The sequence below is a fragment of the Nicrophorus vespilloides genome, unplaced genomic scaffold, assembly GCF_001412225.1.
Source record: "Nicrophorus vespilloides isolate i.1.1-1 unplaced genomic scaffold, Nicve_v1.0, whole genome shotgun sequence".
Classification (NCBI taxonomy): domain Eukaryota; kingdom Metazoa; phylum Arthropoda; class Insecta; order Coleoptera; family Silphidae; genus Nicrophorus; species Nicrophorus vespilloides.
This window is the reverse complement of record NW_017097767.1, coordinates 11,249-155,427: the sequence shown is the minus strand read 5'-3', so window position 1 is coordinate 155,427 and position 144,179 is coordinate 11,249. Positions and strand designations below refer to the sequence as shown.

Genomic DNA, 144,179 nt, shown 5'->3' with positions numbered 1-144,179 from the left:
TGTCCGGGGGTGGCGTTTCGGGTCGATACGCAGTCAGGTATTACACATACACATGTCGGCGCGGGGGGTTCGTTGTCGGCTCGAATGTGCTGGGGGTTGAGGACTGAATGTGCGTAGTTGCAATGGCCCTGCGGATGGCTGAGGGCCGGAGGGCGGTGGCGGAGGCAGCAGCGGCCTGAGGGGGGTTTTTAGTTAGAGCTCATATCTGGCCAACGATAAAACTTAATAGCCGGGAGTTTCCGAACTATATAAAATAGAATGCGACGACTACCCGCACTTCACGAACTTATTAGACTTTAGCATTATTATTAGTTCGTGACTCGCCCCACAAATAATAAGTAAACTAGTTTTATGAAGACCCGAGCTGAACTTCGCATGCCGCATAATATATATATTTGCCCGCAGAACACACACACTTCACGCTTATTATAATAAAACTTCAGCTCATATCATTACTCAAGTCACGATTTTTATTATAATTGTTTGACATTCAAATACTGCGTTAATTAAACTTATAACAGTGGAGTGTTCAATTATTAAGCTTATTGGCAATTACATCTTTTTGTTGATTGTTACTATAAAAATAAGTACATACATAATTAAAGAGTTTTACACGCTACAAAATAGATGATTGTACTACATTTATATAAATAAACGTATTATGTTCTGAGAGAAATACGATACAATCAATTAGTTAATAGTATTTTATTTATAGAACCATTTCGAAAAATGTACAATGCATCTAACCTTAACAAAAATAAGTACGCTTCAACCTATTGTTGTGTATTTTTTTCGAAACGAAAAAAAGCACTCAACAAAGAATCATTTGTGGTGTATTTCGGGAGTCGGGAATGCGAGAAGTAGGTTTTCGCTCTGGATGTGTGTATTCCTGCCGTCGTACGTGTGTGAACTTGTGAGCATCCTTTGTTGGCTGAAGTGATCGAAAAAAAGCAAATGCATTTGAATGTTGTTGTCGAGGGGTTCGTTCGGATTTAATGATTGCCCATGACAAAGAGTCTCATTGTTCTTGTGGAGCAATTAAAAAGCTTTAATTAGGCGGACGACGCGAGCGAGCAAAAGTAAAGGATGAGAATGTGGGACATAACAAAAGGAGAACGGGTCTATTTTCGTAGAGATTTTTCGTGGATTCGCGATTATCTCATACACATTTGCAGATTTGTGAGATCAGCGACGGGATTCTCGATTGTGGTAATCTCTCTTTGTTTCGTCGGATGGGTCAAAGACATCATTTGCATCCGTCGTGTTTACGCAGCATCCAATTTGCGTATGGGTGTATGTGTCGCTCTTCTCCTCATCCTGGATGAGTGACATCTCTGGATGGATGGTCGGATATTTCGGTTTGGGGCGCTCAAACAAAGCGACTAATTTCTCGTCTCGGAGACACGACACCCTCTCAGCTGCTGCTGCGGAAAGCACGTGTCAGTCGCGTGGCTCTCTTCAGTTGCAACACCCTTCTCTTCCATCTCCACGGGTTGATGCCTTCTCCTTCTAGAACAACCCTCCGAGGGATTCGCACTCCTTCGGTATTCCCCAATAGATATCATCTCCGAAGGGAAAACACGGCGCATTAACGTTTGCGTAAGACCGCACGCATCTATCCATTACTCAAACACCACTAGACCCCCGGTATTAATTTACACCCCACGTTCGCTATTCATTAGAATCAAATTCTTTAAAGCATTTGATTTTATTTCACATTGGGGAGGAGCGTGAGCACTGTCACATTTAGCACCAGGGCTTTATTAAATCTGACGCTCTGCAAGCAAGCATCTACCCTCCGACACACGTTCAACCACTATTAAAGTCTGCTCTGTTTACATTCCTGACTAATAAAGCACACCCATTAGCATTTCTAAATTTCATTACAGTGCAATCGTCAATGACTTCTCTCATTTAAATTGTACTGTCACATATGTCAAATATATCCGACACTTACAAACTTATTAGATTTTTAATTATAAATTATATTGTTTGAAAGCAAATATATTCTATAAATATTGAAGATTTCTGTTTGCAGAAGTGAACTATGTTTGATGATACTATAAATATTTATTCATATCGATATAATATTTACGTTCTTGGATATCAATCAAATCATTACAACTAATATTACATATTAGTTTTATTAAGGAATTTGTTAAATTAATGTCTTCACTCCATTATGTTCTTAATTACTATTGATTTTGTATATTTCCAATACATTTGAACATTTCTCAGTATAATTTCATAAGTAAAGTGATGAGTCAAAAAGTTTAGAGTTGGAATTTAATTTAGAGTTGACTTTCATCCTTTTTGGTGAAAATGTCACTCCCTTTGCGTCGTTGTCTTTCTTTGGTCGAAGAAAAATACCTGGACCAGAGGGAAACTATTCAAATGCCTTCTCTTATTTTTTTTTATTTATTTATTTCTCATCCCCCTCCGGTTGTATCTACTTTTTTTTTTCCTCTCGTCTTTTTCTTCTTGTTTCTTTCTGCTTTGTTTCGTATGGACGATCTGGGGGCGATTTCCAGCCGCTCCAAACCCCCGAAGACAATCTCGTTCAGGATATTGGATTATCCTTCCTTTCGCTTCTTTCACCGGGAAAGACAAAAACCAACGGGGGAAAGGACGAGCACCCTTTCCATCTTTCCACCATTTTTATTTCCTCTTCTCTTCAACCCACCCTTCACAGTCCCGTTTGTTTCCTTTTCCCTACAAATCGATTTCCATTTCTGGAAATTTTGCTTCACTAATTACGTAAAAACGTCATTCTCTCTCTCTCTCTGCTCTTGGCGCATCGTTCGTTCTCTCCGTGTGCGGTCACGGTGAATTCGTTTGCGCATTTAATTGGAATGGAGGGCGGCTTTAATGAACGCCCTAATGCAAACAAAATTTTATTAATAAAGTCGTTGTAATCATGGAATGGAAATTGCAATCGAATACTTTACGGGCATTAGTGCTGGTGTTTGTCTGGCTCGTGTGGATGTTGGAGGGTGGTTCGTAGGGACTGCGGGTTACCCGCTTTTATCCCCTGGGATAATATTAGTCCGTCTGGGGGCAGCAAATAAAGCTTACATACGAGGGTCGAAAGGGGAGATCGGAGGGAGGTTCGGTCGTCCTGCCCTAGGATATGGATGGTATTAGCGCTATTAGCTCTATCTGGTCCAACGGTCACGCCAATTACCAGAAACTAACGTCTCTCGCACAACGTACAAAAGGGACTTTCTGGAATTGTATTACTACAACTTTTATTACTTGCACCCCACGACACGTGAACCTAAACGTGCGACGTTCGCACGCGCGAATTATTAACCTCATCAAATGTTTCATTTCCTAATTATTATTACCTTCCCTCCGGCTACACTCGCTGCTACTACTACTTTTTTTAGTACTGTTATTTGCATTAAAACGCAAAATTACCCATTTTCGGAGTGCCGTCCGGTTCGATAAATTAAAGCAACACATGCGCTACTCTCCAGACCCCTTTCATTTACGAATTTTATTGCACCATCAAACTTTACTACAACTGTTTCCTTTCGTGCAATAACTTGGATTTCTTCTAATTTATCATGATATTTTTTCATTTCATAACAAGACACATTTCATTAGAAAAAAAATCGGAATTTTTCGTTCACTTTCAATCAATATGAACGTTTTCATTTCCAACAACACAACATACTTAAGAGTAACATGTGCCGATATTATTTTATAGTTTTCACTTAATTACAAATATATATATAATATTAACAGTATTAATAAAATCCAATTGAAAATAAATCTTGTGATATTGAATCATTAAAATTTAATGCTACCACATTACAAATATGGAAGTAGATTGTGCCGACTGGTGTAATACAATCTATATTTTTGTCTTTATCATTTATTTTCGGACTAAATTGAGTTGGCGTAGGTGCATTCGCAGATGAGTAAAGATTTCAATTAGCGCAGATTGATTTACGCGCGACAACGTGCAAAAATAATAACACCTTTTACGAGGCTGGAATAAATAAGATAAGGAGGCTGCTTTGCATTTATGAAACAAACGGCGGAGGGCAGAAAAAGAGAGAAGCGAGAAAACGATGATCGTTAATTTTTAACACCTCTGAGCTGGGCAGACGGAGAAGAAAAGAACAACAGGAATAAGCAGAAGAAGGCCCAGCAAGGATAAAGTTTATTATTGGACCGGAATGCCTTTTCGTTATTCCTGTCTCGTTGTGATGCGAATTGCATTCCGCCGTTGACAACGCGGCTCCCTTTTATCTCGCGAATTTCTTCAAATTGCAACTCCTCGTCCAGCTACTCTTTTTTCTGCTACTCGTATCTGGTCTGCTTTTCTCTCTGTGTGAGAGTGTGCGTTTTTCATCTTCTTCCCTTTTGTTCCTTTTTACTTTATTTCTCTGAGGCGAGAAAGGTAAAAGGAGAAATAACTGAAACAAGGGCTGAAATACATTTTAATGATGGCGGACTGGGGAGGCGTCAGGTGTTTTCCTGAAACGAACGTAGGCGGCGGCGGTGAACGGAGGAATCCCCTCGTTCTTCGGTCGTTTTGGTGCGGCGCAAGAGGGCTTTTCGTAAGGGATGTCTGGTTTTGTGTGTGTGTCTGTTTGCACCAATATGAAACATTAAGTTTTATCGCATCAATTATGACCTCCTGGTGTATATATGTATATATTGCATGGAAACGCTGGGGGATGAAGGGCGTAAAGGCAATTGGATATAAACCGGCAATAAAACTCCATCGGTCGTCGATGGATCGAAATTAATTTTTAATACCAGCTGGCCGTTGATTCGCGTGACTTTCGGTGATACACCACCCTACATCCTCCCTCTTCCCCTCTCACACAAACCGAAATTATCCAACCATAAAAACATCCGCAACTAATTAATTGCTAATGCGTAATTTACGATATTAAAACTGGACGACAAACAAAACAAAGCGAACTAAACCAAACAAAACAAAAACAAACAAAACGTACCGAATCCCCCAAAGGGCGTAAAAAACGCAGCACCATTAAACGGAAAGGATTTGGTGCGTAACAATTGGAAATTATTATGTAATGCACTTTAATCGCTCCACCGTGCATTAATTCAATGTTAAATACAACACGCGGTTGGACTTTTTTTTACTTTCATTCGTTTAAAACTGATCGATTTTTCGATGCATTTATAATAAGTCATTATACTTTCGATTTTTGTTGAAAGTAACAATACTTTTCTTTAAATTAATAAATTTAAAATAACAATATACACGTATATAATTAAAACACTTAAAATTGTTCAATTTTTCATTGAATATACGAAAATTTTTCTTTAATTTCAATGTTTTAGATATAATTATAGAAATACTAAATTCAATTTCCATCAGACTTTATATTGAATTGTAGAAGCTTCTAAAATAGAAGTATTGCAAAATGTGTCAAACAAATAGTGGATGAAGATAATGTTTAATTCGAATCGAAAGCAAACACCAAAAGAAATAACACTTTATTTGTTGGATGAGTGAATTTCCGATTATTCAATTTCATCTTCAGTATCGAATGATGCTGAGTAACGCGATACGTGAAAATAAAAATATAAAAAAATACCAATTTTATATTAGCAATAATTCATGGATGTTTATTTACGTTTGCGATTGGTATTGCGTTCGCTTCGATATGAATTTATTAAAATATTGGTTTTGTACTGTTGTATTCAATTTCGGAATTAGCATATGAGCATCCATCATTTCCCAAATAAGTTCATGAAGATATCAAATAGCATGCATGTTATTTCTTCGTTTCGTTTCTTATCGATTGATTACTTTTATTCAGATTTAAGTGCCAGCAGTCGATAGTATAAACACATTAAATTCTAATTAGCATATATACGCATCATTTCCAAATATGTGCAGATGTTGATGAAGATATCGAATAGCATAACTTTTATGTAATTTTTTTGTTTCAATTTATTTTATTTGCGTTCGTAGTTAGCAAATTAGAATGTGATTTGTGCGCTATTTGGTAGAAAACTTTGTGAAGTGTTAGTGGAATAGTTGTGAAGTCATGCGGGTAAAGGCATTTTATGTCTGGACGATGAGACAGTTTAGGTGCAAAGTTTGGTCTAGCTTATCGATCGGAAATAACCGTTCATCGCATTCCCGTTTTTCTGAGGGTAAAATTTTGAAATCTTGCTAGTCTACTCTTTTTTTTTGTTGTTTGTATTTGTTAGCACATCTACTCAATATTCGATGGTTCCGATCCGGTTTGAGGGATCGGGATTAAATTAAACTACCGGGAATAATCCACGGATATTTGGAACACACTTCGTGAGACAAAGCAATTTTCGCCGCCCCCTCAAGGCTTTTTGGTTTCGAGCTTCGCGGGGGGCGGTTGTTACGGGGGGTGGAGGCGGCAGCAATGGCGGTTAAGAAGGGGGAGGGTAGATGCTCGGCAGGCAGTCGGCAAAGAGCCGCGGCCATAAAACTTTATGGACTGAATGCACAATACATCCATTTACTTTCAAATGTGAAGGAAATACAATGTTTCAACAACCGTCCTTTTTCCCCCCTTTCTTCTAGTCGCATTGCTTTTGGTGCTGCTGCTGCTTCTGCTCAGCCATCGTCAGGTTTTTAAAATATTCAACGAGTACGCAAATTGAATAGGTGCCATTAAGTCTTCCCCGATTATTTATCGACTTTCCCCCCTTCGCGACAAAGACGAAGTAATGAGCGAATCAGCTTCCATTAGGCGCCGGCACATCCTCTTAAGGAGATAAATCAAAACCGTTTCCCTCGTTTAATTATTTCTTCAGTTTTCTGAAGTAAAGTGGTCGCGTGATAATGTAAATAAAATATCGAGTTTCCCGTGAGGAAGTCCAATCGAAAACCCACCTTCTCCCTCTTTTCTTTAGTCGCCTCCATCGCCGCCGCCGCTCCCCGTATGAAATATGCAATGGCCTAAAAGACTTTCGGAATTGCTAGAGAATCAATTGGAATGATATATTGGTCATAAACTGGAACCGGGCGGAGATATTGAATTTTCTTTGCACCAATATCATCCGCACTAAAGCGATTTTTTCTTCCTTCAAGAGCCTTCCTCGTCCACATCTATAACGCATTAAAAACTGCTGAAATTTCAATATATATATTTTTTACTACCGCTATGGCAAATTATGGGTAGCTATTTTTAAACACACAAGTTGCTACACCTTTTCTCCATTTACATTAATGCCTCAACACCATTTAGATAAGATAATTAAACTTAATATATATATAAATAAAATACTTTTTCATACACTCGTATTATATCATTAAAGTTTGATGATACAACGTATGCTCTAATTATTTGATTTGTTTGATAATATTTTGATGAATAGCTTTAATTATTACTATCTTATTTGATAATAATTTACTTTATTATTAATCTACAAGATACGTTTTATACATAATGAAACTTGTTAAACCTAATGTAGTAGATCTAAAAGTCAATTAATTATCTTCATTGTAGTAGCAACTTGTTGTTCATAAATTATAATGTGAAGAATAGCTTTCTCTTGGTTGTTTAGTGATACACTCCGAGGGGTGAAATACTAGATATATATGAAATGAAATGCGGGCGAAGTTCCCGTTTCACTGACTGATTTAATTAAAAACTTTTCCTAGTCGACAGCTCGAACAAAGACTGCTTTTCCGTTTTTGTAAGTGAGAGATTTCGCGTTCCGCTAATTTTCCGTGCGAAAATCTTATCTCTTTTTCTTTTTCATTTGTTTCTCATTTCATCTATTTCGTTTTTTCCCTTTGAAAACCGAGTCTAAGTGCGAAATGCATGGGAAAACTTGAAAGTGGTCGCCCCTTTGTGGCACACACGGGCCGCATAAAATACGTTACACGCATGGAAATAAACCGAAGAATGAAGGAAGAAGAGAAAGATAGAACGAGAGAGAGAAACGTGTTTTCGGTCTGCGAGTCCGAACAAAAATCAGTAATAAATTTTAATTAAATACGAGCACTTCTGTGCACAGCATCCTTATTAATTAAAACAAATTTATATTTATACGAGGATGGAGGATGTGAGCTCTCGTGAACCTGCATGGTTCGAATTAAAAACTTTCGATGCGGAATAAAAAGCGCATGCTATAGACGCGAAGATGCGCCTCGTGATATGATGATGATGCTGATGATGATGGTGGTATTCCCTCTCCGGTGTCTCCAAATGAAGTTGCAAAGTGAGTCGCATTTATTATTAGCTCGGACACAGTGGACACCATTCAGAGGATAGATATAACACAGTTGGTTCTCTTTAGCTATCTTTGCGCTCATTTGCTGCTAGCCAGGTTGCTCCTTTGGTGGCCGTACGTGCAAAATTTACAAAGCAAAGAGCCAACAATTATACGCGAATGCACCTAACTCTGATGGGATTAAAACCGCATCAAAAACACCTACGACTTTATTTAGATATCAAAGTACATTCCGGGAATAGCCTAACATGTTTTTATTTTGTTCTCCTTCTATTTCACTTGTTATGGTAATCAGTAGACGTATTCTTATGGAGATGTTTTTTGTTGTTGCTGTTTGCAGTCTTGCGCGATGATTTTCGCGTGATCCCGACTGACACGAGAGTAGCGGCTGGGGAGACGGCATTGTTGCAATGCACTCCTCCGAAAGGCCACCCCGAGCCGACGGTAATCTGGAAGAAGGATGGAAAGAACCTGGATCTAGATGAGAGGAGGATGCACATCGTGGATAACGGTAATCTGATGATTTCCGACGTCCGTAAGCATGACGAAGGCCGATACCAATGCATTGCTAGTAATCTAGTCGGCGTTCGCGATACTCCATCTGCTGAACTTTTCGTCCACGGTAAGAAGTTCTCCGCTTTAATATCTAAGTGAAATGCTAATAATCAATATCGTTGCAGTGAAACCATTTTTCAATAAGGAACCGCAAGATGCTATCGCTCTTATAGGAAAGATGGTTGTTTTTCATTGCACCGTCGAAGGAGAGCCTACACCGAATGTTATGTGGAGGAGAGAAGATGGGAAGATGCCTTTGGGAAGGGCCCGCATCCTCGACGACAAGTCCTTGCTGATAGACAGCGTGCAGACTTCCGACGAGGGTCTCTACATTTGCGATGCCGAAAACATCGTGGGCAGCATAACGGCCAAAGCCTCGCTCGTGGTCAATTGTAAGTCCTAGGATTATTAATAAAGCCTCCAGGGCTTCATGTTTAATCAAAATCGGAAGGGAAAACAATGGGTCTGCCCCACTGTCAATTATAAATCAGTCTTGTTATAAAGGGGAACCATAATCCCATTCGTATCTCTGTCCATCTGTCTCGCGCTTTTCACATATATAAAAAAAGGCGTTATTTTTTTCGAGCGTCTAGACGTATTCCTCTCATTCATGCCGTATTCATTCGACTTTTTAAATTCAATTAAAGTCCGAGAACCACGAAATAAGGTTTAATGCTATGGATGGTATGTTGATCTTTGCTTTGTTTTGTTTGTTTCCTTAACTTATAGCGCAGCCAACGTTCACAGAGAAGCCGAGGGACCAGAAGGTTGGTTTGAACGGCGTCGTCGAGTTTCATTGCGCTGCGACGGGGAATCCGAGGCCTTCGGTGTTTTGGAGTAAAGAGGGTTCTCAGCTGCTGATGTTCCCCGACAACTCTTACGGGCACATGAACGTAAATTCGCACGGGACTTTGAGGATCCAAGGTGTTCAAAGGGAAGACGCCGGCTTCCTTGTTTGCTCGGCGCTGAGCGTCGCTGGATCCAACAGCGTGAGGGCCTTCCTTCAAGTGAGTTCAATAACGCCCGGATCCCGTTTGTTGTATTAATGGATTACTAACTTCATCTTTCTCTCTCTCTCTGTTTCTCTCACACGTTTAGGTTACTTCTGTTGCCGATCTTCCGCCGCCCATTATTCAAATCGGTCCCGCGAATCAAACGCTTCCATTGCACAGCATTGTCACTTTGCATTGCAAAGCAGCCAATCCGGAGGGAGAGCCGCCTATGATCAAGTGGCTCAAGGATAGCAAAGTCCTTCGCCAGGATCATCTGCCAGACAGATATACTTTGAGCACTTCCGGCACTTTAGACATTGACGGTAAGCTCTAACTCCACTCCTCTCTCAACCATTACCAAATATTTCACTTTGCAATTTACAACTTTACACCACTTCAGTCCGAAGAGGACCCAAGTTCAAATATTGACATTTTATATTGAATATCATATTAAAGCAGATTGCACTTAATCTGAGTTCAGTCAATTGTTGCTTCACATCATTTCAATATATATAAATGTTATATTTATTATTTTATTTACTTCAATTTGCCTTTTCTATAATTTTAAATAATTTTATAAAATAAATAAATTTGTTATTTATTGAAACATTATAGTATAAACAAGGTGTAATGGTGTAATAAATTGACGATGATCGTTGTTATGATTGTTTTGTTGTGTTTCTTGTTAATAGATTTAAGAGTTGAGGATTCTGGCGTCTACACTTGTTCGGCCACTTCGGAGAGCGGCGAGAGTTCGTGGTCAGCATCGTTGAGCGTTGTGGAGGGTTCGAGTGGTTCTTTGCATCGCAGTCCCGATCCATCAACATTCCCGAGAGCCCCGACGGCACCGAGGATTCTGAACGCGACCGAATCAAGCATCAGTCTGTCTTGGGATGGAGGTGTTGATGATGAGATGGGCTTGGTCGGATACACCGTCGAATATTGGAGCCCCGATCTACAGACCGGTTGGGTGGTAGCTGCCCATCGGGTGCCCAATCCCTACATGGTAGTGCGCGAATTAAAGCCGGACAGTTCGTACGTGTTCATAGTGCGTGCAGAGAACGCTCATGGTCTATCTCCGGCGAGTCCCGTTTCTGCGGCCGCCAGGACCCTCGCCAATTCCCGTGCTGTGCCGCGTTCAGAATTGGATACGGCGAGGACGATGTTGAGCACCAAATTGGTCGATTTACGTGACGCGAAGCCGCTGTCCTCGAGTTCGGTGAAGTTGAGTTGGACCCTAAGTAATCCCGAGTACGTGGAGGGATTATATATTCGCTTCAGGGAATTGTCTGGCGGCTCGCACAACTACAACATCCTCACCGTTTTGGATATCCGCAGCAAGAGTTATGCCGTCACGAACCTCAAGAAGTACACCAAATACGAGTTCTTCATATCTCCGTTCTACAAGTCCGTGGAGGGACAACCGTCGAATTCACGAGTAGCGCAGACCCTCGAGGATGTGCCATCCGCTCCTCCGGACAGTATAACTGCTAGATTGCATAACGATACGGCATGGTTGGTGAGGTGGTTGCCTCCTCCTCCGCAGCACCACAACGGAATTATCATCGGGTATAAGATAGAAATTAAGGGGAGCGCGGCGCGATCGATGATTACGATGAACGCCAATACAACTTCGGTGATGATAAGCAATCTCACGTCGGGGGGCACATACAATGCCCGAGTCGCGGCCTTAACTCGCGCCGGCATCGGGCCTTTCTCCAACATAATTCCACTGCAAACTACGCCGAGGGCTCAAAGTCCAAGAACCCTTGGTCCCCTGGTACCATTAATGCAGCAGCCGTGGTTTGTGGTGTTGTTGGCCATTTTGGTGGTAATTGTCTTCGTCGTCGGCGGGGGCTTCCTCTACTTCAAATACAGGCAAACTTCAACCAAGGAGTTGGGCCATTGTGGAGTGCCGGTAGTTAACGCCTCGCAGCTGAATCCCAAGGAAAGTTTGTGGATCGACAGAGGTTGGAGAGCGGCTGATTGCGACAAAGACTCATCCATACCCTTGGCTCCGCCCGCGGACTACGCCGAAGTTGATACCAGAAGTCTGTCGACTTTCTACAAATCAAAGAAATCTCCGGACAATCCTACACCGTATGCAACGACGATGCTGCTGCCTCCACCAAGCTGGTCGGAGATTATCCCGCCGCCACCGGATCATCCTCCTCCGGAGTGTCCCAGCATCCCAGCACCTCCACCAAGAGGTGGAAGCAGTTGCGGAAGTGCAGGTGGTGGATACGCCTGCTACGCCGCACACGTTGGCCAAGGCAGCCAGTGCGGAAGGGTGGCTCAGTACCATCAACCAAGGACCGGATCCTGCAACAACTGCGACACCCATTGTTCGTTGGCCAGCGGCAGCTCTGGTCGTAGATCCGCTCCCCGCGTCCACTGCCATCCACAGCACACCTGTGATAATAGCAAAGTCTGGGTGAACCAACAGTGGGAAGACGGAGGTGGCGAAGCGGACCTCGACACCGATCGCAACTCCTGCTCCAGCAGTCACGACACCACATGTTCCTGCAGTGAATCCTCTTGCCTCTACGCGGAAGCTGGCCCGTCCATCAAACCTAGACCCATCCCGCACTGCCAAATGAATCGTTGTGTCAAATAAGGAAACTGAAAACTACTTAAAAGCATGAATAACCCGTGAATAGTTGATTTTCTACATATCTTCAGACACTAGCGTGTTTTCTAAATTTATTAAAAGTTTTGAAAAAAACAATAATTGAAAAAAAAAAAAACGTCACTTCGAAAATGAGAATCTAAGGAATTTAATTAAAATTAAACAAACGAGCAAAATATTTTTATACTAAAAAAAAAACAACAAAATCAAAAAAAAATGTTTGCTTCACGTTTAAATTCCCACATCCCAACTGCAGATGATGACGTTTTAAAGAGATTGATTTACTTTTTTTTGGCGTAGATTTTTTGAGATCAATAGAGAAAGAGAAAAAGAAAAAAAAAACAAAAAACATCTATCTAATTTGTTTCGTTTTGCTAGTCCGTAGCTGTTTAAGTTACCAAGTGTCTTCCTAAATGTCCCAACTATTCACAAAACATAAAGAAAGAAAATCTAAAACTTTTTAAAAGAAATAATACTTTGTTCGTATTGGGAGACAATAATAATCAAAGCCGTTCCTTTCCTTTATTATTATTATTATTTTTATTAATATTATTATTTTACTTTCACTTAGTTCTTAACGTTATCGTGTAGTTTAAGTTTCATCGTGTCATATTGCAAGGAAAACAAAAATAAGCAAAAAATAAAAAAAAAAAATAATCGACTACAAAAAAATAAATAAGTATATAAAGTATATAATCACAAATCTTACTAGTGTATTTATGTAAGAGAAAAAGATGGTAATCATTTTCGCGCTTATGTAGGTTATAACCAAAGAAACTGCCGCCTCCTTGAGATTGTTATTACATTTTGTGTTTCCTGTAGACTTTCGAGTGGTGACTTTGTTTGACTGAATCCTATTATATTCTTCTATTAGCAATACGTTTTAGCACTGGTAAAGTGTGACCCGTGGAAAAAGTGAGGTGAAGAAAAATATTGAAATTTAAATGAAACGGAACTATTAATCATCGTAGGTTTTTATATACATTGTGATTTTAGAATAAACGAAAAAAAAGTATATATAAATACATTTATATATATTATATATGTTGTGGACTAAAATTCGAAGTAATTTTAACTGAAATTGTGTATATAGTATTGTCAGCTTGTATATATATAAAATATAAATTTTGTTAAAGACGATAAATACAACAAAAAAAGTAAACGTATAGTATATATATGAAAAGTGAGGGTGGATGTGTGAAGGTGAAGTGTTGAGAAGTATAAAGATAAGCAAAAAAAATTGGAATAAATTTGTATCTTTGTATAGACATTAAGCATGTAAGATACTGATGTAGATATTTATTTTATTTTGTTCTGTTATTTATAACTAAAAAAATAAACTTGTACTTATTCAAACTATACATTAACCCTTCTTATTATTGTTACAATCCATTATAATTTATTTTCAGATTAGTCAACATTAAAAAATAAAAAGGTAAGTAAATTTTCTATGTAATAATTTGTAATAAATTGAAGTTAAAACTCAACATTTTTTATGCAATAATAACTTACTTGTGCTAATTTTCTTAAATTATATAAGTAATAATAAGTGATCCTTTAGATATTCTTAGAATCTAAAGGATTTTCATTGCTTCATATCAAAAAATACTTTTAAAATGATATCATGCAAAATTTTGTGTGCGTATTATATAAAAATGTTAATTGTATTATTATACTTTTGTCCTAAATTAAGCGCAAGCCTGCATACGAATGCACTTTATATTTGAGATACGGCATTATATAAATTATATTGAAAAACCTGGTTAACAAGATCTCGCACAATGAACGATTCAAATGCTGTATTATGAAATTTGTAAGGTGGAATATTTTCCAGTAGTATTCCGTATTATTTTATTATTTAATTAAGGGCCTGTCGGAAAGTGGAGGAATTTAATCTGCGGCTCGTGCGGTCGTCGCGGCTTTCGTAGAATTTCTAGTCTTCCAGATTTTGGGTATTCATGAAAGCATCGGGGATTGTTTCGGAGCAGAAAGCCGGAAGCGAAGCGCAAAACCCCGCAAATAAAATCACTCGCGAATGGTATAAAACGTGAAAGGGATTTTCGGGATGAATATTATTTTCGCTGAATGAGGCCGCTCAACATTTCCAAATATTTCAATTGTACAGTCACGAATTGTTGTATCAAATCAAAATACAGAAAAATGTACATAATAGAAATAAAAAAAAAACTATGATGAATAAAGCTTTATGCAATTACCTTATTTTTTACTACTAATAATGTTATTTGAAAGAACAATGAAAAACTTTTTATTACTACTTTCTACTTTGTTATTTTGCTACTAGTAAAAATCTGATGAGGGGGAAAGAGAAGCTTTCAGCAGCGATTTGATTAATTTCGTAATTTTATTGGTTTAAATTACTTAAGTTAATCATGTTTGCCGATACTGCGTTATCGATCACGGCGTGTCTGCGTTATAAAATAAATTGCTTATAAATTTCATTATTTTTCGCTGCTGTTAAATTTCCCAATAAATTATATTATCATTAAGTGCCATAATAATTTCATCAATTTCGCCTTCATTGCAGATTGTAAATAATGCATTTCATTTCGTAAATGATATAATTTGCGCAAGCCGTTAATTTAACAAGGCGTTTGATAGAGTTGATCACGCGATTATCTTGGATAAGTTGAAAGCTTATGGATTTTATACATCGTTGGTGCACTTTGTATTATCATACTTAATCCTTATTAATACGTGATAATTTAAGATCATAAATCAATTATTTCCACTGATAAATTATTATTATTATATTTTCTTTATTACCAGAAAATACAGTATAATTACAATATAATTCCATTATCTTTACATAATATTTTATATATCAATAATTTTCCAAGAAGTAATCGAAATATCTTGAAAATCACACTAATACAAAAAGTTTTGTCTGATAAAAATGTGAAGCTATTATCACAATCTTATTATTTCAGAACAAAAAAAGTTAATTTTCTTAAGTAGTCTGTAATTGGTGTTTCAGGCAGATTTATTAAATAGTTTTCAAACCTCGTATTTTTAAAGTTGTTCAGTATTTATTTCAGTTTTCTTGTCGCCCATTTGTCTTCTAGTCTTCTATAATTTCTATAATTTTTTATGCAGTTTAGGTTTTCAATTGCACAAATATGGTGATGATTCCTTTTTAACTGCTCGTGAATTTAAAATGATTATTATCGGTGAGTAGAGGACAAAACATGACTAGGTTTCAATGTAATTCCTTGAGATGCCTTTGGTTACACAGGAGTCAAGTATATCGGGAATTTTTCTACAGTTTGTTGGCCAGTATGCGTGAATCTCCCCATAGACTAAAAAGGTATAATACCTTACAGATTTTAAAATTAGAATACCGTTTTCAAAATTGTTAAAATTAATATTTATTGTAATTTGGAAGGTTCTCAATGGGAAAATATTCCGCTCAATGTTTTGTTACAGTTTCAAAACTATTTACGCAGCATGTGGCAGAATAATTTAAATAAAAAATCTCAATTAACTCAGTAATTATTCAATGTTGTACATCCACTAATTGAAAATGAATTCCCCTAAAGGTTATCACATGTTTAAATATTCAAATTGAGCAAATTAATGAATTATTTAATAATATGTCTTTGATCTATTACATATTCCAGTGGTTATTACTACTAGAATATATGATTATTCAAAGTTTTTTTTTTGTTGTAAATATTCCTTTTGAAGTAAAATAAATATATACAAAGATGTTAGGGTGAATATTTTCTCTATTTCAACCCTTTCATTTCTGCAGTGGAAGATAATTTCCCCTTATAAATACAAATTCATTCAACATTAATATTCTCAAAAAAAAAGATGAAAATAATGAAATTTACGAGATGCTTTAAAAGTTTTCATTACTTTTATCTAAAAATCGTGATTTAATATTATTGATATTAAATTTATGACATACAACATGTGTTTTTTAATGTAAAAGTTAAAAAAAGAATTTACTAAACTTGAAATAAGATAAATTAAGCTAAATTTATTTGACAATTTATCTTTTTATGTAAATATAATGGATGAAATGTTTATACTTTTATATAGAATATACATATATTTTTATAAATATTAAAAATGTATTATTTAAACAAAATACGTATTTTATGAAATTGTTTCCTTGTTTCATAAATAAAATGAACTTTTATAAATATTCCAAATACTAACACCGGAAATTTACTAATAAATAACTGAAAATGGTTTTTTTTTAATATAAAGTGTCAAATAAAGATAAATGTTTGAAAAAAGGAGCCAATAAATATGCCTTGTAATAGCAAATCGATCCCGTGAGAACTTTGCATGTTTATTTTCTTTCTTTTTCTTAGCAGATAGTAAATAAATATTAACCTGAACATCTTTATGTGAGCTGCGTACTACCGTCGCCAATAATTTTCGCAAGTATTAAATTTCAGTTTTCGAACAGATATTTTACACGAACGTAATGCTCTGATAATTTGTGGCTGTCCATAAAGTATATTCTAAACGACATCGAGTCTACACAAAAAAAGACGGTAGGAGGAAGCAGAAGCACAAGAACAGGATGAAAAAAAAAGTGTAAACGTAGCCCATAAATATTACCACCGACGTCGGAGGATTTTTCTTGTCGAGAGCGAAAAGTGTCCCTTTAAAAGCTCCCACACAGTTTCTCACTCACTATTCCATACTTTATTTCCCATTTTTTTTTCAGTCGATTTTCATGCAGTTTTATATACTGTGCGAACATTATATTTATATGATGATTTTTTTTCACAAAGCTGATGATATAATTTATACGATTTGCTGCGCCTATTCGATCCATTATTTAAGCCCCATTGACGCTCGAAGCTTCATACATAAAACATGAAAGCTTTGCAACAATAACACTAACAACGCGAATCGAATCTATTGAACAAAATATTTCTATCGGAAACGTAAAAATAAATTTTGCAAAAAATATATTTTTTGTAATGAAATATCGAAGTAGTCGTTGCGAATCTCGTGGATTTATTATCCATTTTTTATTTGCTTCGCGTTGAATTATTTATTTTGAAAAAAAAATAAGCCGAAATGGATTATTTTTTTGCGTTTCATTATATGAGGGTAATTTTGGGGTGTGATTTGTGGTGTCGGGATTTTGTTTTTCGCGGGGGTTGAAACAGCGCTCGTAAATCAAATTAAATGGTGATTTGTTTAATTGAATCGTGTTTCTTGCAAGTGGTAACTGGTACGTGTGTGTGTTTCTCTGAGACGTAAATTTGGTAAGCATTTAATAGGGTTTCAAATGAATGGATATTATATGGTGGAATAGCAGCTGCATAATTTATCCAATGTGCCAAACAAACGGGATTTATGCGGGTTAAAGTCGGCTTTTAGCGAATCTGTAGATAAATACAACGTAACCGAGGGTTTAATTATAATCCAGCCTCTAAATAACCCCTCGCCCCCGAATTTATACCGGAAACCCACGCGAAATCTTTTTTGCAATTCAAATTAAATTTCCACACACGACGACGTCCGGATACGCCTTTTACTAGCCGCGGGTTTAACTCAAATTAACAAATGTGAGAGCACTCAAGAACAAAAATAAAACACGTGTTATATATATTTTGATTGTATAAATTAGAGAAGTGTTTCTCAAACTTTTACCAAACAAATACTAGTTTCCTACATAAACAACTTAAATGGAAGCTATTATAGCAGATTTATAATATGACACATTTTATCAAAAACCTATTTTTTATATTATATTTTTGCAGACACAGAAAAAAATCATTCAGTAATCTTATAATAATCAAACAAAAAAAAAATCAACTGCAACAAAGGCGTATTGAATATAGGACTTTTTCCCTTTGTTCAAGATATTAGTGATTTTTTCTCAATATATTAGAGCTTGAATTAAAAAAAAAACATATTTAACCAACAAATCTCTTTTAAAATGTGTCATAGCATAGTTATATTTTAGATAAAAGTAAATAAAAGTAAAGTAAATAAAAAAATTACAAAATGTACATAATGCATTGAAATTATTACTATCAAAATTTAATTTTAGTTGCAAATTGTTTATAAGTAAATTTTAGTAAACATTCTTTAATTTTCACGTGTTCTTAAAATTATTAGTTGAAATCTATACACTCCTAAATACATTATTAAATAATGCAAAACAAATAAAATCAAGATTATTTTTATTCAGAACATCTATGAATTTTCTTCAATACTGTATATTAAGTACAGTGGAATCTCGCTTAACGAGTTTAATCTATTCCGAATTTTTACTCGTATAGTGAAATACTCGTATAGTTATACATATTTAAAAAATACACATAATATGTGTACACAAGTACACTTTTCTTCACATCGTCACTCCTTATGCGAAACGTCGCTCGTTAAGCGAGTTATTTTTCTTACAATTCATTTTGCTCGTTAAGCGAAATGCTCGTTATTGGAGATGCTCGTTAAGCGAGGTGCCACTGTAGTTGTATATCACTAATTTTAATTGTTGTAGACAATATTTCATAGAATTAGATAATCTTTTCTATAACACATCGATTGTCAGTTATATTTACTTTATATTTTTTAGTTTATTTTGAAAGCATTGTACTAAATAATATTGACAGTTTTAATATGAATAATTCATGACTTTATATGTACAGTTTATCCAGAAAAAAAACTATTCGACGGGAGTTGTTTGAACGACAAAGATAAATATGTATGTAATTCAAGCACATGGAGTCTGGGTGGAGGAGGAGAGTTCAATTTCGTGAGGACACACTAAATGCTATCAGCATAGGCCATTTATTCCGCCGTTTTCTAAATGGGGTCCTGGTGGAAAACCACCCTAGTTGCATAGTTGCGGTATCAACCGCATAACAAATCGAGTTTCTTATCTAGGATTTCGGCCATGTGCAACACTATTAAATCTAAATATCTAAATCTCCGGAGGGTGTTGCCGGGTGCGAGAGGGTGGCATGGGTGTATGGTACGAAGAAGAGGGGGAGAAACTGGCCGCCCCCTCTTGTCCATAAAAGCCATAGGGCATTAGCGCTATTAGTTGCATATCAAAGCCATACAGTCATGCCAATTACGAAACACAACTATATTTAAGGAGGGTCTCTTGGAACGGAGAGAGAGAAAGTGGAAATTGATTAGGGTCTTATATGCTTATAGAAAATTTTGTTATCGTCGGTTTGCTGGTTGTTATCTTGAAAGGAAATACTCTTAAGGTTTATTTTTAATGAAACTTTATAATCTCGCTTTTAATGTAATACCAAGGGTTCGAATGTAGTTGTTATTAGATATATACAGTAGAACTTCGCGTAACGAGTTTAATCCATTCAAAAATTTCCGGATTTTTACTCGTATGGTGAAATAATCGTATAATGAAACATATTCAAAAATACACAAGTTTTAAAAATGATTTAGTAGGCGCGCAATCCGGGACTTCTGTTCTCATTTTTAAACTTATTTTCAAAAAAAACTAATGCTGATACGGAAACAAGTCCTGTTATTTTAAATAATAAGTTACGAATTTTTCATTATTTCTGCATTTACCACTAAACTAAATCCATTTAAACTAAATCAATATGAAAATCATTATTATTTTTTCTAGTACAGGACAAATGTCTAGGGCCTGCACTTTTGAAGGTCACGGTATTAAGGAGTATTTTTTGTGTGGTCTATTTCTTGTGTGTGTTTCTTCATCAGGAAAAAAAAGTCCAGGGCCCCAAATATTTAATCCGGTCCTGATTGAAGATACAGATTTAATACATTTTCTAATTCAATGAGTACTAAATTGTAGTTATCAATAGATTATTTTCAGTAAAGTAAATTTTACGTTGTAATAATATTGATATTTACAAGTAATTTGTAGTTATTGGATTCGTTTCTATCTTCAGGCACATCTGCAAAAAAATTGGCTTAAATTAAATGTGCTAATTCTATTAAGTAACTGAAATAAATTTAAACAGGTTACATGTACTTGGTAAGTACTATGAGAAGTGAAAATATATTTAAAATGTGATTTTGAGTACATTTCTATATAGAAAATAAAATATTAGTCTTAATAGTTTTACATATTGTAATAAGCATTAATAATATAAAATTTAACAGTGTTATTCAATCTATATTCTATAGAAATTGGTTATATTCAGATGAGTGATTGATGTGTCCCTAGATGGGTTTAAAAATGATTTTATAGGGATAATACAAGATATTTGAAAGGATTAATGAAAATAGATAATCCAGAACAAAGAATTCGAACAGCTATTAGTGTAGTACATGAGTCACGTCTGTTCTCCTCGGTATGATCATTAGAGCCAGTTATGTGGTTCCGCATGATAGATTTTTGGGGGATCATAAAAAGACTCCCGTGGGGATGAAATAATTGAAATGTGAGCATATAAAATCTGCAGTCATCGAGGCGACATCCCCATACTTTTTTTTTGTTCGTCCTCACTAATGAAACGCTGGGCGCGACTCAATTCCCAAATGATGCATTTTAGCATTAAGTCTTAGTCATCATCCCTTCCGCACATCCCCTTCAACCAAAAAAAAAAGCACACATCGCATCGAGCGATGAAGTAAAATATAATAAAATAAGGAAGGATAAAACGTAAAAAACAACAGCCCGGATTCGCGTGGGTGGATATAAAGCGAGTTCTCGCCGCTCTGCAGACAAGATTTCCCTCGAAAAAAAAAATTGCATCGCTTCAGGAAGCACTTCATATTATTATATGAAAGTATATATTATATAATATTTTACGTCGGCCGTAAAATACCGGGGATGCCGTGCACGTGACAGCTGGAAAACCTCGCTCCGTCGACGACACTCGCAACAATTACGAAACTTTACACGGGATACGGATTGCGCAACACCTATTTTCCGAATTTTCAGCGGCGATTAATTTCAGGACGAACAATAGCTCCAGTGCACAACAGAAATACACAATTAACTCCGTGCAGCACACGTTTCATTTCGTTTTCAGGTGTTCCGCTTTTTTTTTGCAGGTACCATGATTACGTGTGCGTTGCTTTCTGGGGCGGCCGTGGGAGAGCGCAGGAATGGCGCAATCCCGTTTTCCCGTTGTTGTTCGAGTTGGAAATTGCCTCCATTGAAGTATTTCCACAAAGATCGAGATCGCTGATTAGCCAAGAACACGTAGCGGTAAGTTATAAGTTGATTATATTTAATTACGTAAATTTCCTGCAGGCTCAGAGAGTGAAATTGCGTTAGTTTATAGTCGTATAACTTGATAAGTTAACGAGACATAAAATTGACGTTTACAAATTTGTTAAAATCAATTAAATTATCGATTCAGCTTGTTCATTATACCACCACCTTCATGAAACCATTAAATTCGATTTAATTACCTTGTTCAACACAAGCTCACATTATATATTTTTAAAATAAAACTTCTAAAACAACTTTCGTATAATTTAATTATCAGACCTTTATTAGATTAAACTGAAATGTTTAAAACAACTGTAATACATTATTTGTTATGTAAATAAAAAAAATATTTTCTTGATAAAAATATAGGAATAATCTACTAAACTTTTGTTTGTATAATCAGCGCCGCAGCAACCACGACGTCCCCAAGAGCATCATGCGTAGGGGTGGTAGAAATAATAGGTAATAGTATTGTTTCCTTGAGGAGAAGGGGTCGCAAATTAGATTAGAATCAAAAAATATTACTTCTTGCATTTAATATTTATTTTTTTAGTTACTTGGCACAAGCATTTCATACCCTCGTGTTACGGCTGTGGTTGCTAAATACTAAAGTAGAAAAATTTATAAACTGGAATATTTGACGTATTTATTAAGGTTACCTTTAATTTTTTTAATTATTACAATTATTGAATATTTATTTTAGTGATTTATATTTCTAAATGAATATTCTTAATAATCTGTATAATTTTTCGTATTTAATATATATTGTAAAAAAGTGTAAATTTCTCAAAGTATTTATTTTCTTTAGAACACAATAAGTGAAATAAGGATATATTTTTTTTTTAAATTTTGAGTATACTAAATGTGTAGGGTAATAAATAAAGATATAGTTAGGAGTTAATCGTAAGCAACCATAAAATACACAACTCAATTGGCTTAATCGATTCACGTAACTAATTGGAACTATGTTTTTGGTTAGAACCGTTTATCTCGCTGTATCTTGTAATTACCACCCCGTCCGTGGTTACGTATTAATTTTAATTGAAATTCCAGCAATTTACATGTGATTAAGACCGAGAGCGAATAAAAGAGGAAGAGGTGAGTCACGATGGTTTTCCGTATTTGATGGTTTCCCATAAATTGTAATAAACAAGCGTCGAGTTTCGTGTGCGTTAAAACATACATATACACTTACACATACATTCAGACACATTTTATGTTTCTTTTGAAGATGCGGGGGGTTTTAATTAAGGCTTCGGCTCTTCTGGTTCGTTGCTTTTGTTTGAAGAGTGATTTTTCATTTGTGTGCACGCCAGAAGAGGAATCCTCTTGCTTTCAGTTGAAAACATCCCCCATCTAGTTAAGCCCGCACGAAATGCCCTAATGAATTTCTTGCAGCGTAAATCATTAGTATTTAAGGGTGTCAAAGATTACGCGCGGCGACATTAAGATGCGAAACGGTTTACTAATTATAAATGAAGAGGAGACGACGTGGGTAAAAAAGTGGTGAATTGGAACGGGACTTGCTGCTGCTGCTACTGCTGTTGCGATTTATATTTAAAGCAACGGTTGTATGGGTTTCGAGTGGCTTTTAGTCTCGAGGATTTTAGGAGAAGGAGGTGGCGGCGGCGGCGACAACTTAGACGGTTACGGATGAGAAGGTGGAGGCAGCAGCAGAAACAGCAGCAGCCGTTCACATTAAATTTTAGGTCAACAATTTATATACGTTATGTGGATGAGAGTGTGTTTATTGTGGTCGTAAAGCCGTTGTTCACCTTCTTTCTTTCCTTCTATTTTTTTGTTGTTGTTGTTTTTGTCCTTTTTGTATGTGTGTGTTTCGCTACTTGCTCAAGTGCCAGTTGCAAAAGTTGTTAAAACGTTCCGCGAACTGACCAAAACAAAGACTCACCCATGCAGACATGTTTATCAAACAAACGCCATTCTTAGACAAATACATTTACACGCGTTTTACGGATTTATAAAATTTTACACACGAATACACGTCTTCCTTCAACTCGCAAACATCGAGTAAACGTTTCTAAACATTTCCCAGTAAGTTATTAACATTCCATTGAAAGATCTCCTCATGTTTGTAAATTGTTAAATATGGAATCTCGAGAGATATGCTTTCGCACTAATCCTTCCTTTTCGAACATATTTCAAATATTTATATATATAAATGATTTTTTAATAAAATCATACGTAATACCATATTATATGTCATAAATGTATCATTATATTCGAAGAATTCAATTTAGATGCAAAAATATTATAATAACTATTATACAATTTTCCATCTAATGTAATTGTAAATAGTTCATATTTTTATACATAAAATCAGTTTTTATAGAAGAACATAACTAAAGGAAGAAAAATCTAATAAATGTATCAATTGAATATGTTGAAATAATCATAGGCAATCCTTCAATAACAGAAAGAACTTAGTAAAGTATACTTTAGTCTTAAATATAAATTCTGAAGGTGGCAGATGACCCCATTTATGGATTTAGGTTATTAGTAAGCCCAGAGTGAAATTTAGTTAGAGCAAATTTCTTGGAAATTGCATTTTAGTTTAAATTTATAATCATATTCACACATTTCTTTTATAAACGTTTGATGACTCGTTTAAGACAAAATAAATGAACAGAGTTATTCGAGAGTTGATTGTATACGTATTATATTTTCTTCATGTGGCTTTAACATTGTACTTTATTTCTTATGTAAGTGTAGAATAGAAACAAAGCAAGAGTGTTTGACCATAAAAATTAAGAAACCACACAGGTGGGAATTGAAATAAAAATTAATATTTCTACGATACGCAAATATTTATTATTGCTCAGTTAAACAACGTCAAACGCGACCCGCGTCGCAATTCTGGACGCTCTTATGCAAATTTCTAATTATACCTCAAAAACGTGAAGAAGCTGTAAACAGTCGTAAAAGATGGGATTATGAGCATAGAAGTACCCATAAAACGGTTAATCGTTCTTTGAGAATATTTAATTATCCAGATACGACTTCTGCAAGTCCATTTCTTGTTTCCACCACCGAAAAAAAAGAGTGGAAGAAGACAATTCCATTACATTGTCTTCAGATTAAATTATGAAGTATGAAAATTCAAAAAAAAAATCAAATGAACATATTTCTTTAAAATATTAAATTGTTCAGTATAAAATAATTCAGTTCTTTTTGTTTGTTTTTAGTAGTTTGAACTTAATAAAAATTTCTTATCTCTGTGATTTAAAGCTTTTCTTGTAGTAATATAGGTGTTATGAAATTTTACATACTTTTTATATAATAACTCAATCTTTATTGACAAAGTACATGCATTTTGCATATTAAGCGGTTATTGACCGTAGAAAATTACTCACAGTGTTAGTATATTTATGCACGTTCGGATATATATATATATAAATTGAGGTAATCAGTTTTTTTTTTCATTTTAATAATTATAATTAGCGCAAAAAACGAGGTCAATAGTTAATTGAATATATTATTAATATTTGGAGCAAATACTTCGATCCGAATATACAAATAGTAATATATTTAATAGGGCCCTCAAGTAGTAAAAATGTCAGATGTTTTGGGCCCACGACTTTCCCCATCATCATATTTTTGTTGTTTAGGGCTTTATGATTTTGTCTATTTCAAATCAAAGATAAATTTGCCTGGTACCAACACATTATTCTAAAGGTTTTCAGTTCTGCCACTGACTTAAATATGTTCATTTTATATTAAAGTACCCTAAGCATCACTTCAAAACTGTTTATAGAAATAATTAAACTATGCAGCTTTTGCTGGGAACAATAGTAAAGTGGTGCATTTCCAGCTTGGATGCAAAATTGAAAGCGTTTTAATGTAATTTTTGGTATATACTGTGTGTGTGTATATGCGACTAGAGGGACTATTTTCGTTTGAAATAGAGGTATTATCATTAGTTCGTAAACATGCAAGAACGAACGATAACTCAATATGCAAGACACGAGACTTAATGATATAACACAGAGGAAATTACCTCGAAACACACAGACGAACTCGCACATTCTCACATGCTGGTGTGTGCACGAGATGCGCTTTACATCGAATATTAAATTATATATGCAAATATAATAATCTTTAATCCCTCGCTAATTCGCTGAAAGCCGACAAACTTCCATTATTTAATTATTTCGCCTTTTGAATATCAATAATCGTGCACGTCTCTTTCTTAAACAAGTATATTTATTCAGCATTAACATTTTGCATTTCCTAATAAAATCAATAATTTCTTCTTAACTGTTTATAAACTTCAATGTGCTTTTCTCGGGTCTATTAAACAGTTCCTTATTTTGTCATCTTTTACAGAATTATTTATAAATTCGGTTTGCGAACACAAAAATCCAACTTATAAACTCAAAATTTTTGGAGTCACACAGAATTTTGCTTAGTAAGTAGAATCTGGCATTTGGTATTTTAAAATATGCATTTTTCAAAAAAAAAAAAACTGAGAAAATGAAATAAAGTATGTTGAAAATTAAATATGATCTAGAATCTAGAATTATATAATCAACTCTAATTGTTTTAAATGTATGCATAAAGTAAGTACCGACGTAATGTAGATTTATTTTACTGTTTTTTGTGCCTACTATACTATATTTTATATATTTCGATGCTATATTAATACTAAATACAAAGATTAGAAAATCCAAGGCGATGAAAACAAAACTGAGAAAACTTTACGTCGGTTTATTTCTTAACTTGCGTAACGTAGAAAAGAAACAAAGATTCCTCCCATTTCTAATTGGATTGTTTTGCTATCGATTTCGGTGTGTAAGAATGTAAATTCTATGCGGAAACTGGAAAGTAATTTGTAAGCATTGGCTGTAAGCAGGGGCATTAAAAGGATTACGTTTTTGTTAAATGGTTCTTAAATAACTCGAGGCAGTGTCTAATTTCCATCGGCCGATTAACCTCTCTCCCCAGCCCCGAAAAAAAATTAAACAAAAAAACCTTATCGATTTTCCGTAACGCAAAGAAACTTTTCCAAATCCCAACTTGAGTTCAGCTTAATTAATGAACCGGAAATATACTCTGCACGTTTCCTATGCAGTTAATGTTACACATTTGTTTTTTTTTATAATTAAAAGGGAAAACCTCTTATCATGTAGAACATTTCATTTGTTGCATGCCTCCTTGACGTTTCCACAAGGTTTTGCTTTAAATTAAATAAACACACATAGCGGGCTTATTTATTGCAAGCGGTGAATAATAAAGAAACATCAGTTACATAAGCGAAACAAATGCACTCTAGGCAAGGGCCGCTGACCCGAGGTCCTTGCATTTCTTTTGTCATTATTAATTTTAAAGATAAGATTAATAGAGAGAAAGATTTGTTTTTTATATATATCTCTAACTAAGTAATTAAACTAATTCATTACCAGATAAGCGTAGCTTTTACAATATAATGATTTTGTAAATTACATATCTTTGCTTTTATAAATAAGTGTACTTATGTCATTTCTCCATTTACTTCATATTTATTTGAATTTCATCTAAATATAATTGTCACATAAAAATATACTTCCTCTGTCCGAAAATATAGTATACATTTTAATATTTTTTTTGTCCGAAAATATTAGTATAATCCAGATTTAGTTAAAGTAAGATTTAGCCTTGTTGAACGCTTTTTTTGGAATATATATAACTTTCAGTTAATTGACCCTCTCGACAAAGTCTTACCTTATTTATATGAGGAAATTTATAGGAATATCCTCCTCCTGTTAACACATTTGTAATGTTATAAAAAAACGTTACAAAGATTATTTCTCCCTAATTTATTAATTATATCTTGAACACATTCAATCAATTCATTAATTGTGTTTGGTGAAGCTTCATGTTGTAGTGATTGAATAGAGTTAAAAGAAACCCAAATTAGTTCTAATTTTTCTTTGTTCTTCGTATACTGTAATAGCAATTGCAAGATACCATGACGTTGTTCAATAATTAATTCCTAAATCGTTTTGGTATCTCTTCTTTCCAAATTCACATTATTTGGGTTAACATGTTTCATTATGAAATTACAGCAGTGACTATTATATTTTTCCTAAAAAAAAACTAATTTTTGGTCTTGAAATTCCAAAAGCAACCACTGTCAAATATGTTAGCTATCAATGTAAATAACTCTAGATAAAATAAGATTTTCTTTCTAATGTATACCATATTTTTTGTCAGAGGGAGTAATCTTTTAATACTTAATTGATTAATTGAAAATCATAATATGAATATTGCACTAAACAATAATATTATTACCTTTTCTTATATAATGAAATTAGCATTACTTGTATTCATTTTTTATTAATTAATACTCTTTGATTAAATAATTATTAATAGATTGGATTAAATCGCAAATATTTTTATAATAATCGTGAATGCAATATGATTGACATAAATTTTATACATTAATTTAAATATGTTAATAAATGTGTTTCATACTGTACATATTTCAATATATTATTTGTAGATTGCTTATAATTAGTAGTAATATAATTTTAATTTCCAATTAAATGATTATATAATAAAAATATAGATTTTCTTTTACTATTGTGTAAATTTTTATTATTTTTGTTTCATATATATTAACGTTAAAGTGTAGTTTTTTTTTCTCTCTTTGGCCCTTTTTCTACCTCCAAATTTTTGTTGATTTTTGAAGATCGAACCAATGAGTTAATTCAGTTTGATATAAATATAATTTTGTAAGTTAATTAAACAAATTAGGTTAATGAATGTGCATCAACGATTGACATACGGTTATATTTGATTATAGAATTTACGGGTGGTCTTTGGTTGTCTCAAAAATAGGTTATAATTGGGTATGGAGGTTCGTTACTGCATGCCTTTCGTAATTGAGAGCAAGTAAATCCCGGCGCCAATTCCGAACAAAAGTACTTGTCATCCGGAAGCGGATCGGACGAATAAAAATAGGTGCGTGTCAGCAGAGAATTCGCGATAAATTTGCATCCAACTGGCAGTTCTCTAAGTGACATTTAAAACTGCTAAGTTAATCCTTTTACATGACTCACTTGTCCTGTCCGCGAGTTCGCAACAACTTGTCTTCGCCAAATAAGAAAACTCCAATACAAACAACACACCAAAAAGAAAATAACAAAAGACAAACAAAAAAAATAAATAAAAGGCGAACAAAAACGGTGCGGATCTATATCTTAGCCATTCCCTTATTTGAAACCATTTTTAACCAGTTCTGCTCACGACAGTGCCATTTGCAATTTCACCTCATGCGATATACGTACGTTTTTAGAACAAAACGAAATCCTTTTAGGAATCGAAAAAGCAAAGCAAAGAAAATGTAAGAGGAGAGTGAAGACAAGAGAAGGATGCGAAGGAGGCAATTAGGGGAATCGCACGCAAACTCGCGGTGTGACTGGTTCCAATTTGAGCATCCTTCTTTGAATGACGAGGACCAAAATATCATCCGGACTCGAGCCAAGACTATATTCCTTCGACGATATCCCATACCCTTTCATTCTTGTTCGTCGTTTCACGGCTAATTCGGATGCCAAAAAACAAAAGCAGACAGAAGACGCGCAAAGAAGAAACGTTCCACGAGAGCTCGGCTTTATGCGTGTAATTTATATTAAAATAACAAATGCCTCAACAAATACACCGTCGTTACGACGCTAATTTATCGTCTTCTCGATTTAACGTCCTCCGTACAAGCAACACCGCTTATTATTTTGTTTGCTCGTCCCGTTTCTGATATATTTATGAAAAGTATTACTCTTCTTCCGGCGATTCAATTACATTACGCAATCAAATTTATAGCGCCGAATTTGTACCATTCACGATCCTCTCCTCGCTCGCAAAATTGAAAATTGTAATTTCGCATTCCATTCAAACAGATCCACAGATGTATTTCATCTGAGAGTCACAATCTCGCAAGTTTTAATGTAATATAATACATAACATGCATACGCATATAGTAACACTTGGTTTACAGTTAATGTTTGATTAAAAAATAATATGTAACTATATAATATCAGAACAAAAATTGGTAATAAAAACAAAAGTAAAGTTACATAAGATTACTGAACTAATTAAATTATATAAGATTATAAAATTATATTTGTAGGTACCGGTCAACATCCCGGACTGTTTGAAATCGGACTAATCGAGGAACTTAATAATTTTTTGTAATATTTTTTTTAGAATTTATTTTAGTTTTGCTCATTCATAATTCATTTCAAACCAGTCTATAGTGAATCCGGATTGTTCGAAGCCGCACTATCTTAGGTATTGCTGTACTGACTAATTAGCGAAGATATTCAATTTACTGACGCAAGTTTTAATGTAATTTATTACATAAGATGCATACGCATATAGTAACACTTGATATACTGTTAATATTTGATTAACTAAATATTTTTTGTGTAATATTTTGTATAGAATTTATTTTAGTTTTTCTCATTAAAAATTCGTGTCAAAGTGAATTCGGATTGTTCGAAGCCGCACTATGTGAGGTATTGCTGTACTCATGACTAGTTAGCAATGAAAATCAATATACTAACAAATAATTCTTATAATTTGAAAACTTTATTAGACGTTTATGTGTTTTTAGAAGACAACTAAATTATGAATATATAAAAAAAATAATTTCATTTACTCGTGAGTAATTACTAAACAAGTCATGTACTTCGAAGAATCTCTTAGTCTCCATCATAAATTATAAAGTAAACATATTCAATGAAATTTATTTTCTACAATCATTTACTTGATTTACGTTTAAATAATTATTTCCCTTTTATATAATCAGGAAATGTAATTAATTATACGGCATAATTTCATAAATAATATTATTATTTATATTTTTTTCTCTCTCTTGTCTTCCTTCATTCGTGACACGGCATTAGCACGTCCCAGTAATTATTTTAAATTTATTGATTAACTTTCCCTCTCACAAGATTTGCCATAAAGATACGAGGTGTCAACTATTTTAGATTTATTAGTTCTGGACGCAAAACCAGTCGAATCATTATCGGCGTATCCTTAATTAGAACTCTAGTGGTGCGATGACAATTAATGTTTTTCACTCCGAATCACTTGCAACACTTACATTTTATTCATATTCATTGAAAACGTTATCATATAATTATACTCATTACAATCAATTTTATATACACAATTTAAATACAATCAAACTAGATCAACGAATGATGAAATTACTGCGTTAAACGAAATTTTGATTTCAAAGCTAAAAATACTATCAACAGAAGATACATTCTTTCATTGTATTTTAAGCAGCTTTTTTAATTTTTATAGTTAACAAATTTTTGGCAGAAAATTTCTTAATTTTAAGAAAATCAATCTTTGTTCTCGTTACTACATATAGGATTTTCTAAATTTTCGACTGGAAAACCAGCATGTTCTAATATTCTTGAAATTGCACACTTTAGTATATCAAAGCTTTGTTATCAGAGGTAACGTTAACTGAGGTATCACTGTAATTACATCAACCAGACTTATTATTATTATTTTATTTTATTCACATACTATTTCATTACAACAATAAGTTCATTTGATAAATTTGATAAAACGAAAAGAACAAAAAATATTGAAAAAGTATATAAATTTCAGCAGAATGATTTGAATTAAAAAAATGTTTTTCGTTTTAATTTTCTTTTTAGTATTATATAATTCTTTAATTAAATTAGATACATACAAAAATACATACTCATTTTGATTGTTAAAAGTTCAGTTCGCTTTTAAATTTGTATCTAATAGTTAGTTTCTTTTGTTAATGCTATACGAAAATTCTAATTAATAATTTTAATTTTGGATTGTAATTATGTATTTTTGTTTCTATATCATTTTATATAAATATTCTTATCTTAAAAATTAATAACCCTTTGTTACCCCTAATAACACCTACTAATTCCAAATTTGTTTGCAATATCTACTGTATTTTTTTAATGATTCCTTAAAAATTCCTCATGAATTATAATAATTTAATTTAATTATATTTGTATACTAAACATAAATAAATATATAATATTACCACTTACGTGAATCACATTAACACAGTATTAAAAATAATCTACGAACTTTTAGAAGTGTCGACAAGTAGATTTATACATGACTAATAATTACCTGTAAAAATTGATTATTATAGTAGCTAGCACCTGGCCACCTACAATATGTAATTATTCGTTCAATGTGCCCTCCATCCCTCAACGTAATAACCTTCCGACACGTTTCTTTCCTCGAAGTCCTTGAGTCATCATCCCAATTACCCTCAAAATTTATTAGCTCACATATTATTCCATGCACAAATAATGATCTGTTATTATGCAAGGTGTACAAAGCAATTTACTCACCTCCAGTTAAATTGTAGTGTGCGTGGAGGTAAGAAAGAATGCAATTACGATTAAATTAATTCAGTTTATTCTCTTCTCACCTTTTTCTTATTTAACGTAATTTATTACCAATAACAGGAAAATTTCATAAAGACTGGTTTTTAGACTTTTTCCCAAATTATTTACAAATTTGTATTGGATCAAATTTGTAAATAATTGATATTTTTTAAAATCTAATATAAATTATTCTTTAACAATGAATCTGTGTCATGTGGATAATACAATTAAGAATTAATCCACTTTTTATCTTTATTTTTTCTATGTTAATTACCAATAAGAATCATTAGAAAAATTACGCCTTTTGATTTTCAAAAGTGTCATAGAAAATCAATAAGTTATGTAACAATTATAAATTTATTCTGATACATTGTATTTTTTTGTATTTGAATTAATTAGTTTGTATTATTATGTAATTTATACCCTTCATGGTTTTCTGTTGAAAATTATTATTTTAATAAACCGCATGTTCATCATTTAGTTAGTGTATGTAGTTTCAATCCATAATCTTAAAAATACTCATCCACCCAATGTAACTTAGTAGAAATGTATTCAAATAGAATTTTTACGTTACATAAACTTTAGTTCTTCAAATTTAATTTGAATTTATTTATTTTTTAGTAAATTACTAATAATTCGACTTTATTACTAGATTTATTACTTTATTGCACTCATTTTAATTCGTGATTTTTTTAATGAAAAGGATTTAGTTAAATTTAGCATACATTAAGAATTCTTGGATTAAATAAATGTTGTGTTACAAGTTGCATGAATCATTGAATCGGACAAGAGGATTGCGTTGCTTCTGATGACAAGAATCCCGTCGTATGTAAGTCCCAAATTACCTAAACGATTCTAGACAACCTATAAATATAAATAAACCTTATTCAAGTGGTTTCTCCATGTAACGCGAAAAAGGTGATACAAGTTAATCAAGATCTCCGTTAAGTTATAGCCGCTTTTTACGAGCAGATGAAAGACATTCAACGTTCTGCTAAGTATAATTTTCTATATGCTATTATTTTCTTTAACTCTTTTCCTTCCCTCAACCTCATGTTCGTTACGTTCGTTTCTTCTCGCATTTTTTTTTGTGTCTGTTGTTTGGCGAGGAAAGTTGAATATTCGCTTTTTCCGCCCCTCGCATAAATCAGCCTTTATCTGTAATTTATCTCGATGCAAAATAGTAAACTAGAAAACGCTTTGCATTCCTACTACTCTGTTTATTTCACCGCGATTCCATTTAACATTCGCCATTATAGTTAAGATCAGCTGTCGTGACGTTCAAAATGAAGTTATTAGTGGGACTCTTTTTTTCATACCAGTACATACACATAAAAGCCAGCTTATTATTATTCACATTCCAAACTCGTAATGAATTTATTTTTCTGTACTGCATATATTTTTTGTTGTTTTTGTTGTTGTAGCTGTTCGTTCGTTCGTTATACGTCTCGCTCATTTATTTCTGGAATCGTAATAACTCTGTTCTTTATCCACCAAAGTTCGTTTCAGGATTATTGACTTCATTAGAATTATAATTAACCAAACGATAAAATCGTTTATTTTTTCTAAAAATAAATTCTCAGTATATTTTTAAATATACTGAAATAATATACAAAAAATAAATATACAATAAAAAAAAATAAATTTAGATTTATTACATTTAAATTATGTATCTTTTGTAAACACAGTACGCAACTAGTATTAAATGAAAAAGTGATAAAATGTACATAGGTGTGCTTTGGGGGGCAATTTTTTTATTTTCAAAATATTAAATTCAACATTACATAACAACCGAGACAATCGCGTATTGAGGTTTTACTGTATATTTTGATACAAATTGTAATAAGAGCATACACTTTTATCAATAATATTACTAAAAGTCTATTAATGTATTAATCAGCAAAGTGATAACAGCTGTCATATTTAATCTTCGAAAGTCGACAGTGTTTTCATGTTGGGGCCCATTGGTAAAACTTTCGCATCTCTCTGATTGAAAAGTTCTTCTCTATTCTTTATTCGTCGGCTAAAGGAGGGTGCAAAAAAAAGGGCGAAACAAAATCAGAAAGAAAGAAAACTCTGTTTTCACGGTGTTTAATTTTATTGTGCAAAAGTTTCGAGAATCCTTCCGAAACCAATAACATTTTAACAGAAATAAAAGTAACGCTGAAGGCATTAGAAAAGTTTCAAGATTCGCTCCTTTCGATTGTCCTATTTTCCCCCCATTTTCTCCTATTTCCGGCAACCCCAGCATCCTCCTTTTTTTATTAATTCCAACACAAACTTAATAATAAACTAAAAATCGTTTAACTTTAATTCTTACAAGTTGAAGATTATTTAACAGTTTTATTATATTAGTTTGTCAAAAAAATTAGATCATTTTTCTTCTCGCCATCGCATGCTGCGCCCGATTTAATACATTTTTAATGTCCAAAACTTTTCCAGTTATAAAGATTTTTCTTTTCATCGATCGATCCTAGTGGTGCGAAGGAAGAGGAAAATTACATCGAACATATTCGGGACGCGGCGCGATTACATCCAACAAATTTTTAACAACTTTTTGGCTTTCAAAAATAAAGATGAGAAGTAAAAGGAGAACGAAGAGCGTCGAAGAAGTGGAATATGCTCATGAATAAATCATTATTGGCCGAGAAAACGATGCAGGAAAATTGTAATTTAAATCCGGAAGAAAAGTTTCTTTTCAATTTTGGCCCGTATTCAGCATATTGATTAAACTTTAAAGCAATTTTTTCTAAATTTTTAAAGCGAAATCTCTTAAAATAATAATTTATAATTATTGTACCTTCGTTAGTGTTCATCATTAAATTATGAACATAATCATATTTATAATTTTTTTATCAATAAAAATGGAAAATTCAAGTTTTTAACTAATTATCAAAAAATTTCAAATTATTCACCTTTATCAACTTCAATCAATTTCAAAATTTGCGAAATCATTATGTACTATAACTAATCTATATAGTATAAAGAAATCAAAATTTCGAAAAAAAAGTTATTTAAAATAATATTAAAATAAACTTTTTTGGGATTGAATAAAAAGAATAAGGGAGAAAAAGGGCCTTAATTATTACAAATGAAAAAAAGGCAATCAATTTACTTGCAAACATAATGATAACACTGTAACACCACTCAATAAGTTCGTAGGATGACAAATAGATGGCGCCTTCATTGACAAATTCATTTTTAGGAAATACCAACCTACAGACGATGTCTGTCAAAATTTCATAGCAATCTGACGCTTGGTTCACAAGTTACAGTGGTTTTAGTGACGCTACGTTTTTCATTTTCAAAACAATGGAAAAATCTGAATTTCGTATGTCGATAAAACATTGCTTTTTGATGGGAAAAATACCGTTATACCAAAGGCTTGATAAATGTTATGGAGTCTCTTCTCCATCGAGACAAATGGTAGAGGAATAGTTTTTTGATTTTTAAATCAAAAAATGCACGAATTGCACTTTGAATAGCTTCTCCATCCACAGTATTCTCCAGATCTGGCTCTCAGCGACTACTATCTGTTTGCAGACCTAAAAAGAATGTTCAATGGAAAGAGATTTGCCGAAACTGAACCGTATTTTGAGGCCAAAGATATGTCTTTCTTCAAGAAAAGTATCGAAAGGTGTCCAAAAGTTGTTGTTTTATTAGTCATCCTATGAACTTATTGAGTGAGGTGTTATATTAACGAATTTAAGACAATTCAAACATTCTGAAATCCAATAGTTTAATGAATACAGCAAAACCTCGTACAGTTCTTGAAATCAGTTTCGCCAATATCTTGTACTGTTTGAAACTGGACCATCAAGAACTTTACTATATATGATTATTAATAATAGGTTTGGTCTTCAATAAATAACAGTTGTTCTTATTGTTATGTCTCTTATTACGATTATTCCATTTTACATGTAATTAATTGGATATCAAAGCAGTTTGCTGGAACGATCTATTATATATTTCGTATAAAAATATTATAAATTATAAATCATTTTATCGATTCGTCGGTAATTTATCAACGTCCATCCAATTTATTATATTCTTAACGAATCGGATAAATATCTATCTCATTCTCTATATATATATTAAAAGACGTGTTCATTACTGTATCCACCCACGACAATTCCCTACTTTATGGACAACAACGATTAATTAATAAGCTATTAAAAGATCCACGACGGCCATTGTGTGGGATTTAGAAAATCAATTGCTTTATCTATTAATACCAACGTAAGAACTGAGTTATGCCAACGAACCATAATATATATTAATTGACACGAGTCTCTCTGTACATATATATAATATATATGTGGAATTTTATTGGAACGAACGTTATTTATTTTAATAACGTCGTTACTTAACAACTAACGATTGTTGGCTAAATGATTAATGGATCATTGCGGTAATTATTTTCGCTACTGCTCTATTGATTTAATCATCCATCATATATATATATACAATTCCTCGCGTTTCTTCAAAACTACTTATAGAAATCATCAATCCTTTCTATTAGATTAATTCAAACGTTCGAATGCATTTAGTGTTTCATTTTATATTTAAAGTCACGACATTATTACATTGTGTAATTGTATAAAATAAATATATATGAAGTAAGCTCAGATTATTCAGTTATTAATCTAATTACATCAATTAAATAATTAATTATCATTTAGATTAGTTGTTGATAATTGCAATATTAATTATTTCTTACTGACTTATAATTGTTTGTGCAATTGTATCAATTACATGATTAATTCTAGTTATGTATTAATTGTAATTATCCTCTAATCCCTCAAATTGGATCATTTGCAAACATTCTATTCACAAATAAAACTTATATTTCTTAATTAATGATCACAATAATGATCAATGGATAATCTCATTTAAATTAGTAAATTTATCCTTAGTATTTTCATTTCCTCGTAATTGGACATGTACATTTAACATGATAATTTTCAATTATGACTTTGGATATTCTTTAAAATGAGGAAAAAAATTATATATTTATAAACATAAGTAATAAATAATAATATTTATTACAACTGTAAGATATACAAAATAAAAGCTTAATACAATAAAAATGAAATAAGAAGTCAACTGCTGCAAATGTTTTTAATTGACCACTCATTAGTCTTCTTTTACATAATTCTTATAATTGAATTCAAATAAGTATTAATTATTTCGTATATTCCACATCGTCGCACAAACTACTTATAGTTTTAAAATTATCCATAATTAGAACTGTATATAGTAAATTGTTTAATTATACTTTGTACTTTAATGTTATTATTAATTAATATTAATAATTTCAGATCATTTAATCAACAGAAGATGACTCAACTCGTTATTCTGTTAGATCTATAAATTATATATAACAGTTTAATCATAATTTGTAATTTAACGTTTTTATGAATTAATTTTTTTTTAATTGACTAAACATTATCCGACGTCAACTTGTTAATTGGATAAAATCGAGTATACAAGTAAATAGTGGCTGAACTTCAAATTTTTGTCCCTCCGTAAAATAATATTCTAGATCCTAACATTTTTAATGAAATTTTAATTATATTTGAAATTATTTTTAAATTTCCAAGAAATCCTCCTAGGAATTTTGATAAAATCGGTATGACTTCATGAGGCGTAGACAAATTTGAATTTTCCACTAATTTTGTAGCAGATCTTAATTTAAGGCCCCGCTTGATTTGAAAGAGAGAAAAACACAAGAACCCTAAGCAACAGTTAAAAAATTGATGACGGGGGCCACGTTATGAGTGTCGTGGTCCCAAGATCTGGCAGATACAGCAACACCTCGTTTAGCGATGCCTTAATTAACTATAACGCGGTTTGCTGAAAACCTTAAAAAAGCGGAATCAATAGATTACTTTATAATATGAGTATTCTCGAATACTTAGCGCTGTGCTTTCCCAGAATCTATGCTTGTTTAAGATGTAGAGAGCAAGATATTAAGTAGTTACTGCAGGTTTCTGGTGAGGGCTTTACCAATGACGACCTTCAATAATATTATAATGCAAATTACTTGGTCGCCTGTTCCCGTTTCCCTATTTGCTATATGTTAAAAGCGCTAAACGAGGTCTTACTGTACTGGTTAAATATAATCATGAAAACAAAACCTTATTGTATGAATTCAAGTATAATAATAATTGCAACAGTCGTGGTCTACCAACTAGTAATTCACTTTTAATTGAATGGAAATGAAATTAGGTAAAACCATCATTTATGTAGAGTAAACCGAATGAGCGAAACGCCAGGACTTATAAGGAATTAATTAACTAAACGTCTTTTTGGGTAGGTTCCCGCTTTTTTCTTTCATCTCTCCTTATTTCTTTGTATGCATCTCTCTCGTTGCAGCGTTGTTGTATTTGTATTTGGCGAGAAACAATGGGACGATCCTTTTTTGCCTCGATCCTTGCTTCTTTCTTTCTGTCCTTCCGCCGCCGTTCGCTTTTTGTTGTTATTATTTGTGACGAAAAAGGAACCTCCGGTTCGTGTGTTATCTGGCTTGGCTTATTGTGGGATTAATTAATTATTGCAGTTCGGAGTGGAAAGTTTGTATGCAAAGTAGCTTACGACAGATCAAAGATACGACCGTTATTGGATTACAAGACGGTGAATTATTTAAACGGTAGCCAGACGATGGGGTCCGCGACCAATTGTTTATGGAATTGCGTGGGCCTTCTCCACCTCCTACTTATTTTTTTTCCTTCCTCTTCATCGTCTTTATATTCTTTCTCTCCTTCTTCCATTTGCTTCTTCGGCATTTATACCATGCGGCCTCCTCAGCTACGCTCATATTCTCATTGTTTGAAATATACCCCACTATAATTTATATACCTTTTTGTGTTTTTTTTTCCTCTCTTCTGTTTCCTAGACCTTTAAATTGCATTACCAACTCAAACTGAGAGACGGAGAATTTACAAGTTTATGTAAGTTTGAACCACTTAAGCGTTCAAACTGAAATCCCTTACTTTATTAAAAGCTACACATTCCTCGGACAAATAATGAAACGGTCTGCAATGGATGTAGAAGATATTTCATATGCTTTCTCTACCGTTTTTGCATACTGAGAAAATATTTTCTAGAATCTAGTTATATATTCGCACAAATAACGTTGCGAGAATCATAATTTAAAGCTTTTACAAATGATTATGTCTAAGACTTCCTTACAAGGTAACATCTGTACCTTCTATACTATATTATAAATTTTAATTATGGCCAATATTATAAATTATATTCCTTTACAAAGTCGACTATATACAACTTTGAAAACCATACCATTTGTTAATAAAAGTAAATTCAATATACGTATTATCTTTATTAATATGCATGTAAGTAATCAACACAAATGGAATAGCCGAAGGATAGCCGAATAGTTAAGTCGGCATTCTCACAACCATGTGAGCTCTGATTCAATTCCAGTCATGCCAGGTCCTTTGTGAGTACCCTCGGTGCTTGTAGCAATAGGACCATCGTTTATCATGAATGGAGAGTCACATGAATGATGTTCAGCATAAAGATCTCCAGACAAGTCGATAGACATTAACAAGAAAAAAAATAACAAATCATTAAAAAATTATATTATCCTTCAAGTATTGTTACAATTCCTATTTAACATCAAAAAGAAAATTTAAATTAAACGGATTTAATTATGTTTTAATAATACAATAAATGTGATAAATGTATTTATCCAAACAACTAATAAAAATTTATTTAAGAAACATATTATTTATAATTTGTTGATCAATACCAATAATTTTCCAAAAACTTCTATCTTCGCGTCGTTTCTGTTTCCCCATGATATTCTGCACATTTTCTGTTTGTGTCGCCTATACTCATATAGCTAATCTTATATAGAATCTTCTCTAAAGATCTTTTAAACCATGTTTGTTTTGATTATATAAACTTGTATTACTTGCGAGCTGTTGCTCTTTTAGCCAGAAGAACCAGGTAACAAACATAGGTTTACAATAAAAAAGCTTATGTACTATGGTGTCGGGGTTCTTGTTTGGAGTAAGATTTTGGATGTTTTAATTATTGTGAGTTTTAGATTAGGGAAGCATGGAGTTGATTAAATCTATATTTAAGTATTGTACGTTAAGGAGTGGCAAGAAAGAGTCTTTAAATAAACGTCATTTTGAACTGAACGATTTCTTCCTTTTTCCGCACAAGTTGGTCATTCGTCCAAAACAATCATCTCTAAAAGCATAATATAATGAGAGATAAATACATACATGCATTATTATTAATATATTTTCTTAGATTTATTAAAAGTAATAATAATATTTATTGCAACAAACATAATACAAACTTAAAAAAAATAAAACTAAATTAAATTGCTGCAAAGGTATATTTATTAATTATGTAAAAATATAATAAAATTTAAATAATATAAGTGTTTTTGTTTTAGTTATAATAATTATTTTTCATGAAATTTATATGTGTTTAAATGAACGTAACAATAAAAAATAAATGCTTTGTAACTATTGTATGTAATATATGTATGCAGTAATTCAAGATTTATGGAACAGAGTATAAATGCACGCGTATATATATAAATTTAAAAAAATAGATCTAGAAAGGTACATTTGTAAAACGTTCGAAAGTCGATGCGTAAAAACCAAATGAAAAATGCGACAGAGTCTGTACATTTTATTTTTTTGATATATAAATGCATGTATGTGTGTCAAGAGTTTAATGAATTGTGCGGAATAATGGAATTGATTTGTGTGTCCGGGATGAAAAATTAATTGGACGTAGAATTATATAACGACGTGTAATGGGCATTACACATGGGTGTCAAGTCTAATTGGATCGATCACATAAATATGTTCGGAACTACTACACATGTATGCAGTTCCATATTAGTTGTATCTGTATGCACGTGTACGAACGCAGTGAGCTTTTCCAATTTGCCCAATGATCCGAGCACCGATATTTCGTTAAATTGCAGGCGCCGGCACAGCTCACACAATTTCCACCATTCCATGGAAACTACCCTTTATTTCTCTCTCTCTCTCTCTGTCATACACTCATTCATTTGCAATGTTGAATAATTATGCAAATCGACCAAAATTGAAACATAAAATTTCGCGCGCCTTCTCACACCGACGGCCTACTTTATTTATGCCCAGCCCTGTTTGTTCTGGAAAATTCAAATATTTATCTTCGATATTCTCTCGCAAACTACACGAATCCACATACTCTATCCACCTATTTCTCACTCACTCACTCACTCTCTCGGTGCAGTGCATACACTCGCTCACGTATAGAATCGATAGTTTGCTTTCAAATATTCACGTTCGGCTAGCATGCAAATATTTTCCTTTTGATTTCTAAACAAACCAATACGTATTTTCCTTCAACATTTTCCAGCAAAATACATTATTTCAATAAATTCTACTTTCTTGGAAAAACAACAGTATTATTTATTGTACATTTCACTGTTACATATGACCTACTATACAATTCTATATAAATTAAAGCAAACACAAAGATTTTTTTTATAAAATAATAAATTATTTGAAAAATGTATAACATATTTTATTATATTCATAAATATAAGATAATAATGACAACATGTGCAAATTCTGTAAGAATACTATTGAAATTAGAGAATTTGTGTGAAGTCATTAATCCAGATAAATCGAAAAACATTACCATAATACAACAGTTCACAACCCTAATAAATATTAATAAAAATAATAATTTGAAACCGTAGTTATATTCTTCTTTTGTATATAGGTCTCAATCACTTCTTATAACACCAGTTGTGTCTCTGGAATTAACAAATATAAGCTTCGATTAGGGTAGGTTAAACATAAGTTTATGTAAGTTTAGAAGTGAGACCAACTACGGTTGAGTAAATGGTTGTTTCCATAAGTTTAATACGTTCATAATTTCATATTTAGTTAACAAATATGATATTCTTTTTGTTTTATATTAATTTTCATCTTAATTTATACATGATAAATCAAATTATGCAACTTTTATTTAAATAATGTACAAAAAAAAAATTGCTTAACTTAGATTATAAAAACTTTAGGTTTTCATTAAAGTGTGGTAATATACTTAACTTAGTTACATACGGTTATTTTGTTGTCTTCTGATAAGAATATTAGTAGAAGTAATGAAAGATGGTATAGCTTATTACATAAACATTGACATATATTTTATCTCACAGTATGAATTATGCAATGCGTGTTTTTCATCTTTTATAGATTTTTCTTTGGTCTACGATACATTCTTGCTGATGACAAACTGCTGATATATGTACGCACGTTATTTCTGTATAAATGTAAAAGCAGAACATTTATCAGGTTGATGATAAAGTGTTTCGTATCTCGAGAAATGGAGGTCTGGAATATATTTTATTGATAGTTATAAATATAATTAAACAAATACAAATTAACTTTTTATTATTACCAATAAATAATAACAAAAATATATTTACATACTTAATTACAAAAATATTAATATATAATAAATGTTAGTTATAAGAAATACTAAAATGTTTATTTTATAAATAATAATTAATGATTTTTACAGAAAATATAACAGTTTTGGTATTTCCTCCAAATTAATTATTATATAATATATGAATAACATAACTTTTAGAACAATCATCTGTTAATTATATTCGTGTATATGTCAAGCTTATCAACTACTAAACATTTGTTACTATAGTAATATTAATGATCATGCATGCGATGTCAATCAAAATTGAACTGACAGCTGCAATCATGATTTAAATGTGTTCATGTTCACCAACTTATTATTTTTTTCGTTTATAATTTATTTTACTATGTTATTATTTTTTTGTACATCCACGTTTTATTAATCCTTGTTCTACTATTACTTCACTTACCTTCAGTAATCAAGTTGTCGTGAGCCCTAGGCACAAGTTTACTCTTTGAGTGGCGGTGATACACGCATTATACCACCTTTTGTATATGACTAGTGTTGCATTATTATATTTTCTTAGGAAATGTCGAGAAATTCATTTGACGAATATGTCTGATTCAGTTATTCAGAAATTTAATGGATCTAGAAATTTAGAAATTTGTGGCCCCTCAAAGAGTTAAATGATGACTATTAGGGATAGGTCAAGTGTCGGTGTCTTAGCAACTTAACAAGAAATTATGTATTTTAATTCAACTATTTTTCGTGGACTATAGGAAGCCTCGTAGGCCCTAGGCTCTGTCCGTATGCCTTTGTCTGATTTTTATTTCATACATTAGGTATAATGATGTTCTTATGTGTGAATAAAGCTTTATATAAATAAAAGTAATCAATGAATAAATAAAGTGTGCGAAAATATAAACATAACAGGTAATAATGAAATGATTCATGAAACAATAGATTGAAAAGGCTTATCTTTTGTGGAAATAATATCTCAAATGGAGGGAATTAATCTATGGCCGGTTTTTCTGAAAGGGAAAATAAATTGTTATTAAGTGCTCCGTTATATTTTACGAGAGAGGAAGGAGGGAAGAGATCTCGTCTGATGGGGGAGAGCAAAAGTTAATATAGTGGATTGGAGGAGGTGATCGATTGTGCGAGGTTATTAATTATGGCCGCCGAAAGAAGTTTGGGAGCGGCGTTTGTTTTAACGTTTAGCGTTTGATCAGCAATCGGCGGTGGACGATGGGATGGATGGCATAGTAAGGGATGAAGGAAGAGGAGGGCTTTAGCAGCAATTAAAAGCAATCGGAATTAGGTTGGGATTAGGTCGGAGGGCCGTTGAATAGAGTTGGGAGTTCGGTTTGCACGTATTCACGATCCTTAACGGTCGAGTAAACACAGTCACAGACCACACAAATGTACAAAACCTAAGCAAACACAAACACGGCTAATTAAATTCCACTCTAATCTCGCATCCCGCCCGCAGCCGATTCCATACGGCATTATTATTGTTATTATTTCCTTCAATATCTTATTTATTTTACATAGTCGGTACAAATGTTTCCCAGATATTCGGAAACGTTGCTGAATATTTGATTACAGCGAGAGGAACGCTATTTGCTCGCCTATGCAATATTGAAATATGCAGACGTGTATAATGTAACCTGTTTCCTAAGTGCACTTGCAAACTGGTACCGTATTCAGAGTATAATAAGACCATTAACTGCTTTCTTATACTCCATCCAGCTAGCCCCTATCTTTCACTCGCAATCTTTATTTCTTTCCCTCACTTTTATTAATACTTCATTATTTTTCCTCTCATAGACCGTATTAATCCTAATAATATCATTTTCAATTAACTACTCACCAAATGTTCTCCTCATTTTACTTTTATGTTACACTGGATGTTCAACATTTATTAAACCCTTAAATTAGAACGTTTCATTAACGAAACATAAAATTAATAAGTACTTTTTATCAGACTATGAAAATGTAAAGAAAAAAACGAAATAAACAATTTTATTATCATCTATTAATAATTAAAATTTTATCTTACTACGAAATTTTAAATAATTTTTTTTTTTCAATATTCCTTACTTTTATTAATACTTCATTATTATATTTTCAGTTCAGCAAATATTTTCCTCAATTAAATAAAAAATATAAAATTAAAATGTTACCTTTGAAATGGAAAGAAATAACGGAATAATCAATATTTTAGTCATAATCTTTATTTCACTTATTTCATTATGTTCATTGCTATTATCTAATTAATAAGTACAATTATCTTAACTATGAAAATGTAAATATAAAACAATCTAAATAATATTTCAGTCACAATCTTTATTCGTCTCACGTTTATTAATATTAAACCATTATTTTCTTTTGTATAATCTCATTTTTCTTCCGCAAATATTTTCCAGGTATTCATTATTATTTATTAGATGACATTTTAAAAGTTTTCTTCTTTATTATTTTAACAATACAGTCAAATAAAATTTTATGTTACAATTGCAATTGAGAGAAAAATGAATAGTTAATATTTCTATACATGTTTTTAATTATTACTTAATTATTTAATTAATTATTGCTGTAAAAATCATTATACAAATCACGATGGAATAATAAATTCATTTAACAGCAAACGTTTTTCCCAGTATTTTTAATTTTTAATTAATATTTTTCCCAAATTTACCTTCTAAAATTAATACTTATTGCCAAGTCCATTATGCAATATTTCAATACAATTTTTGTTTCAATTTGCTACGAAAATAATACACAAAATAAACAAGATTATTATTTCATTATTTTCTTATAATTAATCCTGATCTAATTTAAATTACTATAATTTATATGGAATATTTATACGCTCAATTAATTTAAATCATTAATATATAATACCTCCTACCTGAACAGGTTTCCATTAATTACATGAATCTTACCTTACATGTCATAATCTTTATTAATACTTGATTCATTTATTTAACATCATCATTTATATGAGGATTAATATAAATATCTATATTAATCCTGATATAAAATTTAAGTAACTTATAAGTCATCAAACAAATATTTTTACAGCATTTGTTTTATTTTGTCTTTGAAATTAAAAAAGAAAAACAAAAAATATTTTGTTATACATACATAATTGTTTTTTTTATTTCTTCTTTATAGTCAAATCTCTTTTTATGTGGATTATATTGTGTTGTATTTGTATGTATTTACCTACGTCAGCTGATTCAAACAGTCCGGAATATAAACTTTTTTAATAATTGTAAAAATTGGGGTCGATTTTTATAAGTTTATTTTCCTTAAAATTATTAAAAAAAAATATATTATCATAAACATTTTTTTTTAGTATTTTAGTTGAATTTGCTACAAACATGAAAATGAAGAGTATTTTTTGTATGCAAAAATATTGAATCAAAATTTCTATTAAATTAAGAAAGCAAATAAAAACGTAACTAAAAAGAATGTATAAATTTCAATTTGAGTTTATGTAACAACAATTATGATAATCGTGTAACGGTCTTTCGGCACTCAAATGATTGCCCAATAAAATAGTGTTTTGTAGTGTATTACCTTTATGCGGCAATTGCATATTGCAGAACGCTTTGCATGCATCTCTACGTTCGACCAATTCTATTTGCATTCGGTATTCTGAAAGCTTCCTGCATAGATGTGCTTCGCAGCGTGCATTATTGTTGCTGAATTTCGAGCAACACAATTTATGATTTCTCCGGGGTGCACAATGGTCCCTCGTGCAGCCAATTATTCGATTTTGAAATTCACTTAATCGACGAAAATTGACGCACGCATCAAAATCTAATTACAATTGACCATCGGACGTACAATTCATATCTGGGTTGTCTTTTGTGCGGAACTTTAATAGGTTCTCGGATATACAACATCGATATTGTCAATTATGTAATGAGAATATCGAATTCAAATTTGATATTTATTTGATATACATATTATGTCAACTCGAATCTTTATTTAGAAAACTATAATTGCAGCAATTAATTCCTTAATTTAGCTTAATTATCTCATATCCTTTTATAAATAATTGGTTTCTTCTAATTTATAATTAAACTTTCAAAAATATTCTTTAATTTATAAATATTATTCAAATATTATTAATATTTATGATTTGTTTTCATCTTCATTTATAAAAAATAGTTTATTTTACCTTTATAAACTTTAAATTAGAAGTGGAAATTTTTGTATTTAATGTGGGTGGTGAAATTGTGAAGTGTGGAGAGGAAAAGAAGATACTAATTGAATTTAGTATTAAAGGTATTATATTTATAAATCTTTCATTTATGAGAGTATTTTTATAAAAATATTTGAAAAATCCAATTCAAATTCGATTTCGTAAGATGGGGCAGAAAAATACGTTAAATTAAAATATATTTAAATTAATTCTTAATTATATGAAAGTAGTGAAAACATAAATGAAATGGATTAGAACTAATTAAGCTATCTACATGTATTATTTCCAACTTAGTTATATTAGAAAGTTCTTAAATAATGATTATTGTTGTGAGTTGAGTTGAGGATTGTGATGTATCAATCTATGAGATCAATAAGTTAAATGACGCCGTTGCCAATTAAATATTTATCAGTATTTCCTTTGTAGAACAAAAGGAAAAGTAAAAGATAAAAGCAAAAGCAGAAGAAAAGAAAGAAAAGCCCGTCGCTCGAGGGAAGATATAGAAAAAAAAATGTAGAAAAGCATCGTTGTGTTCTTCTGCACATCCTTTCAAGTTTCTCGGTATCGTAGTTTTATGAGTTGCGCTTCCTTTTGGGATTTGCGAAAAGGAGATTGTGGATCGCACGTGGCCGATTGTGATGCAACGTGGTCTCCCTGATTGGCATGTGGACGTGTGTCTGTCTCTTTGTGTGCCAAAGACAGCATCACCAGACACCAGCAGAAACACGACGATCAGAACAAACGAAACGAATAATATTAAACCAATCGGGATTGAATAATTCATCGCTGTTAGTGTATGGATTTTACGCCAACACTTCAAACACATCCACCAAATCCAAAAGCCGATGAGCGAGAGCACACCCCCAAATCCCACCACTCTCTCTCTCTGTCTCTCTCACACCAATCCTCCCTCCGCGTTTTTAGCCCATCCATTTATACCATTCCCGATGCATGAATATTTATGAGAGTCCCGTAATTAGTTACATTCGGTTCCGGCATACGAAAAAATCTCCAAATTCAATCACTCCCAATCAACCCAGTTTCAGCACATATCCAAATCACCAGCGCTTCTTCAAATATATTACATTATTGATCCAAAAAGAACAAAACAAATTCCTTGAATCCTGTAGTAGAACCTTCATCCGTTTTTTTTTGTTGTTGGGTAATTTACCCTGACAAATGGATATGTTTATCCTATAACAATAAACTGAATCTCTTGACTCTATTTTTTTATAGTCATCCCTTTAAATCTCTTAATACAGACTTTCCTAAATATATTTACCCATATTTTATTTGAAACGCATAATTTATTTAAATTTTTCTATGATTTGTTTTATCAATATACTGTAATATCTGTATTTTTAAATAATATGATGGAAAAGGACAAGGATAAATCTTCATTTATTTATAAGTCACATTTTTTTATAGAATTGAATCAAAATATGTCTATTGAATACATATTTTTTCCTAATTACTGAAGTTTGAAACATAATATAATAGTCATTGATATTGAATACTAATATTTTGTTTAATATTTTTTTCAATTAAACCAAAAGCATTTTTAATGTCAATTTAATAATAATTTATAATTTTATAATGAAATGGCTTTATCTAAAAAATTGTAAGAAAATTATGATTTTAATTAATTAAATTGTAGTTATGTATGTATTTTTTCCTAATTACTGAGGTTTAAAATATAATATAATAGTTATTAGATACTAATATTTTGTTTACTAATTATTTCTTTGGATTTTTGATTAAATATTTTTTTTAAATTAAACCAAATACATTTTTAATGTCAATTTAATAATAATTTATAATTTGTTAATTTATGAATTCGTATTTAATAAACAAATCAAATTATTGTTCTGAGTTTATAAAAACCTTCAAAGGTAACAAATATTTGATAAAAGTAATTTATTAGCTAATTGGAATGAAAACTACTTTAATTTCGCATTAAAAATTAAACTAAGAGATTTGATAATTACCATTTAGTATGCAAAGGGTAGATTTAGTAGCAAAGGTTATATTATATCAACGGTTTAGCTTAGCGGTTTGGGTTTTCGAATGATTTAGGATTCTGACTAATATTTATTGTGGGTGGATTAAGTCCTATTCACTGAAGATAAATTTGCTTGAAACATTTAATGTTCTACAAATTTAGAAAATTTGAATTTATTAAATTCTTTAAATAAAATTGAAATTGATATTTTGGAAAAAAATATTTTTGTTATTTTTTTACATAACAAAAATTAGATTAAAATTAATTATAATTTATGAAATTTGATTTTAACTATATATTAGTTATTAAAAAAATATGTTGATTTAACTATGAAATAAGCAACTTCTAAAAGTAAGTTGAACTCATGTGCAATACTGTTGTTTTTAGCGTTGATATTGTTTTAAGGATATAGAAGAAACGTGATCTTTAAAAAAACAAAATGCATTTTGTGTAGATAGTTTTCAACAGATGGTTAAGATAATGAATGAAAGACCACCCAGATTATCAACTTTGAGGAATGTTAGTACATTTTACATAAGTTTGAACAAATTGCTAATTTTAAAGAGATAGCGGATTGCTGCCACCTCTGCCTTTTACAATACAATTTCAATAATAATGTAATAATCGAGCATGCAATATTGCATAAAATAAAAGCATATAACAATTTCGTCTATAATGGCGATAGTCCATATTTGACGATTGATGTTATTGAATTTTATGGACCATATAACTTTGCGAAACTATAAATTTCAAAATTGGATTCAGTCAATTCATTCATATTTTCCGGTGCAGCCGCAGGGTGAAATTTCCCGGATACGTTTCGCGTTGTTTTATTCGTGTGTTCCACATATATCTGCATACGCGCCGTCGCCTCTTCAACCTCCCACCGCACCCACGTCACCTACATTTCTTGTTTGCATTTTTTTTTGTTGTTTTTGTTGTATTTTTCCGGGATAAAAATGGTGTCGTTTCTGGTGTATGCGATGCTCGGTGATGATCTCGTATATCAACCTTTACGAGGGGCCCATGTTATACCCTGACATATACATATCTCATGGCGTGTCACGTTCCTCCTTTATATATCATTTGTGACCGAAATTTTCATTCATATTTTCTATATCTGCATTCTTCCCTTAAACACGAGGAATTTGTAATCCCCGACAGTCGTGGATTCATCATTGAAAGCTCTTTCTCTTCGTACACCACGTTTAACTAACGACCGAAAAGAAATGTGTGTCCAAATGACAGTTAAAGAGAATAAACACTGCGGAGCTTTAAACTTTATCTTTTCATAAATACTTGTCTCTTAAATTAAATATTTAAACATCAATTCTAATTGTTAAATACAATTGAAATGATGAATATTAACTATAATAATAAATTTTAATACAAAACATAACAATTATTATTTGTTTGATCTTTTTTTTTGTAATTATTAATTATTAAATTGTTAAATTATTCGACTAATTCATTAAATATTTAGTAAAAATATATTTGGATTAGCAGCTAAAAAATAATCATTTAATTTAAATTGTATGTAAATAATATTCTAATTAAATTATCTTCTTAATTACTATTTCTAGCATTGTTATAAGCAATTATATAATATATTTTGGAATGTAAGAAAAACCTATTGTAATAGTGTTTTATTTTATTTATTTGGGGTTGAACTAGCTTCTTGGAAATTGTCCAAGTAAAACCAAGAAATTTATTATATAAGAAATTGGATTGTTCTTGCTACGATTTCACAACAGTGCATAAAGTTATATAATTACTTTAGTAAAGTGTCTTCAAAATACGATACTAATTATCCTTACCTATACTAATTACTTAAAACCTATATACGTTTATTGTACTGTTGATGATTAACGAATATAATATGTTCCACAATATTACTTTGTTAAGCGAAGCTTCTTTTTAAATACAAATGATTTTCTTCGAAGAAAAAATCTTCTCGACCTTCTTTAATTCTGTCTTAATTTTCATTGTCTAAGTTGCTAGTAAGGCTTTCTAAATCATCCATGTTAAGTAATAACTGTATATGATTGAATAGTTTTGTAAGAAAAGTACTAAGTGAATTATTAGATATATTTTGACTGGATTTACATAATTCAAAATTATTATATTTCAATAAGAATTTTACAGATTTAATGTAACAGAATAAAAGTAGTATGAAGGAATGAAGATATGTATATATTAATGATTATAATGAAAAGCGAGTAAAATGTTAAATGGACGTCATGCAAACTTTTCGTATTACATTCCATATTTGTTGAACGCAAATAAAATCTCCCATGCATAAAAAAACACGATGAAATTTGTCAAGCCGGATGCTACAGACCATCAACAACAACGGCATGGACAGTATCTGCATTTTAGGCGTGTCCCGAGCGAAAACTTCGCCAAACAGTTAAACACCCACGCGACACTTTTTTACAAACCAAAAATGTATTCGCTCTACGTTATTTGTTCATATTTTCACCTCTTCCTTGTAAATCCTTTCGGCTCGAAAAAGCACAACAATAATAATGATAACAACAAAACCGACGTTAGTGAAAGTTCTTTGTCATTTGTCGGATTTGCATATCGCGGTTGTAAAGCGGCACGTGTTTGAAATTCGAATTGGCGTCATTATCCCGAAAACAACCGTCATAAATTCTTGTTAAAATTATCTCGGAGACGAGATCGTCGTTGGTTTTCAATCAAAACTGAAATTTCTCACGTAGATAGGGGGGAATTCGTAGCGCCGGGGAATCTCTCCTTCGCCATTTCCGACATCTCGGAGATTTGCATTTTGCAGAAGTGTGGGCGATCGGCAAAAGAAATCTTTTACTTTCTTTGGGCAATATCCATTTGCACTTAATCTCGCATTCATCTCTCCCATGAGTACCATTCAAATTATGCAAGAAGTTAAATTACTTGAACCTAAAGTTTGTAAAACTAACAAAATCAGAACTAACACCATTATTTTTATGTTGGAAGTTCATACAGTTGTGCATATTGATCTCTGATAATTTCCTTTTTTCCATCTTCTCATTATTTAATTATAATTTTGTCTTGTTTTGAGTTAAGCAAACTTCCAATAAACACCATTATTTTTATGCATACCGCGGATATCACAGACTCTTCAAAACCGGACTAATCGAGGAATATACATATCACTTTATTAAGAAAAAAATATATATTTTGCTCAATTAAAAGTTTGTTTCTTATGAAATCTTCAAACCTCATTATGAATCCGGACTAACCGAAGCTGTAATATGAGAATTACCCAACATCTATATGGAAATCCATATTTATTGTATGCAGTTTTCAATATTTATGTATTTTCTTTGATTATTCAATACAATTTTTATATTTATCTGTAATATGGAAAATTGCATTGCATTTTCAATAATATCATAATACTATATTAAATAAAATATTGGTTTATATCCTTAAATATTTATTTTAATTTTCATTAATTTGATGCTAAACTGAAGACGCTTTGAGATACATGTAAAATGTTTAAGATTATATAAATATGTAACAGTTATTGTAGTTTTTATTGATTAATATCATCATTTTTATACTAGAATAAAATATGAATACAATGCCTTGCATTATTCACTTTATTTTTTTTTAAAATAAATTAAATATAAATCCGTTTATAGTTTATACGTGAAATGTTTAAGACTATAATGTAATATTGAATCATCTGGAATAGAGTTTATATATCGGATAACCAATGTTGTTATTGAAAGGAATCGATGGGAAACGCTTCGCTTTCTCGATGCTCCGAGCAGAAGCGAAACATAAACTAAAACAGCGTTTTGTAGTATATAAACCTTTCCCCTTCAATGATTTCCCCTTAAGTAAAGTGTTCTTCCATCCATTTAGTTTCATTTTTGCCGTTGTCGTTTCTTCACATTACCTTCTTCATTTATTACTATTTTCTTTTTGGAATTTTAGTATAAATTTGAATACAATTTGTGAAGGATCCAGACATTAATTTGCTGAGCTAAGATGAGAAGTGAGTCACATCGGCGCCTTTGAGCATGTCCAAACAATTGATATTCAATGGTCTTCCGAGGCAATCTATAGTCTACGGAGGAAGGTTAACCGCATCCACGTAAAGATTTATTCTCGTGCTCTGCATTTTAGATGCAGAATAAATCAATTGAAAACAATGAGCGGACCCCTGCTTTATATACATTATATTAAAACGGCAGGGCAATTTTTTCCACACGCGAAATACTAGAACAAATATTTTCGACGTGGACGAGTCAACACACACACACACGTACAGGTATAAAAAGAACATGCGAAACGAGCGGACGCATTTTAAATTCTAATTTAATTGGTTTTTCAAACGAAATTTGAAATGCAATCGGCTACTTAATGTTTGAGGACAGTTTTACAAATACAACCGCTTCGGCGTATAATTTAACAAGACTCCGATACATTTTTTTTAAGATCTCTGTTTCTATCAATATTTAGAAGAGTTTGCTCTACTTGGGAAGACGACATCTGGTGTTCTACTTAATATTTGAACTATAGATTAAACATCAAGATTAACCAGTTTTTATTTTCAAATTATTTATTAGAATCTTATTTAGAATTATTAAAAAATAATTTCAAAACAATATTTTCTATTATTTGTTTCCAATTATATACAAAATCAATTATCTATAGTTTTTCAATAAATGATGAATTTCATATTTATGTAATGCTGCATACATACTATTTCAAGTTACGCACTACTTTTGTGCGTAGTGACGTACATTTATATAAGTTGGTATACATGGTATGCATGGTATGCATTAGTCTTTGCGTTAGGCAATGATAGCAGTATCAATTGATATTAAAACACCAAATTACGGATACAGTAGTAATTTATATGTCTTATTTGTAATATTGTCATTCATGATCGATTTAATACAAAAAATCTCTATTTAATAATGAATTAGTTTTATATCAAAAAATTGAAACTATAAACCGATATTTTCACTAATATTATACTCGTCAAACTACTTATACTTAACTAAGTATTATACTACTTAAGTAGACTTTTGGGAAGTATCAGTAGAAATACTAGGACTAAATATAATTTATTGATACTAGAAACGTTCTACATTGGAATAGCTAAATTATTTCAATATTAATATAGTGCATTGAAGCCATTAAGTGTTTTAGTTATTAATGATGTTTGATCTAATTAGAGTAACTAATCAATATATCTCATTCATTATATTAATTATTATTAAAGGACGAAAGATACATCTAATCAATTCTATAAGGATGCATATAATATTTCATTATTTGTGACGTAACAAAATGGATCTATGTGCTAGTAAATTTAATGGGCCTTATGATTTAATTTTGGGTAACAGGCAAGTTTTTATTTAGAGTACTCAAGCAAATTTATTTTTTTATTTATGTAACCTATCAAGATTGGAATTAAGGGCCTCATTCATTGTCTTAGAAGGGCCAGAAATTCCTAAATTTCTAAACCCAACCAATTTTTAGACAACTAAATCAGATAACTTTGTCAACTGAATCAACATCGTATGGACTATCAAGTTTCATTCCAACCAAATTTAATGGTAATTCTTCTTTCCCGTACATTTTATTAAAAAAATACAATAATCCCCTAATAGACATGTTCAAGGTGGTACATTGTACCGCACTCGGTGCATCTGCAATTGCTACATTGCTAGTTCTTACAGTAATTTATAATTTGTTCATCTACTATGAACTTTTAAATCTGTTTTCTTATATTGTACTATAAATTTCCTTGCTGTATTCCAGTTCATCTATTTTTTTCTACTATTCTTTCATCTAACATGACTTATGTTGTAGTTGAAGAGTTTAACCATTTCCAAATATTAAATATCTGTCTACTATTCCTAGTCTGTCTGACATTATCTATGCTTATTTTAAATTTAACACATACGATGTTGATAGACCGCCACCTATAATTTAAAAAACGACAGTAGTGATAAAATGTTTGGCCGCCTTTGGTCTATAACTACCTTTGAAAGTTACATTTCGCCTGTGAAAGCCCCACGCTATGATCAACCCCAGTCTATAACAATTTTTATATACTGATATTTATTCTGTATAGTGATTTAATCTATTAAAATCTAGTAACATTAGATATATCTTAGGATTAATGGATCTTTTTATATCGAATATGATCAATTGTAGATCAAATATAAAGATATTAAATTTAATACGAAAGATTTATCAATGTTATATAATGTTATCAAAAGGCAATTGTAAAAAAAATCATTCATAATAAGCTTTGATTTCTTATCGGAAACAAGTAACAAATAACACAATAAAAAAACGGAAACAGTGTATCCACTCCCCCTCTTGAAACTATTACCACACGGCGTGTCCAAACGTAACGCACTTACTCTTATTGAATTACGCGCAATTGTAGTTGTTTTGCTGTGCGTCTGTTCTCTTGTAATTGAATCAGCATCGCATTCTGTTGATTTATCGGGTCGTCTTCGTGCTAGATCGGAGGGTAGGAATCTTTATATTGCGGGCGAAAATTGTCCCGGGGTCATTATTTAATAGTTGGAACGCCTGCGGCTGTTTTGTCGCGTATAAATTCAATTGGGCAGATCGCTGAATAATTCATTACTCCTTTTTCGAAAGTCGAATTTGCAGGGTTGGAGGACTGAGATCGTCTGACCCCAGGATCACTCTCATGGGGTGTTTTCGGGTATTCCTATATATATTTTTTCTTTCTGTCTTTTCGTTGCTCCCCTTCCCCTCCTTCAATCGTCCACGGAATACATAATTCGCAGCGATTAAATATTTAATGTTAAAGCCGTTTTGGACATATCAACATTTTGTAATATTTTACGAGCGTGTAATCCGAGCCCAGATTAAAGCGGCATTTAATTTTATTCCGCTTGGGAATATGAAAATCCATTTACTTTATTAAATAATTTCCGGAGCAAAAACTTGCTGATGCGAATTTGGCGTGGTACGGTTCCACTCTTTACATCTCTCTATTTCTCTCTTGCTCATTCATATACGTTTACACTATTTCCATCTCTCTTTTGATTCTAAAAGGGCGCAAGAACCGTTTTAATACAGCACTTAAAGGGAATATATTTATAGTTTTCGTATTCCGTTTTCCATTTATTTCCACTCAGCCGTTCATTACGTTACTTTTATCAAAAGCTCCATATCCAAAAACAACCAACTTGTTCGGAATGCAAATTATATCATATGTTTACTACATGTTACAAGCAACAAACATTATACTAAAGCTAAATATAAAATGCTTGTTCTTTCATCAGCAATTATGTTAAAAATCTTCAGTTCATTTGTAACATTAATACAACCCCAATTCTCAGTTAGTTACAATTTTATTTAAGAGTTTAAATAATTTTGTATATCAAATGTTTTCATCTTGTCATTCAATATTTAATTAGAATTTCTTTGATTCAATAAACTAATTCATATTTTCTATTCAAGCCTATAGAATTTATATAATATGTGCTGCAACATTGAAGAAATTATTAATTTATAATTATATTTCAGAAATCGAAGGATATTTCTTTCCTTCTTAAAGATCTTTAAATATTTAAATTTTCTGATTTTAAGTTTGAGAACAAATTCAAAAATTTCTACTGAAAAACTAACATTTGTAACATAATCTTCATCAATATTATTGAAACCTCTTGATTAAGCCATTTTTATAACTACATTTTTAATTTCTTGGTTGTTATTTACTTCTTCTAGTACAACTTCTGTCCATATTTATCGCCAAATTCCATTTAAGTATTTTTTAGTGATTACTTTTCAATTTTTTCTGACAATTGTGGTCTTCATTATATTATTTCTTCATTATGAGAGGTAACGTTAACTGCATATAAAGTTATTTGCAAATTATCATTTTTTCAAATTTCAATTGGATGAGAGTATTAGAAATTTCAGCTAATCTTCTTAAAACATATAAAAGAAATTATTTTGAACTGTAACTTTTATATGTTACATTATTCTTGAGAACATACCTTCAAATATTAAAATTCAGATCTACCACAGTTAAAATGTTTTAAATTGAATATATAGAAATTGCATTTATCTATTATTGGTATAAATTTATTTAAAATTCAACTAGGTGTTTTGATCATTTGTATTATCAATAATTATAACATTATATTTCATTGAGATCTGATCAGTTTAGTAAACGAAAATGCAAGAAATGAAAGATTTACTTTAAAAAATTTCAACATACGAAAACATTTTCTTTTTCACAAAACTACAAATTACAATTTTTATATTAGTTCCAATTTAGGTTTTAGTTTAAAATTGAATATTACTTTCAATAATTCAAAGCAATTTATTACACATTAATTCTTAAAACCTGACATAAACAGTATTTACATTTCGAAATGCGACAACATAAAAAGTCAGTCAGTCATAAAGAAAGTCACCTTTCTTGAGGGAAATCTTCAGTCGGTGAAATATTTATATGGTGCTGGGGACTCGGTGTTCCATCCTTCCCTTCTTTTTCGGTTGTTGTTTGTTCGGGGTTGTGCGACTGCACAGAGACAGAGCGAACTAGAAAATTGTGAAAGATAGAAAGAGAGATGAAACGAGATGAGACTTGAATACACAAATCGCGACGGCTTTATTCAATTTAGCAAAGCTCCCTTTTGCACATCACACACAAGCATACACATACATACACACACACAAACTTAGGTAGTGAAAGAGTAAGAGAGACGTGCCCAACAGATTCATCTGCAACGAAACTTGCTCTCACTTTGTTTTATATACACGTGCATATCCACGACCAACTACTACTACCTTCCAGAAGGGCACAATCTCGAATTTCTTATTCAAATACTCCATATGTACGTATACCGTTTGCGCGCCTTTTTCCCAACCACAACAAATCAATATTTCATATAATAAATACGGTATTCGGCTCTCTGAATATCCATGCAAAAGTGTATTTTATATGGATCGATTCAAATTTAGTTTAGTTTTGCATGTCGGTCCATAATAGAAACATAAAATCCGCGTTTCATATGCTACGAAATGCACGTTAAAATTTATGGCATCGTCTCAATAACAATATCCACAATGAGCATATAAAGCTAACATTTGGGGATAATAATTTATGTTCAGTTTAAGTTCTGCTAATCATTGGGTGATAGGAAATAGGTGTTAGTGATTAATTGGAAATGCAGTGAGTTGAGACATATTTTTAGGATCAATTCGAAAGCATTTTTATAGCCGAAGGGATTTCTTAACTTAAACATACTGATCAATCAATCATTTCAGCTCATCCCATTAATCATTAAAGCTTAGTAACTTTGATCGCATTGCACTTTAGCTCATTTTATATCTATTCTTGTATTTAATAAAACATATCTACTTATTTATTAGCATAGTCATGTTATTATATGTAAAGTAACAATAATTATTACAATAATTGTATTTTAAATTAATTCATTTTTCAATTTTAATTTTTAAGTTTTATATCATCAAAACAGATTTAATTAGTATTTACTAAATGGATTTCAATATTTCTGCAAATGCAACTCAACAATTCAGTTATTATTAAAAAGTGGAATTTCATTGTACAGTTATTAACGAATCTGCAATTTCAACGTCCAACAAACAAAATATGGCCATATGTTCTAATAGAAAAGAACATTCAATAGATAAAGTAGTCTAATCAATCGGTTTCGAAGTTGACCTGAAAAGGATGAAATTTATTAAATGCGGAATATGATGATTTTGCAGTGATAGATTAAGAAATGTTATGTAAGCAAATTATAAAAGTTCTTTTCATAAATATTAACAACCAAAGATTAAAAAAGATGATTAAATTACATTTTTCTTTTAATGAAACTGATCCTGTTTCAGGAATTTATGTTATTGGTAAGTGTAATTGTTATTAAATGCAATAACATCATATAACAACTATTGAATGAATGGAGAAAAAAGTGGAAACAATCAACTTTAGACTTATATTTTAAAAGTCTTGATAATAATGAAATGTTTTTATTAAACTCAGTCTGAAATACAGAATGGGTAGCATGTAAAGAAAAAAATAATCAAATTAATGTTAAATACTAGCAAATATATAACAAATTTATAATATGGATTAAAGGATTTGAATTAATCATTAATTTGTGATAGCATTGTGGAAATGTCCTTTGAAAAGTAGGGTATTATGAATGCAATGATTGACTTAGTGTAGAATAATGATTTAGTGATTTACATATTTACGTTATCGAAAGTATCAATCATCTTCTGCATTTGTATTTACAGAACTCCTGAGTAAATCCTCTTAAAACATGCGTTATGCATTAGCGGGGGAAAGCTTAGCCGAAGGAAATTGGATGTTTTTGTGTACTTTTCCTGGCCGTATATTTGCATTTTAATGCATTTTGGGGAATCGCGATACAGTCCACATGCATGTATGTGTATGTATGCAGTCAGGAGAGTGGTGGTCTGCGTGGATGTGGGTGAGCATCCCTATGTACGTGTATGTCCATTAGCAGAGGGTTCGTTCGGTCTGTGACTGGCATTTTGTATGACCAATCATGTTATTATATATGCACCGACTCACTAATCATATAATTAACTAAATGTAAAATCAGATGTAAATTAGGGAAATTCCATGTTGATTAATTAACGCGGTCATCTGGTGATGAATGCGAACTCCAAACCCCAAATCATCACGATTTGAAACACATCTGCTCCTCCTCAAGCACACACTGACATAACATGAATTATTGTTTGAACATCCAGCAGCGAAAGGTCACACACTGCTGCATCGGAACGCATTTCAGACATTAGACACAAGTCATCATCACTTCGATTCCCAATTTCAAGTCTTCGAACATCAATAAAACAAGATTTCAAGCTATTTAAATATTACCTCATATTCGCTCATCTTTGTTGATGTGTATTAGGTATCAGTCTAATTCAGGGTTTTCCAAACTTTTTTAATGGGGAAACCCGGGTTTAATTAATGCAAAATAAAGTGAAATAACAAAATGTAAAGAAAAAGTAAAACAAGAATAAATAGATTAAAATGTTTAATTTCTGCTAACAATAATTGTGTATTGAAAATAAGAGATTATTTCAAATTAATTCTGCAAATTTGTCAAAAATCCATCGACCGGTGTCCACTTAATACGAGTTTACGTTAAATAATAAAAATGCAAAGTTGCCGTCGGTTGGAAAACTCGTTAGGAAGTTGCATTATTTACCTTAATAAAGTCTAGATATTCTTAATTAAATGTAGCCTTGCGTTGCAGCTTATTGTTGATCTGTGTATAGTACGGCTTTTCTTTACAAAAAAGTTGTGATTCACAGCGCAGCAAAACTAAGCATTTTCCATAGAGGAGGCCGTATTTTTTTTCTCCGCTTATGAAAAGTTTCTAATTAAATACAGATCAAAGTAAACAGCTCTCGCGGAAAAAAAGTTACAGAACGGAAACTCAGACAACGTACTTCTTGTCCTCCTTTTTTCTTCTGCTTTCCCTCCGAGCGAAGAAAACTTGCATGAATAGAGTTTCCAGTGTACACATATAGTAGACGAAACTCTCCTACGGCCAAATTATTTCCTCTTCTGGTTTTCGTTTTTAATTGGTCTGATTTTTTTTGTTGTTACTGTCCGGATATATCATTTTCGTATTTTGCGTCGTATGAAAACTATTTCCTTCACGACTTCTTTACTTTTGAATGGAATACGATGCTTATTGAAAATATTTCTTTATGTAAATATACGATTTTATGCTTTGATCTTTCATGTAAATTTAATTATAGATTTTGAATGACAGATATTCTTATTTAGACTTAAAACAACATTTTTTTTATTTTACAATATAATTTTCTAACATAATTACATTAAATCTTTTTATGTTTCTACTCAAAAACTATTGTTATCGAAATACCATTCCATACCTTATAATCAGTTTTGAATACTTCGCATAGTGCGGCTTCGATCAGTCCGAATTCACTATAGTTGAAATTTTCTAAACAAACTAAATTATAATTTAGCAAAATAAATTTTAAAAAATTAGTACACAACATTATTTTTATTATACATCAATGATAATTTTGTTCCTTTTTATGCAGATTTAGTTTCTTGTTTCTCGATTAGTCTGGTTTCAAACAGTACGGGATATTAGAGATATCGATTGCCCGGATTATGCGAGATATTTCTGTATAATTATGTATAATTATGTATTGATTAATTTTTAATTGAAGTATGATAATCATAATTGACTTGCATGAATATTGAAAGAAACGTAACGTAATTAACCTTAGTAATTTTAATAATACATGACTTAATAGAATACTATATTATAAATGTTTTAAGTTTCAATTAATAGTAGCAGTAAATTCAAATTTCTAAGTATTACAATCTTCAAAATGGTCTCGGTTAAAGTGTGAAAATGATTGAATAGTATTGGATAATGTGTAATCCATTTCAGAGAAGCGCTCGTCGGATAGGAATCTATTGCATCTATCCAGGATATCCGTCTTCCGTTCAAGCAGAGACCAGCTGCTCTGTGGTCTGTGGAATATTGGCTTTATTGACGAGTTACGATCCCATTCGTATTGCCGCCGCCGACTCCTGGAGAAGGAGCGGCGAAGGCGGTTTAAACCGAAGAGAAGGCGACGGCCCTGTTTTGGGTGCAGCTGGGGCCCACACGAAACGGGATAACCCATAAAATGGTACAAAATTGTATAAAGAGAGTAAGGGGCCACGGGGGGTTGCATTATTATTATTATTGTGATATCAACATGTATGCAATGTGTTTAAGACAATGTAGAGAAATTTACGAGCTCGTAAACAGTGGAGACCGCAGTATCCTGGGCATACCATGTAGGTGCAAATATTGTTACAAATGCGAAATTAGAATTTAATTCTAATTTACTGCGAGAGCTCCGAAAGCATTTCCAACCGCACAACCAATACCAGACATAATTAAATACTGAATTATTCTCGCTTTCCGGACTTTTTGTTTGCATCGCTTCCAATCCACTATTGCAATTTCGAATTATAAAATCGAATAACATCATAATGTTATTTCCAAACTTGCAGAGCTCTCAACAAATGTAATAAATATGAAAAATAAAAATAGATTATATGATTACATGCAATGATTGTTACTTTTGTAAAGATTTATTAATCCGACTTAATAATTATCAGTTTGGCGTTTTTCTAATTAGTATTTTTAGAAATAAGTTATTTTTTACCCTAACTTTACATCCAATCAATGTTAGGTTTTTAAAAATTTCTTAATTAAAGATTTTATTATATATTATTTTTTTAATTTAGTGGTAACTTTCACGATTCACGTTTATTAATTTTGTTTAATGCTATTAATGTCACAAATTTCTGTACCTCTCAGAACTTACTGAATCCCAAATCTTTTAAAAATATCAGTTTGGCACCATTCCATATGGTATTTTGATATACACGTTAAGTCTTCAATCTAATACACCGTCCAAGTGTTGTGTACTATAACACATACGTCTCAGTGTTTCCTGATTCCTCGTATATCCTTTAAAAAATCAGTTTGGCTTTGTTCCATATGGTATTTTGATAACTATTGCTTCATTCACACTATGCGTAATATGAGACATAAATGTCATAAGCAAAGTCTGTTGTCATCTACAAAAAAAAACAATTCACAAAACTGCAATAATTAAAAACTTAAATGTTTGATGCATTGGAGTAGTGTGGATTTCTTCATTAAATCAGCTTATACATATAATATGTATTACATATACAAGTACTACAAATATATATATTTAGCAATACCTCGCATAGTGCGGCTTTGATCAGTGCGGATTAACTATAGTACGGTTTGAAAGTGTCAAAAGAAAGTATCTAAAGTTACTAAACTTTTTTTAAGTTGGTATGCACTCAATTAATCCATACATTTATGTTTATATCACAATATTTGTTAATTTTTTTTAATAGGTATACATTTTTGATTCTGTGTAAGATTAATGCAAATTTGTATAAATACTGCAGAATTTTAATATGTAATATCATTACAAATAAATAAGTTATCTTATAATATCTGATGCACTTATCCTTGAAATATCCAGTAATTAAGATAAATCTAGTTCCCCTCAAACATTTTTGGGGTTAATCTAATGATCTTGCTTATATGCATTACATACACCATTCATACCAGTTTCACAAAAGCATAACTTTGCGCTAAGTCAATAAGATGAGTTTGCCGAATTCACGCATCTCTTAGTTGAAATTAATGGAATCAAGTTTCAGCTTACAGACATAACATCCACCCTTTTTCAATGTTCAATAGATATTTTAAAAAAATAATATTATGTAACCACATAAAAAAAAACTCCATCATAAAAAAAAACATAGTTACACGTTTTCACGTTACGGTTTTCCGTAACTAAAAAAAAATATAAAGAGAAAGGATTTCTACAACATAGTATCTTTTTCTCACAAAATAAAACTTAAAGAATCGAGAATATTACATAAAACAATAACAAATTAAAATTTACTCTATGATAAATTATATAGAAAAACGAATAATATATTCATTTATAAAAAAAATATCCATAATAGTTAAAATGGACCAATTTGTAAATAATAACACAAATTTCTTCATACAGCAATACCTCGCATAGTTTGGCTTCGATCAGTCCGGATTCACTATTATCATGTTAATATTTTATGCCATTTTAAAGTCCTTGGTTAGTCAGGTTTCAAGGAGTGCTGGATATTAGAGGAACTATAATCTGAACTAAGCTAGGTATTTCTTTATATATCCTATGGTTATATTAGTATTTTTTTAAGTTAGTCCAGTTTCAAACATTGAGTTAACTTTTCCGGACTATACGGCTGTATTTACATAATAAAATTATAGTTAAATGTTATGTAGAGGATGGAAAAACCTATTGTCAATAATTATGTTGTAACAGTTATATTTTGTTATAATTTTATAAATTTTTAAATGCAAATAATATTTTTTTGTTAAAAAAAATAATTGAATAACTTCAATTTTATTCATGTGAATTTAGCTCAACAAATTCTTAATAATTCTACTTATTCTAAGTAATGTTTTTGCTGTATTATTTAGTAATTTATTGCAGCATTCGCTTAATCTTGTGACTTAAATACTTTTGACGTAATATGAAATAGACAATTTATGTTTCCTCCTGCAGCGGAAATTTATTCCATCTAGTTGATATTCGTGGGCAGAGAGAAACGCTAACGAATATTTCAACACTTTGCCAATTATTATTATTTTTATGCTCCTTCAATTTTATAATTGAATAATATACATTTGAATCAAACTTGAAATCATTTCAACGTTTGATTCATTATGGTAGTAAATAAATTAGATTTATCACATCACTTGGAATTGAATAACCCATAAAATCCTAACCATTACAGACGTGATCATTTTTCGACTGTTGCAATAAAAAGTTATAAATCCTACAAATAACTGGTATTAATCTGGATTATGAAGAGTTTTTGCAGATCTCTAATTAATAGTTGAAGTTTTGTCAAGTAATAAATATCTTTTGAAATAATTCACATTAACTTATTGTGAAAATTTAAGTACAAACTACAAACTGTACAGACCGTAACTGAATAAGGAGGAAAAAACAATAATTTTATAATTTTTAAAATTTATTTTTAATTAAACTATAGTTAATCCGCACTGATCAAAGCCGCACTATGCGAGGTATTGCTATGCTATTAATATTATAATGTTATTGATGAAATCATAATTGAAAACAAAATAAATAAATATATTCGTAGTACTTGTAGATGTAATACATATTGTATGTATAAGCTGATTTAATGTAGAAATCCACACTACCCCAATGCATCATACATTTGGGGGACTACTAATGATTGGATTTATTTGAAATATGTCCACGGTTCAGAAAAGCTTTACAAGGGCTTAACATTCAACCCCGAATCAATAAGACGAGTACTAATTGAATCCAGTGCTCGAACATTACCTCTCTCTCTGTCTCCCTGTACACAATCTTCGCAATCTTCTTTATTTTACTCTTTCTCTTACATTTTCTCTCTCTCTCGATGTATAGTATACAACAATGGACGACGACAGTAAGTAATTGCAAAGCGTTTTAATACGATGATTGCCAGCAATCTAAATAATGATTCTCCACGTGCGAGTAAACAAAGCGTTGCTCCCAACTCATCTCCAAAAACAATGACTATAATGGATTGAGAACATTTCTCAGAGAGTTTTGCTTCTATTGATTCTGGCATCCTCTAGAGGTTCAACTGAGATTTTGTAATGGAAATAAAACACAAAACTAAATAGACAAAGAGTAATATCGCAGATACTAAAGTGCAAATGAAATTGCAATTCTGAAGTAATAAATTTATATATTTTTTAATTTTCAAAATGTATTAGTCCTTTAAACCAAAGCAAATTTATTTATTATTCAGCAATGTACTTAATATTTGAAATAAATTTTTCTGGTCTAATTGTATTGGTATTTACACAGTTTAGTGAATACTTAAAAAATATATATATATCCATGCTTTACAAAGTAAAATTTTCAAGATTATTTATTGTTTTACTTCTTTGTATTATCAAAGAAATAGTTGATACTTTTAAAGTAATTCATATTTTTCCGTCATGAATTACTAAATTTCCATAAAAGCGAAATTGAATGAATATTTTCCTTTTGCTCATTGTTAAATTTTTATTTAATAATTAAACAAACATATTTGTGTTAATGAAATACAGAATCGCAATATATTGAAGATTCTGGAACATTTTATACAATGAATTATATACACATTACTCAATTAAGTTCATAAAGTAAATAGCAACAAAATTAGTAATTGATTAACAATTGATTCATATAAATTGTTGATTTTCTGTATTTGTCAGTTTTGTATCCAGTTGAATTGGATGGTCCTCCAGCCGAAATTAGTATTTAGTGCTGGTTTTTTATATTTCTTTTTTTATCAAATCTGATTGAAGTCAATATATTGATGTATGCTATTATTTGTGAAAAACCAAGGAACATTGGTAATTTCTCTGAGAGTTTTTTATCGAAATCTTTGGAACATGTTGATAATTGTGTTACAGGTAGATCACCATAGTTGATTGCTATAGGTCCATGTAGGTTTTATAACTACCTTATATAGAAAAACTATGTTCTCAACAAATTTAATTTATGAACAAAAAGTTTTAACGTTGTTCATTGACTTACAGGGTGTCCCAGTTAAACTGCACACAATTACCGACAAAGCCTCCCAAACTACCACAAACGGTGGTACTTGACTTCTTGTGGCCATTGAATGTCTAAATTTCCGATTGACCTCTGTTCTAAGTAAAGGGATTTTTTTTCTCATCATACAAGACGATATTTGGCAATAGGCTGCGTTCGTGCAAGCGCAACATCTCCTTCGTTCTATCGAGCCTAGTTTTTTTAACATCCGTGAAATCTTGTCCTTGTTGCAACTTGTAAGGCTTCACTTTGAGTTCGATTTTGAGTAATTTCGATATGTTCAGTCAACACGAGCCTTCAGTTTCCGAGCCACTTCTACCACAGATGTAGTTTTTTTCTGACCACCAAAATAGCATTTTATAACACTACTAGCTTTGTTATAACATGTTATGATTCGAGACAGGAAATATTTATTCATATTAAGGTGTTCGAGAGCTCTAACAATAGCCACATTTGCTTTTCCGCTTGGACAAAACGTTCAACGTTGTGCCAACGGTTCAAAAGTTATAACAGTTTTAAATTGGTTACAGTTATATAAAACCATTTTTTATATAATTGTGTAAAAGGAAGAAAATTATAATAATGTCAATATACTCACACATAATTTATATAAGAAAAAATAAACTAAAATTTATTAAACTAGAATATACAAATTTTAGAAGAAATTGCTTAGACTTACATAGAACAAATATATACACATAAACAAATGTTGTTTTACATATTAGATTAAATTTTACGATAAAATTTAATGCTATGAATTCAAAATCTATTTTGTTTAAAGCCTCACGAATGCCGGAATTTGTATATGGTAAGCAGGAAAAAAAAGTTGAGTTATGCTCACACATGATTTATTTAAGAACATAAAGTAAAAAGTAACTAAACTAACCGAGAACATACAATTTCCATAAGATTACTCCGGGTGCGATGCATAACGCATGTTCTAAGAGGATTTTGAAACCCTTCTACTTAAGAAGGACGTCCAATGCATATTTTAAGACGCATATAAATTTCGAGTTTTCGCCTTCCTTCATCCCGCTTTATCTACCATGAATTATATAACTTGCGTGTGTATATATGTATGTGTATCAGTGTCAATTTTCCATTCCCTTCTCAGAGCTTACAAACAAACTTACAGTGAATACTTCATAAGCGAAACTCTAATTCATTTCATTTCCATTAATTCCCTTAAGTACTTCCAATTTACGTTTCCATTATTTGCCACCTCTACTCATCCCTCCGCCCCCTACCATCAAACCGAAAACTTTGCTAATTTCAAACTAAACTTAACACAAAGTAAATATTTTATTCTCGCAGTTCCCGCATTACCGAAGATAATTTCAATTTATATTTATGTCACGCGCGTCGACGCCAAAAACTACGTCGCATTTAATTGTAATTAATCATTCTTATTTGCGGAGTTCCTAAACTAAACGTTAAATTAATTTCATTTCGGCTTCAGCTTTTCAAAACTTTAACTGATTTACGTCACGCACTTCTGCGAACGAATATAATACGCATTGTTTACAATTTTGTTGTGTTTCTATTTATTCAAACAATTGAATTAATAAATACATTTGAATTATTATAAAACTTAGTAAATCCTATAGGATTGTTTTTTTTGTTAACCATATTACAATACCTTTACTATTTCTGTGACAAAATATAATATACACTCGGTCCTCTTTTTATGCGGTTTTGAAGTTATGCGGTTTTTATTTCAAGAAGCATTTTTTTAAATAACTATTTTAGGCCATTTTGACACATTTTGACACAAATTGGCAAACCATTTCATCGAAAAAGATGATAATTCCGAACGAGCATTCAAGTTTCAACGCGAGCTTCAGAATTGCATTTCTGCATATCAGGAATTGTACAAAAAAAATAGCAAAACTATCTAAAAGTTTAACTTTCATTAAAATATTCTGTATTTTTTTTTGTAAATTTTTTCCGTATAAATTTAGAAGGAATATGTTAAGATTATATTTTTCTGAAATTTAATAAACTTGTCTATGATTATTAACGTTTTTATAAAATTATGAATAAACATTTCAGAAAGAATATAGTAAGACTAATTATTTTTCTGAAATTTAATATACCCTTTTTTATGCGATTTTCGGTATATTGTAACTCATTGATTTATTTTTATACGTGTGTCTAGTTCTTTTTTGTGCGATTTATTTTTATGCGTTTTCCTGTGGAACGTATCTACCGCATAAAAACAGAACCAAGTGTATAAATATATCACTTCACAGATGAATTTTAGGTAGAACGCGATTTCAAAACATGAAAAGAATTAGTCAACACCACAAACCCGACTAACTTTACTGAGATGAGTCTGAGTCTGATCAAAAGAAGTAGGCGGCTGTAACCGGCCCGCGGGCCACTTGTTGCCCATGTATGCTGTTGATTCCATTGTATTAGATATTATAAATATATGTTATCTCACTTTATACAATAGTTACACATAATATATATTTGACTTTAATCTGGTCATTATATCATAAAAGTATTATAATTTCCATTAATTTTATTTAACTTTTTTTGTAATTTTTTATTTATAAAATAAAAGATGACATTAGTGTAAATGATGATTTTGAATATATGGTGATGTAAATTGAGTAGTCACCAGAAATCCTTATGTGAGATGCCATAAAATAAATTGAATTCGATGTTAAAACAAATAGAGCCATCGCAGCCGAAGGAGCGCACTTAAACTTAAGTTCTTTTTATGCGGCGATTACGCCAGTTCGAATTTCCGGTTATTGGCGACGACACTGTTTTCCGGATTTATTTAAATGGGCTGGAATTTGAATGTTTCACACATACACACACACACACACTTACATGTACACCGGAATCATAAAGGTGCGAAATGAAAGCATGCAAATGAATGAGTCCCCCCGGATGTTTCCGCCGAAAAGCACCTCGGAGACCTGAAACTGTGATTTCGCACTTAAAACTTTCACATGTGTGCAAAGTTCAATTCGATGCTCGAAATGCATACAAATCGAATTTTCATGCAAATGTGCGAAACGTGCCGCAATAAAAAAATCATTCTCGCGCGCAGTTTTCCCAATACAGGAAAGAACACACCGCTAATGTCATTTTCAATGAAACTCCATTAAGCAGCCAGTAAAAAAGGCAGTTAAACCGAATCGGTTCTGTGATTGCATAACTATTGTTCCTTTCAATTGCATTCTTGCACAGAATTCCATAGTATTAACGTCTTTTTTCAGCAATTTGTATTTTCTGTTAACATATTGCTACATTTTTTATTAAATTTGAACCAATAAACGTAGTTTCATGAAATATTTATCATTTAAAAAGAAAATAAACAAAAACTGTTGTTTTCTTTTTTTGCACAGCAATTGTTTACTATTTATGTTAGGTTAGATTAGGTTAAATTAAAAAGCATTTAATTTTATTATTCTTTCTAACAAAAAAATAAATGATTTTTAAGTATTACTTAGTATGTGAATTTTAATTTAGTTATTTTTAAATGATATTATTCATATAAACTTTTATTTAATATTAGTTGAGATTATGTGAAAATTCCTTTTTAACAGAATTATATAATGTATATCCTTAAGATGAAAATGCCAAGTTCTGATTTGTGTAAGTAATCTTTGACGAATTTAGTTTTCTCTGAAATAAAAAGTTCGCGCTTACACACAAAAAGGAAGGAAAACTTTTAATGCGTCCACCAGAAAGTTAACGCAACCACAAAAGCAGAAGTAAAAAGTCTCTCTTCCTACACTGCATAATAAATTAAATCAATAACGCTTTATTTTCGCAAAAAGTAAGAATATTGACAAAAAAAGAAACATAACAACATCAAATAAAAAATTATAACTCTTCTTTGGAGTGACGCCAGATAGGAGCAGTTTTAATATCCGGCTTGTAATTAATGTGCAAAATATTATCAAATCCAATGTTTCTGTCGATCCTGCCTGCAACATCTTCTAATTCCTCCGCATTCAAACCATCAGGATACTCCACTTTAAAATAGGAGCTTCCATGAACGTTTAGGACCAAAACGATGGGATGCTGCGATTCTTGTATAGAGAATACTTGCTCGAGATCTCCCTGATCCTGATACTCGGACCAGAGCCAAATCCACGAACGTGTATTGTACTTCTTGCTGGTCTCATTTAAATCGCCGAGAACATTACTGCGGCAATCCGCGTCGCAGTACAGCAGCAGAGGAATGAAAGTGATGATGCAATGCTTGCGCTTCAAGCAAGGCCCGATTACATTCACCCCAGTTATCTGCTTCACCTTCGGCGTCTTAATTTTTCCAAGAACGTACTGTCTTAAAGCTTCGTATGTCAAATCGCCCTCGTACGTTTCCTCCTTGTTCTTCTTTTTGCCCATCGGAGAGAACTTGATCACCGGATAATCCTCCACGTTGCTCAGTACTGTAAACTCCAAGTTATCCACCGAACCGAACGAAATCTTCTCTTTGAATTCGTAGACAAGCTTCTGCCAGATCTTAGCCAAACTCTTGCACTTCTCGCACTGCGGATGGTAGTAGATCACGAGCCACGACTTCAACGACTCGTTCAGAATATCGTCCATATCAGTACGTCCCAGCTCGTAATTCCATTTGGTCTCTACGAATCTGGACATTCTTCTCTCGTCGAAGAAGTACAGGAATTGCTTCACCGTAGATTCAGTCAGCTCCTCTTCCTCTTCGATATCGCCCAAATAGTTGGGAATGTATTTGTAATAACCGAGCATCTGGTAAGATGGTAGTCTTTTCAGCTGATTAATGTACTTGAGTAATTCAGTGGTGCCGATATCGATTGCTCCGCTATGAACGTAACCGGATAGGCATTTCGCGACGTTTTCAAATACGACACTTCCATTCCTCATCGCGAAGGCATCTGAGCCGTTGTAGTACTGAATCAGCCACATCGAATCGGCTTTATCATCGCTCTTGAGATCTATCAAATCCTGCGGCTTCAATTTAACAACGTACAACGAGCCCTCATAATAAGCTTGAGAGTACGAAGCCAACGCGAAAAGCGCAAACACGAATACAAACTTCATCTTCGCAGCACAAAAATATATCGCCTAATCAGATAATATTGATCACGTTTCTATGGGCACCGTACATCTCACAACATACTTCGACAATTCTTTTTTTATAAATTTATAACAAAATGTATATTTGCTAGTTATATTTTTACGCAATTTCAAAGAAATACATCTTCTTATATATTTATTAATACATTTTTTATTCCATTAGTTTATGCTTTCATCTAGTTGCGTCGGGTCACATCCACCATAAATAATACATGCGTCGTCTGCATACATGTATAAAGTACCATCCAATTCCAACTCATCCATGTCATTGTTGTGTATGTTATACAGCGATGATCCTAGCACGGTTCCCTGTGGTACTCGATATTCTGCTGTTGCTTCGTTGCTCGTTATTCATCATAATCGTGTCTGTTGTGACCTGTCACAAAATTATATCACAAACCAAGTCAACTCCTCGTCTTGGACACCTTACTAGATATAGTATCGAATACTTTTTATTATTATTATTATGTAATTATTTGTATACTTTACTAGTATTCAATTATATTTTTCATACTGCATCCAGTTAACCTTTTTCTTGTTTTAAGTGCACATTAATTAGTAGAGAACATATGCATTAAATGCACGAAGCATAGCGAACAGTTTTAAAGGCTCGTTACGGAAACATGTGTTAATAATTATTACCTACAAAAGTGTATCATTGTTCAGCGAACAAACGGCGGCTCTGTGTAATATGTAATTAATCATATTCCCATTGCATTCGGTTATTAATTAAATTTTAATTACTTGTCTCTATGCATCCGTATATGCGATGCGATATTGTGTCTGGATGAAACTACAGCTTTTTGTATGGGTTTTTCAGTTTTTCGCATATTCGAAGCTCGCTTGAAATTAGCGGAGAGGCCTCGTGCATATAGAAGAGAGGATCCGGCCGCGCACAAAGCTTCGGGGGGATTGAATTAATCACCATTTTGTCGACTGAAAGGAACCTGAAGACTACTTTCAGCGTGGCGATCGGCAATGTATCGGCATTGTGATGCAAACGTTTCACGTCAATCAATGGGCCAAATTAATATATGAGAGAGTCCGGCGATTCATGATTGATATTGTCAATCAAGCTATTTCACGCATGGCTTCGATAATTGTCTATTAGCGCCTCAATCGGCTAAGGTAAATGCATTCATTCTGATACGCATCGGGAACATTTAACCAACGGCAAACAACAAAAACCCATCGCACCGAGCAAACATCTAAAACCCGGAACCAATTGCTGGGCCCTCGCATTACATTGTTTACATTACAATATGCACAATAAAAAGTAATTTAAGTGCGTGTAATTCTGACCACAAAAGAGCGCGCCGTTCCATTGTGCGGAAGGACTTTACGAAAGTATTGCTGCATCGCACACAACGCCGATCAGGAATTTTAATCAGCTTCCCGATATGTTTGTTACACTTTTTCTTCTGCATCATCATTTTCAAAACTAAAAAAAACTGATGTCATAAACAAACACAGCTTCTCTCACGATCAAGATTTATATCATACCTTCATTACAATGCAACCAAAACTAATAACTTTATTTACTCTACATCATATATAATAGTATGGATATTTTATAATTTAAAATGATATTGTTTTAATTTTAATATAAAAATCCATGACATTTATTCTTAATTATGTTTTGTTCTATTAGAACAAAACATAATTAATTACTTCTAAAATTGTTAATTTAACATCGTTGATCAATAATTAAAAGTATAATAATTGCAGAGAGTATTTGAATATTGTAATTACTAAATTTATTCCTAATAACTAATTCAGTTTCAAACATCATTGATTATTATACATTTTACAGCCCGATGAAACAGAAATTATATATCGAAGCCAAAATGAGATGTTTATTTTTTGTTCTATTTGTCCGAAACGTACACGATAATGAAACAATTATATTTTCATTTTGAAACATTTGTTTGTCGTTTGCTGGGGGTCAGCTTTAATTAAAATTAAACACAAATCACAGTCTCGCATGCAATTAAATTTCATATTATCATATTATAATTAAATTGAACCCGTCGAAAGTTGAAATTCGATAAAACGTAAATTATATACGATTCAAATTGCAAACTGCTACGACCAGAGGCGTTCGTATCAAAAAGAGTAACAAAATTTGATTTGATGAATAATATGAATTTGTATTAATAAGCGTGATTGTTTCAAACTTTCTGAAATGAATATAAAATTAAATAAAAAAAAAATCCTGATTTTTGTTGAATGTATTCTTAATTCTTTGAATAATTTTAAAGTATAATAAAGTAATTCATAGTTGATAATAAAAAAAATGGAATAGTTTTATTTTATTTTATATTTGTTATTGCATGGTCATTTGTTGTTGCAATAAATATTACTATTATTAGAAGTTTATTTTTATGTTTTTAATGTTTGACTACTACAGAAAGTTAAGAAACAAATAAGAAGTCTTGAAACAGAACTTAAAACAGTAGAAAAATATTATTCCATTTTTCTTTAAGATTTTTGTATTTCTGATGATTATATCTGAATGTGTATATATATTTCTTTTATTGTAATAAAATAATAAATTTTCATTCACAAATGGCTGAAAACAGTAATTTTAAAAAGAAAATTATTTCTAAGTGTATAGATTTTTTTTAAAGCAATAATAGTAAAATTTTTACGAAGAAAAGTTATTCAAATATGATTTTTAATTTAATGTATATATTCTTATTCAAATTGCTAAATCCTCTACGGCATGCTTCTGACAGTAAAGATTTTCTAGTTAAGAGTAGACCATAGCGCGATGCGGAAACTGCACGGTTAGGTAATAAAATTGTTGAAGTGTTAAAGATATTGATCTTTCGGCGTTAAGGTGGATACAGTTTGAGAGATAGTATTATATATATTTTGGAGGGTCTGTACCCGTGGGGGTCGGACAGAGCGAAAGGTAGAAAGCAGGAACGAAGAGCAGAGCAGCACACCTATATATTTCATGAGCCTGTCCCATAGTGTGTAATCGGTTAGTCTCCGGGTTTTACTCTTTATGGGGCATTTAAATCTGCAACGGCATGCAGCGCGGGGTGTTACCATGGCAATGACATCCTTGCTCATCTTCGAAGGTCTCCAGAGACTCACCTCCATTCCACCCCGCCGTTCCAGACCAGACCAGGCCAGACCCATTGTTTCACTCCTGACTTTTATATCTTTTCGCGTTTCACGCCCAGCCACCACCACAAGAGCAAACAAAGAAGACAAGAAAAGCAACAACACAACAAAAATACCTATGTATACGGCTGAAAATTATCTTTGCCGCAGATTTACGACCATTGGTTTGCATTGCGTTTTTCTTCTAAATCATCCATTGCAAAACAAATTACCCGACATCATTACGATTTACCCAAAAACTCGAGGCGCATGTAGTTTAATTATTGTCAACAGGAACGGTTGATCGCTCTCTCTCTCTCTGCTTTTAATATCGACGAAACTGCGGCGGCGTAAAATATATTGCTCAGTCTGGGTTTAATTAATTATTGCCGGGAGATGAGACAAGTTGCTATGTAATCAGCTATCATACATTACAACAGGAAGTTGAGGTTGTGCAGTTGGTTGTTAATATGTGGAGTAATCAATTTGTTAATTAACTAACTCCATGGCATTGACATATGCATCTGCCAACATCACATATATAAATTGGGCCTCCGCTCTAAAACTACAAACCGCACAAAGATAACCCACCCACCCCGTGCGTTCAATTGATTAATCTCAAACCATACATTACATATTATATCTACATAAACACACATCTAACATTTGACCAATTTATAATTAATCTCCACTACATCTCCACATTAATATTTCACTCACTTTCATACTTTATTGTTCATACATTTTATAGATGCATGAATCACACTAAACTTTCACTTTCAATCTTTTTATTAATCTATCCGTATTGTACTCTACATAACACTAACAAGATTATTAATTTGTATAAGATTTATACAATCATGACTCCTAACATCACTCAGTTTCCGCAAAGAGATTAACGTAAAATATGATTTAAATAGTTACATTTGAAAATCAAACTTATTTTTATATTTTATTAAAAATTAAATGTTTAATATAAATAATATACATATTTAACCCCAAATTCCATCGCTCTGTTTAATTGTATCAACGTTCTCTCTCCTAACCCTAGTTGTAGCACTAGCTTCTCCCTTGGCCACACATTTCTTCCTTTGTATTCTCTTCTCTTTAGAATAAATCTGCTTCTTGATCCTCTTCTTAATTTCATCTGGATGAATAGTAGTTGCACAAGATCTAACACTCCTACTTTCAAACAACTCATCTGAACCCTCAGAACAATTTACAGATTCATTATCATCCACTACCTGCAAATGTTGCTTATTATCGCCCTTCAACTTATCAAAAATACTATCAACAGTGCAAAACTCTTCTTTGGTCACAACAACTTTCTCTGTTGCCTTTGTAATCTCTTCTATATCATCTTTAACTTTTTGAATTTCTTCTGTCTCATCTTTAACTTCTTCATCCTCGCTGACATTATTTTCAATATCTTCATCGTCGCTGACATTATCCTCAACCTCGTCATCTTCTTCATCATCATCGTCACTATCAATTCCTAATTCAACATTGATATCTCTAGCCATTTTCTTAGTGAATCCTGAGCAATGAATTTCAGCATCCAAATTATCGTTTCTTTCGACATCGGAAAACTTCGGGTATAATTCGCTCTCATAAGCGAACCTCTTTTTAAAGAATTCCCTAACGCAAGTAACATCTCTGTCGAAGTATACTTCAGCATTTATGTGACCAGTTGAAACCATCTGCGGGAAATCAATAATAATCGGTCGTTCATCCTCGTTGATCATAATATTAAATTCGTTAAAATCGCCGTGAATTACGCCGGAATCTGCAAATCTCACGATCAAATTCATCAACTCATCGTACAAGCCTTCAACGTCACTCACTTCCATGACGTTTATCCTAAAATGAAAAGAACCAAATTAATTTCAAAAGAATTATTTAACACCTCATGAACTTACAAAGGTTTGCCAATCACCAAGTCCATAACAACACAATGCCTATTGAAATCAATGGGCTTTGGAACAGGAAAACCCCTTTCATGTAAAGCTTTCATATATGCAAATTCTTTCGTCGCAGATATCCTCGACAAATATAGCCATCCGACGTTTTTACGATGTTTGTGATAATCTCTTTTATCTTTAATATTTCTGAAGCATGTCCTGCCCAATCTGTGCAATTTCAAGCAAAGCGGCTCATTATCTTGATTTGCAACAACATAGATGTTACTCTCTTTGCCAACACCAATTTGATTTCCAAAAGATGCAACCACATCTCTTTTTGTCAATGTTTTTAATGCGAGAAAATCATATCCTAAATTTGTAAGGCGATAACCATCATCTAAAATAAATCAAGTAAATATTGTGTTTTGCATTAACAATGCATTTTACCTACACTTTTTCCCTCTCTCATAACTGAGCAATCTGTGTTTACACAAATCCTTCAGCAGCTTGTGTACACCTCCATGCTGAAGATTAGCAATTGAAGCAACTAGAGCAGCCGGAACTAGCTCATGGTTCTTCATTCCCATCTCCAACTAAAATACATTAATTTAACAATAGCAATTATAAACAAACAAAAAGTACTTACAGCAGTTAACACACGGAAATCTTCCGCTGTTAAATATCTCAATAGAGTCACATTCAACTTCCCCATCTTGATGCTAATTCTATAATAATAACATGTGTACACCAAAGTTAGGTTACGTTAATGTTTTCGTTATTTGGGTTGCCTATAATAAATATTATACTCTTCATTCCACTAAACCACAATCAGTACAGCCAATTTAGTTCAAACATTCAAATTCAAAATTTAAGACCAATTCTTTCTAAATTTACAATTAAATTACAGTTTATCTTATTGTACTTATATAATAAAATATTACAAATAGTATAAAGTTTATTTATTTTCAATTTTATAAAAAATTAACTTGAAATACTAAAGTACATCTATCCCTCGTTTTACACGGTAGAAAAACGTGTAAATCGAGTACCGTGTAAAGCGAGTGATAGGTGTATATACTTTATTGTATATGTATTTACATATTACTACGTATTTATTTTTTTTTAAAGATTATTGAAAAGTACCTGGGGACCAAAGACGCTGTGTGGTGGCGTGGCCTTGCAAATTTGAAAATCGAGTGGCGCCATCTTCAGTAGTCTCTATGGAACCTTAATTCAAACAAAATCATACAACCAAACATAACCTAAATATTCACCGCTTCTCGACATTTATTGAATTTGAAGGTGATATTTTACATATATAATTTACTTTTATATTATCTAATATTACTATTTAATAAAAATTATACAATTACATAAAAAATTACAAGCTTCTCTGTAAATTTAGTCAACTAAATGTTCATTTATATATTACTAAATAATAAAGATATTTATAAAAATTCTTCGCTCGAATTTTTTTATTTCTAGGGAGTAAGGCTTTGTTTATGATTATGAATAATCAGTATCAATAGGATTGTTTACGCTTGGTGGAGGTTTCTTTGCATGTGTTTCTTTGTTTTTGGTTATACTATAAAACGCATAGACCAAGGGACTTCGGAAATACATAAAATGTATATTAAAAATAGAAGAATAATCTAAAACTTAATAAGATTATTAATTGTTGTTATGTATTGTTAATAACATAAACTGATTTTATTATAGAATATTTCTTAAGTTTTATAATGAATAAGTCAACGAAAAAAGAATACAATCATAATTAATATTATTTATTGTTATTATGAATAAATAACAACAATTAGTAATCGGGCAAAAGAGCCATCGACCTAGGTCTTAAAAATATTTTTTTCAGTATCCATTGTACCTATTAAAATATAGTAGAATAATTTAAAAATGTTCGTGGCCGACCATTTTATTATCCTCTATTGTATAACTAATATGTATAATTATTACAAATGATATGTAACGTGTCCATCAAATATACAAACGGATACTTGTACGTAATCATTCCAGACTCAATAAAGAAAATCAAATAAAAAAGAAATTCGCCTAGATCAATTTTATTTAGAATCCAGAACTGTTGAAAATATTTTTAATCGAAGTTACAATAATTATGATTATATTTATAATCAACAGAACATCAATGAGGAAAAATTAATTAAGGAAAATCCAAATCAATTCCAAACAAACTGTATAAACATTGAAAGGAAAATAAAAAACGTAAAATGTTTTATTTGTGGTAAAACTAATCACAATAATCACAAAAAGAAAAGTTGTTATTTCATATCAAATTATAAAAATGTATTGGGCAAAGATAAAGAAGTACGTAATATAGATTGCAAATCAATTTTTCTATTTAGTGAAAAGAAAGAAAAAGATTTAGTTAAAGGAAAAATCTCCAAAATGCAAATAAATCAAAAATCAAAATAAGAAAATATTAAAATTAAAAAATGTAGCTAAAGATGGAAATTGTTTATTTTATTCATTAATGAAAATTTGCAATTTTAAAGGAAATTTAAGAACATTTAAAAACAAATTATTATGTTCATCGAATTTAAATGAATGTTCATGACAAAACGATTGTTGTGTCCCAGGGATGGAATTCTGGACACTGTGGAATATTGTCTAGTGTTGTAGTTGTGGAGTCTAACTTGTAGGAATGAAATAATTCAATTGGTTTTAAACAAGTTTATTATAATAATTGGTACTATTGGGGTTCCTTCCAAGACAATGTAGATACTTTAAGAGATTGACTAAGACTAAGTTTAAATATTTATTGTACTGACAAAGTTAATTCTTATTAATACGGACGGGGTGGGAGATTGAGGTTCAGCTTCAGGTTACTGCAGTTTTGTTATCAGTTGAAAATACGAAGAAACGACGCAAACGGTCACTGTCTTCCGTGGGATCTGCCTACTCTGCATATTGATTCTGTTAATGATCTATAATAGTCCTCAATCTTACCCAAACTTTAGTGGTTGGACACAACACGATGCTAAACGTATTTTAGAAACTGATAATGAATGGGGAGATGACGATATTATATACATTTTTGCTTTAGAATTTAAAATGAAAGTGTGTGTACATACACAAAATAATAAATTATAGATTTTCAATGAGGATAGGTGAAAAAGATAGGTCATATTAACTTTGAAAAGGAACATTATCAACCTTTTATTGATAATGAAAAATAATGTAAAATATTTGAAAAATTAATTTTAATAGAAAACTGAACATTTCATTACTTTTGACGCCAATAAACACTTCTATTGTAATTATAAATTGAGATTTCACATTTGTGTATTTTATTTTATTACATTATAATATTATTATATTTTGTTGTGTCAGCAAAGAAGAACTACAGATACTTAAACCATATTTTTATGTTGTGAATTTTAGATGAAGAAACTGCAAACTATTTATTTTGTTATACAAAAATAATTGTTATTTTATGTTTTTAGACAAGAAAAATGCTTATTCTTCGCAGTTTTCTCTACTTCAACGCGGGAGGTGTCGTGGCCGACCAATTTATTGTCATCTATTGTATAACTAATATGTATATTTGTTAGGTCTACCACTTCTCTCTTAAATATTACAAATCATATTTAACGTAGCCACCATCCGATTGCCGGGATTTTGATTGTCGGGCTTGCGATTCCCAGAATTTCGATTCCCGGGATTTCGATTACCGGGATTTCGATTGTCGGACTTGCGATTCCCGGGATTTCGATTGTCGGGCATGCGATTCCCGGGATTTCGATTCCCGGGATTTTGATTGTCGGGCTTACGATTCCCGGGATTTCGATTGTCGGGCTTACGATTCCCGGGATTTCGATTCCGGGATTTGATTGTCGGGCTTCGATTCCCGGGATTTCGATTCCCGGGATTTTGATTGTCGGGATTGCGATTCCCGGGATTTCGATTGTCGGAATTTTGATTGTCGGGATTGCGATTCCCGGGATTGCGATTCCCGGGCTTGTGATTGCCACCGGCCGCACTTGTATGCCCTGCAGTTTAAAGACTTCGACATCGGCGATCGAAATAACCGTACTCGTGTTCGTTAAAGCCATTTCCATTAGGGCCTTTAACACATTTTCTAAATAATAATAATAATTAATAGTTGTTAAATCAAATTTCATTAATTCCTTACGTAATTCAATTTTAGCGTTATGCCTCTGGGAAATGTGTATGTGAAATGAAAGAAGTCCGCAGATGTTCACGCTGAATGTCCTCTTCTCTTTTGAGGGCATCTCGTGTTGTTGTTGTTGGGTGGTTGCGATCCTTGAGCCGAAACTCTCGACGAGGACGAGTGAGAAATCCTTTATGTCTCTAAACAGAGAGAGCAGTTTCAGAGGGATCGGAGTTGACCAGTTAACCACGATCCGTTCCAGCAGCTGCAAACTGATAGCGATATCATCTTCGATGATTGCCGACTTAACAAACACCTTGCAGGTGGGTATTTCATCGCATCGGATGCAATTGTTGAACGTATTTATTTTCAGGACGCTCAACACGTTTAACAACGGATTGATTCGATCCTGTTGCAGACATCTAGAAAAGATGTTTGAAAGTGTCACTTTTGCAATTGCACAATTCTAACGAAAATTTCCGTAAACTCACTGTATCGCGTAGGAAACTAGATATTTGGACCACTCCAACAGACTCTCAATCTTAGTTTCGTTCTTGTCGTGAGTTCCAAATTTGATTAGTGCCTTGTCGAGGTAGAGAGGTGTGCCACAAATGTGCGACTTGATGAAACCCCACGTCCAATCGACGTTGAAGCTCCACCACAAACACTCTATGAGCACCTCCATTTGCCAATGCCTATTGCCTAGCAGCAACCTAGGCAAGTACTTGCTGTATGAACTAGCTGCAAACACATATTGAATTGATGAATAGGGGATAAATATATTAGTAATTGGGAATTACCGCGCTTATCCTTGAACTGATTCAAAATCAACTTTACTAGATTGAAGCCCACCACGGAGTTGCATCCGCTGTTGAGTTTGATGGTAAAAGAAATTCCAATGAATTCTGCGCATCCATTCACTGCGTATATGGAGGCCAGTCGTTCCAGCACGGACCGTCCTCCAGCGGCAGCAGCCACCATAATCTGTTCCTCCGAGACTTCCGCGACCATCGACGTCCCTTTGTTCTGCAGGAAATACATGGAAATCCACTTATAGATGCTCTTATGATCGTACGTCAGGCGGAGCGTGTTCATGCAGATATACAGATCGACCACGTTCGAGTCGAACTGGCAAAACCAATTAAATATCAGTATGTATACTTTTATACTTGCAATTACTTATGACAAACCTTAGCGTCCAATTTGAACTGTGACATGTAAAGCAGCTGCTTGCGATTGTTGTGCAGATGCAGCGTGTCCAGCTTGAAGGAAAAGAACAGATTGGGCAGATGGAGATCGCCCACTTGGGATACGCTGTTGAACCTGAAGTTGATCTGTAAGCTCTTGAGAGACGATTGAAATTCCGTGCGACTGTTCTCGCACATTCCCCGCAGCTTCGTTTCTTCGATCTTGATTAGAAAACTCTAAAAACAATCATTGTTGGCCCAGAAAAAAATAAATAACGTGTGTGTTGTTACTTTCGGGACGACAGGGGCCAGCCTTAGCATCAAATCGTTATCGTTGCAGTCGGAAACGTGGGTAACGCGAGGACTGCACTCTTTGCTCTGCTTCTTCTGGAAGAGCGTATAGAAATCATCGCTGATCATGGCGCTCGTTTGAGACATGATGATACTTAATTTCTGTAAATAAAGGAGGAGATTATTCTTCATGATGCTACCATGCAAATTAAACATTTTTCAAGGATTACTTCAAACGAAAGAGGTCCTTGCGCGTCGAGCGTCGCCTCCAAACTGATGGCAAAGCTCAGCTCACCAAGACAAGTCTCATAGTTACTCTTCTTGTTGTCAGAGTGCCTCAACACTCTGGCAGAAGCCTCAGACATATTGACGTTCACCAATAACGTCCTGGAATTCTGCACAATGCTCCCATCCAGATGCAATTCACTGACAGTTGCATGCAGCAACCATCCAGGGCTCTCAGAATGAAGCAGATTTGCAGATATGTTGTACACATGAATTGCCATAAACTGCAAAATACATATTTTTACTTAGACATGAGGAAAAGAATGAAAATGAGAATTTACCTGAGCAAAGGTTGTGATGAATCGCGGAATTTTCTTGTTCCTAAAATCCATCGGATTGCCCCTATTCTGTGCCACTGGAACAACCTGCTCCTGCTGTTGAGTTCCCACATCCTTATTGATATGAACATTCTTGACAACAAGTGTTACAAGCTTCGTCACTTCTGAGTTGAAGAAGCTGCTGTTGATGCTGATCTCCTCTATGTGCTACAGAACAAGTAAATAAACAAATGCAGTAACTATTGACAACACTGGGTAAGCCTACTTACAATGGTGAATCCAGTGAATCCGTTCTTGCAGAGATTCACGTCGCAAAGTTTGAAATAGGGAAGGCCGATGTGGCCGATCTGAAGATTCACGTTGTACTTCCCCTCCAACGTCCAGGTGATAATTTTTGGTAACACCCTTTAAGTTAGTAATTTATGTAAGTGTAATTTCTATTGCACTAAGTGCATATAATTATACTGTACCATGATATGATGCAATAGATCACGGCAATGACTACTACGGTCACTAGGAATGCGCTCATTTTAATTTGACGAAACCTCTCCGACACATTAACTGAACTCGATTCTATATGTAAAAAGAGAGCGTCCAATCAAAAAAAAACAATGTTTTATTGAGTTCTAATTGGTTAGATGTTCAAATACTTACGAAAAACAAAAGTATCGTCAATGAAAAGCACTACGTACAATGAATTTATCTTTAATGGGTGCGGTAGAATCTGCGAATATGCTCGTCAGGGGTCATTTACATTAATTTCCAAATATAAATTTTGCTCCATATTCCAATTTTTTTATTTTTCCCGCAGGATACCTCCCTCTAGAATGAGCCCTGCGGACCAAAGACGTGGCGGACCAGTGGCGTTTCTGTTTCTTCCACTCCGAAGAAGTGGAAGTATGCAACTTAGTTCGCACAACGGGGTGCATGTAGCCAATCAATGCCATATTAAATAAGATCAAACATTAAAAACAAAACATATATTAATTCTTCACAAACCGGGACCCGGCGATTCTTTTCACAATGTGGAAGGTCTCGGATAGGTAGGTCAAATATTATGTGAATTGTTATAAAGGTACCAGCAATAAATAAATATGTCACAAAAAGTTAAGATATACAAAATATCCAACAAACCGATAAAAATAATTAAATATATAAAAATTCAAATAAACAACTCACATCATGAGCAGCCGATCTGTCATGTGCAGATCGCAATCTACTCAACGCCGATACTTCTTGTTTCTTAGTGAAGCCCATTCTCACGAATCATGGTTTAGATCGCACTGTGGCATTCCATTCGAAGTATCTTCTCACTTTGTTAGTTGATGCGTTACTGTATATGTATTGCCATTTTTCGCATTCGTCCTTGATAACAATTGGATACAAATCGGTATATGCAATAGACTGCATCATTCTTCTTCCCATATGTCCCTCACTGGCCAGACCATCTGCCCTTTCATTTCCAGGAATACCCGCGTGACCCGGTATCCAGCAGAACGAAGTCTTCGTGCCTGACCTTTTCAACATGCCCAGTAGAGCCTTAATTTTAAATATAATAAAGTTATCCTTCGCTGAATACAGTGTGGATTCAATTGCATCCATCGCACTTTTTGAATCCGAAAATATCACAGCCTTTGGTGAAAATAATGGTAAAATATACCCACACTCAGATATGTCCCTCTGATCTACATATAACCCATAGGCAGATGACCTTGGATCCTGTTTAACAGAACCATCTGTGTAAATATGAACATGGTCTTTCCATTGTGTGTTTAAAAATAAAAGGAAACTCTGGGTGATTTGTTGCATTGGAACACTATCATTACATCTATTCATAAAATCAACCCTGTTCCATTTTTTAAAACGAATATTCAGAGACAAATTAAAATAGTCTTGAATCGACGAATTGCATATTAGATATTCCCATCGGCTCATTACGTTGTATGCTTCGATCAGTAAGGGCATACCTTTACTTGGCAAAAAGGCTTAGCACCAAATAAAAATGCCGCTCGCCGTATCGCCTTTATCACAGGCGTGTTATCTTGAGCCAAAATTCTACAAATATATTTTTTGGTAATGCTTTCACGTCTAATGCTCAGCAGGACCACTCCGGCCTCCATATGTAGAGAGTTGATGGGTCTTGTGCGTATCATTCCAAGAGCAATCCTAATTGCCTTGTTTTGTATTCTATCAAGGGCTAAAATTTTATACTTTGCACAGAACGAGAAAATACAACCAGCGTACTCCAATCTGGGACGAATAAACGATTTATAAAATATTAAAACAGTTGCCGGGTCTGATCCCCAATCTATGCTCGAAATCGCTCTAAGCATGTTGATTCCTTTTTCCGTTGATTTAAGGGTTTGGGCTAGTTGTCTATTCCATGATAGTTTACTATCAAGCCAAACTCCCAGGAATCTAATTTCTTTCACCCATTCCACCTGTTGTCCCTCCAAATTGATTGGCGGCATGAAACTCGGTGTTCTTCTGGAAAATAGAACTTCCTTTGTTTTTCTTGAGAGATTGTTAGATTTTACATCTTCAGATAGCTATTTAGGTTCCTTAGGCATCTATCTATCTTTGTGGTATCATTATATATATTCGGTCCTGTCCCATAAAAGACAATATCGTCTGCGTAGACCAACATATAAATACCTTCCACCTACCTACCATCAATGCGCTTTATACCCAGGTGTAGAAACCACCATCCCTGGTTTTATCGTGGCGTTTTGGCGTGCCCTCGCAAATTTGAAAATAGAGTGGCGCCATCTTCAGTGGTCTCTATGCAACCTTAATTCAAACGAAAGCAATGGAAAGCAATATACCAAAACAAAACCTAAATATTTACCGTCTAAAGTGTGAGCTTCGTTGCGTATGGTTGTGCCATCCATATTCTCGACATTTATTAAATTTAAAGGTGATATTTTACATATATAATTTACTTTTATATTATCTAATATTACTATTTATTGCAAATTATACAATATGTAATTGAAGTAACAGAGAAGTCTGTAATTATTTATGTAAAATAATTACAGACTTCTCTGTAAATTTAGCCAACTAAATGTTCATTTATATTATTACAAGTTCGACACCACATATATTAGTTAATTTTTTTTACTACTACTCACTAAATCTAAAAATAATGTATTGAAATAAATAAAAATTACTAATATATTATTATCCTTACATTCGTTATTTCCTGATTAGGTAATGTTTAGATATTTCATATGTCTCTACTAATTAATTTCTCCATTTTGCAGAATAAATTAGAGAATTAATCAAATATGAATCAACAAGTACTTGGGTAAGTGGGTATCGAACATACTCAATCCAGCATGTAAAAGTACCAACAAAGTCAGGAACAAAAAAGGATATTTTGTTGGAATAGGCCCTACTCAATTCAACCCCTGTAATGGCTAACGGAAAGTGATCTGAAGCATATTGGAGAGGTGTACTATTTTCAGTACAATATCTGTTCTTTTGGATATACATCCCGGAACTGGACAAGTGTATCTCCTTTCGAAATAATTATATTTGTTTACTGTTGTCCAATACATTTTAAATATACACTTAATGGAGTTTACTTGTAGTTCAGTTTATTTAAATCCTAAATGAAATTCTAAATAGCCTAAAACAAATAAGTGAAAATTATCCCACCTTATAGTCCTCGCAAATGTTCCTTCAATCAGACTGGAAAGCTAAAATAAATTAAATATATCCAATGGCACTTACAAAACAACCTTGGGTATAAAGAGCTAAAAGTAAATCTAACAAGGATTTTATCGCCATCCTACTAATTTAACAATACTCACTAATTAATAGACTAATACAAACAAGTCTTAAGAAATACTAAAATGTTTAATAATAATAATTAAACTTATTTGGATCAGAACAAACTCGGTTAAAAGCAGTCAAGCAGTCGCGGATACAAATATAAATAGTGCGAAAACGTTAAAACAATAAAAACTATTTGATAGGATAAAGTATTTTTTTTTTATTATTTTAAATTTCAAATTATTTGGCGCTTTTATATTTGCTGTTACTTGTAGCGCCGCGTTATGTGCTCTCCATGTACTAAGGAACGCCACCACAGTGGCTATACAACAGATTTCTCATATGACTTGGTCCCCCTGAAAAGTACTAACAAAATGACAGTCAGAATATTAACAGAAAATCTTAAGTTCATTACTTTTTAGAAGATACATAAACTGTAAGAAAGACCATAAAGTCGGGTATATAAGTTCAACATTATATTATCGTAGTTGGGCAATGATTTATGTTCAAAATATTTTATATAAATAAATTTGTGAATAAATAAGAAATAATTAATAATACTACATGATTCAGGTCACTGCCAAAACCATCAAACCTTAATAAGAGAAACACACAAAGGATTGCCAAAATACTAAGATCGCAACACACAACTCCTTTTACGCATCATTTATTGTCCTTTGAGAAATACTAATAATAGTCCAAATAAATAATGCAGAACGTTACTTCATAACTTTCCTCTAGTTGTGATGATTAGATTAAAGATGCATGTAACTGTAATATTAAGAAAATATATAACTTGTTAAATAAGTTTTCGAAGATTCTAAGCTAATATTAGTAGTAAAAGTAGTTAATGGATGTAAACAAATAAGTTTTAACATATTATGAAGACATATGAAGAACATTAAAATTAGGATAAAACAATGTGTATTATTTTGAATATAAAATTGAACAGCCAAATTGAAGTGCTGAATTTCGTTCGGTGTATTTACTGCTCAATTACTCATTTTAACTTCATTCTATTTTTACTCAAGACAAATGATTATAAACATATTGCTCATGCATCAACTGAACTCAAGTTAAGTCTACTTATATTACCTAAGTAATATCTACAGCAATGCATTTACACTGTCTCGCAAAGTCGTCATTCTCCATTTTTTTTAGTATAGTTATAATCGGTAAACGCTCCTTATTAATCAATACACAAAGTCAGCCAATTTATTTTTAAACAGAGATTAAAGAAAGCAATTTGGGATAATGGAAACTTGAAATCGGGCGCTATGTGTATTTGGAACAAAACCAAGTTTTTCCTCCGTCCCGCCATTAGATTTTCGCCACGAAGTCGCATTATAAATAGGAAAATCCGCGTGACGTCACCGTTCCAAGACATCATCATCATTATCATCATCGTGGACGGAGTTACGGTAGCCCAACGAAAATATTTGGAATGCGCGAAGCATAAAATCAATCTTCATTAGAGGCACAACATTACGAAATGCATTAGGGCTATTATGGTCATCCGTATAGGACAGTGAACTGCGCATGGAATAAATAAATAAATGTTTGCGCTTCAGTTTTTCGGTCTGGGGTAACTTCCAAGAATGCACCGAGTTTATTGCCGTCCTGCATGTATTTTAAGAATTTAACAAATATATTCTTGGGATGTTAATGACTTTCATTCTTCAAGACGAGCAACGTAACCTTGAAAGATCAAAACACCCTTTTCATATTTTAAATCGTTTTTCTTGCATATTTTTTTTCTGTAAAACATATTTGCGATTAAAACGTCTTTCTCTAAACATTTCATTCTTCAACAATCAATAAAGAGTATCAGAAGTATTATTTGGTAACATTGATTCTGTTGCAATAGAAAATTTGGTAGCACATATTTTGAAAAATTAAACGTTTTGAATAAATCCATGATGATGAAACAGCTATTTCGTAAGATATAGAAGAAATCTATTTATTAACTCCAAAAATGAAGAACTAAACAAGTTTTGCAGATAAACTTGTACATTTTATTGTTGGCGCCAAATATGGGCCATGATAAATTGTTGTATCAATCGAAACTTCAAAAGTACGCCTACTATCGCGTTCCAAAATATCCTAAGTTGACAATGAAACCTTGAAATCTATGCGGTCTAGACAAAATTTTTTCTAGTAAGCCCGGCCAAAGGTTAAAATTGTATCCTAGGTGCAGTTCTATTAAAAAAAACGAGTATTGATACCAAAGTGTATTTTTTGACAATAATACATAAAATATTTGAATCTATTAAAAGTCAACTATTTTATTTGCTTTATAATAAGATCTTGGAAAGGATGTTTAACTTCCGCATTACATTTACACGTCGTTGAGCATTTGCAAAACATAAACGTGTGCGATGCGATAGTTTTATTGACAATAAAACCAAAATATTTTCAATTTATTTGGCAGACCGCAAATTACCCAACCATAATATTATATTTTCGAAATCCTAATTGCTATACGCTAAGTATAACAATAAGAACATCTGCATTGTATCCAGAATTGGCAACAATCCAAATTCCTGAAGCCATTGTTCGCATATTTTAATACACACCGTAGTGATCTTCCGATTAAAGCACGTATTTCTAAAGATTCATACAGCGCGTACAATTTTTTGTTCACTCTCGTCTAAACTTCATAAATTACGCTTTGTTTCCAACATAAATTTTCTTTAAAAAATAAGACGGTGGAGCAAAAATCTTAATAAAAATAAATCTCGTTTATCTACTCATGTGCGCATTGGTATTGGCATATGGGTTCTGAAATATGAACCAATTTACTTGAAATTCATTTCATAAGCTGCAATATGTGGGCAGATCAAAACTATGTAGATATTGCGCGTCTATTAGTAAGCTTCTGTTTTCCTTAACACTTTTCATTTGTATCGTAAAGAAACGTTTCACAATAATACCGCTATATAACTTTTCTGCAGAATTAATACGTTTCGAAAAAATGTAACATACGTGACTACTATATCATGAATGTTATGTTATATAGAAAAAAACTTAAAAGTAAGTTTTTCAGAATTATAAAAGTAAAAGCTTTTGAAAGTCACACAAAATATATGTTTCTGTAATTTACACATAATAAAAATAAAGTTTAAATTATTATTTTCTATCCACGTTAAATTATAAAAGTAAATTTTAAACGGTATCTCGTAATAATCCAGATACGAATTATTATTTGGTCTATTTGCAAAAACCCAAAAGTTAGTTAGGATTTGTATTCCAAATAACGTTTGTATGTATATGTAATATTTGTGTTAGGTAATAAATTATAGTAACGTTATTTGAGATTGGAAAAGATAAACATAATATTACGAACGTTTGATGTGTTTACGTGTAAAATGTTTAAAATTTCATGTTGTATAAAAATGTAATGAAAAAAAATGACTTTAGTGATTGTTAACATTGGCAGCCTTATAATACTTTTTAATATATAAAATTTGTCAAATAGAGTGAAATATTGGAATTATTACAATAATAATATTTATTATAACAGTTATTAAACATAATTAATATGCAATAAGTTTTAATTATATATTTTTTAGTAATTATGTAAATATATAAATAGAACTTTAAATATGATTTTGTATATAAATTATATTTTTGTAGTAGTTTATAAAATAGTTTTAAGTGAGCGTAATTATTTCGAGTTGTTTTGAATGCAGAAGGTGAATGTTTATGTCCATTCATTATAATGTTAGTGTAAGCGGTGTTATTTAGGAAGTGGATTTTGTAATAGATAATCCAAAAGTGAATTTAAGTGTCGATGACGTCCATAAATACGTCCGTGCCGTCCCAGATTTGAATGCCAGTGTGAGAAATGAAAGATCGCGACGCTCTGGAGAGGCGTTCAGCCCGGGCTGACCGGCGTCGTCTCAGCCTTACTTACAGCAGTAAGCGTCGCGACGCCTCAGTTGATCAGACCTCACTTAGTTCAGACCGATGTTCGGATGTGAACAACTCTCTACATAGTTTATTTTTAAAGGATGCCAATGCGGAAAGGACAGTAAATATGGGCAGTAACAAGATGAAACACGCAATCGGCGGCAGCATCCACAGGATCCGCGAATTCGAACTGGAAAAAGTAATGATGATTGGAGTGCATCTCTCGTCCGATGCGTCCACGTTCGCGCCGCCAGCTAAAAATAATACCTTTTCGAAATGCTCTATTGTCCTGCCAAAATTATACGGATTTGTTTAACGTTATAAAGGAAATTGTTGTGGTTGTCTGTTAAAGGTAAGCCTGGCCGATGAATTCGATATTCTGCAAATCGTGGGCGAAGGTTGGTTCGGAAAGATCCTGCTAGTCGAGCACAAAGCCACTGATACGGAGATGGTATTGAAAGCGCTTCCGAAGCCGTACACAGCACTGAGGGATTTTTACAGGGAGTTCCATTATGGGTTGCATCTGGGGGCGCACAAGAACATCATCACGACGTACGATGTTGCGTTCGAAACGGCTGGATTCTATGTTTTCTCACAAGAATACGCGCCGTTGGGTAATAAGTGGACACTGCCAAAAAAAAGCAGTTTCTCAAGTTCATTATTTTTAGGCGACCTGACTTCAAACGTACAAGAAACTGGAATCGGGGAATTGCACACGAAGAGGGTGGCGAAGCAGCTTGCCGCGGCCTTGGAGCATCTACACACAAGAGACTTGGTGCATCGAGATGTTAAACTGGACAATATATTAGTTTTTAAATCAGATTTCTCGCGTATTAAATTGTGTGATTTCGGTGAAACAAGGCGCGTGGGATGCGTGGTGCCAAGAAGAAACGAGTGGCTGCCGTACGCTCCTCCAGAGGTGCTACAAATTCAAGCAGACAAAGATTATATGTAAGTTATATTCGAAAACACATCAGCTAAGCATACAATCAAATAATCGTTTAATTTTAGGACCGTTACCTCACACGACGTTTGGCAATTTGGCATTGTGATTTTCGTCTGCCTAACAGGATGCCTTCCATGGCAGAAAGCAGCTTGCGATGATCCACGTTATACTAGGTACCTCTCATGGCATTTGAGCACAATGAAAATAGGAAGACAACCGAAGCTTTTCAAGCTTATATCCTCGAAAGGTCAAAGATTGTTTAAGAAATATTTAGAACCCAGACCTGAGAAGCGCCCTGCCGGATTAGCCGAACTCTACCGCTTCATGGACGACAGGTGGCTTTCTAAAATAGGTATAGAAAAGAACAACGAAGTCCCCGCCGAAGAAGAGGGTCTATGTCCTTCCATGTACAGCTTCCACAGTAGTCCCGCGGAAAAAAATAAGTTGCTATTCTCTTTAACGCAATATGGATTGGAAACAACAGTGGACAGAGCTGCGAAAAAGGATAGAATACGAGACTGGATCCAAAACAGTGTCATCGAGGAAGAAGACGAGGATGTTGAGGATTACGAAGACACTGACGACGATATTAGAATCAAAGATCACCAGACAGGTCCAGCAGGAGAAAGGATTCACAACCGAGGACCGATAACAGACAGACGAATTAGCAATGGACACGCAACAATTGAGCGACGGATCAGCAGAAGAAACTCTATTCGCAAAGTCCCTGAAGTGTATTCCCCTCCAATAGATCCTAGGATACCCCTAGAACAGCAAAAGGATAAACTGATTGAAGCCAAAGCAACAACGAAGACAACAACAAAAACGATGATGAAACAAGCAAATTCCCTCGATGAATCAGACGGCACTTCCAGCCTATACACCTCCAACGAATCATCAGCTTCGCAAACAACAATAAACTTTGATCATTTTGGCATCAAGAACGCCCTTCCATTCCAAACAATCAAATTGCAATCATCTGTAAGCACGGAGAGCGACTCTTCCACAAAGCATAGAATCAATATCCAGGTCCCTCAATCGCAATACACCATCGCCCTGAACGGTAAAGCGCCTCCAATTGCACCCAAACGCACGGTAAGAGAGGACAAGCGCTTCGGAGCTTATGGAAACTTCGGCAGTAAAAGCTCGTCCAGTAATAGCAACAATTCCAAGAAATGAAACAACAGGTGAAAACCTGAATGGAATCGTCTGAGATTTTTGGCACGAACCGAGATGAGCGTGAACCCTGCCAGAACTTTAATAAAATAATACAGAACTGATATGGAAAACGCAAAACAAATAACTTTGCCACGGCAAAACAAAACACCTTACGCAATCCAAATTCCGATTCTAGACATTAACATACATATATTTTTCATTTTTTATTTGTTTAATTCGTATTTAAATATTAATAAATTTCTAATTAATTAATTATTTGTTTCTTGCAAAGCTACGATCTCTAAATAACTTAGACTTTAATTTAATAATAACAACAACAAAATTACAAAAGTCATTAATTAAAATTACATGCATTATTTCAACGGGCTATTGACTATAGGTCATTTGGCCTGTTCTAATATATGTAAAAAAAAAAACAAAATTTCAAATAATTAAAATTGAAAACTGTTTGCTAATTTCAATTTAGTATAGGCAATATTCAAACAATCAAGTTATTAGTTTTGCATAAGTTGCAGAGTGTTGGCCAACTGTACAACAAATAAATTCCCATAAATCATCAACAAATTGTGCCACATTTGACGTTTACTTGAAAATAGAAAGCCGTGCATTTTTGAATGAAAATATTAATGTAGCTTGTGTTGAGTACTAGTTTATAGTGTGTTCGCAATGGATTCCAAACAAGCAATACATGTGATGACCCTAGCAAACAGTATAATTGGTGTTAGCATACTTGCAATGCCATACTGTTTCAAACAGGTATAGATCAATTGATATTACATCAAAAAATTGATAATTAAATTATATCCTTGCAGTGTGGCATCATCTTATCAATACTTTTATTGATTGTTAGCAGTATTATATCAAGATTGGCATGCCATTTCCTACTTAAATCTGCAATTAAGGCAAGACTGAGGACATTTGAAAATTTGGCATTCCATGTGTTTGGCACTTTTGGAAAACTGTTTGTGGAGATTGGGTTGATTGGTTTCCTTCTAGGGACATGCATTGCCTTTTTTGTAGTCATGGGTGATTTGGGACCACAAATTATTGCTCATATGACCAATACACCATCCTCAAACACTTTGAGAACTAGTATTCTTTTTGTACTGGCTGCATTTTGTGTATTACCTTTAGGATTATTAAGGAATGTTAGCAGTTTGAGCACAGTAAGCACAGCTACTGTTGGCTTTTATGCCTGCTTAGTTCTAAAAGTAAGAACTTACATGCATTTAGAAATTTGTATATATTAACACATTTAATTTCAAGGTGATGTGGGAATCAGCACCTCATATATTACAAGGAGATTGGTATGATAAAGTGGTTTACTGGAGGCCAGCTGGCATTTTACAATGCATTCCAATATTTTCAATGGCTCTATTTTGTCAAACGTAATTTCATTACAAAATCAGAAAAATATATTTGACACTAATATACTATTTTCAGGCAATTGTTTGAGATTTATCAGGCAATTCCAAATGCTTCTCAGGAGAAGATGAATGGAGTTGTAAGATTAGCAGTGAACATTTGCACTATTGTTTATATATTTGTTGGAGTTTTTGGATACATTGCTTTATCCCATGAGCCTACCTTCAGTGGGAATATATTGCTAAACTTCGAACCGTCCATAATCACGGAATTGATGAAAATGGGTTTTGTCTTATCTGTGGCATTCAGTTTCCCACTGGTAATTTTCCCTTGCAGGGCTAGTTTATTTTCATTGCTATACAAGCCAGTAAGTTTGTAAATATTATTTATTAGACTGTTACTTAACAATTCAAATTGCAGATGTACTCGTCAATGCACGATACGCCAATAACATATATACCGGAGAATAAATTTAGATTATTAACAGTATTGATTATACTGATCTCTTTAACAATTGGTATTATGATTCCAAACATCGAATTGGTTCTTGGTTTAGTAGGTTCCACGATTGGTGTAATTGTATGCGTTATCTTCCCGGCGTGCTGTTTCATATGCATCACAGTTAAAAATACCAATGAAAGGTTGTTGGCTCAAGCCATGCTCTGTATTGGCATAGTGGTTATGGTTCTTGGAACATATGCTAATCTGTACGCAATTGAAGAAGTTCATGTTGAGAAGGCATTAGTAATGAAAGAAATTGAAAATCCTATTAGAGAGGATATAATCATTACTACACGGAAGGCTATCGAGATGAATAAACTTGAAAAGGAAATAGAAAAAATCGAAGAGAAGATTCTTGAAGAACGTAAAGAAATACGTCATGAGCCGCCGCAACCTGAAGAACCTCAAGATGATTCACCACCACAAATTAAGGAGAAAGTGGAGACAATAGATTTGCTACCCGAAGTTCAAAAAGTCAACGTTACAGAAAAAGCAGTCGTCAAAAAAGAAGTTGAGACTAAGGCGCCTGAAGAGATTAAACTGGACATAGAAGCAATTAAGAAGGAAGAAAAAGAACTATTGGATTCAAAGAAGGAAGACAAGTCACCCAAGTTAGAGAAAATGTACGAAGAAGAGAAAAAGAAAGTCGAAGAAAAGGATAAAATAATTACAGAATTGCTTCATAAAAATGAAGAAGACAAAGTTAAAGCAATCGAGACCATAGCGAAATTAGCTATTGAAAAGATTGTCGAGGTTCAAGCTGAAGATAAACCTATTCAGCAAATGATTGCGAAAAATCCGGAATCTTATAACATTGGCAAGCAAATATCAGAGCAGGATTCGCAAAAGTTGAAGAACTTGGGTCCACTTCCGATCGCGTTGAGCAAGAATGTTAAACCTACAGTTGTTGAGAATAAGCCTGTGAGCATATTACAAGTTTTGGACGTACCAAAGATTAAAACCGAAACCAAACAAAACCCAAGCGAAATCGTCAATGACGCCGAGGAAAAAATCGCAAATATAGAAAAGACTGATGTTAAAGTTGAAGAAACAGTTAAAAAGGAAGTAATTAAAGAAACAGTCGTGGAGAACAAAGAAGAGAAAGATATGAGAAGGGACATTCTGTCTAAAGATTACGATAGGAACAAGAGGGATGTTGGCGATGAACAGTGCGACGACAACGGCAAAAATAGATCGAATTCAGGGCAAAACATCGATTTAGAAGCAATGGATATTGCCAAAGCGGATGACACGGTTTCGTTGACTAGAGATTTGAAAAGCATTCCCAATAGAGACGGAAAATAGGCGCTCCACTTTACACGATTACAAATCTCAACTGCCTGTGATCTCCTGATTTTTTTTTGATAAATGTATATACTGTATATAAAGAATAAAAAATATTTTATTTAATCAATTATTCGCGGGGATATATAAACGCGTTATGTGAAACTTAGTATAATTCTTCAAAGGAATTCCATCTCTCGCTCTATGCCTACAAATTTGAGCTGCTCCGTAGGGCCATATCTGTAGTCAAAGAACAGTTCTTCACCAGGCTGGATTGCTCGCTTCGCGAAAATCCCAATCCTATGATCCCCATTCACCATCATCACCTTGGCGTAGCAATTTGGATTGATCGAATGATTAGCAAATCGGATTTTATTTCCTTTTCTTGTTGCATCGACCACGAAATCTGTAAAGACAATAATTTATAACAATTTTTCAATATAAAATAAAGTTAATTTAAGCCTTTTTATGAATTCATATCAGAATTGCTAAATTTAAAATGTTGTTTAATCATTTGTAATTTAAATTATTATTATAAACTCACCGTTATTAAGGTTAAATAGAAAACTGCACATGTACTTGTCATAAACTTTCCCTCTGCGGTCGGCCTCATCCTGCGAAATAATCTCTCCGCAATATTCAGAAATAAACTCATTTTTCTGGGCACTATCCTTCAGAAAGATTCCCCAGCCTGCTACGTCAGATGGTGCCATCAATAAATGTTTATCTACAAGAAAAGAAATTTATTTTTTTTACGTTCAATGTCTTCCTTCGTTAAAGAGACTTACGTTGAGCACGCTGCACGCTAACATTTTTGCAAGTAATCTTGCTGAGATCAAACTGATCCGCTCCACAAGTTTGACATAAGTCCGGATCACATTCTCGAACAGCCAAGTAACAAGGACATTGCTTGGTGTTGCATTGCGCTTTGCATCTGCATCCCGGGAACCGATTTTGACCTATCAAACAGATGATTATTAACTAGAGTAAAATTGGAAGATGAGTTACTTACAGTCTGAACTACATTGGCAAAACTTCTCGCAGAAGTTTTGAGCACCAATGCATGGACAATGAGCATCGCAGCTTTGTCCGGGATGATCGCACGGAGTAAAATTATAAACGTGATTGCTGCTCGAATCCTTTTTCAATTGAATTTTGCGGCAATGCACCGACCAAAGACGATGCTTCTTCTTCTTCTTTCTGGGCGGAGTGTAGTCTTTGAACGAGTCTTCGGTGGGAATATCAGCCGCTTCCTTCTGGGCAAATTGATACACCTAGTAAAATAATATGGGGAATAAGAAATTTGCACATTAAAAATAGAAATATTCAATATTATACCTGCTGGCATGTTTTTGTAAGCATGATTTGCGCAATGGCACAAAAATTGTTTAGAAACACTTTGATCAAAGCACGGAACAAACTTTGATCAGAACCGGTCCATTCGCAATGATCATCCTTTCCCATCAAGCCCAGCAAACTGAACGCCGTGGTTGTCGAAACATCGGTATTCCCATCATCTGGAAAGAATCATTTAATATAAACGGAGTCCCTTTGGGCATTATCAGTTTACCTTTATTGAATTTATTTGAATCATTGCTGTCTTCGGAACTTGCCTCGTTTCCAGAATCTACGGATTGTTCTTTACAAACCTTCCTAGGATTTTGATTCGCGCGACTATTTTGAGACGTATTGTCTTTTGAATTCTTATCTTTACCTTTATCGTTTTCATCTTGCTCGTCTTGCTTCGCTTTTGCGGCCAACTTTTCCTTGACACCATCCTTATAAATAGAATTAAGAACTTATAGTTTTGAACAGTCTGCGGATACAATAACTTACCAACAGCATGTAGCAATCAGGGCCGCACGGCTCCGTGAACGGTTTCAAATCTGGACCTCGACGTTTCTGCAGATTTGGACCTGGATGACAAGCTTGAAGTCCTAAAGTTGAGATATATTAAGAAGTAACTTCATTGTAAATTACAATGTACATAATTTAAATAACTTAATGATGACATTAATGAATAACAAAAATTGAATAATGAGTTAACATAACTATTAGCATAAAGTATTTGAAATGATTGAATGGTCTTATGTTTGCTTTTTTGTTTGTGAATGAATTTACCTTGGTTTCCTAAAAAGCAGCAAAACAAGCAAACAACCCATGACTCAGGATTGTAAAAATTGCCTTCAAGAATCTCAATTATGTTTATTTAAAATATTTAGAAAATGAAATAAAAGCGAAAAAACTTACTATGTAAAAAGCAATCATATTTAAAACACCTTCTGCAAAATAAAGTGTGAAATGAATGTAATGTTTGTTCTCTAGGTACAGATTCAGCTGTGGGCCCATCAATGTTTGGGGTGCATTCTGGTGGCAGTGCATTTGGATCCATTCTCTCAGTTAATTCTATATATCTACAAGGGAAACAAAATTGTAATCATTGAAAGACTTTTACTGCAACAATTACTTTTCCCTCAATTCTTCTGGTTGCCCTTTGTCAGGAAACTGTGATGATATTGCTTGAAATATCATGTTACTAGGAAACTCCAATTCCTCCTTTTTAACCTCCATCTTAACTTCCTCAGAAGTCTCCTTGGCCTCAACAGCCTTTTCACCATCTTCTTTTGTTTCAGTCTCTTCTTTTGGTTTCTCTGCTTCTACCTTTTTCTCCTTCTTTTCAGGTTGGTCCTTTTTATCTTGGTATTGCATCAGTGCATGCACTAATTCAACAAATAGTTGATCATCAATGAATCCAGATTCCCTATCACCATGTACTTTTCCATCATAATTTTTAATCAGTTCCTCGATAAAAGTGCCATCTTGATCCAAAATTTCATCTCCCATATATGGAATGTTGTGAAGGACAGTCTCATCCTCAACCATGAAGTTTTGTTGGATTGGAGCCCAGGTATACATGGTAGGAATTGGTGTTACAGAATTTATAATTTTAATTGGAATAACTTGTATGTCTCCTAAGAGGAAACAAAAGATTGATTAAATCTATGAAACAGTGATGGTATTATGACTTACCTTCATTGCCAATTACTTCAGCCTTTTTCATACATGTTACATGTGATGGAAATTCTGGGGTATTCACCCAAAACGATTTGCTTTCCGTCCATCGTTTCTGCTCTGTAATCAGAACTTGGCACACTCGATTCTGGTTCAGGTTCCATTGAATCTTCACCTCGTCAGCCCTTTTGTACCTTTTGATTTGCCTCAGTCGCATATATTCTTGCTTTACGCGCTTTTTCCATTCCGCAGACACCTTTTGCTTCGACATCTCGAGTGTTTTGTATATGGTATAGCACTAATTGAAAATAATCAACATATTTTTATTGTTGTTTACAATCTATTTATTACAAGCGTTCAACATCGCGCCATTTCTATTGCAGGTTAATGATAATAATAGTAAAATAACAGTTTCGACAACTTTTCTCGACAGAGCGCGTTGCTACAAAAATGTGCAGAATTGCAATGTTGCCATGTTAATCCAATTTGGAAATAATACAATAACAATAATAGTTTCAATATAGTAACTGTAAAAAAATACATTTTTCGAATATTTCCAATTAATGTAATAGTTTTTGCAACACGAAAATAATAAAAACAAAACGCATCTTTAGTTTAAATGAGAAGTAAAGTTAACTTTCAATATTAAACTTAAAACATGGAAAGCTTAATTTTAGAAGAATTAAAGTTTTTATTAATACATTGCTATAAATCATTGGATTAAATTTGTGATTTAACAAGATAGTTTAACAAAGATTATGATGAACATCTGGATTATACTAAACGTTAGGTCACTGTGTTTATAATGAAGCAATTGTTTATTTTAATAAGGTATTAAACAGTATTTGACCTAAATTAATAATCAGTCGTATTCATGTTTTGCGTTCAATTGAATTTAAATCGAAAGTTCATCCATATATTTATCATTAAAATACTTCATGAATAAGCAATGCATAGAATGAAAACCAAGCAGATGATATGCGAAAAAAATATAACTATTTAATAAGTAAATATATTTTCCAAGTGTAACTGTATTGTCAGTTGCATATAGTTGAAAACAAAACAAAAAAAAACTTAAATTGTATTTGAAAATTGGGAAAAATATCACTAGCCAATCGCAGATTAATCCAGCGTACTTTTAGTAGATTAAAATTTTTAAAAAATCAAATACATTCTTATAAGGAGAAACTAAGAGATAAAATTATGATTTAAAGCAAGTGTTTGAGGCGGCCTGCTTTAAACATTGCCGTGCAGTAAACAGATTGGAACCTTATGAAGTGAATAATGTGCTTAAATATTGTTTTGGCACTAATCCTATTGAAATTAAATGAAATTGAGAGGAAAATCAGAATCGCAGGAAAACTATCAACAATTATTTAAAGCTACTAAGTTGAGTCCGTGCTTCTCGATGTATCGTCTACGAGCATTCTCAATCAGAAGTCGTTTTCGTTCTTGGAAAGATAAACTGCGTTCGCTCGCAGATTTTCCGAATGATTCTGCTGCGGTATTGAAGGGATCTTTGCTACCGTTGCTACTCGATGGACCAAACGATGAAGAAGTACTAATTATTGGAGAAGAAGTACTCGCAACTGGAACAGCATTCACCGATTCCGGTATATAATCCACGGCCCCATCTAATATATTGGTTATTGTTACATCGACGTTACGGGTTTTTACTAAAATTATAATGATTAGTATACGTAAATTACGTTTCGTTCGAAGCCAAGTACTTAAATCTTTTATAATATCCTCCATTGGAACTAGCGGCAAGACTTCCTTTACTTGTAGACCCATCCTGGTCATCTCAGGACTAACTGCATAATTAGCAGAGCGGTTGTTTTGGACAACTGCAGTTCTTTTAAGTTCCAATAAGTGCCTCTTTAACCATTCCTTCATATCAGCCGACTTGTGATCAACAGCTTCAATCTGAAAATAACATAATTATTATAATCATTAACGGAATGTAGACGCATCACCTTCAAAGCATGTGCAATCGCCTGTTGACTAATATTCGCCAAATCTTCGTCGGAGAAGGCCTTCTTCTCAATTGAAGGTAAATATTGGACATTGTAGACGGTTAAAGGGGAGAACATGTAGAAGAACACGTCTGTCCAATAATGAGCATCCATTGTATTCGCTGCTATATTAAGAATAGGCCTATCAATGTTAATAACAACTGGCTGGAATTTGCTGCACATTGAAAATGGCCAAGTGTTAAATTTTAATACAGCCTTGCCATTTGTCATGACGCCTTCAGGTTGGAAATAGATAGGTACTTTCTTGCTGCTCATGAACACAGAGAGGTTTTTTTTGAATGCATCAAGGTTTGCAATCGTTCCAAAATATTTCTCCCCACATAACAGTGACAATCGAGTATCAATTTCAGAGCTTGGCTGCAATAAAAAAAAAAACAAATTAAGATAAAATTTGTATAATTTGATGATACAACCTTAGTGCTTCCTGTAAGTATCTTCATAACAATATGGTCCAAAATAGAGATGTTGTTACTGATGTATGCATCAACATCTTCTTTTTTTTCATTGTTTTCAATGTTTATGGCAATTCCAAGGCAGAAGCATACAAGCTTCAATAACAATCCCTGTACTAAGTTTGTATTTGGTAGAATAGAACAAAATAAAAACACAGGTAGGAATACTATTAACCTAAATAAAAAGAGGATAATTCCAAATGGGAGATACAATAAAAGAGCTAATGTTTTATCAGCAGGAACCCTAAAAAAGTGAAATTCATGTATCCATTTGTTGGACTTTAAACAGTAATGGTATTTACCTTTCATGATTGTAAAGTTGTTTGATTTCAATGTTTGGCATCTTTTCCCCTCTATTTAAATATCTTTATCATATGAGTTTTGGAATGAATTCCACATACTAAGAATGAGAGGTTACTGAAAGTTTGACGTATGTTACGTCAAAATATTGTGAAAAAATTAAAAGCCATGGGCAGTACCGTCTTTATATTTTTAACCCAATTTAAATCCACTTGGTACAAAAATAAAATCAATACAAATATTACTTATAATATTTTTCTTTGTATTTTGAATTTACTAAATGTGTAGTTCATTCTAAAATAAATACATTTTATTTAATCAATGGACTTTAGTAATGCGTATATTTAAATACAAAGTCCGGTCCTGTAGTGTCACATGATCATGTGACCAATCAGCGTCAAGAAAATATTACCATTGTCCTTCAGTTAACCTCACTTAAAAATGTCATTACTGTAGAAGACTTTTACTGAACAGTATAATTCAGTTTTTATAATATTTTAAGTTGAATGTAAATATGGTTGATAGCAGTGCAAGTGTTATCGATCCAGTAAGCAGTGAAGACGACGAAACCAGTGCAATAACACATCACAGATCGTGCAAGCAGAATCATATCACAATGTGGACAGAGGATCGAATGAGGAGAAAGCTGCAGTTCTTCTTCATGAATCCAATTGAGAAGTGGCAGGCGAAACGCAGATTTCCATACAAATTTATAGTACAAATTATAAAAATTATTCTAGTCACCATGCAATTGTGTTTGTTCGCATTCAGCAGATACAACCATGTCAATTACACTTGGGATAATCGAATTACATTTTCACATTTGTTTCTCAATGGTTGGGATGCTTCAATGGAAGTGAACTCATATCCACCTCCAGCTGGACCTTTAGCAGTTTACACTAAAGATGGATTCTTTGAAACTATTGATTATGCATTTAGTGGATATGCTAATATTAGTGGAGCAATTGGTCCATACTCTTATACGAATTCCAACAACACAATGGGGCCAATGAAACTGTGTCTATATCAGTACAAAGAAGGTATTATATATGGGTTTAATGAATCATACATATTCAATCCTGAGATAATAGAAACTTGCTACAACATATCAACAAATGAGACAGATAGCTTCAGTTCTCAGGACTATTTACTAGAATATTATGATCTTGAGATTAACTTTGCTGCCTTGGTTAAGGCAAGTTTGACTTTTTCATTGAAAACCATCAGTTTTAAATCTGCTGGCAGATTGACGCCCCCAAATTGCTATAAATTTGATATAATCATTAATTTTATAAATGAAGATCATGATGGTCAGATGATGCTGGACTTGGATGCTGAACCAAATAGATTAACATGCAATGGAAATGTAGAATACATAACAGACAACAGGATTGATGCCCTTCTCAGAAGCTTATTGAATTACTTTGTCATTGTGATATGTATAATGTCATTCATTTTATGCACCAGGGCCATTGTCAGAGCACAACAATTGAAAGTTATTGCAAACAATTTTTTTATCACTCATTTTGAGAAGCCTTTGAATAGAGATGATAAAATGGAATTTTTGAATATGTGGTACATTATGATTCTGGTTAATGATATATTCATTATGATTGGATCGTCTATTAAGGAGAGGATTGAGAGTTCAGAATACACAAGTGACCAATGGAACGTTTGCAGCATCTTTTTGGGTACTGGTAACATGCTTGTATGGTTTGGAGTTTTAAGGTACCTCGGATTTTTTAAGACATACAACGTAGTTATTTTGACACTTAAGAAGGCGACGCCGCAGATCTTCAGATTCCTGTTATGCGCTCTGTTGATATACGGTGGATTCACGTTCTGCGGTTGGCTCATTTTGGGACCATACCATTTAAAATTCAAGTCTCTCTCAACCACTTCGGAATGTCTGTTCTCTTTGGTCAACGGTGATGATATGTTTGCCACATTTTCAATCATGTCCAACAAGTCCACGATGCTCTGGTGGTTCAGTCGCATTTACCTGTATTCATTCATAAGTCTATACATTTACGTAATTTTAAACCTCTTCATTACTGTTATTAACGATGCTTATGAAACTATTAAGCTATATTATACGGAGGGCTTTCCTAAAAGCGACTTGCACAGCTTCATTGGAAAGACTAATATCGAAGAGGTGTCCAGCGGATTATACAGATCTAATTCCGATAGCAGCCTTGGAAGATTCATGAAGGACTTGTGCTGCTGTAAACAAATGCAGAAGTCATATTCGTCATTGAGCGAATCGAGGATCGCGTGAAGCCGAGTGGTTTAAAGAAATTTTAGCCTTTTGCTCTTCGCTGAATTGATAAGATTTGATGGAATTCAAAGTGCAAAAGGTTAAGTTTGAAAATAATTCTATATTTATATTAAATACTTTAACGCCAATTATATTTTTTTATCCAAGATTTGTAATACCAAATTCAGAAGATTTGTATTATTATTTTTGTAGACTAATTATAAATACGATTATTATAATGTTTCTTTTTTTGTAAACGTTTTGTGATATAATATTTCACGAAATTTAATGGATATAAGTGTAAGCAAATACCAAATTAAGATGATTTGTATTATTATTGTTAATAATGTTTATGTACATAAGTATAATTGTTTTGTTTTATTTGTTATATTAGTTGTAAATATATTGTGATATTATGCATTTTCTTTTAATACAAATTCAAATCGTCCTCTTCCATGCCTCTTTTACATGTTAATTGTACTATGTATTTACAATTTACGTATATTAAAAAATATATGACAAATTTATTTAAGTACTATACAATTGAATTAGTTTTCTAGTTCATCTTGTATATCACTGATAGTTTTGTCTTTGGTTTCTGGTACAATGAAGTATGTGAATGGAATAGCTAATAGAGTAACAACGCCAAAGAAGATGTACGTGTATTCTTCACCAATAGTGTCACTGATAGTGAAATAATATTTGGTAATGAAGAAAGCCAATAGCCAATTGAAAGAACCAGCCATTGAGCTTGCCATGCTCTTGATGTCAGGAGAGAAAATTTCGCCAGATATCATCCAAGGTATAGGTCCGAACCCTATAGAAAAGGCGATTATAAAGAGTACTAGACAAAGGATGGGCAAAAAGTTAAGATATGCTAGTACATATTCAGCTATGAACTGGTGACTCTTCAAATACACATACACTCCCAGCGAAATAATCGATAAACTCATAAACAGAGAGGAAGTAATCAGAAGTATCTTTCGTCCTAATTTATCGACTATCAATGATGAACTGAAAGTAGCAATTACTTGCGTGGCTCCAATTACAATACTGGCGTAATTCTCGTTGAAAGAAACGCCAGAAGATTTAAATATGTAGCCAGTATAGAAAATAATTGCGTTGATGCCACTGAACTGTTGGAAAAACATCAATGCGAATGAAATGAAAATCGCTTTTCTACTAGATTTCTTTGACATCGCCCTGAAAAATCCAACCGATGTTCTCGATTCCTTCAAAGTAGTTTCAATTTCATTGAGTTCCCTGTCAACATCCTGAGTACCCCTCAGCTGGACCAATGCCAACTTAGCCTTTTCAAACTTGTTTACTTTCAAATAATAAAGGGGTGTTTCTGGCTGAAAGCCAAACAATGTAATGAATATCAATGGCACCAGACTGCAAATAATTGTGTAGTTCATGGGTGTTAGAAATGCACCAAAAGTATAAGAGTACAGCACTCCAACAGTGACCATCAATTGAAAGTAACTGCCCAGGGCACCTCGAATTTCCTTCTGTGCAATTTCACTGGTGTACATTGGGGCAGCAACACAGGTAGCTCCAACAGCCATACCAATGATGAATCTTCCAAAGTACAGCATCAGTACATTCCTTGCTGTCAATATTAAAGACCATCCAATTGAAAATGGTATGATGAGTAGCAGCAGTGTTGTTTTCCTGCCAATTATATCACAGATGAAACCTGTTGGAATGCAAGTGACTAATGCTCCCAGGTTTGTAAATGATCCAATCCATCCCATTTGATTCTTATCAATAGTGATATTGTTGTAATTTCCATCTTCCATTGCATTTTCTATTGGTGCTGTCCACCCAATCACAATGCCAGCAGCAAAAGCGCTCAAGGTTGCTAAAATAAATAACTGATAACATAAAAATCCAACATTGAAATGAATGACATCAAATTACCAGCAATTGCAGCTAAATATTGTGGAGAAGTCTTTGACTTCTGACCTTCATTTTGTCTACCATTGCTCTGCAATTATTAAGAACACAATTAAATCAAATAATTAACCTATTATAAATAATATTTACCAAGCTCTCATAGTTTCTCACTTCGTTGTCCACATTCGAGCTATTTGCGATTAAAAAGTCATTGTCACGATCCATGTTTTCAAAGCATCCAGGAAACTAACTAATCAGAAATGAAAACTTTGGAAATAAATCTAGTTGCAATATGCTCACGGTTCTATTATTGACTGCGATTTCTCGTGCAATATCGCTTGTGTATTATCGTAATTTGATCAGTGACATTTGATCTTAAGACTTTAATTTATAATAGTTTTCACAAGAAACGGACTCTATTTTGTATGCGATACTTTGTTTACATGCTTTGATGATGCAAACAAATAGTCTTCAAGATTTTTATAATTATCTCTTTGTACATTGGGTTGTATATATAGTTTATCACAATATTACGTACTGCGTCTAAAATTTAAAATTATTGCTTTTGTAATATATACATTCGTTTTATTTAATTGAATTTAAATCAATTAAATTTTAACAATTCTCATAATATTATGAAATTAGGCGGAAAGACTACGATAATAAATAAATTAAATACGAAAATAATTATGCAATTATGTCTATTTTCCTATATTTATATCTTTTGGTAATATTCTTTTTAACAAATTTCCTTTTTGAGAATATATTTATATTGTTCTTGCGATAAAAGTTTTCCTATCTTGTTTAGTGAGGAAATGATTTGAATATTGAAAATGAAATATTAAAGATAGCAAAATGTTTAATATCACATCATAAAGGCATTAGATAATCTTAACATATATACAACTTAATATAAAATATTATTAATATAATAATAAGAAAGAAATAAATAATAAATAATTTAGGTAGAGTATCCTTTGTTTTCGATGCCCTCGGATTGATGAACTTTTTCGCCGCTCAATATCCTTTGAATTTCATCGAAGGACTTGCCTTTGGTTTCAGGTACGAAGAAAATGATGAATAGAGTACCTATTACTGAAATTCCTGCGAACATGTAGAACGTACCGTCGTTACCAATAGCAACTTTTAGATCAAAGTAGAATTTGGTTACGATGAAGGCTAGGAACCAGTTGAAGGTACCGGCAGCCGAACTGGCCACAGTCTTGATTTCTGCAGGAAACACCTCGGAGGAAATGATCCAAGGTATCGGACCGTAACCCAGCGAGAAGACGACGATGTATAGGCACATAGCGAAGATCGGCAAGAAGCCAATGCCTTCCGTTGTATCTTGTATAGTGAAGTAAACACCTAACATGATAGCAGAAATGGCCATGAAAATATCGGAGCCGATCATAAGAATTTTCCTGCCTAGTTTGTCTATGACCAGCGAAGAGACGAATGTTGCAAGAACCTGCATTGTTCCAACGATCATCGTAGCTTCTTTGGAAGTGAGTGAACTATTTGCGGCGGAAAAGATATCTCCAGTGTAGACGATAACAGCGTTCACACCGCTCAACTGCTGGAAAAACATCATACCGAAAGCTATAATAGCGGCCTTCTTTGTCGCCGTCTTCTTGATCGATTCCTTGAATGGTATCGTAGTGCCGTTATTTTCTTCGAGCATAAAAGTGATCTCCTTAATTTCGGCTTCGACATCATAATCTTTGCCTCTCAGTCTTATCAACGATTTTCTAGCTTCATCCAGTTTGCCCTTTTTGATGCAATAAACAGGTGATTCAGGTTGGAAGAAGAAAATGATACCGAACAACAAGGGCAAACATGCACATATTAAGGTGTGCGTCTTTGGGTTGACAGCATAGCCCATCACATAAGCGAACAATATTCCAACTGTTAGGAGGAGCTGAAAGTAACTGCCCAGAGCTCCTCTGACCTCCTTTTGCGCGATTTCGCTGGTGTACAACGGAACTGAAATGCAGAACGCTCCGCAAATCAGGCCAGTGATAAAGCGGCCGGCGTACAGCATCTCTATATTTGTTGCGAAGATGATGATCAACCAGCCGAGCATGAATGGAATGATCAGGAGAAGCATCGCAATTTTCCTTCCGATTTTATCGCAGATGAAGCCGATGGGAAAGCACATGATCATTGCACCAATATTCATGAGGGATCCGATCCAACTTTTCCCGGTATCATCAATTATAATGTTATTGTAATCACCATCTTCCAATCCCTCCGATATATTTGATAACCATCCCATAACTGCGCCGGCCGCAACAGCACCGAGGCACGCTGAAATCATGTGGTTATTGAACTTCCGAAATCCGGTTTTTGCATAACAATTTTACCTGAGAGTGCAGCGACATACTGAGGAACCTTTTTTCCCTCCTTAAATCCACCTGTCCTGACATCCATCTCGACCATTGCAACGCGATGCTGCAAATCAGACAGATAAAATACAAAACATTAATATAAATCGCACCTCGCGGTGATACATAAATAAATATTTTTAACATTTTAACCGTGACATTGATCGTCATTGGTATTTATTGGTCTCAGTTGCATACGAAATTCTAGCAAAATTAAATATGTATATATGTGTTCTCTTTTTTTTAATTCTATTTCCAGCTAGTTAATTGTTTAAGGTCACACATCTAACGCACTTATAAATTATTATTTACTTTGTACTTGAATTCAACAAATTTGATCGGCACTCGTTTCTTTTTGTTCTTCCACTTCCGGAACCCGATCACTTATGAATAATTCAACTGTATTTTTTTTCTATTTTTATTTATTTGATTTCATCTACATCACAGCACAAACTCAGCTGTACTGGAGATTAAATGTTGTGTAACGAAGATTACAGTTTTTGTTTTATTTTTTTATGAATGAATTATACAATATGTTTTTATTAATACATTCGTGATAACGGATTTCATGTTATCGCACTGATATCGAAAGAATTTAAACATTTTTTTCCCTCACGGTTCGTTCAGATACAACCTCGGACTTTGGAAGAATTCATCTAATAATATAAGTGCATTTGATTCTCAAATATAAAAAATATTATTATATTTCACATAATAAAATCTTTATTTCACTTAAGAGAGTTTCCCGCATCAGTTTTGACCTTAAAGAGTTTTGGATATTGGCAATGAATCTGTAGAGTTCAATTTCTCCTTATCGCCATTTCCCGGTTTGCAATTAATTCGAAGGACTCGCATAAAACTGAATCAAAAATGATTGATTTCGATTCAATGGAAACGTTTGTCGTTAAATAGGAAATTTTTACTTCCCAATATAATGCACGTAGTTTCAATATTTCCTTTTCCAATGCAATAACAACCTGTAATCTTTCGATTCATTTTTTTTTTTAAATGATTATCAACTATATACAATGTTCTCATGTGAGTTCTTCAAAAATATAGAAGCGATTTAATCTTATTGCTCTTATTTGGAAATGTTAACAAAATTTGTATATACAAACTGATAAGAAACTTTTAGCTAGAGGCTATCGACCTGTAGTAGTTTTATATTATGTAATTTTTACATTCAGAAAAACCAAACCTTGGTTCCAGAATTAATAATCCTAAATTTATGTGGCTGTTAAAAGCATTTGGATTAAAGAAAATTGAAATAACAATATGATAATTTTCTTTTGATTAAATTATTAAGAAGCTTGCTAAATTTATTTTGATGTGTAAATTGAACAAGTTTTAATAACACAATAAATTAAATATTGCATTTAAAATGCAATCCTTCTAAAGTTTCTACTTTAAATATGAAAATAAGTACTTACCAGACTTTTTTTTATATTCTAAATATTTCCTTTATTTTTGTTATTGTTGTCTTTTTTTCAATTCAATTTATTTGCGTCCACTGAGCTGAATCCATGAATGGGCGAAGCTGAAGTAAAACTCTTTCAACTGGGAAGCCACCGTTGAGGTGTTGTTTTTTTTGATGAGTTGTTGTACGAGCAATCCTGCTGCTATCAACGGCAGAAATTTAGTGAAGCATTTCACATAGTCCTCGCCGCTTTATATACACGTGACGCAACTTATCATCGCCTTTATTCGCGACAAAAAACTTTTATCCCGACATTCTTAAATAATAGAGAATAAAAATACAAATAACAATACAATTGCTGATTGTTGACATATGAAATTAAAAGTCCAAGAAAAGCTAAAAATTACCGTTTACAGTTTTTTTTTGTTATACAATTTAATAAATAGTTTCTTATATAATCAATAAGATTTGTAATACGCGTAAACTTGCTGATTAAATTAGCTTAATCAACGCAGTAGTTTGTGATCTTATCATTGGAATGCACGCGTATTTTGGATGCTCATTAAATTGCATACAAAATTAACGTGTTATCGTTTATTTGTATATTTGTATCTGGAATATATCGAACATCGAAGGGCTGAAGTGCGGAATTGCTTGGATCTAAGTAAGCTGTTTCGTTTCTTATCACTTATCGAATCTATTTGTGTCAATTTGCTCAGAAATCTAAAATCATAACAAAATTATTTTTTTAAAATAAAGTAGCATCAAAAAACATAATAATAAAATCGATTAGTCCAAATTCGGGCCAATAAAGACGTTTAAATAAAATAATTTAACAATGTGAAATTTACAAGTGATTTTTTTTTTAATTGTCCATTTTTTTTGATAATATTATGCATCCAATAAGCAACAAACAGTGTAATTATCTTTTAATAACAACCATACCTTTTTCTATTCATTTCAACAGCTTTTGATAACACGATTGACTCATTAAAAAAATGCTATTGTTCTTTTTTTTCATAAAGACATTCAAATAAGCACTATTGTTTCAATTTTTTATAATCAAAAAACGACTTGATTTTAAAATAAATTAAACTGTATTTTTTTTAAAAATCTATAGATTAATGATAAGATAATTAATTAATCAAAAATAATTTTAAGTTATAATTAGTTAATTAAATTATCGAATTAAATAGAATTAAAAAAAAAGTATACTTTTTTAGTGAATTTTTAAGTAAATAAATATAAATGGTTTCATTATGAATTGCATAAATCTTCGAAAAAGCATTTATTATCCAACCTAATTACAGTTTGTTTTAAAGCAAATTAATGAATCAAAATTGCACAACAAAAAACAAAATATGGATGCATAATTGACTGTAATTATTATTAGTAACCTCAAATTAAACATTTGATTTTTTATGCTCTTGTTTTTTGTTTACGTATTGCATTACTTTAAATAGCCTTCGCGATTCGTGAGCATGCGTTTATCATTATTTGCAAACGTTATTATCATAACAATAAAATTCTGATACATGTGTTTTTATAACATATAATCGGATTTAGTTTATTTCGGATAAATCTGATAATTATGTTTCAAATTTTTTCAACTTATAAAAACAATCAATTGTTTTTTATATACGCAACTTGATAATAAGTTTATGAAATAATTATTTATATATATATGTGATTAGTAACGTTCATCTAATTTAAATATTTGTTTTCTTAATTCTTCTTTTATTTAGTGCGAATATTTGTCCAAAAAAAGCGGTTTGGAATAAAATATATTTGATACAATTGATTTACTGAGAAAGGAGAATGATGAAAGAATAATTTGTTGGTAATTCACAAACTAAACGATATAAAGAAAAATTAGAAGCTTTCATTTAAGAATCTATGAACTGAAACGTTTCAAACATTTTTATTTTAGTGTACTTTATTATTATATAACCAAAGGATGTTGAGTCAACTTAGAAAATGTTCACAAAGCATAGATAAATCTAAAATATTATAAAAAGAAATCCTCATATATTGTCTAAATGCAAATACAATCTATTAAATACTTAATAACACAGTTTTTTCTTTTTCTTATTTTGTGGTCGAAGTGTATATCAAAAATAAAAACATATTTTGCGGTTATTTGCAAACGTGTTTTGGATCAATAAATTCTATTATACAACGATATTTCGTTCTTCAACTAAATTTCATCTACTTTAATTAATAATAAAACAATTCTTTGATTATTAAATATTCACGAACAAAGTTTACTTTCACTTTCCTTAATTTGATTGCAAATTTAGTGACTAGTTTTGGTATATATTTCTACCTGGAACATAAATATATTCTATTTATATGATTATAAAGTATAGAAACAAGTTATCAAAGAATAAAAAACATTTTTCCAACTTCAAGACTAGAACTGTTCTATTTCTGTAATTAATACATTTGTTTTATTTTGTTTAAATTTAAATGCAATAGATTAACTTTTAATAATTATAGAAAAATAATATTGATTTTCAATGCGAATTTATTTAAAGTAAATTTGTTCTGATAAATGTGTGCCAATAAAAGAAGGATGTGAAAAGGAGATCGTCCGTACTAGTCCTACTTTGAACCTTTTTTACGTGCACTATACTTAATTGTAAGTAATTTCTAATAGAAAGGTTCTTCAACACAAGATTTAAAGTCATTCAATACATTTAAATCATTGAATGGATACAAAATGCAGTATTTTCCAACATTGTACAATTGATATAATTATAAATATAATAACCATAAGCGAAGTTATTTAATATATTACACCTATTTATTATTAATATACTATTCACGTGCTATCATTCATAAATGTATAGCTGTGATCAGAATTTATGTGATAAATAATTTAAGACTTTTTAAATTAATTGTTTATGCAATACAAATGTTGACAGAAAAAGGGACGTAACGAAAAAAACATTATATTCTTACAATGAAAAAATGTGTCAACTAAAAATAATTGTAATTAAGGTAATTATAGTAAATAATTGCGTTTAATTTGTTTATGCGCTGAAAACAACTGTCGACCCAAAGAGAAATTCGCGCAAAAATGTAAATTGCCAGATTTCGTCTGCATTGGAATTCGTGATAATTGGACACGATTTTTTTTATGGATCCCCGATTCGTAACAAACAATAATTATTATTTCCGGATTCCTCTACCTATCCTCTTCTTGAATAAAAGGACAACGCATTATTATTTCTTATGGTTAAATACAAATTATATTTATATTTAATTATCACAAATCAATTTATTTATAATATCAGTAATAGATTTATTATTTGCTGCTGTCTTAACTTTTATTAATTTCTGAAGAGAAAAAGTTTTCCATTTTGTTTCAGTAATTATTTGTAGTTTATTTTTATTATTAGAAACAGAAGTTTTTTTATTAATTATTTATTGAATAATTTAGTAATTACAAGTAAGGAACTTTACTAGAAAATAGTTAATTATACAGTAAATTAATTGTAAGTATTAATTTATTTTGTTTTAAAATGTTTCAGTATTTTAATGATTTTTAAACATCATCATTCACGCGAATACAAGATTAATATTTGTATTGAACGTAATTGCAAACTTTTGTATGTCGACTTACTAAATGCACGAATCAACCGCAGATAAATCAGTAATTTCCCACACAATGCCGAATAAAATGCGATTATTAATACTTTTTCTCTGAATTCCCAACTCGTTGTACATTATTCCTTGCATACGTGACACAGGTAGCGACACAACTTAATCTTGGTTGCGAAACACACATATTTATGTTTGTTCTGTTATTAATATTCCTTTGTAGAAGACGCGCTTAAAAAAAATGTATCAATTATAACTTTATGTAACACTGAAAATTGTGTTTTAAAATGCAAGTTCTTAAAGGAAACTAATTTAATTGATATTTAACTGCGAAATAATGGGTGCGCGTTATTGGAATGTATATACTTATGTGATTTAATTGTTTGCAAACAAGAGAACACGCAAAATAATTATGACATCAAATCGTCTTCCTGTTTATGTATACTTGAGTAATTTACATTTAATCAATCAATTAATCAATCAAGCAAATATATTTCACGTTCATATCATTGAAAAAAATTGTAATGAAATTATTAAATAATTACATTCATTATTTAAAATATTTATTCAAGTTTTCGAAACAAATTAATTTAGTTTTCAACATTGATTGATGCAAATATTTATGTATATTTTTCATTTTAACATTTTTCATATATTTTATCTTCATTTTAATCTGCGTGTGTGAATTTATTAACATTACGAACAAATTATTAATATAATAAAAAAATACAAAAATGTGAAGTCACTATTTCATTCTTCATTCTAAAATACATTCAGTTGACTTAGAAAACAATAAACAAACTTATCTCTAACATATAATAGATTTAACATTACCTCGCATAGTGCGAGTAACAGGTTTCTCAATGTTTAAAACCGCACTAATCGAGGACTTTGAAACCACATGAAAATAAACTGAACAAAAAGAAACTTCACTCCTTGTAGGAAAGAACAAAGATCATTTATAAATTTTGTGTACTATTTTTTTTAGCATTCATTTTTAATTGGTCAGTATTTCACTCTTCATTCTAAAATGCATTCTGTTGACTTAGAAAACCATAAAAAAAACCTATGAAGAGTGATGCTCTTCAACATATAATAGATTTATCATTATGGCAATACCTCGCATAGTGCGGGTAATAGATTACGCAAACCACATGAAAATAAACTGAACAAAAAGAAACTTGACTCTATATAGCAGACTTTTGGCCTTTGGTGGCCAGACTTTTTGCAGCAAGAACCATTGTTACCTACCCGAAAATATTGAGAGCTGCACCTAAAAATTAAAAAAAAAAATCTCATTCTTAATATTGTATAATATTTGTGTTTTGTTGTCTTATTTTAAGTAATATTCATAGATTTATTTTACCAATTGATATATTTTCATATACGACTTCTTTTATGCTATGTGTAATAAGAAATTGCGAAAAACGACCACAACTGAAGAAGAAAAAAGTGCTCTTTCACCAAGACAATGCAACGTGTCATAAGTTGATCTAAACGATTGCAAAAATGCACGAAATGCACTTTCAATTGCTTCCCCATCCACCGTATTCTCCAGATCTGGATCACAGCGAGTACTACGTGTTTGCAGACCTAAAAAGAATGCTCAAGGGAAAGAGATTGCCGAAATCGCTATACAAGAAAGATATCGAAATGTTAGAGAAGCGTTGGTATGAATGTATCACTCTTGAAGGTGTCTATGTTGATGAATACTGTCGAATATTTTCCATAAGATGTTATTTATTGGTCATCCTACGAACTTATTGAGTTATATTTTATATGCCATTTAGAGAATACAGTCTTCGATTTATTTCTTCATTAAAGTTAATTATGTCGTCTTTTTCCATTTACCACAAAAAAATCTTCACATTGGAAATCTGTTTTTTTTTCTTTCCATTTTGCACAAAATTTTGAAATTATAAATTACCATATTACATCGAATATAAGACGTAACCTTTATTTTTCTAAGGTAAAAAAATCTTAAAAATAGAAATACCAAAACATGAAAAACATGAGTTTTATAACCGATGTTATACGGTAGTTTTTTTAAATTTTGTTTTATAGTTTATGTAATACATTTATTAATTGAAAGTATTTTATATTTAAAAAAATAAATATATTGATGATAAAAAGGTTTAAATTTCCATATCACTTTGAAAATAATACAAATTTCTTATTGAAGTAAATAATCCTGATGCAGTTTATCAATCGTGCGGCATTTCAGCCTACTTTCCTTTTAAATTCTTCACGTTCATCTTAACAGTAAAAAAACATTTATGATGTTCCCACGTTGATTTTCACTATAGTACGGATTGAAATTATCAAAATAAACTAAATATTTACGGAGCAAAATATATACTAAAAAAAAAATGATACACTAAAATCTACTATACAGTCAAATCTCTATTTGTTGATTTTTTGTATGCTCAAACCGCATTAGTCCGGTTTCCAACAATGTCGAAAATATACAAATATTTCACTAATATATCAATTTATTAAATATTAATTGTTAATGTTGTCTAATGTTAAACGTTAACGAATAGTTGATATTTGGTAACAATTGGATGAACATGACTTAATTAAGTGGTTCACGTGCAGTATAATTTATCTTTTTTCAATGTAATCAGACTTGAAATTTATGGCGTTGTTAATATGCAACATCCTTCGTATTGTAATCTAAATCCGCAGCAGCAATTTACGAATTACTTTTTATATACGTAAACTGGAACGATTCGCATAGGGATTAACAAAAATATATATATATATATATTATGATACAAACATGATGATGTTCCAAATTTTTTCGTAATCTCAAAGAAAACCTATTTTTTATTATCCAGACTGATTGAATCCGATAACAGATCGGAATTTCGATAAAATTTGACATCATTACACACACCCACCGCATCTGAAATGATAAGATTGAGCTGCAATATTTTTGTTGTTCATCACGAAATCATTCGGTTTCCAACATGAATTCTGCGTAGTTTACGTGCAGAAAATTCCCAGATGCTTCTCGGAACAGAAGAAGAAAGAAAAAAAGATCCGCGGGAAAGGAAGCTAAAATTTCCTAAACCATAAATACATATCAGTTCTATACTTATCCCGTAGATAATGAACTTTCATTCATTCATTGGACACGTACAAAGTTTCCACAGAGCCTTCGGAAACGTTTCATATGCAATTTGGACGGACATATATTGATCGGGGAAACGTTTCCTATATATTTTTTTTTAATTTATAATTATTCCATATCGCGCTTTATTAATAACTTGTAACATTTAAAAACGGAATGCGATATCACTGAGAAACTAATTTTATTAAGTAATAAATAACGATTGTGTTTATGCTTATCCACTATGTGGATGCGTGCGTTCGCAATCACACCTGATAAGATTCATTTTTCCATTGTTTTCCCTTATGACTAATAATAACATCAAATGTATACTGCAACAAAAAAAAGTATAGGAAAAACAAATTGCGCCTCGATTGTTGCATGTTAAATATTTACTGGAATAGAACAATATTTAGCGACAAGCGGTGATTAACTACGTTTATTATTATTTTTACCCAGCGCGCACAGGTTTAAAAATTTCTATGTTATGTTAATTCTAACATTTGCGAGAAAAGATTTTTCCGGATGAAAGGCGAATCGTTTAATTCAAACATGTTTATGGGATTTTCCTGGGAATATTATTTACATTCAATCGTTGCATATTTTTATTGTTTATAACACATTTTTTATGCTACAACAAATACACAGATGTAACATGTCTATTTCTGTTTCTTTATTAATTTATTTCCAATAGTAATATTATATATTACTTTTACCGTTGTTAAAATCAATGCTTCCAAAAAGACAGGTGTATGTTACAAGTTTGTGAAACACTGCACATTACAAATATTGAATTTACATAAAAATTAAGTCTTTTATAAAAATATCAATATTTATGAATACATAATTGAATATAATCATATTTCGTTTAATTGAAGAAAAGGTCTTTTGTTGTTAGACATGTTTTACTGTCAAGGTTTTGTGCAAACACAACCATGATTTAACCATAGGATTAGGGATTAAATATAATCATATCTCGGTTAAAGTTACCTCTTTTAACAAAGTCCGCTGATCACTTTTGTCCTATAGGAATATGAAATTGTTTAAAAAAAAATTGAAGAAAAACGTCTTTTGTTGTTAGACATGGTTTCCTGTCAAGGTTGTGATTCTTCCAGCAAACACAATTTCCATGATTTAACCATAGAATTAAGGATTAATAGCATCATTTAAAGTTTGTGTCGAACATTTATCAATTGAATAAAACTAGAGGATAGAGAAAATAAAAACCCAATTGAAAAAGTCACTAAAATGAGAAAATATATAGCCAGAAACGGTACTAGAAGAAGAAAATGTAAACGAAACGAAATGTAAATCCAAAGATTTTAAAATGTGCTTAAAGGACATTGATTTTGTTTTACTTATTATTAAGTGATGAAGAAATAACATAAACAATCAACTTTAGACTCATATTTTAAGTGTCTTCACTTAGTATGTAAGACTATTTATTTACTAAAACTTTTCTTGGTTCGAAGAAAAACTATTCATTTTCTTTACGAAAGAACGTGGCAACAGAAAAAAGTAACTTTTGAAGAATTTATTAACAGGACGAAGTCTATTCTTCGTTTCGATTAAAACGCATAGATATACTTTTTGAATGCTTGATGGATTTGTAAAAAAATGTATTTTCGAAATGTACAGTGTATTTTCGAAAAACTTCATAATCTTTAGAGGTACATCTTGATTTTAAGTGATAAGTTTATAGAGTACGAAAGAAACATATGAATGTACTCAATTATTTTGTTTTTCTATATTCATGGGACTTTCCGATTTACCTGAAAGCCAACGGACTGCGATGTAAGCAAAAACAAGGTGTTTTAACGACAGTCTATAAATACATTTGGAATACCTCAAATAATATTTGTATTCCAGTTACAAATCATGCAAGCAAGTGTTCTAAGTCAAGGGCAGATCGCGTAAATGAAATAAATATACTATTGTGCTGGAAGCCTTGGGGAATGTTCAAATGGTATCGGAAGACATTGGAAACGTTTAATATAATATGCACATTAGCGTCAACTGTCTCGGAAGTCACCTTAGTTAGTTCAGCGAACCAATTTCCACCAGGAAACGACGAAAGTACGCATTAAGCATAAAAGAAGCGACGATCAGCAATTTACCTTCGATACATCTAACATTTAAAAATTATAATCGTCGTAACAACGATGTTTCTCTCTCTTTTTTTTCTGCCGTAATTCCACGAGCGTTAATCATATCCATGCGATAAAAAAAATACGAAGGTGTTAGTAAATACTTTTTTTCTTCGATTATGCATTTATAATGTCAAAGTGACTTTGAAGTGGTTTATTGGGATACTGAAATTATTGCGGATTCATGTTTCTTAATCGAAACTGGGAAAGCATTACATAAGAAAAGCATAAAAACGTTGATAAAAATAAATATTAGTCTAAATTAGTCACAAAATACATATCTAGAGATAATAGAAGACCTAAATACATTTTTAATATGAACATGCAAAAGACATGTTTCTTAGGATTTCTTCACTGTTCAGATTAAAACTAAATGAGTAAAAACTATTAATAAAACTGATATAGTTTTTTTTTAATTAATATAAGATACTTACTAATAATAGATTGATTTAAATTATTGAAAATGTGAATGTACTATGTAGAAAACATGTATCCTTTGCATTAACTAATTTATATGGAAACACACTTTTACAGAAAAAACTAATCTAATATGTTTTGTCCCATTAATTATGTTTCCTTAATATTACATAAAAAATAAACAAAATTTTATAATAAAAACATTTATTGCAAGAAATCACCATAATACAAACTCAACAAAATAAGAAAATTAAAACAAGATGTATTTGCTGCAAAGGGCCATTTATTCATGTAAAATGTTATTGCTAATACAGATATCACCCGAGTTACGAATTCCCGGACTTACAAACAAAATTCTAAAAGCTCTGTCCAAACAAAAATTGATAATTTCTTCAATAAAATATAATATTTTTAGAAGATGTACTATTTGCTTTGTTCCATTTGTGGTTTTTTATAAAATAATTGTTATGTCTACATTGAAAAAACTTATTTTTAAATAAGTATTTTGTTTATTTTAATCAATTTTTTCAAATTTATGCAGTCAGTAATACGGAATTTAACATATATAAAAGTAAAAACCATGATAAAGTGTGGTAAGATAAGTATATTTTGAAATTTTAAAAATTCCCCCGACTTACGAAAAACCCTTTGGAACGGAACTAGTTCGTAAGTCGGGGGATATCTGAATTAATATTTGAATTGACATTTTTTGAAAACTTTTGTATAAATAATTATATTTGATTTTACTTTTGTAATAAATATTGTTATTATTAATAAAAAACTTGATTCATAAAATTATAACTGCAAATTGAATTTTATAAACTTCCGATGTTTTTCCGTATCGTAAATAATTTGTTTCCAGAGAAACAAACAACATTTTAGATACATAAATTTAGTGATTTACATTTGTGTTGTGTATATAATTATTATCCATCATTTTACCAGGTATTTTCAATACTCCAGACTATTAAAAATAATTGAATTAATGAAATATTATGGATATACTAAACAACAAATTGAAATAAATTAAATCTGATTATTCTTGAGGTTTCCTTTTATTGAATCAAATATTTTATAAATTAATTGCATATCCAACATTTTCTTAAAAAAATTCACAGGGAACGAGTAACTTCTTCTTTAGGAACAAAATACATTGGAACCTCGCATAACGAATTGTAAGAAAAATGACTCGCTTAACGAGCGACGTTTCGCATAACGAGTGACGATGAGAAGTCCAGGATTGCGCACCTGCTACATCATTTTCAAGACTTATGTAAACATATTATGAGCCTTTTTGAAAATGTTTCACTATGCGAATAAAAATCCGGAAATTTTGGAACGGATTAAACTCGTTAAGCAAAGTTCCACTGTATATGGAAACACCGCAATATTTTTAATGAAATGTAGGCAACTAAATATACATCGGATTTGAAACTCTTCATTACTAGGCTAATGAACATAAATGATAATTAATGTTTTATTATTAATATGAGATTATTACACAATCGTTTCATTTTAATGATCAATCAAAAAAAATATAAGCTTGAATCGAAATGAGTCTCCTTTCATGTCTCTTTTATATGCGAATACATAACACATTACAATAAAAGAAAATAATATATAATAAATATCACATACATGTTTACAATTGCATAAATAAAAATTACAATTAATTGATAAATAGATCTGTATATATAATATCGACTATAAACGAATTCGAGCGCACGAAAAACGCATTTATTCAAGAACATTTTAGTTGATGGATTTCTCAATAAAAATGTAATTAAACAGATGCGTTTCTATCAAACAATACATTATGTTGCCTGGGAATATATATGTAGAGAGAATCAACCAAGAAATAGACTACCGAAATGTACAATATAAAAATATAAATTTGTGCTAAACTACGCCAACGTTGCTCCGAACAATTAACATTTAAAAAAGATTATATAATAAAAGAAAATTATCAAAACGTTGTCTTTGATCACTTTCTTCCGCATCCTGAATTTAGGTATCGCTTTTCTTCTTTTATTGTAAATATGTACATATTAAAATCCGTACATATATTTTGGACACAGCCTTTTACACAGATTTACTATGACCTAAAAAAAATTCCGCTATGTACATTTTAAAAACGAGATTCCATCTGTCCTGACGAACAGCTAAACGAGATTCATCAGATGGACGGAAAGATTTGCACATCAATCCTCTTTGTACCCATGAAATGTATGTATATATAATTCAATATAAAAACACAACAATCGGAAAATCGAAATGTTATTGCTAACGAATAAAAAAAAGAGTACTCTGTGTACTTTCCTCACGATTCGTTCATCGTAGAACTGCACTTATCTAAAATTTGATTAAAACTTTGCTTACCAACGTTCGGACTGACCGTCTGAATGCTTTTAAAAAGTTGATCGACCGACAGATCGTCTGGTAAACGAGTGAGGAACTGCGAGCCATGCAAAAAGTCCATTTTCATCAGTTGTTCTTGGTTCATGTGCAGAATGCCCAGAGCGGTTCTGAAAATAAATTCCTCGCCATCCCTTAAAAACAAATCCCACACCCTGCACGCAACGTCCAATGGCATTGCTTTAGCAAACACCGTGTATATCCAATCTAGCAAGTACAGGTCTGGAGTCAGACCAGAGTTATCAAAGTGAGCAAACAGTTTTGGGAGGTTGTAGTTGAAGATTTGATTGTACGCATTGAAATACGCCTGTATTTGATTCTGATTCAATGTGAATGCGGCAATATGCAGAGGCTTATTTAGCAAATTCGCGAAACATACAAAAGCATCGAATGGTTCCATATTGAGAATGAGTATGGCCGCAATATAGGACATTCCTTGCACGTAGCCCACATCAGGTCTATAACAAACATAAGCGGCCAGCAGCGAATGCAGAACATCGGAGTAAGGTCCGCCTTCTTGGAAAATACACAGATTAGGAAATGTTCTGGATATATCTAACTGTATCACATCCATGCTACTCTCCTGGTCAATATCAGATTCACTTTTTGGCGGTTCAGGACTGCTTAGTCTGTTCTGAGCGCGGGATAAACAAATCTCGTATAGTTGTTGACTGAGATTCAAGTCATTACCAATTGCCAGTCTCCACACTTTACCCCTTATACTTGAAGGTAGTCCCAGCCACCACAGATCTCTAGTTTTTCGAGTATTATACCTAAAACAAGCATACAATAAATGAAAAATACTTAACAAAATTAAATAAACTTACATATTATCCCAATTTGGAAGAACATTTTGTGTAAAGTGTTTAGTAGATGAAGCATATTGCTCCTCCAATTGCAGCTGCAAGCGCTGCTGCTTCTGTTTAGCAACAGAATTTTGAGCTTCCTTCTTTTTAGCAGCAGCAACAATTGCTTTGTATTGTTCTCTGTGTCTTAGCTCCTCCTCTTCAGTTTTAGCAGGCAAATTAGATGGTCTCATATGTTGGATAAGTGCTGCAGAACTGACAACAACATTTTGATGCTGTGGTGAACCAGGATTATCTGCAGCAGTTTTTGAAAATATTTTCCAAACTGAATTTGAGGAGAACACATTCTTGTTAAAGAAATTTCCCAAACTCTTTTTAGTTTTTGGCTTGGCTCCAGATTCTGAGCTTGCTGGAGAAGATCTACCTTCACTGTCAAGCAGACTTCCAGACTGTGAAGCATCACTTAAACTTGATAGAGTGCTTGAGAATGAGCCTGGATCATTTCTCTTATGACCAGGCTTTTTATGTTCAGCCTCTACAGACTGTTGCTCATTATGAACTAGATGAAGTTGCTTAGTAACTGGGCTGTAAGCTAAGGAAATATTTTGGAGAGCTTCATTGAGAGTCACCTTATGTTGGTTGGTCATGATTTTATCACATGTTTGTGAGGTCTCAGCATCATTGCATTTAATTTTCTCACATCTCTCTGGCCATGTCTTGAACCAGAGGTCTTGAGTGGGTGAATGTGGAGGACTTTCATTGTTGTTCAACAACTTGGTGTTTATATCACAGGTTTCATAATTATCAGAATTCCCATTTATCATTTTATTCTTCTCATCCAGATCATTTGGTAGGCTGTGGCTGCGGGAATCTTGTGTCACTACACCAGACTTTGAGAGGACACTCTCATAATACTGCCCTTTGTGACCCATTGGTGATTGCTTTAACACGTTGTAACTTTGAGCCAAGTCAGAATTGCATTTCAGCAGGGCCTTTGACTCAATCAAAAGGTTATTTGGGTTTAAACAGCTGCTAGCTTCGTTATCTGGATCCAAAGTTTTCATCTCCCCAATGGCCACTTTCCACTCACCTCTTTATCACTTAACACTAAATAATTTCATTTATTCTTCTATTCTCATAATAAATATTTACAATAAATAAAATAAACTGATTTTTTTTGACAGCACATAACAATAATATTCGCCATTTTGTTCCAACCTTCACATACCTAAAAATCTTTCATATTTCAACAATAGATGGCAGCGCAACGCCAAAAATAATAGTTATACACATAATTATTATGAATATAACAAATTACATAATCTTGTAATAAATTAATGCAAAATTAAGTATTTAATAAAGGAACTTTCATATTCTAAACAAAGATGGAGCTACCATTAAGTATTACTTGTCACAAACGTCATTCTATCATATGTCAAATTTGACAAGTGAATCAAAACAAGAGCACCGATGTAAACAGTAAAGTGAAAATATGTATTAAAATGTTACGAAAAGAAGCAAAAGATATTATAAACTTAGTTAGAAATGATAAAATAACACGTTCCATTGCCATATTTGTGTTCTTGTTGACGATTTTAATTGCTATATCCTTTAGGTAATAAATCTACACAAAAATCTATGATTTTTTTTTATTCTCTACTAAATATATTTGTTGCAGCTTAATCTCTGGCTTACTAATATTGAGTAGCTACATATTTGGCTTCATATTGTGTGCCTCTTTACTCAAGTATCAAAAAAGTGCATCCATATGTTTACAGAGATTTGTCAGTATTTATCGAGGCCACTTCTCTCCATACAAGAAAACCAAAGATAAAATTTGCTCAATTTGCACTGAAAATGGATGTTCCAGGCACTTGCATAACTCTAACAGTCCTTGGAAGCAGTTGATTATAAACAAAAGACTTAATGATGCTGTTGAACATGTAACATACATTTAAATAGTTAAAGATTATTTTATTATATAGCTTTATTTTCAGTTTTTTAATAGGATACTAGATCAATTTGTGCTTTCTTGGTACACAATTTACACAAATGATTTAACATTTGTTAGTGAAATAAAATACTCTATCAAGTATGCATCAGCTTCAATAGTGACAAAGTTTCTTGAGTTGGACATTGGGAAAATCATTACTAACAAATTGATTCCATGTGCCATTAAACATGTTGATGATCATCTGTGTATGGTTCAGATTGGTGAGCTCAAGAATGTTGAAATGAATAAAATTGCTGTGGAATATTTGGGAAAGAGGCTTCATTTTGCAGCAAGCAATAGAAATAATGAACTGACTTATTTAAGACATTTATCCATGGCTTTAATAGAGAGAATCTTGCCAAGTGATAACTTAAAATCCAAGTAAGGAAAAATATTTTTTAATATTAGAACCTTTAATAATAATTTGCTTGGTTTAGAAACTATTCAATTCTGTTAAGGGAGATTATTTCTGGTTGGGTTTTCTTACCAATGATGGATGTCTTAGCAGATCCTAATATTATTAACTCATTGGTGATTTTAATTACCACATACAAGTCAAAACCTGGTGATGCTTCTATAGGGACTGTAGAAGATGTAGAATTTTTGGAAAACTTCTCTAAAATGCAACTCAGCAATTCCTCGCTGGGTACTGATTTGAAAACGATTTTAAAAAATCCCACTCAACTATACGCTTTTATGCAATTTTTGAAAAAGGAGGGTTCAGTAAATATATTAAACTTCTGCATGGACGTTGGTAAGATTCAAATAGATTGGAACCTCGCTTAACGAGTATAATCCGTTCCAAAATTTCCGAATTTTTACTCGTATAGTGAAACATATTCAGGCGCGCAATCCGGGACTTCTCATATCATCGTCATTCGTTATGCGAAACGTCGCTCGTTAACAAGTTCTTACAATTCATTTTGCTCGTTAAGCGAAATACTCGTTATGCGAGGTGCTTGTTAAGTGAGGTTCCACTGTAAATTGTTTTTAATTGAGGGACATTGCTTGGATTTCAGAGGCCTTCAATGGAAAACTGCTGATGCCTGATTTATCTAAAAAACAGTTACAGGATTTGCATGCTGAAGCGCTGAAGATCTATAATGTTTACATGGATCATAAGAGTATAGATTTCATAGGCTGTGATAATGGTATTTGCTCAAGCTTAAATAAGCTATTAGAAGATGGGGTGTACAACGTGGCTAAGCTGCAAACATCGGAGCCATTGTTTCAGGCATACGATTTTGCATTTAACTTATTAGAAACTGAATGGATGCCTCAGTTTTACCATAGCAATGAGGTAAACAATACGAATGGATAAAATTGTTATTTATTTTTAATTCGTTGCAGTTTTACAATATCATTTGCGGGTCGAAGGCGACGAGTGGGTACTCAAAAAGTTCGATCAAGAGGTAAGTGTGTAGTTGTTGTTTTAATACGCTTTTAACTAATCCGCTACATTTATTGCTAAGCCCATTTATAATACACGGATCACCCGTAAAAATAAGGTAAACTCGTAGATTGAAAGAAGTTGAATTGTAACGAATTTGTTACTTTACTTTTGTGTTTTGTCCTTTAGGAATAAAAAATATTACGACTCTAATAATCAAGGAGCAGTGTCCAAAATTAGTAGCAGTTTCGGTAAGATTAAAGGTGCTTTACAAGCGAAGCAACCAGTCGAGGGGGCGGTTTATCCGCACGAATCACGGATCCTCGAATCTGATCACACTTATATTGAAGAGAGCGAAATGTACACGCCTAATCGCGATTTAACAGCTTGGAGGATATCCATTCCGAACATTGAAACTCATCAAGTATTATAACAACATTGCTGTTTGGTTTAAGTTAAAAGAAAATACTTTTTTTTTAGTACGGTACGAAACCTATGGCCATGTTTGCTATACATGTGCAGCGAATAGATGCAATTTCTGATCACGAAATCAGGCATTGGATTGTGCATAGGAAAGACCAGGACTTTTACACGTTGAAATCTAAATTAATTGAATTCCATGGTGAAACGGAGATTTGCAATTCACCTTTGCCATCAAGAAGGTAATTTTTCTTTTAATTTAATGTATTGGTAAGAAAATACAAATAAATAATTATTAATTAGAGTTAATTATTATTAAATGATTAAGCGATGAAAAATTATTATACAGTCAAACCGGTTTTTACAAGGAAAATTATGTCAAATCAGATTTCCCTAATTAAATCTAAAATTTTATCTGCGTATAAATAAACTTGTTGCTAATTTTTGTTTTCGTATAAGTTAATTAATAGCAGAATTTGTATTTATTTTCATGTTAAATTTACTAGTAAAATATTATTAAGTTCGAGTATGTGAATATGTATATAATTAATGAAATTGTATTATTAACAATCAGTATGGTATTCATAAAATGAATTATTCGTTATAATTAATCGCAAAGGACTTTTTAATTGTAGAAAATTGAAGGATATAATAATTAAGCTTTGAATATAATCATAGAGCAGACAAATAAGAGGATAGGGAATACGAATAACATATCATATATTGTCCCAGATTACCAATTTAGTTGTTTGTGTCTTTGGAACTGAATGTCATGAAATGTATATCCATAGATTACTACAACTTGCGTTGAAGATTGCGTTATTTTTACTATTTTTCTTTTTATAACTGTTTACTTGTGATTAAAATTATATGATAATATTATTATTAACTAAATCATGACTAAACGTCTTAATTGACATAAAAATACGTTATTTGATTTAGAAAATATTAAATTAGTTTTAAAAATAATTATTTGTACATAGATGAATTTGGTTATCAATTTTAAACTGTAAAATCTGTACAGAAAATAATGAAATATTGTGTGTTGATACGGAAATGGTAAAAGTATAACATTTTTGATGTGGATATTGGGTATGTAAAAGAAAAATCGTTTTGTATATTTATTAGTTTAGCAGTTATCAATGATTACTAATAGTCTCAAGAAGGAATTATTTTAGGAATATTTTACCAATGGAAATAAGAAAGAGAACGTACGAGGATTTCTTGAAAAAGTTACTGGAGAAGCCTTTGCTGAAAGGTAGCGATTTACTTCATACATTTCTCACAGCGAAAACGGATTTCTCTGTATCCATTAGTGCATCGATGCCGGTAGTCGATTTAGAAAATATTTACCAGTCCGTAGCGTATAAACTGAGGAAGGAGAAGGGCCAGCATCTGGATCCGTTCATGGTGACCTTCCTGAACTCAACGGGTCGCCAAAAGAATAAGTACATAACAGAAAACGGGACCACTTTTCTCCGATACTTTCATTTCTGATATTTGCTTTAGCAAAATCGAATGGGCCGAAGTTGGAGACGAAGTTGATCCGCTCTCGGGAAAAGACTCCAACCCGTATCCGAAAACGATGGTAAATAAAATATTCGGCGACAATTTCGGTGTGGAGTACAAGAGGGAAACGGAAAGCAGTTCGAGTTCAATAAATCCCAACGGCATTACGGAATCGCTGTTCTATTTATGTAAACGCCACCCGTAATCGCGCGTGCATCTTACTGATTCATTTAACTTCTTACAGTAAAGCACATCTTCAAGGTTCACACGGCCATATTGAAGCTGTACGTGGCGGTTTGCAGCGTCGGTCAACAGGCTATAGAATCGATGAGTCGTATATTCATCGATCGCAAGATCAAATCGGCTTTACCCCAAAGTACTCTTGCCTTTTTAATCAAAGAGTTAGAAGGTTTGGCGTTTGAGTGGATCATGTGATGAGAGTTTTTTGATCGTTTCTTCGTTGCAGATGTGATTTTTGCCAAACACATTCCGTCCACTGCGGAGCAGCTGCTCGAACGGAAGAAGCGAGCTTTTACTGAATTGGATCAAGCCGTTCCGGGACTTTTAGGGAAGGATTTTCGAAAGGGCGTTCTTTTGCTATTGGAGATCCTCCAAAATCCCTCGTATAATAAACAATTAGTTTATAATTTAATAGACATTGTCGTGGCGGAGATGTATCCAGAGTTGGACTGCTCCGATGACTTTTAAAGTACTATTTCGTTCACTATTTTGTATAATTTATTTCAATATAAGTATTTATTTTAGAATGATAACAACATTTATTATAACAATCATAAAATTATATGAATAATTACAAAAACAAAAAACAGTAAGAAATAAAGAAAAAACTGCATGAATTATTGTAATGAGTTATTGGCTTTGCGCCCTATTTATATTAAAATTATGTTTTTTTTATAATTTCCGCCTATTGCTGGAAATTTTCCAAAATTGGAATTTTGGTAGTCCGTCGAGTAATTTGAATATATATGCAATTTTCGCCTTATTAAGTTTAAGTACCATTTCATATTTAGAATCTTAATTTTTTGGAACAAAATCTTTGTATTCAATGTCTGAGGACAAAAAGGTTGGCGATCGTTGGTCTATATCAGAGTTTCTCCACCTTCTTCAATGGGAACGCATCTACTGCTTCCACCACTACACTTAGTTCAGTTTCAACCTAATATATTGTATGAGTTGCGAAATGACAGCTTGAGTACTACTACAACGTTGGGGTCATGAATCAAAATAGTTGGGAAACGCTGATCTTTATAGTTGTGTAGTTGAACTGTTCCTTCTACTTCTAAATTTTATTTTGTACAATAAGTATTTATTTTGTTTTTCTGTAATAATTTCCATTATATAATTCGCTCAAAGCTATATCTATTGATTGATAAAAAAAAATGTGCGTACAAAGGAAACGCGGCTTCAGATGATTGATTAATTTCTCTCTCCCTTAGGAATTACATTATATTTGTGTGTTTGCTTCGGGAAATTGAAAATTTTAATTAGCAGCATCCCCCCCAATGTACGCATATACCAGGTGACCAGGGAAAGTAGGAAATTTTTCAGGTATAAAGTTAATTACGGTTGGAGACGAGAAACAATGTGACATCGTCGGTAATTGCCAAATCTTATTCGAAGGTTGACAAAGCATGCTTTTTATGCAAATTCCTTTTGAGGGCGGAGGAGAAGCGAGTTTAAATGTGTCGACACTGTATATAAATGAAATGCGATTATAACACCTTCTATTCTCAGGGTAAATTTCCATCGCGGCTTAAAAGGAGAATTAAAACGCGTCCCGCTTTTCCATTTCATTACGCCGTAAAAATGAAACTTTTCGAATATGAAATGTATCGTACAAGGACGTAAAATTATCTGTGCGTTTCATTTTACTTCTTTCGTTGTTTATTTTTTGATATGGATGTGTATGCACGACTATGAATTATTCAACGAGGATTAATTGAAATTACAGAAAACTCATGAGCTGCTATTTATAGAACACGTCGGGTCAAATGGAACGAAGAGGAGGCTCTTAGTCTCTGTTGTTTCAACGCTGATGACCGGAAACGGAAGCTTCGCCAACAAAAAAAAAACGTGCATCGGATGAGAAGAAAGAAACGATGAAAAGGAGAAAAAAAGTTGTTCGGGGCGAGTTTAAAAGGGCAGTAAAAACGAGATTTTCGTCTTCCTTCGGGTTATTCGCCTTCGGGCTTTTTCATTCAAATGTTGAAGTTCCGTGTAGGCAAATTAAATAGTTCTGATGGACTAGTTCTTCTTGAGATACTGGGAAATTCGATTAGAAATTCGCGTGGGCGTCTCCTCTCGGTGTTGTATATTTTGTAATGAAGCGTTTGTCGTATGGAAATCGAGCTGATTTGCAATGCAAAGGGCTAAACTATCTCCCCTTTCGAAGCAGCACTCTTTTTATTTTGTACGCACAGCTTCTAAAACAAATAAAAAAACATAAAATGTATACAAGGGAGATCCGAATGGCAATTATGGATCAAGGTGAATGAGGGCTCAAACCCTTGGTACGATTAAATTAGAATTATCGAGTCGCCTCGAGATGAAAAGAAATTAAACTGTAAATAAATGGTGTTCGCCGTCAAAATATTTTTAATAAGGCGAATTAATTGGGACCCAATTACAAAATATGTTTTTCGACGCAAAAGTTTTAATTGCCTTTCGGTAATTACGACACCGCGCCAGTTTGAGGGTTGAATTCATCTTCCATTTCTTGCTCTTCATGTTTGCAGAGCAAATTCGCCTTTACAATCAACCACGGAGGAGTGAAAGAGACACAAGAATAGGAAAAACAAGAGAGAGATGCACCAGAAATAGTGTGAAAACAAACGAAAAAAACTACAAGCCTGCTTCTGTTGCGCCCAAAGGCAAAAACACAATACGCTGCTGTTCACACGGGATTAAATTGATGCATCTGATAGGAACGCTTCCAATGTTTCCATTTTATATGTGAGTATTGGAGGATAATTGGTTGGAGTCGTGTATAGCAAATATCTTGCTTCCGCTCTCAACTATCGATCCCAAAATTTCACCGTCAGCAAACCCAAAATTTCCAGATTCGTACATTGCGAATCCACCCCAAGATAAATCAGATTAAATAATTAACGGTGACATTATGCAAATACTCTACGATAAATTTTTATTGTCCAGATTTAAAGCCCGCAAAAACTATGAATTATACAACAGCACAAATGGACCGGTCAACCTTTTGTAAATCCCTTGAATTTATTCTGTTTTGATTCATACGTTCTGTTTACGTACGTGCGTTTAGCATATAATTTACATTTAGTTTAGTTTTCATTGCTTACGTCGTCAATATTTACCTAGCGCATCCACCACTTTTCTCTTCAATTATTACTACCATTAAATTAATAAAAAATAATAGTTTTACCGTTAGAATTTATATTAACAAATTACAAGAAAATATTTACTGTTGTTTTTTCAGAATACTTCAGTTTGTGTTTAATCATTACGAATAAATATATGTTTGAATTATCAATCTTTACCTTGCGCATCCACCTATTATTTTTATGGCCATACAAATTCCTATTATAACTAATAAAATAAGTAACATACTTTCAGTTATATTTTTCATATTTGTTTTCTCTACAACAGATCTTCAGTCGATGAGCTAATTTTGCTAATGGCGAAACTGTCTCACTGTTTGTTATGACGTTTCCATTATCAATCAATTTTTATTACATTTATTGATCGATTGTGATTGATGATAATTACTAATCAATTAAACTTGTTTGATTGTCTAAAACTAAGCAATAATAGTAAAAAAAGATATAATAAATACATTGTGTAGATATTTAGATTAATTATAAAATATCTATCTATAAAGGAATGATTAAGAACATTACAAAGTAAAACAGATAGTAATAAAAATCATTTATCTAAATAATCTATATTTCATTAATAATATTTTTAAATTTTTTGTTGTTTGAGAACATTTTAATTGATTAATTTTGAATAATTATATTGATTATTTTATTATACAAAGAAACCTTATCTATTTAGGATTTTTTTTAAATTTAGACGTAAAAACTTAGAATTACATTATTATAATTGTACCAATGTGCTTTGATCAAGTGTATTTTTTTGTTCCAAACATATTTTTTGTTCTTCATTTTCTTATTTCATACGTATATCTAATTCCAAGATTACTTCCATATCTTCGCTTTATCCAGCGGCGACATTGTGAGAGACATGTGGTCGAAGACTTGTCTCTCTTTTTCCGACATGTAATTGCTGTGCGTCAGCATTCACAGCAGCAAAATCTATTATGTATGTACAATTTTCTTTTAAGTATTTTTGTTTTAAATTTGTTTCTTTAATCTCTTATTCATATTTAAGCAAAAAAAGCAATTTTAAATTAAATGTTTTCATAAAAGAATACAATTATTTTGTTTATAATTAACTTCATTTAATATTTACGACAATGAAGTTAATTGTTATATTGTGAATGAAAAACTTTATAATAAATAATTATGTTTTTGTAGTCTACAGCCTCGATCAATGCGGATTCATTATAGTACGGTTTGAAAATTTCAAATCAAACAAAAATTAGAAAAAAAAATTCCAAAAAAAAATCAACACAGTTCAACACAATTCAGATCTGATTCAAAGAGTAAGGGATATTGGTAAATGCGATTACCCGCACTATTCGAGGTATTATTAAATATGGTAAATGATTGATTCTATCATAACAGGTTGTTTCGAATTGTTTACGTCCTTCTATTAAGCTATGTCATCTCTGTATTGTAATTAAATGACATTAAAGTGGTGTCATCTGCGAATGAAGTAACCATTGTTTGTTTTGACGTTAATTTGATGTGAGTCAACTAGAATCGAGTACATTTTATTGTTATGTAATAGGACAGATTTGTGCTTAAGTATGCTTCAATCACGTTTACTTCTTTCTACTATATTTACGGAAATAAAGTACCAAATTTTAGATTTTGATATAAAATGGATAATAAAAACTGTTTGAAATATAGAAAAAGTTCTGTTGCATTAAAATAATTTATGTGCATGCAAATGGAATGACACGTTTCAGTGAAAACAAACAATGAATGGTAAATAAAGCACGTGAGAGTATTAAGCGTTGAAAGTTTATTGCGAAGTGTTTCAGGCTAGTTTTAATTAAAAAAAAAACTCATACGGATATGCATAACATTTCAATGGCAAATATGTATAAAACAGTTTGCGCTACTTCCACTCTTTAATTAGATTCCATTGAAATAAAGTTAATATTTTCTGCCACAAATCAAAGTTACTTAAAATCAGTAATTCACAAAACTTATATTTAATATTTATGAAAAGTTAAGTAAATTGTCTTACAGATAATTATCGAATTGGTGAAAATTGAAATATTTGTTATTTGAAATAAGTTGAATTTAACATCAACATTTTACACATATCCATAATCTTGTTATTGTGTCTGAAATTGTCATGGTCGAATAATGTATAATTTTTTTCCATTTCTATGATTTAAATTGTCAAATTTCAGTAATATCAAACTGCAGCATTGTTTAAATAGCAAAATGTATATTTGCCACATATTAATTATGTTAAAGTGGACAATTGTCAATGACCAAAATTATCATAATTTACACATGCCAACTATTAATAATCTCAAAATTCAGCACCCAAATATTAAGAATATCAAAATAGACAGTTGTTAATTGCAATATCAAAATGTAGCATTTGTCAAATTGGACAATTGTCAATTACCAAAATACGCAGTATTTGACATTGAAAATCCAAATGTCAAATGTCAAATTGGACAATTGTCAATTATCAAAATACGCAGTATTTGACATTGACTATCTAAAAATGCAGCAGTTGTCAAATGTCATACTGAAAGTAGTATACGTGTATCCTAAAACACACTTCTAAAGGAATAAGTGGACTCTACTAATTGTGAATTAAATCCTCTAAAATGCATGTGCTGCTAATGCCATATTATTTATTATAATTATAAGCAATAATGTCAAAATGGACAGTGGTCAATTATAAAAATTATGAAAATAAACATTTGTCAAATATTAACAATCTCTAAATTTAGCAATTGTAAAATGTCAAAATGGACAAATGTCTTATCAAAATACACAGTATTTGACATTGACTATCTAAATGTCAAATGTCAAATTGGATAATTGTCAATTATCAAAATACGCAATATTTGACATTGACATTTGACATTTTTAGATAATATGCAGCAGTTGTCAAATGTCATACTGAAAGTAGTATACGTGTATCCTAAAACACACTTCTAAAGGAATAAGTGGACGCTACTAATTGTGAATTAAATCCTCTAAAATGCATGTGATGCTAATGCCATATTATTTATTATAATGTATAACCTATAAATGTATAAACTATTTCCATTTACGACTTTAATCATAAAGAAATAAGAGCAATGAATGATTTAAGTTGTCATATTTCAAAAACATCATACTGCGGCAGTGTTCAAATATCAAAATGTCCACATGTTAACTTTTAACAATCTCAAAATGGAGTAGTAATCAATTAACAATCATGTTAAAATGAACAGTTGTTAATTATCAAAATTATGAAAATGCACAGTTGTCAAATATTAACAATATCAAAATGCAGAAAATATCAATAAGCAATAATGTCAAAATAGACAGTAGTCAAATGACAAAATGGACAGTAGTCAATTATTTAAATAAACATTTGTCAAATATTAACAATCTCTAAATTTACCAATTGTAAAATGTTAAAATGGTCAAATTTCAATTAACAAAATACACAGTATTTGACATTGACTATCTAAAAATGCATCAGTTATCAAATATCATACTAGTAGTATATGTGTATCCTAAAACTTATCCTTATACCAATTGAGAATTAAATCCTCTAAAATGCATGTGCTACTAATACCAAATTATTTATTGTATTTACATTTTTCAGTCTATTTTCTTATACGATATGTTTGTTATTCCGATACAGATCGTTTTATAATTACGATTTTGCTATTGAGCCGACTGACGTATTTGCAGTTGGAATTCAATATTTATTATTTCTCGGTGGGGAAAAAAAAGTTTGTATTTATTTATTTTCGGCTGTCGCAGTTCGCTGTGCACGTTATATTTATAGCATGCAAGCACATATTTTACAGAATAGTTCGCTGTAAATATTTTAAATAGTCGTTGACCGAACGATTCATCAAATAAATTTAAAAAAAACGTTAATAATTTGCACACGACTGAATTCAATATTTTCGTTTCGGAAATGGATCAATTTTGTGTTGGAATATTGTACATTGTTTTCTTATTGAATTTCCTTTCATCTGAGTGTAAACGCAGTATCGACAAGCATAATACCATTGTGGTTTATGCTCGGATTTTCGCCTCACAACGTATACAGTTACAAAGTATGGTTGGTTATTTGTTAAACCGAAATACATACATCATGTGCAGACAGTATCGGATACAATTTTTGCTTTATGAAGTGCCATTTTTTTGGTAATTTGATATCATCGGCTTTATTAGCGAATATTTCAGAGCATGCAAGGAATAATCAATTATCATTACAAAAAAAACTAGTTGAATATTCTATTAAAGAAAACATCTTCTTAATTTGTTTTTGTTGATTGGAACGCAATTTGTGTGCTGGAGAGTGATGCAGAACAGACATGTCATCCATTCGCAAGAGACAATTTATAGAGGTTGAACAAAACAGATAATTTCATACTATCAACGCAAATTTCGAAGTATTCTTTGTTATTTAATTGATTGTGATAAATATAGAATGCTCGATAAGATAATACAATTATAGAAATTCATATAAATATGTTATTCATTTGATTTATGCTAAAGCAATATGTGGCGTTTATGTGCAATTATTTTGTTTTGTTTTACAATTAATTTTGGTAAGTTTACATAAATTAATTTATTATACAAAATATTATATTATGTAATACTTTTTATAGTGACATCTTTGGAATGTTATATGTGTATGGCTTCATTGAGCAGTGACTGTACAGATGCAAATCCAAAGTCTAAAGTGATACAACCTTGCATAGCTGCAGAAAATTTAACGAATATTGAACCGTTTTGTGTTACCGCTATTGCTGGAGGTGAGTTTAGTTTTATTTCATTTTTCATATGAAGTTTTGTTAAAATATGAAAACATTAAAATTAGTTTCAGTAATTTAATACATTCACTTTAAAATAATACATTATATAATATTTTCAATTATATAACTATTTATTTGAAAAAAAGAATACCTAATATGTATTAAGAAATGAATGATTTTTTTTCTGTTTATGAGTTCAAATGGATATTTTCTTATATATTTGTAATATATATTGAATTAAATAATAAATCCGGAGTTTCAATTATTTACTTATGTGTAATATGAGTTTACAGCCAAAATAAAATGACTTACGCTATGTTTTCATGATGTTAACATGTTCCGCTTTTTAAATATGTTTTTTGTACTTTCTTTCATGATAAAGTTTAGTTTTTGGAATATTTCTTCAAAATCAAAAATTATTACATTTCGAAAATATATTAAATATTGATGAGAAATATGTACAAAGAATATATTCTATAAGTTCGTTTTTATCCCGATTTTGACCCGTCTTACCAAAATTAAAATTTAGTCACCGTAGTTGACAAAATTGGTGATAAAATCATTCAAAAATTGAAATGATGATTTTTTTTAACATACAAGAAGTTATTAGCTAATTTTAAACAAAATTTCAAAGTCTTTAAATATAAGTACTTTTGTATAATTTATTGGTGGTAACATGCATTTAAATTGTAAGTATATTTTGTACAAAAATTTGTAAGATTATAATGATACTTTTATAATATGACGTATTTTATTTTGCAATTCCCAAATTTTTAGATTTCAAATTATTTTAGTTCAATCAATTCTTCATGCAACGAGAAATCCATATCGACTGTGGCGTTCCTGAATTAATATATTATTGTTAATTTATAGTTTGAAATTGTATTTAGACAGTAAGAAATTGTTTTAGTTTACTTCGTAAGATAGTACTTTAAATTTAGGTCTCTTTTTTACTGAACTTTCGACATAGATCCATAAATACAAGTTAAAATTTCGAACCGCGAACATTCATTATCCTTGAGCGCGTCCACTGCACTATATAATGCAGTTGGTGGAGTGAAATGAAGTGAGTACAATGGGACCGAAAGAACAAATGGGCGAATTCGGCTGCAAATGGATCTCATTCATATTCCCTGCGGTGTGTGGAAGTCTCAAGCTCGGCGTTTTTTTTATTCATAGTGTTTGCTTGAATCAATCTTTTAAGCTTCTTCCAAGTTTCTTAAACGCTCAAAATTACATTTAGTGCTGCAGGATTAACTTCATAACTGAAGCTAATCAACATTCAGAAGTGGTAAAGGTAATTCTGTAAGATTATTTACAAATTAACACTTCTTATGCAGAAGGTAATAAAACTATTATTTGTTATTGTATATTTATTTAAACTTGGATAATTTTACTGTCTAATCATTAATTTATAATTTATTTCATTCATAATTAATGTAATGGAAGATGTGACTGAAACTTTTCTTTTGTTGTGATGAGTTTAAATACGTATGATAATATCAAATTGTTAATATATAATTTAAACGAAGTTGTAAATTTGGTGCTTTCGAGTGTTTCAGTTGTTGAGTATTCATTAACTTAAATGGTGATATAATATTCGTATTTCTTGAATAGCATTAAGAAAATTTGAATTATTTTGTTGGTAATATATATTTATCTAGACTTGAAATTAGACCGAATTGATTACATTATTTAATATTCTTTTTATGTTATTTTGTTTATTTGAAATTTTCAAACCGTACTATAGTGAATCCGCGCTTAAATAAGTCACACTATTATACATGTATTTTTTTTATTCAGTATATGTATGTTTATATGCCTTTACTTCTTTAAGATGTTTTCTAGTAGACTTCGATTTAAATGCAAAGTTAGTAAAAAAAATATCGTTGCAAAGAAGACTTGAATCCTGAGTAAAATTCGGGAAATGTGCAGGGTCTCGGCCTTAAGGCTTTTGACTGCCATTAGGAAGTTAGAAAAGTATTCTCCGACATTTCCCATGTACCGGACAAAGTGTAGTTCTCTTTTTATATTTTGCATGAAAGCAGATTCAAGAAAAGAAACAGGAAGTAGGTCTTTAAGCTCTTTACGTGATGGTGTCAGTGGGTTTAGCATTTGCTCAGCTGAATTATGCAAATCAGGGAAAGTGACGTTAATGACTTAATTTCAAATTCTGAAGATTAAATTTTGCTAATTCGTCGAGTCGTAGTCGTCGGTTTATCCAATTTTCACGGTTTGGGGTGAAATTCTTTCCAAGTATAATACCTAATAAAGAAAACATTCTAATTTTTTATGCGTACAACCTTTATAATCTAAATCTAATTAATTTTAAATATTGTAGTAACAGTTCCAGATAGGTTCCGTTCATACCTGGGACTCTTTGAAACGATCAAAGATTGTATAAAAAAAATATAATTTTTATACAATTTATTTTTAAGTTGCTTGAAATTTAATTTCTTTGGAAATTTTCAAATCTGAATATAGTGAATCCGGACTAATTGAAGTCGCACTCTCCGAAGTAATCAATTTTGAAAAAACATAATAATTTAACAAAATTACGATCAAGGTAGTTCTAGATATAATCGAAATACATATTATAAATTTTGCAAAGTGATAATTTCTTTCTTAACAAACTTAAATGAAAATTAAATAGTAGTTACAGCACATATTTCAAATATCTATATTTTTGGTAAAATAATACAATTACTAAATATGCATAATTTTTAGTATAATTCAATACATACTTCACTTTAGTATTAGAGTATTGTATAAAGGAGGGTTTTCCTAAACTTTTTCGATTTGCGGCGCACTTAAAACATTAGATTTTTTTCACACACAACACTCTCCCCACAATCAAACATCACAAAACACTCACTCAAATACCAAACCATGTAAAAAATTTTATGTAAACTCACCCGCAAATTAACCCAAATGTAACGCTTCCTTTTTTTCTTTTTATTTAACATTGTAATATGTCTCAATCCGAATAAATAAACTGAAATATATATTTAGTTAAATCTACAAATATTTTGAAATAAAAAGTTATGTAATCAAAGTGATAATGCAAATAAATATTACATTTCCATATACAGCTTACAATTCAATTTTACTCACTTAAAATTTTGGAGATTAAGTAAAAAAATATTTAAAATTTTAAGTAATGAAATAAGTTTTATTCAAACTTTATTTATAATATATTATAACAGTTTAGACAATTTTGATCTATTTGAGAAAGAAAAAACTGTAAAATCTTTATGGATCTCATATTTTCTATAATTTAACTGAAAAATTAAGAAATATTGAAACATAAAATTAATAATATTATCTGATTTCATTCGTATATATGATTATGCTTTAGTTTTATTTAAGTTTCGTGTGGTCATATTTATTTCAGTTTTACATTTTATGAAATAATTTAAACGTTTAAAATATGTCTTTAGAAATACTATTGTTCTTATATTTTAGTTAATTTAAGACTTAATATTATATTGGATATATATTTGAGTATGGATTGCGATGCGAAGTGCGAATTAATAATGTCTTTTCATTAAATCCGACAAGATGAAATCGCTATAAAGTTAAATGAAAATCCTCCAATTACCCATGCCGGCAATTTTAATCCATTAATTGGGATATGGATTGGAAGATAAGGAGGATTGTTTTAATGATCAGTTTTACCGAACTTTGCAGATTCTCCGGCGATGGGCAGGAACTTCCTGAGAGGATGCGGCTATATTTACTCCGGTCAGGACATCTGCAAGTACATAATCGACAATGGAATTGCTGAAGAATGTAAATCCTGTAACAAGAACCTCTGCAATTTGGATCTTCTACCAACAGCATGGAACAATAATAATGAAATATGAAGATTTTGATTTGTTTTAACTGTAGAAATATTAAGTAAACTGATAATGGAAATTCGATAAAAGATAAATTTAGTGTAGAAAGTTGTATTCATTAAAAAATATTATTTATGTAACAATTTGGATAAATAAAATATAAATTTATATGATTTTGCAATTTTTTCAACGTTTAATAGCAACGAAGAAGAATTAATAAGAAGAAACTAATGAAACAAAAGATCCATATTTGCATGAAATTTATTGATGAAATAATATTAATATTGAATAATGTAATAGAATGAGATGAATTTGTTTTATATTTATTAAATTTGGTGAAGCATGTAACATTACCAAATTAATTGTAAAATAATGAAATAAATATTTCTTTTATGAAATATTTCAATAAAATTATATTGTGTCAAAATTTGGAATTACAAGAATACAGGACCCGTAGAAAGAATCTCTGCAATTTGGGCGTTCTACCAATATAGAGCGTCCATAAATAAATAAATATCTAAGATGAACAAGGAAGATCCATTGATTCGTAACTTATTTAACACAATTTAGGAAGTCTTGAGAAAAAAAAACAACTTTCTGAGACTTGTAATAAATAAATCACTGAAGTTTGGTCGGATAGTTTTCATTAAAAGTTTCAAATGAAAAAAAAAATAGAGAAAAGTAAGAGTGAAGTGCTAAAGGGGTCGTCTTTAAAAGAAACATCTTCTGCTCGAGGACATTCCGGTTCGGTATTTCCTTTCTCGCCGTGAGATGATTCAATTTCGGCACTCCGATGGATTTTTATGTGAATCCGATTTTTACGGGTTTCATATTTTCAGTTCGACGCTCCACGAAAAAAGAAAAAAAAAACCGTGGACGTCGTCGTTCCTCGTCCGCCCGCATATTTTTACTGAAATAAATCCGGAACTGCAGCAAATGCACTTCGGATGTAATCAGATTGGGAATTGCGTTCAAACAACATTATCGATTTGGCACTTCATCGAACCTAATTGATTTCGAACAGTCCAATGATAAAACGGTACCTTTTAACAGTTCATTCCTTCATTTATACTTATCAACAATCTCTACTTGTTACTTAACTTTATCTAAAATTGCTGTAGTCAAATTATTTTTTTTCCATCTAAATTAGAACACAAATCAGAGAAAATAAATAAATGGGATAGGGATGATGAAAAAGTGACTTTAGAAATAAGAATAATGCATTTCGATTTGCTCTCCGAAATGCGAGTAGGGAAAAATATCATTGAATAAAATTTAATTAAAACTTTAAATACGGAACTTTTCGTGTTATTGGACTCGGGAAAATATAGCAATTTATTTTAAAATACCCTTTTTGCAGTCTTCTGCCGCAATGCGAAAAATCTAAACTAAAAAAACTAAATATGTGGATTAAACAGTTTAATTAGTTTACGAATCTATAGAGAATTAAAGATGAACAAACAAGCAAACTTGCATAACTACAATTTGCTTAGTAAATATTTAATAATGTTTAGGTGCTATCCTCGATGCGTTTAATAAAGGAAAAAAAACAAAACTCGTCGCGGTATGAATCATTAATTGGACGTTGCTTTGTGATGAGGAAAGTCTCCTTAATTATTCTATTTTTAGAATAATCCGAACGCCAGTTTGAGCATCTCTGATAAAACGTTAATTTGCTTAATGGATTTGCGAAAGATTAAAGGCGGGATGTATCTGAAGGAAGAAGTTAAGGCTGGGTGCCACGTGCTGGGTTAGTCAGATCAACTGGCGATTAAGAATCATCTGTATCTTCATCCACCTTGCCCTTTGACTCGGTTAAACGAAATTTGACAATTTGAGAGTGTTCAAAGGGAAATTGGTACATCTACATTTATAGGTTAACTAACGAATACAATCGATTTTTTTGAAGAAAATTTAAAATTGATTTTCCATATTATTTTTTTTCACATTTAATTTAATTGTTTACAATTAAAGTTTCATAAGTTTTTCTGCTTCATAATTTTACAATACACTTTTTTTCTTTATTTATATAGTTTGTGTGTATTACAATAATTTTGCATTTCTTAAGTATAAACGAGTGCAATACGTTTTTTGCACTATCAGTGTTTTTTTATAAATAGTTTTGACCTATATTTTAGTAAGTAAAACTTTTTGGATTTCAGAACCACAACTATTGTACTTGCTAGTATTGAGTAAGTTTCAAAGTCAGGTACAATAAAGTATATGTCAGTAAATACATTTTACTTTAATCTCAGCAAAGCAGATTTAAAATTTATTAATATTTTTTCTGATCTATTTGTTGCAGCTGTAAGACGTTTGTGGGAGCAAACATAAAAGTATATTGAAGCACCGCAGGGCGCGCTTCTCCTTTCCTCTTTCATCTTATTTTTTTTTAACATATACAGACACAAACACATTCTTATATAAATAAAGAACACGGATATTCGGACTGTGTAATGCAATTTAATGTTACGTAAGGCAGTAAAGGCAAGTCGAGGATGTTGTCTTGCGTCGAACACTTGCTGCTTCTTTCCCTGTACGATCATCGTTAACAACGCGAGACGCGTTCATTTCGACTCATTTAGTACGCCTTCAGTTCTCGCTACACATCATTTCTTGTCCTCGTCGTCTCCTGGAATTCTCATGAATACATTATGAATGCTTCTATCCAAATGACGTGCTTCAACTACAGACATTTGAGATTTAATAATAAATTATTTTGAATTATTTACCATTTGCTGGTGCAAATTTCATCTGAGCTTACAAATGTTACTTCAAATTTATTCAATTGTGGCTACAGGACAAAATAATTGTATAAATATTACCACTTTTCTGCAAATAATATAAATTTGTAAACCATATTTTTACAATTTTCTTCAAAGTATTAATATAAGCAAAGAAATATGCAAACATATAAATGTATTTCGTGTTGATTTAACGTTTGTCATGCGTAGAAACAGCTGAAATTGTTAAGAATAAATTAGAATGTTTACTTTATAAATATTTATTTAATTTATTTAACCAAAGAGTCAAAAGATCCTTTGGTCCCAAGAACTATGGACCATAGTCTTTCCGAGTTTGTAGTTATAGTATATAGTAATATATTCAATGTAGATTTAAAAATAAAAACAGGTGTAAGAATGTTGTAATAAGCTAAATGGAGACTAGGTGTTGACGGTGACAGTTTCAACTCTTGACCTGGGTTGTTCAGGTCTAACATCAGAAAGTACTCCCGAAATGTATATTTTTATAAAATAGTCCTTTGTGCATTTTATCCCAAATATACTGAACAGATGCTGCAATGATTCTTAATTTTAACGTTGGAAGTTGCTATTGATATTATGTCTTTGGAAAACCTATGATTTATGACAGAAGCCTTTAGGTGGTTCCTAATTTTTTTGTTGTTGATGTCTAGATACAGTTTCGTTAAAACTTTTGCGTTTTATATGGAAATAATTCATTGCAGTTGTTTTACTCGTCTATAGGCCACATACATGCATATCTTTAAAGTATGTGATCACTTCCAACTTCACCGAGTTGATTTTTAGTATGAATCCAGACTTAGTTTGGACGATGCAATCGTATTTGTTGGATGTTTTCTTGGACCACAGATGGGATAGCTGTGAATAAGTGATACTTTCGCGAGTGCTTCGCGAAAAAATGTTGGTGTAGCAGGTATATGTAGATATTGGAAAATAAAACTCGAATCTCACAAAAATTAGTAAGAAAAATTTAGCGGTAAACGATGCAGAATCTCAAACTGAACAGTTTATAAATATAATCGAGATATTTCAAATTGTAATATTAAAATATGTTATTAAATAATATAAAGTGTATATAAGGGAATGAAGTTCATAAATAAATAAATAATTTACTTCCTAAACTGAAAGTGAAAATGGTGAAAACATATAAACTCGTCTTCGGGTAGAAACAGTAGTAGCACGGATAAAAGAGTATCAGCAAGTATAAAAGATCTTCAGAGATGATCCATCCTAAATGTTCAAAGGATGAGAAAAATAGTATGTGTATTTTCAGTGATAAAATATGCGTCAAGGGTAGCAGCAATAACGAAAAGAAAAAATGATATCATTGATAATAAATCAGGAATGCCTAATGCCTAGTGTTGTTGAGTTAACAGCAAATAATCCTGTGCAGTAAACCTTATGCCACAAAAACAAAAATTGCAGGATGTTCAAATGTGTCAAAAACAGGAAGAGCAGTTTAATCGGGTAATAAAATGGTAAAAAGTAATATTATATGTACTACATTCATTGCAGATAAATTAGACTTATTGAAGAACCGTATGCTATTATCAAGCCTACTTAGAGAAAATGACGAACGAACAGTTGTTCAAGCTGGAAAGCTAAAACCCATACATTAAGACGGATTCCGCCTAGCTTTGGAAATATAACGCTTAGAAGCATTTCAAACAAAGCTTGCATATGTGGAGACTGAATCCACCACCAAATATTATTAAGAATCAAGTGAAGCAGCCCAAAAAGGAGGTTATCGACAATAGGAAAAGGCAGTTGATCACCCCATGCGAAGGCAGTCGATAGCAAGACGTTGCACTAAGCACTAAGACGTTGAAAATGACACCGCTTATGGCCAGATAATCAACTTGTTATAATATATATTTGTTAGTAATAAGTAATATAATAAATAATAATAAATAAAAACAGATAGGGTTAATTTAAAAAACATATTTCCTTTCATTTCTCAGCATGATCGCAGAGTTACAACGCAGTAAGTTTTTAATTAAAGAACTCTAATTATTATTGTAATTCCAAAAAGGAAATGCGCAAAACTAAACAGAAATTATATTATCACTATGGTGCAACTAATTTTATTTTTGAACTCCAATAACGTTTGCTAATGGAAAAAGTCATAAATTGTTATATCTGTAATAAAACTGTACATTTTTAGATGGAATGGAAGTTTTAAATGAAACAAGTAGAATGGAGTACAACGAAAAACGCGAAGGTAATAACTTAATTTGAACGTTGATGGACAGTTGCATTCAGGCGCTCTACTAAGCTAAATTGATGTAAACTTTAATGTTATAACAAAACGTGCACATACATACAATATTCATCAGCTTTCTAAATTCGTTTTTTAAGTTTTTTAATATTAACTAGGCTTTTAATTAAATTATTAATTAATATTTTTTAACATTTGTGAATTGAAAATAAAACTAATGAATTACATTATAAAAATAGTTTTTTTTTTTCAAAAATTTCTGGATGTTATATAAAAATTATAACAATAAATGAGGAATAATAACAAAATAAAATGTACTTTTTTTGTGAACAACAACATTATTAAACTAGTTTCTTAATTGCTGAGAGCTTTTTAAATATTTTCTACATGCAGATTTTAAGCTACCTAAAAAAAAGCTGTATTGATTTTACTCTCAGAAGTAATTACATAAAATTTGAATTTTTACCGGAACGCCGAACTATATTTCATTCCGGATTCATTGATTAACGTCCACAGACAGCAATGACGAGAACGAAAATGTAAT

The 144,179-nt window shown here is 32.0% G+C and overlaps 15 protein-coding genes across 21 annotated transcripts in view; 6 read left to right on the top strand and 9 right to left on the bottom strand.

Moving 5' to 3' along the window:
• Positions 1 to 12,892, top strand: part of LOC108560897 (roundabout homolog 2-like) — an 84,255-nt gene extending 71,363 nt beyond the window's left edge. Inside the window, exons 3-7 of the mRNA XM_017918615.1 lie at positions 8,555 to 8,836; positions 8,895 to 9,161; positions 9,499 to 9,776; positions 9,868 to 10,084; positions 10,454 to 12,892. Coding sequence (XP_017774104.1) covers positions 8,555 to 8,836; positions 8,895 to 9,161; positions 9,499 to 9,776; positions 9,868 to 10,084; positions 10,454 to 12,378 — 2,969 coding nt within the window. The 3' untranslated portion in view covers positions 12,379 to 12,892. The remainder of the gene's footprint in view (positions 1 to 8,554; positions 8,837 to 8,894; positions 9,162 to 9,498; positions 9,777 to 9,867; positions 10,085 to 10,453) is intronic.
• A 56,806-nt stretch (positions 12,893 to 69,698) lies between these two features.
• On the bottom strand, positions 69,699 to 70,904 carry LOC108560883 (probable protein disulfide-isomerase A6). The gene has a single exon (XM_017918594.1). It carries the CDS (start codon positions 70,902 to 70,904, stop codon positions 69,699 to 69,701), a length of 1,206 nt encoding a protein of 401 aa, XP_017774083.1.
• Positions 70,905 to 74,906: 4,002 nt separating this feature from the next.
• Positions 74,907 to 89,888, bottom strand: LOC108560893 (serine/threonine-protein kinase RIO2). Of its 2 annotated transcripts, XM_017918609.1 has the most exons (5): positions 89,834 to 89,888; positions 76,602 to 76,680; positions 76,407 to 76,548; positions 75,974 to 76,352; positions 74,907 to 75,914 (listed from the first exon to the last, which is right to left on the bottom strand). In XM_017918609.1, exons 2-5 carry the CDS (start codon positions 76,665 to 76,667, stop codon positions 75,047 to 75,049), a joined length of 1,455 nt encoding a protein of 484 aa, XP_017774098.1. In that variant the 5' UTR covers positions 76,668 to 76,680; positions 89,834 to 89,888; the 3' UTR covers positions 74,907 to 75,046. The 2 variants fall into 2 exon arrangements, with proteins under 2 accessions (XP_017774098.1, XP_017774096.1); XM_017918607.1 differs by lacking the exon at positions 89,834 to 89,888 and having other exon boundaries at positions 74,908 to 75,914; positions 76,602 to 76,788.
• LOC108560887 lies at positions 79,563 to 83,059 on the bottom strand. The gene is made up of 11 exons (XM_017918598.1): positions 82,795 to 83,059; positions 82,611 to 82,713; positions 82,410 to 82,545; positions 82,144 to 82,347; positions 81,808 to 82,086; positions 81,578 to 81,739; positions 81,290 to 81,523; positions 80,900 to 81,227; positions 80,591 to 80,840; positions 80,121 to 80,521; positions 79,563 to 80,066 (listed from the first exon to the last, which is right to left on the bottom strand). Exons 2-11 carry the CDS (start codon positions 82,667 to 82,669, stop codon positions 79,576 to 79,578), a joined length of 2,544 nt encoding a protein of 847 aa, XP_017774087.1. The 5' UTR covers positions 82,670 to 82,713; positions 82,795 to 83,059; the 3' UTR covers positions 79,563 to 79,575.
• On the bottom strand, positions 83,407 to 84,611 carry LOC108560882. The gene is made up of 2 exons (XM_017918593.1): positions 84,108 to 84,611; positions 83,407 to 83,859 (listed from the first exon to the last, which is right to left on the bottom strand). The coding sequence occupies exons 1-2, from the start codon at positions 84,609 to 84,611 to the stop codon at positions 83,407 to 83,409; spliced, it is 957 nt and encodes a 318-aa protein (XP_017774082.1).
• Positions 89,646 to 92,148, top strand: LOC108560890 (mitogen-activated protein kinase kinase kinase kinase 5-like). Its single transcript, XM_017918604.1, has 4 exons — positions 89,646 to 90,028; positions 90,182 to 90,443; positions 90,498 to 90,780; positions 90,841 to 92,148. The coding sequence occupies exons 1-4, from the start codon at positions 89,765 to 89,767 to the stop codon at positions 91,952 to 91,954; spliced, it is 1,923 nt and encodes a 640-aa protein (XP_017774093.1). The 5' UTR covers positions 89,646 to 89,764; the 3' UTR covers positions 91,955 to 92,148.
• A 275-nt stretch (positions 92,149 to 92,423) lies between these two features.
• On the top strand, positions 92,424 to 95,203 carry LOC108560888 (putative sodium-coupled neutral amino acid transporter 10). The gene is made up of 5 exons (XM_017918599.1): positions 92,424 to 92,710; positions 92,767 to 93,165; positions 93,221 to 93,342; positions 93,398 to 93,686; positions 93,740 to 95,203. Exons 1-5 carry the CDS (start codon positions 92,621 to 92,623, stop codon positions 95,123 to 95,125), a joined length of 2,286 nt encoding a protein of 761 aa, XP_017774088.1. The 5' UTR covers positions 92,424 to 92,620; the 3' UTR covers positions 95,126 to 95,203.
• Position 95,204: 1 nt separating this feature from the next.
• On the bottom strand, positions 95,205 to 98,641 carry LOC108560889 (histone-lysine N-methyltransferase E(z)). Of its 3 annotated transcripts, XM_017918603.1 has the most exons (12): positions 98,135 to 98,640; positions 97,572 to 98,076; positions 97,355 to 97,518; positions 97,226 to 97,234; positions 96,941 to 97,041; positions 96,819 to 96,882; positions 96,675 to 96,731; positions 96,443 to 96,621; positions 96,117 to 96,378; positions 95,893 to 96,063; positions 95,649 to 95,831; positions 95,205 to 95,510 (listed from the first exon to the last, which is right to left on the bottom strand). In XM_017918603.1, exons 1-12 carry the CDS (start codon positions 98,385 to 98,387, stop codon positions 95,284 to 95,286), a joined length of 2,175 nt encoding a protein of 724 aa, XP_017774092.1. In that variant the 5' UTR covers positions 98,388 to 98,640; the 3' UTR covers positions 95,205 to 95,283. The 3 variants fall into 3 exon arrangements, with proteins under 3 accessions (XP_017774092.1, XP_017774090.1, XP_017774091.1); XM_017918601.1 differs by having other exon boundaries at positions 96,675 to 96,882; positions 98,135 to 98,641; XM_017918602.1 differs by lacking the exon at positions 97,226 to 97,234 and having other exon boundaries at positions 96,675 to 96,882; positions 98,135 to 98,641.
• A 539-nt stretch (positions 98,642 to 99,180) lies between these two features.
• LOC108560894 (ancient ubiquitous protein 1-like) lies at positions 99,181 to 101,036 on the bottom strand. Its single transcript, XM_017918610.1, has 5 exons — positions 100,907 to 101,036; positions 100,566 to 100,848; positions 100,093 to 100,509; positions 99,847 to 100,042; positions 99,181 to 99,792 (listed from the first exon to the last, which is right to left on the bottom strand). Exons 1-5 carry the CDS (start codon positions 100,945 to 100,947, stop codon positions 99,482 to 99,484), a joined length of 1,248 nt encoding a protein of 415 aa, XP_017774099.1. The 5' UTR covers positions 100,948 to 101,036; the 3' UTR covers positions 99,181 to 99,481.
• A 275-nt stretch (positions 101,037 to 101,311) lies between these two features.
• Positions 101,312 to 103,397, top strand: LOC108560891 (mucolipin-3-like). The gene has a single exon (XM_017918605.1). The coding sequence runs from the start codon at positions 101,419 to 101,421 to the stop codon at positions 103,180 to 103,182; it is 1,764 nt and encodes a 587-aa protein (XP_017774094.1). The 5' UTR covers positions 101,312 to 101,418; the 3' UTR covers positions 103,183 to 103,397.
• Positions 103,398 to 103,671: 274 nt separating this feature from the next.
• LOC108560892 (facilitated trehalose transporter Tret1-like) lies at positions 103,672 to 105,494 on the bottom strand. The gene is made up of 4 exons (XM_017918606.1): positions 105,361 to 105,494; positions 105,211 to 105,310; positions 105,085 to 105,151; positions 103,672 to 105,025 (listed from the first exon to the last, which is right to left on the bottom strand). The coding sequence occupies exons 2-4, from the start codon at positions 105,283 to 105,285 to the stop codon at positions 103,710 to 103,712; spliced, it is 1,458 nt and encodes a 485-aa protein (XP_017774095.1). The 5' UTR covers positions 105,286 to 105,310; positions 105,361 to 105,494; the 3' UTR covers positions 103,672 to 103,709.
• A 407-nt stretch (positions 105,495 to 105,901) lies between these two features.
• Positions 105,902 to 109,103, bottom strand: LOC108560884 (facilitated trehalose transporter Tret1-like). The gene is made up of 3 exons (XM_017918595.1): positions 108,878 to 109,103; positions 107,427 to 107,514; positions 105,902 to 107,370 (listed from the first exon to the last, which is right to left on the bottom strand). Exons 2-3 carry the CDS (start codon positions 107,500 to 107,502, stop codon positions 106,022 to 106,024), a joined length of 1,425 nt encoding a protein of 474 aa, XP_017774084.1. The 5' UTR covers positions 107,503 to 107,514; positions 108,878 to 109,103; the 3' UTR covers positions 105,902 to 106,021.
• Positions 109,104 to 119,493: 10,390 nt separating this feature from the next.
• LOC108560896 (TBC1 domain family member 14-like) lies at positions 119,494 to 122,543 on the bottom strand. The gene is made up of 2 exons (XM_017918614.1): positions 121,392 to 122,543; positions 119,494 to 121,337 (listed from the first exon to the last, which is right to left on the bottom strand). The coding sequence occupies exons 1-2, from the start codon at positions 122,432 to 122,434 to the stop codon at positions 120,470 to 120,472; spliced, it is 1,911 nt and encodes a 636-aa protein (XP_017774103.1). The 5' UTR covers positions 122,435 to 122,543; the 3' UTR covers positions 119,494 to 120,469.
• A 274-nt stretch (positions 122,544 to 122,817) lies between these two features.
• LOC108560895 (sorting nexin-14-like) lies at positions 122,818 to 127,451 on the top strand. 3 transcript variants are annotated; one of them, XM_017918612.1, is made up of 13 exons: positions 122,818 to 122,985; positions 123,049 to 123,313; positions 123,368 to 123,744; positions 123,801 to 124,117; positions 124,383 to 124,663; positions 124,714 to 124,775; positions 124,836 to 124,871; positions 124,943 to 125,177; positions 125,234 to 125,415; positions 126,352 to 126,621; positions 126,683 to 126,870; positions 126,927 to 127,091; positions 127,149 to 127,451. In XM_017918612.1, exons 1-13 carry the CDS (start codon positions 122,873 to 122,875, stop codon positions 127,388 to 127,390), a joined length of 2,733 nt encoding a protein of 910 aa, XP_017774101.1. In that variant the 5' UTR covers positions 122,818 to 122,872; the 3' UTR covers positions 127,391 to 127,451. The 3 variants fall into 3 exon arrangements, with proteins under 3 accessions (XP_017774101.1, XP_017774100.1, XP_017774102.1); XM_017918611.1 differs by having other exon boundaries at positions 126,340 to 126,621; XM_017918613.1 differs by lacking the exon at positions 124,836 to 124,871 and having other exon boundaries at positions 126,340 to 126,621.
• A 7,065-nt stretch (positions 127,452 to 134,516) lies between these two features.
• LOC108560886 lies at positions 134,517 to 138,734 on the top strand. Of its 2 annotated transcripts, XM_017918597.1 has the most exons (4): positions 134,517 to 134,609; positions 134,670 to 134,816; positions 138,507 to 138,580; positions 138,629 to 138,734. In XM_017918597.1, the coding sequence occupies exons 1-4, from the start codon at positions 134,561 to 134,563 to the stop codon at positions 138,680 to 138,682; spliced, it is 324 nt and encodes a 107-aa protein (XP_017774086.1). In that variant the 5' UTR covers positions 134,517 to 134,560; the 3' UTR covers positions 138,683 to 138,734. The 2 variants fall into 2 exon arrangements, with proteins under 2 accessions (XP_017774086.1, XP_017774085.1); XM_017918596.1 differs by having other exon boundaries at positions 134,518 to 134,609; positions 138,507 to 138,734.
• The last annotated feature ends 5,445 nt before the right edge of the window (positions 138,735 to 144,179 follow it).

What these genes read in the sequence shown, in the direction of transcription:
- LOC108560883 (XM_017918594.1), bottom strand. Translation starts at nt 70,904, where the DNA reads ATGAAGTTTGTATTCGTGTTTGCGCTTTTCGCGTTGGCTTCGTACTCT.
- LOC108560893 (XM_017918609.1), bottom strand. Translation starts at nt 76,667, where the DNA reads ATGGGGAAGTTGAATGTGACTCTATTGAGATATTTAACAGCGGAAGAT. An exon ending in ATTTCCGTGTGTTAACTGCT is followed by an intron (nt 76,549 to 76,601) that starts GTAAGTACTTTT and finishes AATGTATTTTAG; the next exon opens with TTGGAGATGGGAATGAAGAA. An exon ending in TTATGAGAGAGGGAAAAAGT is followed by an intron (nt 76,353 to 76,406) that starts GTAGGTAAAATG and finishes GATTTATTTTAG; the next exon opens with ATGATGGTTATCGCCTTACA.
- LOC108560887 (XM_017918598.1), bottom strand. Translation starts at nt 82,669, where the DNA reads ATGAGCGCATTCCTAGTGACCGTAGTAGTCATTGCCGTGATCTATTGC. An exon ending in GATTCACTGGATTCACCATT is followed by an intron (nt 82,348 to 82,409) that starts GTAAGTAGGCTT and finishes CTTGTTCTGTAG; the next exon opens with CACATAGAGGAGATCAGCAT. An exon ending in CTAGTTTCCTACGCGATACA is followed by an intron (nt 80,522 to 80,590) that starts GTGAGTTTACGG and finishes CATCTTTTCTAG; the next exon opens with ATGTCTGCAACAGGATCGAA.
- LOC108560882 (XM_017918593.1), bottom strand. Translation starts at nt 84,611, where the DNA reads ATGCCGCCAATCAATTTGGAGGGACAACAGGTGGAATGGGTGAAAGAA. An exon ending in AGCCTTTTTGCCAAGTAAAG is followed by an intron (nt 83,860 to 84,107) that starts GTATGCCCTTAC and finishes TCTGTTAAACAG; the next exon opens with GATCCAAGGTCATCTGCCTA.
- LOC108560890 (XM_017918604.1), top strand. Translation starts at nt 89,765, where the DNA reads ATGAAAGATCGCGACGCTCTGGAGAGGCGTTCAGCCCGGGCTGACCGG. An exon ending in GCGAATTCGAACTGGAAAAA is followed by an intron (nt 90,029 to 90,181) that starts GTAATGATGATT and finishes TGTCTGTTAAAG; the next exon opens with GTAAGCCTGGCCGATGAATT. An exon ending in CAAGCAGACAAAGATTATAT is followed by an intron (nt 90,781 to 90,840) that starts GTAAGTTATATT and finishes GTTTAATTTTAG; the next exon opens with GACCGTTACCTCACACGACG.
- LOC108560888 (XM_017918599.1), top strand. Translation starts at nt 92,621, where the DNA reads ATGGATTCCAAACAAGCAATACATGTGATGACCCTAGCAAACAGTATA. An exon ending in TGCCATACTGTTTCAAACAG is followed by an intron (nt 92,711 to 92,766) that starts GTATAGATCAAT and finishes ATATCCTTGCAG; the next exon opens with TGTGGCATCATCTTATCAAT. An exon ending in ATGGCTCTATTTTGTCAAAC is followed by an intron (nt 93,343 to 93,397) that starts GTAATTTCATTA and finishes TACTATTTTCAG; the next exon opens with GCAATTGTTTGAGATTTATC.
- LOC108560889 (XM_017918601.1), bottom strand. Translation starts at nt 98,387, where the DNA reads ATGTCGAAGCAAAAGGTGTCTGCGGAATGGAAAAAGCGCGTAAAGCAA. An exon ending in TTCAAATAAATTCAATAAAG is followed by an intron (nt 96,622 to 96,674) that starts GTAAACTGATAA and finishes GATTCTTTCCAG; the next exon opens with ATGATGGGAATACCGATGTT. An exon ending in TCTATTTAACCTTAATAACG is followed by an intron (nt 95,511 to 95,648) that starts GTGAGTTTATAA and finishes TTGTCTTTACAG; the next exon opens with ATTTCGTGGTCGATGCAACA.
- LOC108560894 (XM_017918610.1), bottom strand. Translation starts at nt 100,947, where the DNA reads ATGCCAAACATTGAAATCAAACAACTTTACAATCATGAAAG. An exon ending in CAACTTTACAATCATGAAAG is followed by an intron (nt 100,849 to 100,906) that starts GTAAATACCATT and finishes TCACTTTTTTAG; the next exon opens with GGTTCCTGCTGATAAAACAT. An exon ending in GGATATTATAAAAGATTTAA is followed by an intron (nt 99,793 to 99,846) that starts GTACTTGGCTTC and finishes TTATAATTTTAG; the next exon opens with TAAAAACCCGTAACGTCGAT.
- LOC108560891 (XM_017918605.1), top strand. Translation starts at nt 101,419, where the DNA reads ATGGTTGATAGCAGTGCAAGTGTTATCGATCCAGTAAGCAGTGAAGAC.
- LOC108560892 (XM_017918606.1), bottom strand. Translation starts at nt 105,285, where the DNA reads ATGGATCGTGACAATGACTTTTTAATCGCAAATAGCTCGAATGTGGAC. An exon ending in TGAGAAACTATGAGAGCTTG is followed by an intron (nt 105,152 to 105,210) that starts GTAAATATTATT and finishes TAATAATTGCAG; the next exon opens with AGCAATGGTAGACAAAATGA. An exon ending in ATATTTAGCTGCAATTGCTG is followed by an intron (nt 105,026 to 105,084) that starts GTAATTTGATGT and finishes TATTTATTTTAG; the next exon opens with CAACCTTGAGCGCTTTTGCT.
- LOC108560884 (XM_017918595.1), bottom strand. Translation starts at nt 107,502, where the DNA reads ATGGTCGAGATGGATGTCAGGACAGGTGGATTTAAGGAGGGAAAAAAG. An exon ending in GTATGTCGCTGCACTCTCAG is followed by an intron (nt 107,371 to 107,426) that starts GTAAAATTGTTA and finishes ACATGATTTCAG; the next exon opens with CGTGCCTCGGTGCTGTTGCG.
- LOC108560896 (XM_017918614.1), bottom strand. Translation starts at nt 122,434, where the DNA reads ATGAAAACTTTGGATCCAGATAACGAAGCTAGCAGCTGTTTAAACCCA. An exon ending in CTTCCAAATTGGGATAATAT is followed by an intron (nt 121,338 to 121,391) that starts GTAAGTTTATTT and finishes TGCTTGTTTTAG; the next exon opens with GTATAATACTCGAAAAACTA.
- LOC108560895 (XM_017918611.1), top strand. Translation starts at nt 122,873, where the DNA reads ATGTTACGAAAAGAAGCAAAAGATATTATAAACTTAGTTAGAAATGAT. An exon ending in AGTTTTACCATAGCAATGAG is followed by an intron (nt 124,664 to 124,713) that starts GTAAACAATACG and finishes AATTCGTTGCAG; the next exon opens with TTTTACAATATCATTTGCGG. An exon ending in CGAACATTGAAACTCATCAA is followed by an intron (nt 125,178 to 125,233) that starts GTATTATAACAA and finishes CTTTTTTTTTAG; the next exon opens with TACGGTACGAAACCTATGGC.
- LOC108560886 (XM_017918596.1), top strand. Translation starts at nt 134,561, where the DNA reads ATGTGGCGTTTATGTGCAATTATTTTGTTTTGTTTTACAATTAATTTT. An exon ending in TTGTTTTACAATTAATTTTG is followed by an intron (nt 134,610 to 134,669) that starts GTAAGTTTACAT and finishes TACTTTTTATAG; the next exon opens with TGACATCTTTGGAATGTTAT. An exon ending in TGTTACCGCTATTGCTGGAG is followed by an intron (nt 134,817 to 138,506) that starts GTGAGTTTAGTT and finishes CGAACTTTGCAG; the next exon opens with ATTCTCCGGCGATGGGCAGG.